The following is a 132,371-nucleotide window of genomic DNA, read 5'->3' on the forward strand; positions in this document are numbered from 1 at the left end:
TGGAAACCAATGAAAATAAAAACACAACTATTCAAAATCTTTGGGATGCAGCAAAGGCAGTGCTAAGAGGAAAGTATATAGCAATACAAGTCTTTCTCAAGAAACAAGAAAGGTCTCAAATACACAACCTAACCCTATACCTAAAGGAGCTGGAGAAAGAACAGCAAATAAAGCCTAAACGCAGCAGAAGAAGAGAAATAAGAAAGATGAGAGCAGAAATCAATGAAATAGAAACCAGAAGAACAGTAGAACAGATCAACGAAACTAGGTGCTGGTTCTTTGAAAGAATTAACAAGATTGATAACCCCCTGGCCAGACTTATCAAAAAGAGAAGAGAAAGGACCCAAATCAACAAAATCATGAATGAAAGAGGAGAGATCACAGCCAACACCAAAGAAATACAAACAATTATAAGAACATATTATGAGCAACTCTATGCCAGCAAACTAGATACTCTGGAAGAAATGGATGCATTCCTAGAGATGTATCAACTACCAAAACTGAACCAGGAAGAAATAGAACACCTGAACAGACTTATAACCACTAAGGAAATTGAAGCAGTCATCAAAAATCTCCCAACAAACAAAAGCCCAGTGCCAGTTGGCTTCCCAGGGGAATTCTACCAAACATTTCAAGAAGAATTAATACCTATTCTTGTGAGACTGTTCCAAAAAATAGAAATGGAAGGAAAACTTCCAAACTCATTTTATGAGGCCAGCATTACCTTGATCCCAAAACCAGACAAAGACCACATCAAAAAGGAGAATTACAGACCAATATCCTTGATGAAAATGGATGCAAAAATTCTCACCAAAATACTGGCCAATAGGATCCAACAGTATATTAAAAGGATTATTCACCACAACCAAGTGGGATTTATCCCTGGGCTGCAAGGTTGGTTCAACATCCGCAAATCAATCAATGTGATACAATACATTAACAAAAGAAAGAACAAGAATCATATGATCCTCTCAATAGATGCAGAAAAAGCATTTGACAAAGTACAGAATCCTTTCTTGATCAAAACTCTTCAGAGTATAGGCATAGAGGGTACATAACTCAAGATCATAAAAGCCATCTATGAAAAGCCCACAGTGAATATCATTCCCAATGGGGAAAAACTGAGAGCTTTCCTGCTAAGGTCAGGAACGCGGCAGGGATGTCTGCTATCATCACTGCTATTCAACATAGTATTAGAGGTCCTAATAAACAGCAATCAGACAACAAAAAGAAATCAAAGTCATCCAAAATTGGCAAAGAAGAACTCAAACTCTCACTGTTTGCAGATGATAGGATACTTTCTGTGGAAAACCCAAAAGACTCCACCCCAAAACTGCTAGAAGTCATACAGGAATTCAGTCAAGTGGCAGGATATAAAATCAATGCACAGAAATCAGTGGCATTCCTATACACCAACAACAAGACAGAAGAAAGAGAAATTAAGGAGTCGATCCCATTTACAATTGCACCCAAAACCATAAGATACCTAGGAATAAATCTAACCAAAGAGGCAAAGAATCTGTACTCAGAAAACTATAAAATACTCATGAAAGAAATTGAGGAAGACACAAAGAAATGGAAAAACGTTCCATGCTCATGGATTGGAAGAACAAATATTGTGAAGATGTCAATGCTACCTAGAGCAATCTACACATTCAATGCAATCCCCATCTAAATACCCTCCACTTTTTTCAAAGAAATGGAACAAATCATTCTAAAATTTGTATGGAACCAGAAAAGACCCCGAATAGCCAGAGGAATGTTGAAAAAGAAAAGCAAAGCTGGCGGCATCACAATTCTGGACTTCCAGCTCTATTACAAAGCTGTCATCATCAAGACAGTATGGTACTGGCACAAAAACAGACACACAGATCAATGGAACAGAATAGAGAGCCCAGAAATGGACCCTCAACTCTATGGTCAACTAATCTTTGACAAAGCAGGAAAGAATGTCCAATGGAAAAAAAAAAAAAGAATGTCCAATGGAAAAAGACAGTCTCTTCAACAAATGATGTTGGGAAAATTGGACAGCCACATGCAGAAGAATGAAACTGGACCATTTCCTTACACCGCACACAAAAATAGACTCAAAATGGTTGAAAGACCTAAATGTGAGACAGGAGTCCATCAAAATCCTAAAGGAGAACACAGGCAGCAACCTCTTCGACCTCAGCTGCAGCAACTTCTTCCTAGAAACATTGCCAAAGGCAAGGGAAGCAAGGGCAAAAATGAACTATTGGGACTTCATCAAGATAAACAGCTTTTGCAACTAAAGGAAACAGTCAACAAAACCAAGACAACCGACAGAATGGGAGAAGATATTTGCAAATGACATATCAGATAAAGGGCTAGTATCCAAAATCTATAAAGATCTTCTTAAGCTCAACACCCAAAGATCAAATGATCCAATCAAGAAATGAGCAGAAGACATGACAGACATTTTCCCAAAGAAGACATCCAAATGGCCAACAGACACATGAAAAAGTGCTCAACATCGCTCGGCATCAGGGAAATCCAGATCAAAACCTCAATGAGATATCACCTCACACCAGTCAGAATGGCTAAAATTAACAAGTCAGGAAACGACAGATGTTGGTGGGGATGCGGAAAAAGGGGAACCCTCCTACACTGTTGGTGAGAATGCAAGCTGGTGCAACCACTCTGGAAAATAGTATGGAGGTTCCTCAAAATGTTGAAAATAGAGCTACCTTACGATCCAGCAATTGCACTACTGGGTATTTACCCCAAAGATACAAATTTAGGTATCCGAAGGGGTACGTGCACCCCGATATTTATAGCAGCCATGTCCACAATAGCCAAACTGTGGAAAGAGCCAAGATGTCCATAGACAGACGAATGGATAAAGAAGAGGTGGTATATATATACAATGGAATATTATGCAGCCATCAAAAGGAATGAGATCTTGTCATTTGCAGCAATGTGGATGCAACTGGAGGGTGTTTTGCTGAGTGAAATAAGTCAATCAGAGAAAGACACGTATCATATGACCTCACTGATATGAGGAGTTCTTAACCCCAGGAAAAAAACAGGGTTGCTGGAGTGGTGGGGGTTGGGAGGGATGGGGTGGCTGGGTGATAGACGTTGGGGAGGGTATGTGCTATGGTAAGTGCTGTGAATTGTGCAAGACTGTTGAATCACAGATCTGTACCTCTGAAACAAATAATGCAATACATGTTAAGAAAAAAAAAAGAAGATAGCAGGAGGGGAAGAATGAAGGGGGGGAAATCGGAGGGGGAGACGAACCATGAGAGACGATGGACTCTGAAAAACAAACTGAGGGTTCTAGAGGGGAGGAGAGTGGGAGGATGAGTTAGCCTGGTGATGAGTATTAAAGAGGGCATGTTCTGCATGGAGCACTGGGTGTTATGCACAAACATGGAACACTACATCTAAAACTAATGATGTAATGTATGGTGATTAACATAACAATAAAAAATTGAAAAAAAAAATAAATCTGGGTGGGGTTATGCAAGAAAAAAAAAGATGTGGTATATATATACAATGGAATGTTATGCAGCCATAAAATGGAATGAGATCTTGCCATTTTTAAATGACATGGATGGAACTGGAGGGTGTTATGCTGAGCGAAATAAGTCAATCAGAGAAAGACATGTATCATATGACCTCACTGATATGAGGAATTCTTAATCTCAGGAAACAAAATGAGGGTTGCTGGATTGGGGGGGGTAGGAGGGATGGGGTGGCTGCATGATAGACATTGTGAGGGTATGTGCTATGGTGAACACTGTGAATTGTGTAAGACCGTTGACTCACAGACCTGTACCTCTGAAACAAATAATACATTATATGTTAAAAAGAAAAGAAAAGAAGATAGCAGGAGGGGAAGAATGAAGGGGGGGAAATTGGAGGGGGAGAAGAACCATGAGAGACGATGGACTCTGAAAAACAAACTGAGGGTTCTAGAGGGGAGGGGGTGGGAGGATGGGTTAGCCTGGTGATGGGTATTAAAGAGGGCATGTTCTGCATGGAGCACTGGGTGTTATACACAAACAATGAATCATGGAACACTACATCAAAAACTAATGATGTAATGTATGGTGATTAACATAACAACAATAAAATATAAAAAAAAGAGAAGATGTGGTATATATATACAATAGAATATTATGCAGCCATCAAAAGGAATGAAATCTTGCCATTTGCAACGACGTGGATATAACTGGAGAGTGTTATACTGAGTGAAATAAGTCAATCAGAGAAAGACATGTATCATATGACCTCACTGATATGAGGAATTCTTAATTCCAGGAAATAAACTGAGGGTTGCTGGAGTGGTGGGGAGTGGGAGGGATGGGGTGGCTGGGTGATAGACATTGGGGAGAGTGTGTGCTATGGTGAGCGCTGTGAATTGTGTAAGACTGTTGAATCCAGACCTGTACCTCTGAAACAAATAATACATTATATGTTAAAAAAAAAAAAAAAGAAGAAGATAGCAGGAAGGGAAAAATGAAGGGATGGAAATTGGAGGGGGAGACGACCCATGAGAGACTGTGGACTCTGAGAAACAAACTGAGGGTTCTAGAGGGGAGGAGGGTGGGGAATGGGTTGGCCTGGTGGTGGGTATTAAAGAGGGCACATACCGAATGGAGCACTGGGTGTTATACGCAAGCAATGAATCATGGAACACTATATGAAAAACTAATGATGTAATGTATGGTGATTCACTTAACATAATAAAATTAAAAAAAACCGAATCGGCAATCAAAAAACTCCCAACAAACAGGAGTCCAGGGCCAGATGGCTTGGCTTTCAGGGGAATTCTACCAGCCATTTCAAGAAAACTTAATACCTATTCTTCTCATACTCTTCCAAAAAGTAGAAATGAAAGGAAAACTTCCAAACTCCTTCTACAAGGCCAGCATTACCTTGATTCTAAAACCAGACAAAGATCCCAGTAAAAAGGAGACTTACGGGCCATATCCATGTCTGATGAACATGCAAAAATTCTCAAGAAGATACTAGCAAATTGAATCCAGTAGTATATTAAAAGAATTATTCACTATGATCAAAAGGGATTTATTCCTGGGCTGTAGGGGTGGTTCAATATTCACAAATCAATCAACATGATACACCACATTGTTAAGGAAAGGACAAGAACCATATGATCCTCTCAATAGATGCAGAAAAAGCATTTGATAAAACATAGCATCCATTCTTGACAAAAACCCTTAACAAAGTAGGGATAGAGAGAACATACCGCAACATCACAAAAGGTACATTTGAAAGACCCACAACTAACATCATCCTCAATGGGGAAAAACTGAGAGCTTTTCCCCCAAGGACAGGTACATGACAGGGATGTCCATTCTCATCACTTTTATTCAACTTAGCACTGTAAGGCCTAACCTTGGCAATCAGACAGCAAAAAGAAATAAAAAGCATCCAAACCAGCAAGGAAGAAGTCAAACTTTCACTACTTGTAGAAGACATGATACTCTATGTAGAAAGCCCAAAAGACTCCACCAAAAAATTGCTACAACTGATACAGGAATTCAACAAAATCACGGGATACAAAGTCAACATACAAAAATATGTTGCATTTCTATACACCAATGATGAAGCAGCAGAAAAAGAAATTAAGGAATTGATCCCATTTACAACTGCACCAAAAACAATAAGATACCTATGAATAAACCTAACCAAAGAGGTAAAAGATCTGTAGTATGAAAAGTATAGAACACTTATGAAAGAAATTGAAGAGGACACAAAGTAATGGAAAGACATTCCTATGCTCATGGATTGGAGGAACAAACATTGATAAATGTCTATACTACCCAAAGCAATCTACACATTTAAAGCAATCACTATCAAAATACCACCAACATCTTTCACAGAGCTAGAACAAGCAATCATAAAATTTGTATGGAACCACAAAAGACCCCAAATAGCCAAACCAATCCTGAAAAAGAAAAGCTGGAGGCATCACAATTCTGGACTTCAAGCTATATTACAAATCTGTAGTAATTAAGACAGTACGGTACTGGCACAAAAACAGACACATAGATCAATGGAACAGAAGAGAAAACCCAGAAATGGACCCACAACATGAGGTCAACTAATCTTCAAAAAAGCAGGAAATGATATCCAATGGAAAAAAGAGTCTCTTCAACAAATGGTATTGGTAAAACTGGACAGCAACATTCAAAAGAATGAAACCGAACCACTTTCTTATACCATACACAAAAATAAATTCAAAATGAATTAAAGACCTAAATGTGAGACCTGAATCCATAAAAATCCTGGAGTAGAATACAGGTAGTAATATCTTTGACATCAGCCAAAGCAACTTCTTTCTAGATATGTCTCCTGAGGCAAGGGGGAACAAAAGCAAGAATAAACTATTGGGACTACATCAAAATAAAGAGCTCCTGCACATCAAAGAAACAATCAACAAAACTAAGCAGCAACCAGTGGAATAGGAGAAGATATTTGCAAATGACATATCTGATAAAGGGTTAATATCCCAAATCCATAAAGAACTTATAAAACTCAACATTCAAAAAACAAATAATCCTATTAAAAATGGGCAGAAGACTGGGTGGCTCAGTTGGTAGGCATCTGCCTTTTGCTCGGGTCATGATCCCAGGGTCCTGGGATCGAGCCCCGCATCAGATTCCCTGCTCATCAGGGAGCCTGCTTCTCCCTCTCCCACTCCCCCTGCTGTGTTCCCTCTCTCACTCTCTCTCTCTCTCTGTCAAATAAATAAATAAAATCTTTTTAAAAAATGGGCAGAAGACATGGATAGACACTTTTCCAAAGAAGATACACAGATGGCCAGCAGGCACATGAAAAGATGCTCAACATCACACATCATCAGGGAAATGCAAATCAAAATTACAAGGAGATATCACTTCACACCTGTCAGAATGGCTAAAATCAACAACACAAGAAAGAATAGGTGTTGGCAAGGATTTGGAGAAAGGGGAACCCTCTTGCACTGTTGGTGGGAATGCAAACTGGTGCGGCTACTTTGGAAAACAGTATGGAGATTCCTCAAAAAGTTAAAAATAGAACTGCCCTACAGTCCAGCAATTGTACTACTAGGTATTTACCCAAAGAATACACAAATACTAATTCAAAGGGATACATGCACTCTGATGTTTATGGCAGCATTATAAACAATAGCCAGATTGCGGTAAGAACCCAAATATCCATTGACTGATGAATGGATACAGGAGAATTGGTGTATAAATACAATGGAATATTACTTAGCCATAAAAAATGAAATCTTGCCATTTGCAATGACATGGATGGAGCTAGAGAGTATTATGCTAAGTGAAATAAGTCAGTCAGAGAAATTCAAATACCATATGATTTCACTCATATGTGGAATTTAAGAAACAAAACAAAGGGGCAAAGGGGAAAGAAAGAGAGAGGCAAACCACAAAGAGATTCTTTTTTTTTTTTTTTTAAGATTTTATTTATTTATTTGACAGAGAGAGACACAGAGAGAGGGAACACAAGCAGGGGGAGTGGGAGAGAGAGAAGCAGGCTTCCTGCAGAGCAGGGAGCCCGATGCGGGGCTCGATCCCAGGACCCTGGGACCATGACCTGAGCTGAAGGCAGATGCTTAACGACTGAGCCACCCAGGTGCCCCCCACAAAGAGATTCTTAACTTTAGAGAACAAACCAATTGTTAGCAGAAGGGAGGTGGGGGGATGAAGAAAATAGGTGATGGGGATTAAGGAGTGCACTTGTGATGAGCACAGGGTATTATATGGAGTGCTGATTCACTATATTGCACACCTGAAGCTAATTACACTGTATGTTAACTGGAATTTAAATAAAAACTAACTGGAATTTTTAAAAACTTTTAAAATTAAATTTAAAAATGAAAAAATAAACAGAAAAGGACATCAGAAGAGAAGAAATATTGTAAACTAAAAAAAGTTAAATATGGGCACCTGGGTGGCTTAGTTGGTTAAGCGACTGCCTTCGGCTCAGGTCATGATCCTGGAGTCCCTGGATCGAGTCCCGCATCGGGCTCCCTGCTCGGCAGGGAGCCTGCTTCTCCCTCTGACCCTCCCCCCTCTCATGGGCTCTCTCTCTCTCATTCTCTCTGTCTCAAATAAATAAATAAAATCTTTAAAAAATAAAAAATAAAAAAATAAAAAAAGTTAAATAAAACACAAAATGGACATGAACTAATAAAAATTACAATTAAAAAAAAAAACTCCCAGTGCTGCTTCAAAAGTAAAGATTGACTTAAGGCACATTCTTGAGTTCTTTTTGTAGGATTGAAGCCATGCCTCATGGGGTTAATGAAGTTTAAATTGTCACCAGGAAGACCCCCACATACTCCCCATCTTCACAGGAATATAAACCTCATATTTTAGAGGCAAACAGCAGGAAGAGCTCTGGCAAGCCTAGAACAGTTTGAGCTCGACCACCAACTCACCCCTGCACAGATGGTCCATAGAGTTACCTCTTCCTCATTATAATGTTAAAATCTCTGCCCAGGGGGCGCCTGGGTGGCTCAGTTGTTAGGCGCCTGCCTTCGGCTCAGGTCATGATCCCTGGGTCCTGGGATCGAGCCCTGCATCGGGCTCCCTGCTCCGCGGGAAGCCTGCTTCTCCCTCTCCCACTCCCCCTGCTTGTGTTCCCTCACTCGCTGTGTCTCTGTCAAATAAATAAATAAATAATCTTTTTTTTTTTTTTAAAGATTTTATTTATTTATTTGAGAGAGAGAGAATGAGAGAGAGCACATGAGAGGGGGGAGGGTCAGAGGGAGAAGCAGACTCCCTGCCGAGCAGGGAGCCTGATGCGGGACTTGATCCAGGGACTCCAGGATCATGACCTGAGCCGAAGGCAGTCGCTTAACCAACTGAGCCACCCAGGCGCCCAATAAATAAATAATCTTAAAAAAAAAAAAATAAAATCTCTGCCCAGGAAGGAGCACAAACCTCATTAACATAATGTATAGTGTATGTATAGGCACGTTTCTTTAAAATGCATGTGTGACCTTATGTGCACCTCTACATGTTATGACAAAACTCCCCTTTCTGAGTATTCATCCTAACTTAAATAAAAGAAACCCACTCACCCCTGCTCAGGGAGTCATGGCTTTGGAAGTTATTCGCTGTCATCTCATTTGTTGCAAATAAAGTTTCCTTTGTGTGACAACCCCACCTGGTATAGTCTCTACCTATAACTATAAGTTAAGTTACATTTGGAGTAATTCCCACAGTGTTTTAAGCAGTGTTAAATTCACTATGGCAATGACAAAATCAGTCTGAGCATTATGTGTCCCCCAAAACCAAGCAGATTTCAGAAAAAAATATGTACATTTGTGTAGGTAAGGGCTTGGATTCAGGCACATGTTGGGTACCCCCCGAGAGTCTGCTACTGTGACCGGACCTCATCCAACATTGCCCTGTTCCAGGTCCCTGGCTCTCCTGACCTGTGAAACTGACACCTGCATACACGTACCCTCCAAACTGCCCCATAGGCAGCCAGGGCCCCCAGGCCTGTGAAGCTAAGGCCCATCTCCAACTACCTGCATTACCTTAAGCTTGGAGGGTGCCCACCCCTGAAATTCTCTTTGAGGAAGCCACTGAAATGGATGACAGTCAGTTCCCATGTGTGCTTACTACTGGCTTACGTCCCAGGTTTTTGCATCAGTGAAGGCTCCCAGGTATCTCTTGGAGACACCATGGTCAGCACACTAGAATCAGCCTTTGCTCTTCCTTTAGAGGGTATGCACATTTATGTGGATTGACACCTGCAAATAGGCAGGTGACGTCTACGCCACTAGCACACTCCTTCGAACCAGCCTCCCCAGACGCTTGCCCTGTAACCAGGCCTCTAGCTACACGGCTCACGCATGGGCAGTAAGCACCCTGTCAGCTGAAGGTAGCTGGGAGGCCCTCCAAGCCTGTGGAGCTTAGATTGGTCCCAGACCAGCCTCCAGGCCAGACGGAGCTCACTGCCCCAAAATCTTCCTGAGCTGGCACCTTTCAACTGGACAAGCTCAGTCCCCTTTAGGAATGGCCACCTGATGAGTCCAGGGCTTACCAATAATCAAGGCTCCTAGGTGTCTCTCAGTTAAGGGTACTGTTGTAGCCTATAGCTCAACAAACTGCACCCTGGCAAGGCAGTCCAGACTCCTCCACCTGTAACTTCAGAGAGCATATGCACTTTCGTGTAGGATAGGGCTTGGAATAGGCGGGTTCCTTGTACCCTCAACAGGCCACTCCCAAGACCCATCTTTTCAGGACACTTGCCCTGTTCCAGGTCAGTTTCCCTACCCAGTGCTGACAAGGCAGTGCGGCTGTCTCTAGATTGGCCTGCAGGGAGAATATGTGCATTTGTATAAACCAAGGCTTCAGATGAAGCAGTTGTCAGGTACCCCCAAGTAGCCTGCTCCTGTGACCCAGCCTCTTACTACAACTGCCCTGTTTCAGATCCCTGGCTTCCCAGACCTGAGTCTCACACACATGGGTAAATCTGTACTCTATCAGCCGGCCTTTGGCTGCCTGGGTCCTCCAATCCTGTGGACCATAAACTGGTCCTCAAAGTTTGTAGAGCCTCTAGGGCACAGTGAGCCCGCCCCCCAAACATCTTTTAGAGGTTGCATTTGAAACTGGGGACCTCTTATGGTATAGGATAAGTTGCAATGAGGCAGGTGCCAGGTACCCCACACAGCTTGCTCCGGATGTCAACCTCTCCCCTACAGCTGCTCTGTTGCAGGTCCTCACATGCCCTGACCTGAAGGGCCTGGGCATGGGCAGCCCACACACTGAAGCCAGCCTTGGGCATTTGTGGCCCTCAAGGCCTGTGGAGCTTTGTCCTGTCGCCAGACACCAACACAGTCTCCTGTGTGGATAGATTCCACCACACAAAATTTTTCTGAGGCTTCAGCTTCAAACTGGTGTAAAGTCAGCCCCCATCTGGACTGGCTTTATGATGGGGTCCTGGGCTTACTGGTTATCAAGGCCTTCAGGTGCCTTTTAGTGAAAGATATCCTATCAGCATGCCTGGCCCCATCCTATCAAGACAGTACAGATTCCTCCACCTCTACCATCACAGTAAATATGTGCATAGGTTAAGGCTTGGGATTAGGCACATTCCATGGTCCCAAAGAGCCTGCTCATGAAACCTGGATTCCATGACCTGCATGGACCTGTATACTCTGTCAGATGGGCTTGGCTGGCAGGGGCCCTCCAGACTTGTGGGGCTCAGGCTGGTCCCCAATCTCCTGCAGAGCCTCCAAAATGGAAAGAGTTCATTCCCAGGAAATCTTTCTGAGCCTGCATTTGAAACGGGACTGTTAGTATGGAGGTTCCCCAAGAAGTTAAAAAACAGAGCTACCCTACGACCCAGAAATTTGCACTACTAGGTATTTACCCCAAAGATACAAATGTAGTGATCCGAAGGGGCACCTGCACCCCAATGTTTATAGCAGCAATGTCCACAATAGCCAAACTATGGAAAGAGCCCAGATGTCCATCAACAGATGAATGGATAAAGAAGTTGTGAGATTATATATATATATATATATGCAATGGAATATTACATAGCCATCAGAAAGGATTAAATCTTACCATTTACACTGACATGGATGGAACTGGAGGGTATTATGCTGAGTGAAATAAGTCAATCAGAGAAAGAAAATTATCATATGGTTTCACTCATACGTGGAATATAAGAAACAGCACAGAGGGGCGCCTGGGTGGCTCAGTCGTTAAGCATCTGCCTTCGGCTCAGATCATGATCCCAGGGTCCTGGGATCGAGCCCCGCATCCGGCTCCCTGCTCCATGGGAAGCCTGCTTCTCCCTCTCCCACTCCCCCTGCTTGTGTTCCCTCTCTCGCTGTGTCTCTCTCTGTCAAATAAATAAATAAAATCTTTAAAAAAAAAAAAAAAGAAACAGCACAGAAGATCATAGGGGAAGGGAGGGAAAACTGAATGGGAAGTCATCAGAGAGGGAGACAAACCATGAAAGACTCTTAACTACAGGAAACAAACTGAGGGCTGCTGGAGGGGAGGTGGGTGGGGGATGGGGTAACTGGGTGATGGGCATTAAGGAGGACACGTGATGTGATGAGCACTGGGTGTTATACGCAACTGATGAATTACTGAACTCTACTTCTGGAACTAATGATGTACTCTATGTTGGCTAATTGAATTTAAATTAAAAAAAAAAAATGAAACAGGACTGTTAGTCCCTTTTTGGACTAGCTGCCCAAAGGGGTCTCAGACTTCTCCAACAAAGAAGTCTCCCTAAGTGTCTTTTAGTGGAGGCTACCCAGGCCATCCTTCCTGCCCCCACGGTGGCAAGACAGTCCAGATTCCTCCAACTCTGCCTTCATGGGGAAATGCTGATTCATGTAGGCTAAGACTTGGAATTAGGTAGATGCCAGTCATTCCGGAGAGCTTGTTACTGGGACCTGGCCTCTCCTTTCAGCTGCCCTGTTCCAGATTCCCAGGTTCCCACCCTTGCGACTCCATCAGGCAGCTGTCTGAATGGGGACCAATGGTCACCTGTTTAAAACAAAGCCTCAGGTTTTTCTGGGGTTGGGCTTTCCCTACTATAGAGGCTGTGCAAGGGTCGGGGACTGGCCTGAGTTAGAGTTCCTAACTTAAGAAGCCAACATGTGCACACATGCACATTGTCAGCTATCATTGGGCAGCCTCGCCTGGCCCTACAGGGTAGTTGTAGAGAGAAGGTGGGTCACAGTAGGAAACTATAGGAAGTACCTGGCATATGCCTAATTCCAAGACTTATTTTATCCAATAAAAGACACCCATTTTAAAATGTAGCCTCAGAAAGATATTCAGCATGTGGGCACCCAGCACCCTGAGTCCATTCAGGTGCATGGACTCCAAATCTCCACAGATTTGGAGTGTACCCTGCAGCCCAAGGCCAACTAATGGGGCGCTAGCTGCACATACATGGGTACCCCAAGTCAGGGTAACTATGGATATGGAAAAGGACAAGTGACTGAAGAGGAACAGTCAGAGTAGAAGGTTATAAAAGAAACACCTCAGAGCCTTTAATACTGGGAGACCCTGGCAGCCATGTGTTGGCTGACACAGTGCAGTCGCACATGCATGGGCAGAATGGGTCAGGGGAACCAGGGACCTAGAACAGGGCAGCTGTAGGGAGAGGCCGAGCCACGGTAGCAGGCAACTGGGTGTAGCTAACATGTGCCTAATTCCAGGACTTAACCTACACAAATGTGCATATTTTCCCTGAAGGCAGAGTTAGAGAAATCTGGATCGCCTTGGTAGGGTGGAGCCCCATGGGACAGTCAGAGATAACCTCCAAAAAGAGATACCTAGGCAGCCTTGATTGATGGAGAAGCCCTGGACCCCATAGAGACAACCAGTCCAAACGGGACTGACAGACCTTAGCGTAAAATAGCCCACAGAAAGATACTCAGAGTGTGGGCTCTCTCCTACCAGGAGGCCATGCGGGTGGTTGGAGATTGGCCCTAGCTCCCGAGCCCTAGAGTGTCCCCTGCGGCCCACGGCCAGCTGATGGGGTACAGACTTCATACGCACGAGCTGCACAGGTCAGGGTAGCCAGGGACCTGGAATAGGGGAGAGACTGGGTAACAGGAGGAAACTATTGGGGGTACCTGACATCTAAATTTTTCCAAGACTTACCCTGCACAATTGGGCCTATTCCCCCTTAGGGCAGAGCTGGAGGGCTTCGACTTCCCTGCCATGTCAGGGCCTGACCACTGATCTGGTTGGCCAACCAAAGGAGGCGCCAGGGAGCCTTGAGTTCTGGAGAAGCTTGCCACTCCATCGGGCAACCTGTCTAAACAGTGAGTGACAGTCACAAGTTTAAAGCTGCCATGTCAGAAGGCTCCTTCTAACCTGAGAGTTATGCAGGTGGTTGGGTATCAGCCCAAGCTCCACAGGTCTGGAGTGCCCTGGCTAGTAGGCCAGGGGACCCAGGCACCTAAATTAGGGCAACTGTGGGGAGAGGCAGGGTCATAGCAGTGGGCACTTGGGGATACAGGTTATCATCCTAATTTGAGTCTAAACCTACGCAAAGGCACATATTCTCCCAGAAGAAAGAGGTAGAGAAATGTGGACTGACAAGGTGCAGATGATGCATCTGCAGTCTGTGCAGGTCAGAGTAGCCGGGAACCTGGGATACGGCAACTGTACAGAGAGACCAGGTCATGGGAATAGGCTACTTGGAGGTACCTGGCATCTGCCTCCTTCGAAATCTTACACTACACAAACGCACAAATTCCCACTGAATGTCAACCAGGAGGCAATGCACCGCTTTGCCAGTGCCAGGAGGGGCGGCTGGCCAAGGTACCTTCCTTGCTAGAGAAGCCAGGGGCCCCATCAGGCAGGCCGGGGACTGACTGGCACCACATTCGAGCTGCCACCTCTGAAAGATTCTTGGGGCTGGGATCCCTCCACCCAGGAGGCTATCCAGTTGGTTTGGACTGGCTGAGGTTCCACAGGCCTGGAGGGCCCTGGCTCCCCCAAAATAGGCTGGAGGGTGCCTATTGGGCATGCTTGAGCTGCACAAGTGCAGGGAGCCAGGGACCCAGAACAGGGCATGTGTGCCCAGAGGCCACACCATGGGAGCTGGCCCTTGGCAGCCCAAGGCCTCTGCCTAATTCTAAACCCTATCCTACACAAATGTACATATTTCCCCCCAAGGTAAAACTAGAGATATCTAGGCTGCCTTGCCTGGATGGGGCCTATGTGGCTGCTAGGGGTATCCTGCACTAAGAAACATCTGGGAGTTTTGATTCCTGATCAGGCAGATAGCCATTTCCTGTGAGGACTGCTGCCTCAGAAAGATTTTTGTGGGGAGGTCTCCTTCTGCCCTGGAGGGTGATCAGATGGTTCAGGACTAACTCAAGGCCCCAGCAGCTTAGAGGGCCCTGGCTGGCCCTGGCTGCCCTTGGCCTACTGAAGAGGTACAAACCATGCATTCTTTTTTTTTAATTTTTTAATTTTTTAATTTTTTATTGTTATGTTAATCCCCATACATTACATCATTAGTTTTAGATATAGTGTTTCATGATTCATTGTTTGTGCATAACACCCAGTGCTCCATGCAGAACGTGCCCTCCTCAATACCCATCACCAGGCTAACCCATCCTCCCACCCCCCTCCCCTCTAGAACCCTCAGTTTGTTTTTCAGAGTCCATTGTCTCTCATGGTTTGTCTCCCCCTCCGATTTCCCCCCCTTCATTCTTCCCCTCCTGCTACATTCTTCTTCTTTTTTTCTTTCTTAACATATATTGCATTATTTGTTTCAGAGGTACAGATCTGAGATTCAACAGTCTTGCACAATTCACAGCGCTTACCAGAACACATACCCTCCCCAGTGTCCATCACCCAGTCACCCCATCCCTCCCACCCCACCCCCGACTCCAGCAACCCTCAGTTTGTTTCCTGAGATTAAGAATTCCTCATATCAGTGAGGTCATACAAACCATGCATTCTTGAGCTCCACAATTCAGGGGAGCCAGTGATGTAGGGACAGGGCAGGGGTCTCGAGTGCGTTGTTGGGGGGAAAATGTGTCTGCCTCATCCCAATTGTTAAGCCCCACAAATAAGCATATTCTCCCAGAGGGCAGAGCTGGAGGGATCTGGTCAGCCTTGAGAGGGTGGGGCAGCATGGGACGGTCTAGGGTAACCTTCGATCATAGAACTCTGGGAGCCCTGGCTGTTTGAGCAGCCTCTGCGCCCAATCAGGCATCCAGTCCAAAAGGGGAGCGTCTGTCACCAGCTCAAGCTGCATGAATACATTTACATTTACATTTTTTTATTGCAAGGGAGATTCTCTACTTCCCCCCAAACTACATGCAGCACGTGCCTCTGAGGGTGTGGGTCGTCCCTCCGCCATGGACACTGGTTGAGCTGGTGCCAGGTTCTAGCACTGCCATATGTGAGCAAAAGTGTGTGGTGGCTGCCGCCCCGTGTGGTTCCCGTCTTGTGCCTGTTCTTTTGGTATTTGTGGCAGAAAATGCCATCACCCAAATGTCTATTGTTTTCATTTGTCTTCATTTATCTTCTTGCTGACATTCCCTGTTTCTTCAATAGTTGGATTCCTTTCCCCTCTGCGTGACCTCACTGTTCCACCTTGGGACCCTGGCCTCTCCAGGCTTCATGTCCCAGTTCTGCAAGGGGAAGGTGGGCAGAGATGACTCACTCAGAAGCCCTTTCTAGGTCAGATACCCTGGGTTGTACAATTTGGTCATTTATAGGTTGAGAGACAGAGCCACAGCCTCCTTCCCCAATTGCTCCCTGAGGCAGCAATTCATCAGCATACCTTGCAGAGAGGGCATGGTGTCTAGGACCTCCTTCTTCATCTGTGCTCTAAATGTCTTTTCCTGCACGGTGGCAGAGCTACGCCACAAACACGTAGGCCAGTTGGAGCAGTTATGTATGGGGGGCCCTGACGCCTCACCTCACAGAGCTATGTGACACCAGCTGAGGTGGTTTCTGGCATTATTCCCATTTCTCAGACAGCAAAACAGAGTAGAGTCTGTGTTTTTAACTTTCACACTACCTCCTATTTAAAAAAAAAATAATTATAACCCAATTTGTAATATTTACAACCCAGGAAGCTAACCAAAAAGCCTTGAGGGCCAAGATGTCAAATGGGATTTATCTTGCTTGGGCACCCTTTATCACAAGTCCCAGACCCTCCCCATCTTCACTGACATTTCCTGTAAAAGGAGGGCAGCTCTTGAGATGTCAAGTTGTTTCACTCCAAAGCCTATGTAAACTGCAATGTTACATGAAGTCACAGGTGGGCCTATAGTAGGGTATGGTGTTTGTTCATAAATTAAGACTGTTATTAGGGGCGCCTGGGTGGCTCAGTCAGTTAAGCGTCTGCCTTTGGCTCAGGTCATGATCCCAGGGTCCTGGGATCGAGCCCCACATCGGGCTCCCTGCTCAGCGTGGAGCCTGCTTCTCCCTCTCCCACTCCCCCTCCTCATGCTCACTTGTGCTCTCTCTCTCAAATAAATAAAGACTGATTAATCGCTTAGGTTCTAAGTGAGCTGTCTTTCTCTCTTTTCCTTTTTTTTTTTTTTTGTTCTCCCTGAGAAACCTCTTGTGGGAGGGGGACGGTGAGCCCCTAGGTCTGCTGACTTCCCTCCAGCTGTTCCATCCAGCTGGAGTAACAGGCACCTCCAGGAGTTCTGATTCAAACACAATGCCACCACTCTAAAGTTGGAGCATAAGGCAAAAACCAAAGATGAGTGAAATCACCCTTGAAACCCTCCTAGAAGGGGTGGGGAGCCAGATGCCATCCCCTATTGGTGATTTCAGACTTCTGGCTCTCCTACCAGGCCTGGAACAGCCTTGGTTTCTCCAGTGGATCCCACAACCAAGGCCATCTTCATGCCCTGAGGTCCTTAGAGTTACTTAGGGGACAGCAGATTCACCCATTGAATGGTAAGACACCAGTGATACGCGTCCTTCCTCTTTTCCTCGCCATCTTCAGAGCACACGTAAATGAATGTGGAATATGCTGTGATTTCTCTGTAAGGTTACAGACAGCACTTACTGAATGCTTACCATGTGCTAAGCTTGATGCTAAGAGCCTGTATCCAAGGGTGCATTCAGCTGAAAGGAGCAGACAGCACATTTCCCAATTGCTTTGAATAAAGGCTTTTAAAATTATCGCTCAAAACAAGAAAGTTGGATAGGTAATCTCAGGCTGTTCTGTAGCTCCCCAATGCCTCCCCTGACAATCTCCTTCCACTCAGCCATCATCAATATGTGGGCTTCACGTCCTCAAGCTGGATGCCTCATGGCCATGGATGCTGCAGCTCCAAGCATCATAACTCTTCACAGGTGGGAAGCAGGGAAAGCAAAGACTTCATCCTCTGTATTTTTTCAGGAAGCCCCCTGCAGGCTCTCCCTTATACCTCATTGGCCGTAAGTGGCTCACATAGCCATCCTCAGCTGCCAGGGCACTGGGAAAACCAGTATCTGGCAAAGAAGAAGGACATCACTGTGGTTGGTTTAAACCATTCATGATTCATGCACTAAACTGGGGCACTTTGCTACCTGGACCAAAGTCAGGGCTCTGTTAGCAAAAAGGGGCACCTTTGTGGGGTAGCTAACAATGCCATGTATTTTCTCAATGAAACTCACAATAGTCCACTGTGGTGGGGCCTTTTTTAAAATTTTATTTTATTTATTTATTTGACAGAGAAAGAGAGAGAGCACAAGCAGGGGGAGCAGCAGAGGGAGAAGCAGACTCCCCACCCAGCAGGGAGCCCGAAATGGGGCTAAATCCCAGGACCCCAGGATCATGACCCAAGCTGAAGGCAGACACTTAACTGACTGAGCCACCCAGGTGTCCCAGGGCCTTTTTTTATTCCCATTTTACAAATGCTGAAACTGAGAGTCAGAGCCATTTAGTAACTTGTCCAAGATCCCACAACTGCTAACTAGTGGGGGTTTAATTCCAGGTCTGTCTCCTGAAGTGTGCTCTTAACCACTCCAAACCACGACCTTCTTGACGGAAGGGACCATATCTTCTTCATCTTTGTATTTCTGCAGGGTCTTACAGCTGACAGAAACTTAATTGAATTGATTTAAGTAAAAAATCATTTTGTGGGCGCCTGGGTGGCTCAGTTGGTTGGGCGACTGCCTTCGGCTCGGGTCATGATCCTGGAGTCCTGGGATCGGGTCCCGCATCGGGCTCCCTGCTCGGCGGGGAGTCTGCTTCCCCCTCTGACCCTCTCATGCTCTCTCTGTCTCATTCTCTCTCTCAAATAAATAAATAAAATCTTAAAAAAAAAAAAATCATTTTGTTTTGATACTTGCTGCTTTGTAATGTGTTTTAAAACCAAGAATGCAAACTTACCAATGCTACCTTTGAAAAAATACACCTATCTCCTCTTCTGTATTGTTTTCCACTTACCCATGCTGGGTTCCTGAAGTCCTGGGAAGAATTCCAATGTAAATATCACCAATGATGGAAATTTGGGGGAAGGAGAGGAGGGTGAAAGACTAATTGAAGCCCCAAAGAGGGTCAGTTCCTCATTAACTATGGAGCCATGGAAAATTCTTTGTTCCCGCCTCTTGGCTTCTTGCCTCCAGGATCTGGGTGAGTATTGCCTTTGGCTAGCTTCCTGGTCAGGTCACAGACAATTGGATTGGAGGGGTGTGTCTTGGGGAACAGGGCAGAACCAGTCTGGTTCTGGGTCCTTGGGAGTGAATGCAAGAAAAAGATGGACCTTGAGCATCTGCAGCCCAGTAGGACTAGGGTGACCACTCCACATACACTGGCTCACTTAGCACTCATAATGACCTATGGGATTAGGACTACTATCTTTCCCACTTTACAGATGAGAAAGCTGGGGCTCAGAGAGGTGAAGTCTTTTCAAGGTCGCACAGTGGATCTTAGATTAAAAACTAAAGCCTATGAACTCCTCAGGTGGAGTTCTTTCCCCAGTCAAGAGTAACTACTATCTCAGGTACCCTGAAGAGAGTGCTAAGGACGTGTTGGGGGCCTGGCACCAGGCCATATAACTCAGTCATTACCAGCAGGGGCTTTGAGTAAAAGCCAGGTTAGGACCCCAGCCTTACACTGCCTGGGGACTCTAGGCAAACGATAGTACAGCAGTTAAAAGGCTGGGATCTGGGGCCTGATGGCCTGGGTTCAAACTCTTCTTCTCCCAGGTACCAATTGTGTGGTCCTTAACTCATTATGCAATTCTATAAAGAAGAGTATAAAGAACCTGCTCTAAGGGCTGCTTGTAAATATTAAATAGTGTCCTCAGCCCAGTGCCTGGCACTGAGCCAGTTCTTGTTAGGTAGTTATTTTATATCCCCCAGTGCAGATAGTGCTGTGAGGTGCCCAAAGCAAGGGCCCTTTCCTAATCCCACCCTTCCCTCTGACCCAGCAGCTGGCTTTGTGAATGAAAGACCCAGGAAGGCCGAGACTAATCTGGGTACACAAATGAGGGCGGATGTGACTTCAGGGAACTAAAGGCAAATGGAACTCAACTTGCAAATTTGGGCATTTTCATGGTGTATGGTTGTTGGAGGCCAAGAGATGGAACTCACCTGAAGCTCCCCTCCCATGGTCCCCCTTTCCCCACACAGAGAGCCAGCCTGAGGTCAGCAAGTGTACCCAGCATATCCAACAACTCTGGGAGTAACCCTTGGTCTGCTGGGCCTGGGCTGGGTCTGCCATAAGTCATGGCCTCAGGGAGGGAGCCTGGAGAAGTAGAGGACATGCCAAGGTCACCCGCAGGCCTGGCAGCAGGGCAGCGAGCCTTGCCCGTGTGTCTCCCCAGAGGCTGGCCACAGCCCAGGTGTCAGGTGTCTTGGGCACAGTGCCTGGGTCTGCCACACTGGGGATCTGGGTGCCTTTGCCAATTTCCCTAACCTCTGGGTTGTGGGCCCCACCTGGGGACCTGGAAGGGACCCAGAGTACTTGGGCTGACTTGGCAAGATTCAATGCCTAGGCTCTGGGCCACAATGACAGGATATCCCCAGAGAGTTGGGCTGGTCGCCACACAGGGAACACTGGGGCGGACACCTGGCACTGCTGATGAGAAGCCCAAAAACACGTGGAGGAGGGAAAGTGGGGACAGCTGGGCCCTGAGAGGGTAAAGAACAGGCCAGGATTGCCACTGAAACCACAGCTACAGGCAGTGAGGGGCCCACAGATAAAAAGACCCGAGTTTCTCCTCTGCCTCCAGTCTGAGAACCAGGGGTAGGATCCAGTCTCCTGCCACTTTGTCCTGATTTTGGTCCTGGGTAGGCAGTGTGAGCAAGTTCCCATCAGGGTTTCTGTGACTTCCAGATATCATCTGTCTCACCCCCACTGCAGAAAGACCAGAAGGGAGGGGGCTTTCTCAGACTCCTATGACCAAGGTGATGTCCAGGAGGGCCCAGCCTTGCATGAGGACTTGACTAGCCCCTGTAGCCCAGCCCCACGCCTGGGGACACCCTCTGAGCAAGGCTAAACCAGCAGCCCCTGCTCTCTGCACACAGGTAGCAAGAATGGACCTCCAGACTGAGGGACTGACCAAGACAAGCCTTGCCCTCAGGTGTCCCTGGACCAAAGCCCTTTCTCCATACCAGGGAGCAAGTCCCAGTTCCCAAATTCTTTTTTAAGTTGTGTCTCAGGCTGACAAACCTGGTGGAGTATAATGATTTACAAAGCAAATAAGGGTTTTGTGTTTTACCTTCTTACAACCCACTACCAGCTGAGTCCCTGCAGGCAAACTGGTCAGGCCTGGCACAGCTGGAGCCCCCTTCTTTATTATTATTATTATTATTATTATGTTATGTTAATCACCATACATCACATCACCAGTTTTTGATGTAGTGCTCCACAATTCATTGTCTGCGTATAACACCCGGTGCTCCATGCAGAACGTGCCCTCTTCAATACCCATCACCAGGCTAACCCATCCTCCCACTCCCCTCCCCCCTAGAGCCCTCAGTTTGTTTCTCAGAGTCCATAGTCTTTCATGGTTCGTCTCCCCCTCCGATTTCCCCTCCTTCATTCTTCCCTTCCTGTTATCTTCTTCTTCTTCTTCTTTTTTTTTTAATATAATGTATTATTTTTTTCAGAGGTACAGGTCTGTGAGTCAACAGTCTTGCACAATTCACAGCGCTCACCACATACCCTCCCCAATGTCTATCACCCAGCCACCCCATCCCTCCCATCCCACACCACTCCAGCAACCTTCAGTTTGTTTCCTGAGATTAAGACTCCTCATATCAGTGAGGTCATATGATACATGTCTTTCTCTGATTGACTTATTTCGCTCAGCATAACACCCTCCAGTTCCATCCACGTCGTTGCAAATGGCAAGATCTCATTCCTTTCGATGGCTGCATAATATTCCATTGTATATGTATACCACATCTTCTTTATCCATTCATCTGTTGATGGTCATCTTGGCTCTTTCCACAGTTTGGCTATTGTGGACATTGTGGAGCCCCTTTCTTGCCAGGCAGGTCCTCCTGCCTCATGGACCAAGGTGCTGATAGGCATAGCCAAAGACTAGCTGAGAGACTCGGCATTTGTGCCAGACACTGGAGTAGAGAAGGAAGCATAGAGCTAGGAGGGAACCCAGCTCACTATGTGACCCTGCTGGGCCTTAAGCCCCTGTCCATATAATGGGAATGTTAATTCTGGTACATCCTATGGTGAGAATGTCACAGTTCATAGATGTTAACATACTCATTCATTCTTTCACTTTCCAGTATTTGTACCTCATTTCTTTGATCTCTTACTGCATTTGCTAGAACCTTGTTCATTTAGCCAATATCTTTGGTACGCAGTACCTACTAAGGTACCAGACCAGTGCTAGGCACTGAGATGCAAGGATGAGCGCTACAGACACAGGAGGCCTCAGGAGACTCCCAATCTAGAGCTCAACTTTATAACAACCGTTATGGACTGGGCCACCCTGTAGAGACCTTGAGATGATTCAGATGCAGCTCCTGTTCTGGAGGGATACAGTTGGAAGCTGCAGATAAGAATTCAGGCAAATATGGAGGAGTACACAAATAGGCCACTCAGGAGTTACAAGGTCACTGGCTCCCAAGGGGTCAAGGAGGAATTTTTGGAAAAGGCAATTTTTTAAAAAAAGATTTATTCATTTATTTTAGAGAGAGAAAGAGAGAGCATGAGCAGGAGGGGCAGAGGGTGAGGGAGAGAGAATCTCAAGCAGACTCCACATTGAGTGCGGAGCCCAACATGGGGCTTGATCTCATGACCCTGCGATCACCACCTGAGCCAAAACCAAGAGTCCGACGCACCACCCAGGCACCCCCTGGAGAAGGCAATTGAAGAGTGAGGAGGGTTTTAGACAGATAAAGATAAGCGAACTAGTCTCCCAGAACAGGTAACAGCATGGGCAAAGGCAGGGAGGGAAGAATTCTTGGAGCAAGGATGGAGAAGATAAGTCAAAGTGACGTAAGTTTAAGGTGTCGAGGGGGCAGGAGCACAAGATAAGGTTGGCAAGCTGAGGGGTTGATCTTAATGGGGTTAGACCATAGGAAGCCATGGAAGGCACTTGAACAGGAGAGTAGTAGCATGGCTGCTTTAGGAAGAGAAATCTGGTAGAAGTAGCAAGAGAAGGCCGGCCTGGAAGGAGCAGACACCCTCACATGATATGCTCCCCACTTCCTGAGGTCTGGGGTGTCTCTGCCCACCACTGAGAGAGAGATGGCAACTTCCTCTCCTCAGCCTGGCCGGGGAGATAAAATGGCAAGGACAGGAAGTTGCCTTAAGGAGCTGAGGAGTGAGCAGCCTGGTCCAGAGTCCCCACCCCCAACCTGTGCCGGGTGTTCCTGTAGAGGTAAACGCAAGGGGAAGTAGGCAAGGCCCCTCAGGCCAAAATGCAATGCTCTAGGTGTCCTGGGTGCTGCTCTGTCCTGTTGCTGACAGCTCTGCCCTTCCTGAGCCCTCAAAGATCAGGTATGCTTCCATCCCAGGAAAAGGTTCTGGCGTTTTCCTGCCTCACTTCTGCCATTCAAACACCCATCCTGACACCTCCTGGGAACCAAGGTGAGTCAGACCAGATGCCTGCCCTCAAGAGTATCAACATACAGTGAGGGCAGCAGGGCAGACAATGGACACCAGGGTGCTGGTAGCTTGATGGGGTCATTCAGGCTACCAGAGCCCTGTTGGCCTCAGGGATGAGAAGTGGCTTCCAGGCCTTAAGGACTAATAGGGATGAGCACTAAAAGATGGAGGGGTGTTCCAAGCACAGGGGACAATGTAAGCAAAGACTCAGAGGCAAGAAACTTCCTATTGTGTGCAGTGAACTAGATGCGGCCCCCATGTGGCAACCAAGGGAGGTAGGATGTAGTGAGGATGAATGGTGGGCTGAGGAATCTGGACACCCTCTGAGGGGCGGGGCTGAAGGGGGCCGAGAGGGCGGAGGTCCCCATCTTAGAGAACAGGGAAAGGCTGAGGGCACAGATTATACGAGTGGCTCCAGGCCAGGTGGGGCCCCGAGGCCCAGGTGGACTGGCGGGGGCGCATCAGGGGCTTACATGGGGTCCCCAAGCCCAAAAGAGCAAATAAAAGAACTTGGGTCAGAGGGAAGGTAGCAGACAGGAGCATCTCCCAGTCTGAACAGTTGGGAGCCAGTCTTCCCTGCCCCTCCAGAGGGGGGCTGTCCAAGTGGATGGGGGTAGGAGGTTAAGACAGAGGACTTAGAATCAATGCTCATTGAGGACATTAGGAGAAGGAAGGGAAAAATGAAGGGGAGGAATCAGAGGGGGAGACGAACCATGAGAGACTATGGACTCTGAGAAACAAACTGAGGGTTCTAGAGGGGAGGGAGGTGGGGGGATGGGTTAGCCTGGTGATGGGTATTAAAGAGGGCACGTACTGCATGGAGCACTGGGTGTTATACGCAAACAGTGAATCATGGAACACTACATCAAAAACTAATGATGTGGGGCGCCTGGGTGGCTCAGTCGTTAAGCGTCTGCCTTCGGCTCAGGTCATGGTCCCAGGGTCCTGGGATCGAGCCCTGCATCGGGCTCCCTGCTCCGCGGGAAGCCTGCTTCTCCCTCTCCCACTTCCCCTGCTTGTGTTCCCTCTCTCGCTGTGTCTCTCTCTCTGTCAAATAAATAAATAAAATCTTTAAAAAAAAACAACAACAAAAAAAACTAATGATGTAATGTATGGTGATTAACATAACATAATAAAATTAAATTAAATAAAAAAAAAAGAATCAATGCTCAGCAGCAGCAGGGTCTCAGAGAGCTGGAACAACTACCCGCTGGGCCTGGATGACCCTGGTGAACAGGAAGTGAGGTTCCCAGGTCTCTAGGGATGTTTGCATTTTGAGTCAAACCCATTTACAAACCAAAGTGGGGCAGTGGCAGGGCAACCCCAGGCTCTTGTCTCCTCTAATGCCTGCGCGGTCTCAGGCTCCTCCCAGAGCCAGCACTGATGTGATAGACAGGGAGACTGAGGCCCAGAGACGGCAGGCACCTCCAAGACCTCACAGCAAAGCCTACTTTGCACAGGCTGTTTCCCTCCCCTGTTCCTTCAGATTTCAGCAGAAGTGTCACTTCCTCTAGCTCTCCCCTGAGCTCCCTGACTGGGAGCACCCCCTCCCTGCCATGTTCTCAAGACTCCAATGGCCACTCCGCTGTTTCTATGTGTGGTTATTTGGAATTAATGACTGAGGGAGTGAGCTCAGGGAGAACAAGGACCATCTATCCAGGGCCTGGCACTCTCTCTGATACATGCTGCTTCCTTGATAAATATTTTAGAAGGGAGGGAGGGAGGGGGAGAGGGAGGGTAGATCTCTGGCCTCATTCAGAGGCAGTCAAAACTGTGCAGGGAGGAGAGTAAACACACAGGGCTGGGGTAGCCAAGAAAATGAATTTCCAAAGTAGGGAGAGATTTTAGGGAGAGGAGATAGAAGAACAGTCTAGGCCAGGGGAATAGCATGAATGAAGAAGTGGAGCTGGAGTGTGCAAGGCCAGTTTGGGGAATTTTGAGGAGACCAGTTTACCGGGTTATGCCAACTGGTAAAGGTCTGTGATTGCTGAGTTGAAGAGTTTGGACCTTACCCTTCAGGTAATACAGAGCTTAAAAAAAAAAAAAAAAAGGTTCATGAGCAGCGGGATGAAATAATGAAACCACCAGTTCAGTCAGGCAATCTTGATGCAGAGGTTAAGTCCGGAGGCAGGGAGGCCAGGGAGGAGGCTCGAGAGAGGTGGGGCTTGAGTTCCGGCAGTGATAAGAAGGCAGGAGGCAGGGAGGATGGCGCAGGCAGGAGAACACCCTTCTCCACCAGTCAAAGCCCCGTTCACTTCATGCTTTGGGAGAGACTGGTGGGGTGTTGAAGAGCTTGGGCTCTGGAGTTAGAGTAGCCTGGGTTTGAATCCCAGCTGAGTGCCCCTGGGAAAGTCACCTAGGCTCTCAGAGGCTATCTATGAAATGAGAACAGAGTTGGCAGCATAATTTTAGGACCCAGTGCAAAATGAAAATGTGGAGCCCCTGTCTGAAAAAGAGGAGGGAAAAACATGCCATCGAAGGTACTAAAATATAAAGCTTTTCCTTTCTTCTGCATCTCTGCTTTACTGGTCACAATGGGGTTTTTTATTTGCTATTTACTCTTCTAAGTAAAGAAAAAGGTAAAATTTAAATTATTCGCCTGAATCATATCATTCATCTTCATTTTATGCAATGCCAGTTTTAAACGCAAAATTAAGAGCATTTCACTCACACGTGCAATCACTGAAATGACACCAATTGTATTTCATAGCCTGTGTGTGCATATGTGGGCCCAGCGCACTTCCATTGCGCAACTCTGTTGTGCGTACACATATATTTAGTTTGGACCAGAACAGTGGGAATACTGCACAACACTTACTCACTGCTTTTATTTCACTTGTTTCACATCCTAGCCCTTGGGCTCACTCATGAATAAGGATGTACTGAAAGAAAAGGGAACTCTGGGTTGCCCTTTCTTTCCCTTTTCTTCTAAGGACATCCTTTCTAATATAAGTGGTTGGTGAATGCTGGGGAATAACATGAGTAAGAAAGTGTTTCTTAGGACACTACTGCCTTCTTTTGGCTTTTGAAGCCACTTCTGGTTCAAAGGGAAAGTATGGCCTCTCAGGGTGGTCAGCACTCTCACTTACTCAGTCGTAGATATAACACACTTTTACTTGGTTTGAGTCTCACTGAACTCCCATGAGTCCACCAGAATTCTGAGCTCATGGAGCATCACAGACTCTGTATTTGAATGGGACAACATATTTGGCACATCCTCTCTGCTCACACGCATGCCCTGCTGACTTCACTTACAAAGCAGAAGTTCAGAGATAAAATTATTAAGAATTTCAAGACAATGATAGCAGAGCATGAACCAAGCATCAGGCCCTGTGTGACCACACAGTTGGTATGCCCACACAGCTGGCCCTGCCTGGGGATAATAACTGTGTAGTACTTATTCCAGTGTTGTTGTGAGGATTAAATTCAAAGCTGGGCCTATCTGAGTCTAGTCACAGCCCTTTGGCTGCAAAAGACAAAATCTGCTCAAACTGCGACAAGTAAAGGTAGATCTACGCAAAGAGCGCACAACTGTACCCTGTGGAATCTTCGGGAGCCAAGGGCAGAAGTACGGTAGAAGCTCTGAGGAACTTGGATGCCATTAAGCAGTCTCTGTCTCTGCCTCTCTCTCCTCTCTGACGCTACATGGTATCTTGACTCAATTTCTTGCTTCACGTGGACTTGGTTTTCCCCTCTGCTTTCCCACTGCTGTACTTCAGATGATGTTAACTCTGGCCCTCTTAACTCTAGTCCAAGTACCTACGGTCTTCTGGATATAATCTTCGGCTCAACGCTTAAACTCTCAAGAGGGAGTCTGATTGGCTCAGCTCACCTGCCTACGGCTGAGCTACTCCTGGCCCAGGGCCCTCCCCTGGCCGCTCAGCTGCGGAGGGGGACTACATGAGCAGCTCAGGCTGCCTCCCAGGTATCCTCCGTCAGCCCCAAACACACAGCTGCCCTTAGACACCTCCACCTGGAGTCCCCCAGGCCCCTCACACTCCACTTGGCCCCAAATGCAGCCCCTGACTCCTCTTCCCACATCAATCCGCTAAACCCCTCACCCACCCAGCTACTGAAGCCAGAAACTTGGGGGTTAGCTGTGACCCCTAACTATCTCTCACTACTCAATCGAATCCATTACTAGATCCTGTCCATCACAGCCCTCTCTGCCTTGGTTCACACTGCCTCATTTTTTGTCAGGAAGATTGCAGGGTCCCTTCAGCCTCTGCTCCCCCCTTCAAAAGCTTCAGGGGGAAGCTCCATCTCTTATTGTTTAAAAAGCCTTCAGTACAAAATCCAGGCCATTATATAGACAATGAAGGTTCTCAGTGTCAAAGCCCAGTCTCTCTGACTTACCTTCCTGATCCTGGTGTTCATGCTCCTTATGATCCAGCCATGCTGAGGGACTGAATCACTGTGTCTGGCACACAGCTGAGGTTTCCCACCTTCAACACAGGCTGTTTTTTCTGACTGCAACACCCTCTTCTTCACATGTCTAAATCCTTCTAAGACCTACCTTTCCCCCATGCTCCACCTTGGCCCCCTCGGGTGAGGTGAGGCAGGCATGCCCACTGCCAGACAGGCTGTAAGTTCCGCCAACCATCTGTCCTGTGAGGGAGTTAGAAGGAGTTAGGACCAGATGCCAGGACTGAAGTTCTCAGTGCATGGCAGCTGGGAGGTGGGGAGGATAGACCCGCCCTTGGGACAGCATGCCTGTGACCTGTCACTTTGGCCACTAGCTGTTTGTCCAAGTGCAGATAAAGCCCAGCCCCACTGAGTGCCTCTCTGCTCAAGGGGGCATAGTGAAGATGAGACGGAGGAGGAGGACCACAGTTCTATCCTGAGAGGAAGAGATCAGGGGCCGGGGGTACACATGGTCTGGGCGGGGGTCAGCAACCAGGGGCCAGGCTGGAAGCTGGGGCTTGTGTGTGCAGTTGCAGTCAGAATCTGGGAAGGCTTTCTGGCTGCAGAGGCACTGTAGGGTCTAGGGTTTGAACAGCTGACGGGGTGGGCTCAATCCTGGAATCTATGACCTTGTGCCGCCAAGGCGGACCCCGGAGGGGGAAGACAGCAGAGGCCAGCTTGGTGGGAGGTAAGATGGCCCATGGGATGAGACTGGCTGGGTCTTAAGCTGAAAGGGGTACCTGAAGTAGATTGCTCTCTCTGCTCCTCTTTTTGGTGGGGTGAGTGGTGTCTGCCTTCCCATAGCTTGCTTCCCTGACCCGCAGCCCTTTCTCTTGTCTCCCCTAGAGCGGCTGGAACTCAGAAAGCAAAGCGCTGGAATGGGGGTTCCTCGGTCCCTCCCCATCCCTGGCTCAGGATCACTCTCCCTGGGGGCCCTGGCCAGAGGCCTCCATCCCACCCCCTCAGGCCTCTGGGGATTCCCACGCCCACCTCTGAAGTTACATTTCCTGCTGGGGTGAGGGTGTGAGTCCAAGGGAACAAGACTGGTTTTCTTTCTCTTATACCTGTTCATTGTCAGAGGTTCGGTTACATGAGGAATAACCGTGCACTGCTGAAAATCTGGAAGGGATAAAGAAAACACAAAATTCAAAAGAAGAAAACATCAAGTAATCTGCTCCGTAGTAGATGCGCTTATTCACAGCCTTTCGGGTTCTGTCTAGATCCAGGGTCACTCTTTGCATAATTCAAATTCGGGGGTAGGAAGACCTTCTACGGACACCTCTATTTTGCCACCTCTCTGGACCCAGGAAGGCTCAAAAGAAGGCAGCTCACAGACCCGTGCTCCGCAGCCTGCTGCAGCTCTCGGCCCCAAGGGGCGCCCGGAGCTCTGCGGATAGGGGCCGAGACCCCTCCCGGCCACGCTCGGCCCTCCCCTCGCAGGCTGCCTCAGTTCCCTCTTCCGCAGAATGGGCGGGCGGCTCAGCCTCCGGGTCCCCGGGCGCTGCGGGGGCGGGGCGGCGGCAGGCTCGCGAGGGCTGCCGGAAGGGGTGTGAATGCGGGGGCGGGCTCCGCCCCGCCCCGGGGAGGGAGCTGGGGGCGCCGCATCCTGGCGCGGGCCTCCGACGCCGCTGCCGCCACTGTCGTCGGGGAAGGTCCCAGCGCTGATATGACCTCGCGCGGCGCTCGCCCGGGCCCAAGCTCCCGGCGTCCCGCGCAGTAGCCCCGCGAAGAGGCGGACTCGACGGTGCCGACCGCGCAGAAAATCAGGCGGGCGGCATGGAGGCGGCGCACCTGCTCCCGGTCGCCGACGTGCTGAACCGCTTCTCGGTGAGGGTCGAGAGCGGCCTGAGGCCGGAGCAGGTGTCTGGCGCGCGGGAGCGCTACGGCCCCAACGGTGAGAGCGCGGGCCTGGCCGGGGAAGCTAGGGGCCGCACGCGCCGCAGTCTCCGTTTCCTCCCCTACGCCGAAACCGGGGAGCGGTCCTCCCCCTTTCCAGCCCTCGGTCCCCGCGGGCGGGCAGGAAGCGAGAGCTCCGGAAACTTCTGCAGATGCTCTTGGGGCACTCGGACGGGCTGCGCGGCCACCTTCGCGGGGGGTTGGGCGGGTTCCGGGTTTAGAGACCTGACGCCTGGCTCCCCCTCCCAGCTCCCCTTCCCCCAGGCCCAGGGACCTGTGCGGTCCTTCCGGGCTTCCCACATACACCCCCAACCCTAGCCACTCCCGCAAGCTTGAATCCACCACTATCCGCTGTCAGCGCTGGGTCTTGGCCCCGCACTGCAACCTGCCCGCATCATGCAAACGCACACGCTGAGATCAGCTGGCTAGGGACCAGTCAGGGACTCTGAGACCCAGCCTCCCAGCTGGCCCTGAGGGTCTCTCCGAGGGCACAGTAAAAAACCCAGAAGGTGCAGCTTGTCAGTTGACAGCCTTGGCGCCCCCGCCCCCACCCCCAGGTCTTCCTCTTTCTGCAACCCAAGGAGGCGGATGTGGCTGGTGGGAGTCGGTGGGGGCTTTGAACTGCTGAGGCAGGAGACCCACTTTTGGGGGGCGGGGGCAGACTCAAGGCCTCACTCAGGGAGTTGCTAGGGAAGGCCTTTTCCTCTTGACCTGGAGCGGCACCTGACCATCTCTGGGCAGGGAAGGAGCCTTCCTGCTACTGCTGTTTGGGTGGAAATGGCATCATTTCTTCCTGGTCTTCAAAGGAGTTTGGGATTCTCCATCTGCCAGAAGGCAGAAGTACCAAGTACTCTCCGGATGTGGCCCTGAGCACATTTGAAGGCCCTGTAAAGGTGGAAGATGTAGAGGTCCCCTCCTCAAGTCACTTGCCACCCTCTTCATCCACCCCCAGGGCACTGGGCACAATGTTAGGGATCCAGATGGAAATGTCCCCTCCATCCCCAAAGTGCAGCCTGGACCCACTTTGTTTTAGGACTTGCGGCCTCACCCTTTCAGAGATCCCAGCCAGCCAGAGGGGAAAGTGCTCTGGCCATGAGCTCAGGGATGGCTTGAAAATTACCAAGAGCTGTCAGAAAGGGAGCTTTGGGTTTTGTATTGGCTTATGAAAACCACCTCTTATATAAATATTATCTTTCTGGAGCAGAAATCCTTTTCCAAAAAAATTAGTTGCTATATTTAGTTGAGCTGTGGGAGGAACTAGAGAGATAAATATTATTTAATATCCTCCATTAGTGACTTGGCAGGGAGGGTGTCATTGCTACAAGAGGGCAAGGCAGCAGGACCTGTCCCCCAACCCTGGGGTGGGGATGGGGATCAGGGCAGCAGGTCTGGGGTTCCACAGCCTCTTCTGCGCTGCTGTGGCCTTCAGCTTGGGAGTCCTGAATCCCAAGGAAAACTGGAGACCCAGCCCTTGGTTCTGCCTCCAGAGGCCCTGCGTGGCCCTGGGCAACATCCCTCTTCTTTCTGGTTCCCCTTTGTTCGTTGATCCAGCAGAGGGGCTGCCTGAGAAGGAGGGAGCCTCTAGTTCTCCCCCATGTTGTTTTGTGTAGGTAAGGGGATCTGAGGGTGAGCGGGCCACTAGCATCTGTGTGAGGTGATGGATAAGGATGTTGGTGTGGTATATAGGTCCCCAAAGAGGTGGATGTGCAGTGGTAGGTAGGTAGGTTGGGGGGCCATTGATTGGCTCCCCTAGTTTCCTTGTGCTTTGATAGTAGCAATAATAAAAGCTAATGATCGGGCGCCTGAGTGGCTCAGTCGTTAAGCGTCTGCCTTCGGCTCAGGTCATGGTCCCAGGGTTATGGGATCGAGTCCCACATCGGGCTTCCTGCTCGGCGGGAAGCCTGCTCTCCCTCTCCCACTCCCCCTGCTTGTGTTCCCTCTCTCGCTTTCTCTGTCTCTGTCAAATAAATAAAATCTTAAAAAATAAAAAGCTAATGTTCACTGAGCACTTACTATGTGCCAGGCACTGTTCTTAGCAAATTTCATCTCTTATTTATTCCCCAAAACAACTCTATGAAAACAATTGTAGTCATTCCCATTTTACAGAGGAGGTAACTGAGTCACCAGCATGTTAGACAGCTTGCCCAAGGTTACACAGTACTTGGTAGAGCTGGTGCTGGGTACCTATCCCTCTCCAGCCTCGCTTTTCCTGTCTGTACAAGGGAGTCACTGGTTCCACAGGCCCTGGGCCTGTGGTATTGGTGGCTGTGCTAGGACGGGCGTCAGCTAGACAGTGGCTATCCCAGCCATGCCACCAACCCCACAGGGCCCCGGAGAGCCCTCAGATCACTGATTGGCTTCTTCCTCGGGAAGCATTTCAGGGCTCTGGAAGTCCTCAGGTGAGGAGCGGGGAGCCAGCTTCCCCTTCCTGCATCATGCTCTCGCTCTGACCAGCCCCAGCTGAGGAGGAGGCATGGCTGAACTGCAATATCTACAGGCACTAGGGAGGTCTTTCCCTCTTAGGTGACCTGGAGTGGTATACGCATCTCTGGGGGAGGACTGACAGAGTTTCGAACCTTAGCTCTGCCCCCTTCATAGCTGTGTAATCCTAAATAAGCCACTTCTCCTCTCTGTGCCTTGATTTCTCCACCATAAGTGAAGCTACAATAGGACCCATGTCATATGGTTGCTTATAAGTGTTTGTGCCACCAAGCCATCCCTCCTTGTAGCAGACAAGTCTGGGCCAGGCTCCAGGCCAGCTGGGTGGTGCAGTGGGCCCAACCTACAGGTGGAGGGAAACACCCCAGGGACTAGTGTCCTCCCCCACCCCAGGAGTCTATGCACCTGCAAGGTTGTTAGTGCTGGAAACCACAAGGAAGTCATTTGCTTAAGTCCTGAAGTTTGCAAATTCTGCTGGTGGATGGAGGAAGGGAGGCTATAAAGCAGGGACTGGGGATCCTGCCCTCCCACCTCCTCTTCCTCCTCCCTCCTCAGAGCTGGGGGATGGGGGCTCAGCAGTGCTGTCAGTGAGTATGCCAGCTGGGGGTCCCCCATACACACAGAACACAGCCTATCTCAACCCCAGTGAATAGAGGTGTCCTCTGAAACTCCAACAGGGCAGTGAGTGGGAGGCTTCTGGCCCAGCACCTCTTGTGAGCACGCCCTTCCCTGCAGGTCCCAGAGGTGCCCAGGACTCAGCTTCCTCCGGAGGCTTTCTACATCCTTTCAGTCTATTTTTTGAATAAAATTGTGCACATAGTACAACATTCAAAGGGTACAAGTCTCCCTAGACCTGTCCCCAACCACCCAGTGTTCCCAGTGTCTTGCGTCTCCTTCCCAAGATATTCTGTGTATATACATATCTACGTCTGTGATCTATGATCTTTACGTGAAAGGGAATGATAGTGAGTGCTGTTTTGCCCCTGTTTTCCGTGGAGATGGTGCCATGTGGGCCATCCGCAGTCTTCCTAGTGGCTATGCAGTTTCGTGTGGCTGTTGTAGTCTTTGTTTGCCTGGCTTTTGGAGGGCGCTTGGATTGTTCATAGCCTCTCCTATCACACATGTTACAAGGCATATTCTTGTCCCCACATCACTTCACACACTTGTCAATAGTGCCAAAGGCTAAATTCCTAGAAGTGGAATTGCTGGGTCAGAAGTCATGTGTAGTGTAAATTTGGACAGCTGTTGGGAAGTTGTTCTCCATAAAGCTGACACACCTGTTTCCTCGCCCCTGCCCCACTGCAGTGCGCTACTGGACATTCTGATCTGTGCCGATCTGATGCAAAAGGGTCCTCTCATAGTTTTACTTCGCGTTTCACTGCTTACAAATTAGGTTGGGCATTTTCCCCTATATTTAAGAGCCATTTGATTTCCTTGTGTCCTTGAACGGACTACCCATCACCTTTGCTGGACATGAGCCAAGGCAAGAGGCAAAACTGTGTTGGGCTTGTCCTCCCAAGTGCGCCAACGCCTAATGGCCCTGGAGAGCCTAGTGATATGGAAGTCAGGCAAGAGCCCAGAAGGTCTGGGGTTGTTCCTGTTCTGGGGAGCTGGGGGAAGGTCTCTAACAGGAACCAGAGCCTGCCTCCCTGGACCTCACGCTGCCCAACTGTGTAGTGGATACAACGGCCCCAGAGCTGCAGGTGGAAGGGATGGCCAGATTTAGATTACTGCCCGTGGGGTCTGGGCTGTGACCTTATCCCCTGCGCTCAGCCCAGACCCCAGCTGGCTGCTGGAACTCAGGAAATAGAGATGTGTGGCCCTTGGAGACTTGGCCAAGGGGAGTGGGGCCAGGCAGGAGGAGGGGGTGAGGTCCAACTCGCTAGGTGGCCTTAGGAGGACTTGTCCCTCCTTGGCCTCAGTGTCCTCCTCAATGCAGACATGGAACCCCTAAAGAGATCCCCTAAAGGCCTCTCAGGATGTGAAATGACTCTTGGATCTGAGGGAGGTGTGGTTTGCCCGCAGGCATTGGGAAGCCACAGGTCTTTCAGGCTTCACCATAGCTTTCATGCCCACTGGCCCTCTTGGACAGCCTTAGAGCCCCCTCCCAGGAGCAGCATCCCCTTGTACCAGGAGCTCCCTGAGGCAGGGCTGAGTCTGTCCACAGCACAGCTCGCACACAGATGCTAAGCAGACCCTTTGCCAGGGTTTCCTAGTGCCAGATCAGCCAGGTAGGCTGTAGGCCCCTGCGCTGGGAAAGCTGCTTCCCAAGGCCCCTTGAGAGCAGGGCCATGTTGTCCACTCTAGGTAGGTCCTTGAGACCCAGACAGGGCCACGTGGGCTCGGTGGGGTCTGCTCAGTGAAGGCCTCTCCCTGACTCTGCAAGTGGTGATTTAATTGCTCTGTAAACTTACCTTCGAGGAAGACCTCGGTGAGCTCTTGCCTCTCCAGGCTGGAACCAACATTTAGAAGTTGAAATACCAGTTTCCAATGTTTTGAGATGAGAAGAAAGGAGTCAAGAGGGTAGATTAGGGGAGCAGGTGGTGCATGGAGCCTGGGGCAGCGTGGGCCCTGCACCCCACTTCTCCTGGGCTCCAGGCTCTGGGCCCAGGGCCTTTACCTGAACCCTGGGGAACTGAGTAAACAATTCTGTGAGGCTCTTTGTGGACCCAGGGATGACTCAGCCCCTCCCCACCCTGGAAGCGTCCCAGTCAGGTGGGGGTGGCCCCAGTACTGATGATTGGTAAAGAAGAGCGGGTGAGGGGGGGGGGGGGGGGGGGGGGAGGGGCTTTCCCCGGAAGCCTTCCTGAAAGGCTGGGGTTTGGATGAGGACTTAGGGAAGCGTACTCTGCACAGAGGGAATGGCCCCAGCAAAATCTTGGAGGGGAAAAAGCTCTAGCAAAACCAGGGAAGGTGGTGGCAGTTCTGAGGCATCTCGCTTGGCTGGCAGATGGACGTATGCCTAAGGTATAGGAGGATTCTTGAGGGCCGGGTTGAGGCAGATCCAGGAAGGCCCTGAAGGCCATGCTAAGGATGGTCTTTATTCTGCAGGCCAAGAAGAGCCACTGATGGTCCATGAGGCAGGGTCATTCATTCGCTCACAAATCTTTATTGAGCACCTACTATGTGCCAGGCACTGCTCCAGGTGCTGGAGACACTGCACTTGACAGAGTCCTACTGGCAAGAGCTTACATTTTAATAACTAATATTATAGCTAATGTTTATTGAGTATTTACCATGTGCTGTGCATGTTCTAAGCACCTTATGAATAGCATGTCAGTTAATCTTCACAATGACTTAAGAGGAGTTGCTATTATTATCCTTATTTTGCAGATGGGGAAACTGAGGCACAGAGGGGGTTAAGTGACTTGTCCATAGTCAGAGAACTATCAAGAGATAGAGCAAGACATGAACTTAGCCCTCTGGGCCAGGTTCCTTGCCCTAAACCATGAAGCTTCTCTGATCATATACTCCTCTTTGCTGCCCCCCGGACCCACAGACTAACTCCAGACCCCTCCAGGCCACCCCACGTTGGGCATCTGGGGGTGTGGGCCAGCTCAGTCTGGCATCAGTGACCCAGAGCAGGGGTTGTCTGGCAGAGTCCACCATGTGAGAGGTCCAGAGGTACACTATTTCAGAAGAATAGTGGGGGGCTACTTCCCCCCAGGCTGGCCCAGCAGGGATGGGGGGGGCGGCGCTTCCTACTACTGTCTTTGCCTGCACAGTCTGGCGAATGGCACCAGGAGGCGGGCAGGGCTGGGCCATTCTCCCCATTTAACAAATGGGACATCTGGCACTGCTGAGGGCTCAAGCCCGCTCCCCCCCCCCCCCGCCACACACACAGCCTGAGGATAGCAAGGGGGAAACAGCATCTAACAGGGGTGCCTGGGGAGAGGCTGGGAGGGTGCTCTCCTAGCCGCTGCTAGTCTGCTAGCCCCTCCTAGTTCCTCCATGGCCCTGGGACCCAGTCATGTGAAGGGAAAATTGGGTCGTCTGGGGTCTTGGCAGGATTGGAGTTTGAAGAAGACCAGGCCTGAGCAGACAGAGCCTAGTAACGCCCAGAAAACTCTCACAAAAACCACCTGTGAGGACAGCAGAGCCTTTTTGGGCAGGGATGATTTTGGCTAGTGGCTCTGGGGTCACAATGGAGGGGTGAGCTTGTCAATGGGATGAGGGCCTCCAGCCTAGCAATCAGAACGTAGGATGCCAAGTTCTCTCAGGTGACTTTGGCCAGGGAAGGCAGTGGGACAGGGTGGGAAGGCAGAGCAGCTTAGGAGTTAATGCAGGAGGGGCCAAGCAGGGGACCAAAAGCCAGACCACCTGAGTTCAAAGCTGCCACTTCCCAGCTGTATGACCATAAACTAGTCACTCAACCTCTCTGTGCTTCAGTTGTCTACTCTGCAAAATGGGAATAGTAATTGTACCTTCCTTCTCAGGTTCTTTGAGAATCACAAGAGAGTTAATGCACTAGAGGGTGCATGGCATCTGGCACACTCAACACTAATAATTCTGCTATAGTTACTCTAGCTGTGGAGTACCATCTTACATGCTTTGCATGCGATACCTCCCCATTCATCTCTGGAGATAATGTAGGTAAAGCGCTTGGGACATAGTAGGTGCTCAGTAAATGTGGTTCTTATTAATAATAATGATAATCCTCACAGCAGCCCCTCGGGGTGGGGCTGGGTACCCCATCTTCCAAATGAGGCTCAGGACCCCACAGGGAACCAGCTGCTCATCAAAAGGGTCCTCTCATAGTTTTACTTCGCGTTTCACTGCTTACAAATCAGTTGCTGGCCTGGAGACTGGACTCAGCAAGACTAGAAGCATGTGCACTGCATGTGCAGGGATAGGCAGGGCATCTCCTGAGAGCTCGTGGCGGGCTGAGCCTTCCCCAGGGGAGTGGGTAAGGGTAAAAGGGGAACCTTGTAGTAGAGGCTAGGTCTGGGGAGAAGGGGGTACCAGTCAGGATCGGCCAGGTTATGCTGCAGTAACAAACCCCGTATCTCGGTGGCTTAAGACAATACAGGTCATTTCTTGCTCACACTGTGTAACTATGTCAGTGGCAGGTCGTCTGGGGACTCTGTGTCTCCTGTACTCTGTGATTCTGGTTCACAGAGCAGACACCATCTCACAGGTTGCTGGTTACTGTGCCAGAGGGACAAAGAGCTCTAGATCTGCACTGTCCAGTACACAGCCACTAGCCTTGTGTAGCTATTTAAATTTAAATGAATGAAAATTAAGTAAAATTTCGAATTTAGCTCCTCAGTCACGGTAGCCACATTCCCAGTGCTTGAGAGCTGCGAGCAGTTGGTAGCTGCCGTATGGGGCCGTGCGGCTGGAGGGCACTTCCATCACCACAGAAAGTTCTACTGGACAGTGCCCTTCTAAGTCGAGAGTCTCCTGCCACCACGTTAGTGCCCCTGCCCAGAACTAACATGCATCCTTCTTTTTGTAACTTGCACAAGGGCCAGGAAATGCAGTCCTACTATGTGCCCACAAGGTGGGAAAAATCAGAAGTATCTGGGGAACGAATGACCACCAAAGAGTGGATCCTGAGTCAAATTTTGGGTCAGAATTTGGAAGGGGAGAACCTGAGAGACCACCGAGACAGGCAGAGGGCAGCTTGGGGGGGACTTGAGCTGCTATGTGTGCCCTGTGACATGCTTCCCAACCCCAGGTCTTGACCCTGCCCAGAAAAAAATGGCCTTATACAGTGGCCTAGGGGCTACATGCCTGACAGAGGGGAGGCGTGAGGGAGACAGCAGGAGGGATTCAGGTGAGCCTTATGGATAAACTCTTCTTTTGGTCAGGAACACTGAAGACCTTCATAGACATAGGGGGTTGAGAAGTCTCCCCTGGGTAGAGCATGGCAGAAGCAGGCTGATGTGTGCCATGAGGTTGGAGCTGTTCTCGATGACCTCTAAAGGACCCTGCTCCATGGGAGAATTGGCCCAGAAAACCAGGCCTGGCCCTCCCCCTGCCTTTCCTGTTCACTTCAGCTAAATAGATCAGAAGGAAAAAGTCTGTTTGATTTTAATCTCAACGCAGGACACTGGAGATTACATTTTCCACGGAAAATGTCAGCTGTTGCCTAAAATAGGACTAGGGAGAAAATGCTAGAAAATGTATTTTTAGGTTATATGTTTTCCTCCTGGATTCCTGCAGTCCAGTGGGCTGCTTGATACTCTCCATGGTTCAGCTGCCAGGTGCCCCAGATCTTCCAAACAGGTGGTCTGGGGAGAGGGCTCCCACAGGAAAAATGTTTGCAGATACTTGAGCTAAAAGCAGATACAAGGACCTGTGTCAAGAAGGAGGAAGAGGAAGAGAGAGCCAGCCTAGGGTAGAGGCTCAGAGTCTGCATTGCTGACAAGCTCCCAGGTGATGCCAGTGTTGCTGGCCTGGAGACTGGACTCAGTAGCAGGGCTCAGGTAGGCTCAGTCTGGGAGGAGCCCCAGACAGGCCTCAGCAGGGCCTAAGCTCAGCCTATGGAGAGAGAGGCCCATTGGAATCCACCCTTTGAGGCCCAGCTCCTGCCCCTTCCCATAGACCTGCCTACTTGCTGCATGACCTTGTTCAAGTCACTTTTCCACTCTGGATCTCAGTTCTTGCACCTGTGAAACAGGGTGAGCATTCCTGCCCTGTCACCCCTTAAGCTGTTGGGAAGATTCAAAGACTTCAGGTACTGAGGCAACCAGCTCTGCCTGGAATAAAAGGTGCTTCAGGAAATGTAGGAGATAAAAATAGAGCTTGTAAAGTGACAGCAGGTCCTGGTGGTGTTTGGGAGCATCATTCCTCAAAATGTTCTGTGGGTCGCAGACTGGGCATGTGGGATGGGTCTTGCCCTGAGTAGAGGGTCTAGGAGGGAACAAGTTGAGACTCAACCCCTAGGAACTGAACCATGGCAGGTTACGCTGCCTGGGACGCTGGCTGCTGAGGTCGCACCCAAGGGAACCCCCAGGTAGGGCGGGGCTCAGCGGGCTGGCCGTGCTGCAGACCTTATGTCAAGTGCTCCCAGAGGAGCAGGTATGTCAGAGGGAGCCCGAGCCAATGTTCTCAATTTGAGGGAGGGCCTCCCTTGCCGTGGCCGTGGGGGACATTGAACAGGATTGTGCAGCCATCTGAGGAAGAGCAGTGCCCGGGAGCTATCAACTCCCTGGTGACCTCAGGGGTCCCGTCTCTTCTCCAGTGTGCTCCGTTTCTCCTCTGTACGTGGGGAGAGAGGGGGTTCTAGAAGGGCCCTCCTGGCTCTGATCTTGAACTGAGGTGAGCCAGGCCATACCAGACCTTCCTTAACCAGGGTGGGGTGAAGTGAGTGGAGGAGTAGAAGACTCTGGGCTCAGACCATCCATTCTGTGACCTCAGAGAGCTGTGGGGACATGTCTAGACATTCATGGTGGCCTGGATAGGCACAGTTGGGAGGGACTGCTGAGACACCTCCACAGTCCCACTGCATAACTCATTTATCTCTTGTCTCCTCATGGCTCCTGTGGCTGCCTGGATCCTGCAGAGCTCCCGACTGAGGAAGGTGAGGCTTGGGCCAGGGCGGGCTGCAAGGCCACCGGGCGACATCCTTGGGCTGTTCACTTTCAGGTTGTGTCCTTCCCTCTCCCCGACAGAGTGAGGCTTGCCTGAGCCTCCCAGTATCACCCACCTGTGCCTCTAGGGCCTCAGGCTCTTGCTCTTTGAATGGTAGGGAGGGAGTGGGCCAGGTGGTCTCCGAGGTGGTCCCAGCTCTGAATGGGGGCAGGTCAGTCGGTAAGGGACCCAAGCTTCACATGGTGCTCCGGTTCTCAGGGAAGTCCCTGTGGGAGCTGGTGCTGGAGCAGTTTGAGGACCTCCTGGTGCGCATCCTGCTGTTGGCTGCCCTGGTCTCCTTCGTAAGTAAGGCCCCCATCACCCAGCATCAGAAAGCCTGGAAGGGAGAGCCAGGTTGGGCCAGTGCTCAGAGGCCCAGGCTCTGAACCGCAGGTCTGTCCTCTCAGCTGGGGACATCCCTGGGCTTCTACCCACCCCCTGCCTTGCTCAGACTTCAGCTTCCCTTGCCTGAAACCTCGAAGCCTGCCCCCTACACACTGGACTCCCGGCTCCCATCTGTCCCCTTCCACTCTGACTGTCAGAGTGAGCTTTCAAAAGCACAGGTCTGATCCCCACCCCTCCCTGCCTTAGGGCCAGGTTTCTCAACCCCAGCACTATTGACATTTTAGACCAGATAATTATTTGTATGGAGGCTATCCTATGAGCTGGAGAAGATTTAGCAGCGTCTGTGACCTCCACCCACTAATGCCAGTGGTACTCCCCAGTTATGATGATCAAAAGTCTCCAGATGTTGCCAAATTGTCCCTCGTGGAGAGCCCCTTCCATGGCTGCCAGTGCCCCACAGAATTTGGGCCTTAACCTCTTACAGCTTGTCTGCGCTGCTCTTCCCCATTCTTACTGCCTGAATGCCTCCTGGACCTGCAGGGCCACGGGGCCAGCGTGGGGCTGTGGGGAGGGGGACAGTAGCTCTCACTGATGGCTGAGCAGCAGAAACCCAAGGGTAATGCAGGAACATGGCCACCCTGAGGGTGGACACAGTTCCTGCTCTTGGCCCTGTGCCCAGCAGGGCCTGGGGAGGAGACCTCAGGTTGGTGACATGGAGCGCAGGGAAGCAGGGTCCCAGCCAGCTGTGTCTGGCCTTCCTGGCAACCGTCCTTATGGAAACTGATGACTCTTACAGAGCAAAAAAGGCCTGTCGGTGCACGGGCCTTACCACAGCCGAGCCAAAATGGTGCCGGTGCCCTCCACGGTTCCAGTGGACCCACTGAGACCTGTGGAAGGGAGTGACAGTACCCACCTGGGCCAAGAGGTGGGAACAGGACTTTAACCAGGTATTCTGCCTCCAGGCCTGGCTCTGGCTGGAATTATGCTTCTCTGGCCAATGGACTTCAAGCTCAAGCCTGTAACGGGATCACCTGGGTTTGTTAACACATAGACTGCTGGGCCTCACCCCAAAGTTCCCGACACGGGAGCACCGGGATAGGCCCTGAGAACTGCATTTCTAACAAGTTCCCCGGTGATGCTGCGGTTGCCAGTCTGGCTTCACACGTGGAAAACCACAGCCAGGCAGACAGTGAGACCTCTAGCTGTACAACGACTCCACATCCTGAAAGTTGGCCGGGTGGGACGTGGACGGTGGCAGTCACTACCTGCAGATGAGCCAAGGCCTCAGAGCAGCCCTCTCCAAGCCCAGCGCTCCCCAGGGGTATCTCTCCCAAAGCAGGAGACAGCAGACCCAGGGTATGAAGGAAACGGTGAGCAGACCCTGGCCCACAGCATCACCCCAACTCACCAGTCTGACTCCATAGGTCCTGGCCTGCTTTGAGGAGGGTGAAGAGACAGCAACAGCCTTCGTGGAGCCCCTGGTCATCATGCTGATCCTCGTGGCCAATGCTACCGTGGGCGTATGGCAGGTGGGAGGCACAGAGCTGGGCCTGGGCCCTCGGGTCTCCCGACTGCTCCATGGGACCGCCACTTGGTGTTAGAGTCCTGCAGGTCCTTCTGCTTCTAGCTCCATCCCAGGCCCCAAGGGTGTCATTACAAGGGGTCAGCCTGCAAGGGCCAGTGGGGATGACCACCTACCTGCCTCATGTTCTACAGGAACGCAATGCTGAGAGCGCCATTGAGGCCTTGAAGGAGTACGAGCCTGAGATGGGCAAGGTGATCCGCTCAGACCGCAAAGGTGTGCAGAGGGTCCGTGCCCGGGACATCGTCCCTGGAGACATTGTGGAGGTGGCAGGTACATTGGGGGCCTCTTTTCATTATGTGATGCTGGTGAGCTGATCCCTCTCTGTGCCCCCATCTTTCTGGCTTACACACAGAGCAGGTAGCTGCCGGGTCCTTCCAAAGCACTTCGGCCAGAACCTTGTTGGACAGATAAGGAGACTGTAGGAGGGAGCAGCATCTATCTCAGGGATCACAGCCCAGGCCCCTGCCTCTCAGCCCTAGCCTTGGCTCCTGGCCGTCCTCCTGACTCTGCCAAGGGGTGGTGCCCAAAGCCACACTCAGCCACTCTCTCTCCACAGTGGGGGACAAAGTACCCGCTGACCTCCGCCTCATCGAGATCAAGTCCACCACACTGAGAGTGGACCAGTCCATCCTGACAGGTGAGGCCCGGAGGCTAGGGCTGAGCAGGGGATAGGTCCAAGGATGGGGGTGTCTTCATGTGGGGCTTCTCATTTCTGATTCCATGACCAGGTGAATCCGTGTCTGTGACCAAGCACACAGATGCCATCCTGGATCCCAGAGCTGTGAACCAGGACAAGAAGAATATGCTCTTCTCTGTAAGTCCCTGGGATGGCTGGGGCCTTTGTCTGGACACTGATAATAAAAACTTTAACATTTAATCAGTTAAAGCCCTACCAGAAAGAACCTCCTCGATTATTGACAATACATACAAATTTATAGTACTGGTAATAGCTTGTGTTTACTGAAGGCTGTGTGCCTGGCACTGTTCTAAGCGCTTTACGTGTATTTAAGCCTCACGGTGCTTTTAAAGTAAGTACTCTTGTTATTTGCATTTTCCAGGTCACACAGCCAGTGAATGGTAGTGCTGGGATGTGAACTCAGACATTCTGACTCCAGAGCTTTTCCTCTTGCCTGCTAGGCTTATCCTGCTTTAACCTGGAGAGGGACAGAGCTAGCCTATAATCATTCAATGGAGAATCCTCTAGAAATAAGGGTTGTCAAAGTGGTGGAGGATGGCAGAAACAGTCCATTTCTCAGATGGGAAAACCAACCCCCTAAGGCAAGATGCCAGGCCCAATGGCTCTTTTCAGGGCGAGTGGTGGGCTCAACGCTGCTGGGAATGATATGCCTCTGTGGCCTCAGAGGGACTTACAGGCTGCCCAGAAACAGCCTGAAGCTGAACATGGGAGCCATGAGGGTGGGTCAGGCCATTCGGCTGTGGCCCATGGCACCAAGTTATAAGGCTAGAAAACCTCCCCAGAAGTGAACAGAAATGGAGAAAGCAATATTCGCCCAGAGTTCTTAAGGAGAGCACCCTGCCTAGATGCATGGAAGCCTTGGACCAGCTGCTTGGAAGTTGGGGGGGGCGCTGTACAGGGCATGCTCAAGCATCAGCAGCTGTCATGACGTAGCTTTCTAAGGGAGATGCTCCGGCTAACAGCGGGTCATTTCCTTAGCTGAAGGGCCTGCAAGGGGGGGGGGGGCATGGGGGGGCGGACGAAAGAAGAGAAGCTAAGGTTGCCGGTGGCACGCACCTGTCTGAAGGGGTACCAGCTTATTAGCCTCCTCAGAGCAGCAGCTTTGTTGAACCGTTTTATAGACGAGGACACAGACACTCCAGGCTAGCTGGCCTTTATACCAGGACTTAGGGATTTTACCAGGGCCTTGGGAGTGGATGGACATAAACTCAAGTTCTCTGGATTCTTCGGTAAATACTTACAGATTATTTACCTAGGATCACAGTCAGCCTGGCACTCCGGCATGGCCACGTTGGCTTCTTATGAATGGCATTTTTCGAGGTTGGTAGTGTGCTGTGCTAGCTGATCACACTGTCAATATCGATGCAGTGCTTCCCGTGCCAGGCCCCGTGGCAGGCACTGGGGGTATGGCGCTGCGGCAAGTCCTGGCCTTGGCGGAGTTAGCACTGTCCTGGGGGCGACCGCCACAGCTCGGTACTGGATAGCTGCGTGAGGCTGGGAGCACTGAGCCACACGGAGACGAAGGAAGCCCAGTAGGGGATAAGAACATTGCCCTAGCCTGGAGGGGTCGGGGTCCTGGGCCCCCGCCGGGATGCTAAGCAGCCCTTCTCGTCTGTCCCCCGGCCAGGGCACCAATATCGCATCGGGCAAGGCCCTGGGTGTGGCGGTGGCCACAGGCCTGCGCACGGAGCTGGGCAAGATCCGGAGCCAGATGGCTGCGGTGGAGCCGGAGCGGACGCCGCTGCAGCGCAAGCTGGATGAGTTCGGGCGGCAGCTGTCCCGAGCCATCTCTGTGATCTGTGTGGCCGTGTGGGTCATCAACATCAGCCACTTTGCTGACCCGGCCCATGGCGGCTCCTGGCTCCATGGCGCTGTCTACTACTTCAAGATTGCCGTGGCCCTGGCCGTGGCTGCCATCCCTGAGGGCCTCCCGGCCGTTATCACTACCTGCCTGGCTCTGGGCACACGGCGCATGGCACGTAAGAATGCCATTGTGCGGAGCCTGCCCTCCGTGGAGACCCTGGGCTGCACCTCAGTCATCTGCTCCGACAAGACCGGCACGCTCACCACCAACCAGATGTCCGTCTGCCGGGTGAGAAGCTGCAGTCGGCTTGGGGTCCTACTGGTGCCGCCGTGTGATGCTCAGCAGGCTGAGCTCCCTCCTTGGGCTGCCCCCTGACTCCTCTCTGGCAGGGGACGGAGGACAGAACCTGTGGGCTGCCCCATGGTGGGGAGCAGCTCCAGGCTTTCATGGGGCAGAGCAGCAAAGTCTGGCTAGACATGTGTCACTAGGACCCAGATGTCACTGTAGGGCCCTGGTGGGTCATTGCCTGTCTACGAACCTCAGTTTCTCCAACTGAAATTTGGGTATGCAAGTTTTGATAGACAGCCATAAAGGACAGAGCAGAGGGTCAAGTAGAGCCTTGGCATCTGAGCCAAGCTGGGCCTGGACCCAACCAGGTTCTGTCCTGCTCCACCATGACTCCGCAGCCAATGCCTGTCACCAGATAGGCCAGCTCCAGTGACCTGGGAAGGGCCGGGTCAGGAACTGTTCATGTCCTGGCACTCCATTCCAGATCCTGGGCCTGCTGCCTGCATGCTCCAGGGATTCTGGCTGAAACTCCAGCAGGCCCATGGGGCAGAGGGGTGGGTGGGGTAATGGTGAAGGCTGTGGGTTTCCCACCCCTCCCAGATTCCCCCCATCACCCTTCTCCCACCTCTGCTCCCGTAATCTGCCCACTGGGAAACTCAGGCTCTGTATCCAAAACCCTGAAGCCCATTAGGGGCTGCCACAGGGGAAGGGGCACCTGCAAGCTTTACATCCTGTGGCCCCTGACCTCTAAAATCTCTAGTGGGACCTCATTTGAACAGAGTGTTCCTTAACTGTAATAAAGATTTGGAAAACACACTATAGGGAAGTTGTAGAGGCCTTACTTGCTGGAAGAGGGGCTGAGAAACTTCACTTCTCAAGAGCTATGCTGGCTGGAGGGCTGCCCTCAGGAGTAGGGAGGGGAGCACAAAAGAAGGGACATTTGTTGAGCACCTACTGGGTGCTGAGCTGGTCATTGACTTGGAAATGTGCAGCAAGGCAATTTCTGGAAAGCAAGAACTATCTCCTGGGTGAAGCTGGCTGACAGGCAAGGAAATGGGCTGCCCTGGGAGGGGTAAACCGCCTGACCCTGGGGTGCACAGGTAGGGGCTGGGTGACCCAGCAGGCCCTGTAGGCAAGAGCTCACTGTCTGCGAACACCTTTGGGCAGGAGAGTCTGTGCCTCAGAGCAGAGTGTGGGTTTCCACCCTTAGAGGCCAGGAACCCATCCCTTCATGGGGAGAAGAGGGGCAGCTGTACTCAGATCCCACTCTCTTCTCCTCTTACCAGTGGAGAAACTAATGCTCAGGTGCTCAGCCGGGAGTCGCATTAACAAAATGGGCAAGGACCCAGGGCTCCATCCAGAACATTGAGGAATCTGCCTTATACCCCTCAGGGGGTCCAGAGCAGAGGCCCTGCCTCAGCTGGAACCCTACTCTCACACTGCAACCTCCCAGAGCTTGGCAGGAGAGAAGGCCAGCAGCTTCTCCAGGGGCCCAGAGGATCCCACCTTTGGGTCAGGCTTTATTCAGACTGGCTGCCCAAAGAGGAGAGAGGTGAGGGCTTGCCTAAGCATGCCTCTGTCTTCCCCAGATGTTTGTGGTAGCCGAGGCCGAAGCAGGCTCCTGCCGTCTGCACGAGTTCACCGTCTCAGGCACCACTTATGCCCCGGAGGGCGAAGTGTGAGTGCTGGGCAAGGGGGTGTGGTGGGCGGGGTTCCTCGGTGAGCTGGGCCACACCGGACAGCTCTGAGCTCTGTGGGCGGGATCAGGAGGCCATGCACCTCCCGGGGACGGGGCCAAATGCCCTGGTACCAAGGCCCCGCCCCACAGGAGGCGGGCGGAGCAGCCTGTGCACTGTGGGCAGTTCGATGGGTTGGTGGAGCTGGCGACGATCTGTGCCCTCTGCAATGACTCGGCGCTGGACTACAATGAGGTGGGACCCAGCGCTCTTTCGTGGCCTCACTAGTATCCAGGTGACCCTTCTCCCAGTGTCTCAAAACTCCCAGGATTGGCAGTCCCTGCCTCTTTGGAGTGCCACACCCCGGGAACACTGTCACCTCTGCAGACCCCCACCACCACTGCTTTCTCACTGGCTTTGAGACTGTGCCCCAGGGCTCTCGGGCTGTGGAAGACGGTAATGTAAGGGACTGTAGTGCCACGGTGTTGAGGAAGAGATTTGGGCAGTAGGACTAGGGAGGGTGTTTACGGTAGAAGGCACAGCCCAGAAAAGGCCCACAGGTCATAACAAGCTGGTGGGATGCAGGCATTGAATGCCCTTACCTGCTGCTGGAGCAGTGGAATGGAACATGCATGAAGATACTCCTGCCTGAGGGAAGGACTTGACCAGATCAAGTCGGGTCTCATAATGAGCTGAAGGCGGTAGACAGCCACCAAGGGGTTTTGAGCAGAGGAGTGATATATATGGTCAGATTTACATTTACAAAAGATCGCCTAGGCTTCTGTGTGGAGGATGGAACAGACAGGACAAGAGTGGATTCAGGGAGCCCCTGTGTGGTCCCCCAGGTCAGAGAGTTGCTGGCTGGGACTCCAGGGAAAGGGAAGAAAGCGTGGGTTGGAGATTTAGGGTGGGACTTGGTGACTGGTTAGGTGAAAGAGACGGAGGGTACCTCCTGGTTGTTGTCCTGGCTGGGACTGTCACTGGAGTGGCAAATATAGGGATAAGGGGAGGTGGCCTGAGGGTCACTAAGGAACCAAGTCCAACAGGCAGCAATTAGATATGTGGGCTTGGAGCTCAGGGGAAATGTCACTGCCAGGCTGGGCACTGGAAGTCAAGCACATGACAGGTGGGGGAAGCAGGGGCTATATGAGGCCTCAGGGAGAGAAGGTAGGAGGGAAGGAGCAGGGTCTGGACAGCAGAGTTTAGAAAGAGGAATCTGGGGAATCTGGGGAAGGAGGCTGAGAAGGAGCCTGCAGAGAGTGAGGTGGATAGCAGGGAGGATACATGTTCACTGATGCCTGGGGCGGAGGTGGGGTTGGGGGTGGGGCAGAGGGGGTGTCAGAAGGGAAGGGAAGCCTCAGTGCCAGCCACTATCCAGACCCCATGTCAGCTGGACTGGGAAGGGCCCCGCTGGTCTGCTGCAAAGGAGGTTAAAGGTAACTCTGGTAACGAGAGCTCCAGGGGCCAGGAGGTAAGGTAAGGATGTGGGAGGTAAGGATGGGGGTCCACTGGAGACTGCCCTGCTCTTCACCCCCTGTACTGTGGGCCCCACCAGGCTAAGGGCGTGTATGAGAAGGTAGGAGAGGCCACGGAGACGGCTCTGACTTGCTTGGTGGAGAAAATGAACGTGTTTGACACCGACCTACAGGCCCTGTCCCGGGTGGAGCGAGCCAGCGCCTGCAATGCGGTGAGCACAGTGAGGGCTCTGGCCACAGGCCGCGTAGCTGGGGCGTCTGGGCAGCTAGAGAAGAAAGGGAGCAGGACAAGGTCTTGGGAGGCCTCTGGGAGGAGGAGGGACCTCAGACCCTGGTAAGACTTGGCTAGAGAGAAAAGAGAGGAGAAGACTGAGTGTGGGCGAGGACCCAGAGTTGGGAAGTGCACAGCATGGTCAGGAAGTGGCAACCTTTTGGGAGGGAGGGAGGGAGGGAGGGAGATGGGGGCTTCAAATGTCAGGATCAGAGGCGGATAGACATCATCCCACGGGGAGCAAGAGGCTCTTCGTGGGATCAAGCTGCTGGAAAGAAAGCAGTGAGAGTTTCTGGCTCCGCCCCTCACATCCTGACCCTTCTGAGCCCCATAGGTCATCAAGCAGCTGATGCGCAAGGAGTTTACTCTGGAGTTCTCCCGAGACCGGAAGTCCATGTCAGTGTACTGCACGCCTACTAGCCCTGGCCTGGCAGCCCAGGGCAGCAAGATGTTTGTGAAGGTGGGGCCTGCCTAATTGGCCTGGGGCTTCTGCACATGTGGAGTCCCTGGGAGATCTGATCTTCAGTCCTCTGAAGAGCTAGTGACTGCCACTGTGGGAGACTGAGGGAGGTGTGAGGCCCATTGTTGAAGCAGTGAATCTAGAATGAGGGTGGTCAGCCCTCCATGGGGAACTAAGGATCCAGCCTTAGTGGAGATAAAGCCAGGGCCAGGCACCAAGGCTTGCCGCTCACCATGGTCCCAACTCTGGGCTGAGAGGCACTGCCTTGTCACATGACCTTGGGGTCACCTATGCTCCTCCATGGGCCTCAGTCTCCCCATCTGAATGGCAAGGTCAAGCTGGAAGGTCTCAAAAGCCTTTCACCTCTGATGGGGGTGTTGCGGTGGTTGGTGCCCATCTTTGGTGCTTCACGTTCTGGAAACTGAGTCCTAGGGAAGGAAGTCTCCCATCCAGACTTCTGCCCGTCATACTGCCTGTCACTGCTTTTCAACCTGAAGTAGGAATGACAGTCCTAACTTCACACTGAAATGGAGGTTTTAACCCCTTTTGAAATGAAAAGGCTTCTGTATTGGGATCTCGGGCCACCTTGAAAACTTAGCATTTGGAGTGCCCTTTGGGGAGAGGGAGAAGGCGTTGATGGAGGGCTCAGAAGCTATTCCCAAGGTGAGACCCCAAGGCTAGTGAGGAACCTGTCACCCCCAAGAACACCTTCCCAGAGCCACACCCTCAGCATGGTTCTATTTCTGGTCCCCAGGCAGGGCTCAGCTTGCCTCCCATTGCTGAGCCCCCTACAGAATTGGGATCCCAGCCACACCAGATTGGCAGGGAGGCAGGACCTGTAGGAGGGCTGCCCGTCCTATCCCCCCTCCCTAAATGCTGCAGCAGACCTTCCCAGCTTTGGGTTGGTAGGGGGGGAGGGTGCCACCCAATGGGCAGCCACAACCCCCCCCCCCCCGCCATTCCTTTTGGGTTTTCTCACAGTGAGGCCCCCTTGGTTCTCACTCTGAACTTTCAAAGAATGGAATCTGGTCCATATCTTGCTTTGTGTCCCCTTGGATGGCATTTTCCCATTTCTGGGCCTCAACTTCCTCAGTTGGGCAAGAGGGGAAGGAAGGGGTCCTGACTGACAGAGTTGCCTCTCCCCTCACCCATGATACAGGGGGCTCCTGAGAGTGTGATCGAGCGCTGCAGCTCAGTCCGAGTGGGGGGCCACACAGTACCCCTGACTGCCACCTGCAGGGAGCAGATCCTGGCCAAGATTCGGGATTGGGGCTCAGGCTCAGACACGTTGCGCTGCCTGGCGCTGGCCACTCGGGACGCACCCCCCAGGAAGGAGGACATGCAGCTGGACGACTGCAGCAAGTTTGTGCAGTACGAGGTGGGCGCCAGGGCAGAGCCCCAAGGCTGGGGGCTGTGCGTCTCCCTGCAAAGGCTGGGCAGGTAGGAGGTTGAGCATAGGCCCAGGCTCCACTTGCATCTGCCCCTCCCTACAGACGGACCTGACTTTTGTGGGCTGCGTGGGCATGCTGGACCCTCCAAGGCCTGAGGTGGCTGCTTGCATCGCACGCTGCCACCAGGCCGGCATCCGTGTGGTCATGATCACAGGGGACAACAAAGGCACAGCTGTGGCCATCTGCCGCCGGCTTGGCATCTTCAGGGACACAGAGGATGTGGTGGGGAAGGCCTACTCAGGCCGCGAGTTCGATGACCTCAGCCCCGAGGAGCAGCGCCACGCCTGCCGCACGGCGTGCTGTTTTGCCCGTGTGGAACCTGCGCACAAGTCCCGAATCGTAGAGAACCTACAGTCCTTTAACGAGGTCACCGCCATGGTGAGGCCACAGATGGGAGCCGAGCTGAGGTGGGGAGGAGTGAGGGGGACACTGGCCATAGAGCTTGGAAAGAGCAACTCATACCACCTCTGCCTCTGCTTCATTCTTATTTTTTCCAACAGTTTATTACAAAAAATCTCAAACGCAAAAAGAAATTAAAATAGTTTTATAGTAAACACCTGTAATATCTATGATCTAGATTCTACAAGTAATATTCTGTTTGCTTTGCAAATACCTATCCATCTATCCATCCTTAATCCATCTTTTCTTAAATAAGTTTCAAAGTAAGTTGCAGACATCAGTACACTTCACCCTCACATAATTTAGAATGCATACTCTAGAGAGCAGCAGTTCTTTGTGGTTCTATTTTTTTCCTTTTTGAGGCAAAACTTACATGCAATGAAATGCACGAGTCTTAAGCATATCATTCATTTGATGTGTTTTGATAAGTGCAGACACACCTTTGCGTGTCATCCGAACCCTTATCAAGATAAGGAACATTACTATGGACGCATGAGGTTCCCTCACGTACCTTCCCCATCAGGCCCCTCTCTCACAACAGGCCATTTTTCCACCATCGATTGCCTGTCCTAGATTTTCATATGAATGGGATCATACAGTGTGTACTCTTGTGTCTGGCTTCTTTCTTTTGAAATTTATCCACGTTGTTTGGGTATCAGTAGATGATTGTTTTTTATATCATTGAGTAGCCTTCCACCATGTGAATATAACCACAGTTTGTTTATCCGTTATCACCTTTGGATAGACCTTTTGTTTGGGCCCAGTTTTTTTTTTTGTCTCATTCTTTTTTTTTTTTTAAATTTTTTTATTGTTATGTTAATCCCCATACATTACATCATTAGTTTTAGATATAGTGTTCCATGATTCATTGTTTGTGCATAACACCCAGTGCTCCGTGCAGAACATGCCCTCCTCAATACCCATCACCAGGCTAACCCATCCTCCCACCCCCCTCCCCTCTAGAACCCTCAGTTTGTTTTTCAGAGTCCATCGTCTCTCATGGTTCTTCTCCCCCTCCGATTTCCCCCCCTTCATTCTTCCCCTCCTGCTACATTCTTCTTCTTCTTTTTTTCTTTCTTAACATATATTGCATTATTTGTTTCAGAGGTCCAGATCTGAGATTCAACAGTCTTACACAATTCACAGCGCTTACCAGCACACATACCCTCCCCAGTGTCCATCACCCAGTCACCCCATCCCTCCCACCCCACCCCCCACTCCAGCAACCCTCAGTTTGTTTCCTGAGATTAAGAATTCCTCATATCAGTGAGGTCATATGATACGTGTCTTTCTCTGTTTGACTTATTTCGCTCAGCATAATACCCTCCAGTTCCATCCACGTCGTTGCAAATGGCAAGATCTCATTCCTTTTGATGGCTGCGTAATATTCCATTGTATATATATACCACATCTTCTTTATCCATTCATCTGTCGATGGACATCTTGGCTCTTTCCACAGTTTGGCTATTGTGGACATTGCTGCTCTGAACATCGGGGTGCACGTACCCCTTCGGATCCCTACATTTGTATCTTTGGGGTAAATACCCAGTAGTGCAATTGCTGGATCGTATGGTATTTTTGTCTCATTCTTGATTACAGACCTATTGTCAACACTGATCTGATTCTTGACCCCAATCTCACCCCTGACCTGGCCTCTGTTGATCTCCACCCCCAGTCCTTTACCTTGACTTTGATGCTAACCTGTGACCCAGTCTTGACCTTGATACTGAGCTGGTCACCAATCTTGACTACAGTTGTAATCTGGTTCTTAACTTTATTTTTGACCTTCATGTTGACTTGGTTCCTGACCTTGAATTTGACCATCTTAATCTGATTTTTACTTTGAGCTCAACCCTGTTAGGGGCTGCAGTCTTTTATTTTATTTTATTTTATTTTATTTTATTTTTTTAAATTTTTTTATTGTTATGTTAATCCCCATACATTACATCATTAGTTTTAGATGTAGTGTTCCATGATTCATTGTGCATAACACCCAGTGCTCCATGCAGAACGTGTAGGGGCTGCAGTCTTGACCTGCACCCTGACCTGATCCTTGACATTGACCTTGACCCCTAAAAACCAATACTTTATGTAGTCCTCAACTTTATATGGCCTCTAATCTTGACCTTGACTGCATCTCCAACCTTGACTGTGACATCACTCCTGATGTGGACCATAACCTTGATTTGGCCTCTGACTTTGACTTGACCTTTACCTGAGTCCAGTGTTGACCCAGACCTTCACCTTGGCTCCAACCTTTAGCTATAACACCTACCTGGTTCTTTTCCTGGGCCACAACCTTGACCTCATCCCTGACTTAACCTTAATTTTGCCCCTAATCTCAGTTTCATCTTCTACACCACAGCCAACCTGAATTTCACCTCCACCATCCTCAGTGACCCACCCTCTTCCCCAAGTCCACCTCATCAAGAAGATGAGGACCTTCAAATTGATCTTCTCTTCAAAATTGTCCTGGTCTGCAACCGCCTCATCCCCAGCCCAGTCTCTAAGTTCATTTTCAACCTCACCATTTGCTCTCTTCAGCTGTCTGCTTCCTTGGGGATGTCCCCTGAGCTTGGGGATAGACTTAGTTGAGGGGAGTCAAGGAAGGAGAAGTGAAGTTTCTTAGGCATGATCCTACCTAACTTTGGCCCCAGACCGGAGACGGGGTGAATGATGCCCCGGCTCTGAAGAAAGCAGAGATTGGCATTGCCATGGGCTCTGGCACAGCTGTGGCCAAGTCAGCAGCCGAGATGGTGCTGTCAGATGACAACTTTGCCTCGATCGTGGCCGCAGTGGAGGAGGGACGTGCCATCTACAGCAACATGAAGCAGTTCATCCGCTACCTCATCTCCTCCAACGTGGGCGAGGTGGTCTGGTGAGGCCCTGTATTTCCTCTTCCCAGCCCTCTTGACCAGCTCTAGGTCACTAAGGGAAATGCCTGTTCCTGGGATGGGGCTATAAGGGTGGATGGACACGTGTCCTGCCCTGGCTGGGGCCTTCTAGGGTCTCACCTCAAGGAGGGCAGGGGCAGGAGCACCTCATCATTCCTCCAGAGGCCTCGGTGAACCCCAGCCCCCAATGAGGGGCCTAAAAAGTACCCTATCATCCCTCAGCCATAACTCCCATGTTTAGAGTTGGCAAGATGGGAGAACTAGCCCCACTTTGGGCCAGTAACTGTGCTCACCTGTGTATGTAAATGTGTGCACACAGTTGTGTGTGAGCATGATGTGTGTACTCAAATGAAAGGTATGTGTACACATGTGCATGTGTTCTCTTGTGCATCTTTGGGCATAAGTATGAGCACAGAGGATTTGTGCCAGTATATAATTTGTACACACTCAGGCTCACATGTGAGAGAGGCCTGTGGGGAATGGTGAGCACAAGTTTGCCTGGACACATGTGAATCCCGCCGTCTCTGCATGTGGGGACAAGCGTTGTAGGTGCTTATGTTTGTGTGATTGTGTGGCCTGTGCTAGGTTTTGCTCCTGTCTGTCAAAAAAAAAAATGTGGATGTACTCAGGTGTGCGTTGTCCACGTGCGCACATGCCCTAGAGGAGTTGTGGCCTAAAGAGGAGAGGCCTAAAGGCCAGATTTGTCCAGGTTCCAGAGCTGAGATTGAGGGCAGGAGTGACCCAGCGTGGGGCAGAGCCACGCACACACGTAAGAACTGGCAAAGTGAGATGGGACTCCTATGCAGACAGTAGGTGAGCTTTCCAGCCTTGGGAGTAGGAGTAGGACCCTCCAGTTGCTGGGGACTAGAGCCTGTGACTCTGGTTCCAGCATCTTCCTCACGGCAATTCTGGGCCTCCCGGAAGCCCTGATCCCTGTGCAGCTGCTCTGGGTGAACCTGGTGACAGATGGGCTACCTGCCACAGCCCTGGGCTTTAACCCACCAGACCTGGACATCATGGAGAAGCTGCCGAGGAACCCTCATGAGGCCCTCATCAGCGGCTGGCTCTTTTTTCGATATCTGGCTATTGGAGGTGAGTGGGGCCCTCAGTGGGGTTTCAGGGGCTTCTTGGGAGCTTCTCTGACTTAGGCTTGCAAACTACAGACAGTATGCCTGGGCCTGGCTCATGCCAAAAGAAACTGGGCTCATCTCATGGAAAAGACTAGAGCATGCTTCAGGTATGGCTGGATCCAGGCCTCTGGCATATTTTGGCTCTGCCTCAGCTCCATTCTCAGGCATCCCCTGGAGGGGGGATGGCTGCTGCAGCTGTAGCCTCATGTTTACTCCATCACAACCCCAAATTCAACAGAACAGAGAGCGACCCCTCAGTAATATGACAAAAGTCTCAGACCTGTTCTTGGCCCAGATTGGGTCACCTGCTTATCTCCTACCAATCATCGTGGCCAGGGGTGTGGCAGGTGCTGATTGCCGGTCAGGGCCCACCACTGTTACTAAGGACAGGTGCTTGCAAAACACATGGCTCAGGGAGGGAGAGGGTGGTTCTTTGACAGAAATTCAGGGGATTGTTAGGAAGGAGAAGTGGATGCCAGAAAACCACAGCTACCCACTATAGCCTGTTTCCTCCTCTCCTCCTTGCAGTGTACGTGGGCCTGGCCACGGTGGCCGCCGCCACTTGGTGGTTCCTTTATGATCCCGAGGGACCTCACGTCACCTTCTACCAACTGGTAAGCAAGGACAGCCAGGGAGCCTGTTGGGGTTATTTCTTAGGTGGAACTCACAGCCCAAGTAGTTGTTGGAGTTCCAGGGGAAAGGGGCCTGGAACCCCATGGTTGACCTACAGCTGTCCCTCCCTAACCCCATACACGTACACAGACATCCACCATTGAAGGAGGCAAGCTCAGAAGCCACTGGAAACCTAGAGATAGCAGCCCAGCTCCTGAGCCAGAGAAGTGGTTACTCCTTCTCCCAATCATTTAGTTAGGGGACTAACAAGGGGCATAACTGTGCAGAAGTATCTTACCTTTATCATGGAACCCCCCCAAAAATTGAGGGCTCAGAGATATGAACCCCTAAAAAGTAGAACTTCAGGCAGGGGGTCCAAGTAAGGAGATTGATAGTGGAGGGAAGGAATCTGCCAGGCTCCCCCTCCACCTCCATAACAACATGCTTCTCTAGAAAGGGATCCACTGACCTCTTGAAGTCACCTGCCTAGCAGGTGCCCACCACAGGGCTAGCTTAGCTCAGCATAGCTCTAGAAGCAAGCAAAGAGACCCCTCAGCTGCTATCTGTCAGTCTGTCCCTCTGTCTGGGCATTTCCTTTTTATTATTATTATTATTATTATTATTTTTAAAGATTTATTTATTAGAGAGAGAGAGAGAGAGAATAAGCGTGGGGTAGAGAGGCAGAGGGAAAGAGAGAGAGAATCCAAGCAGACTCCACGCTGAGCACAGAGGCCGATGTGGGGCTCTATCTCACAACGCTGAGATCACAGCCTGAGCCAAAACTGAGTTGGATGCTTAACTGACTGCGCCACCCAGGCGCCCCTGTCTGGGTATCTCTTTTGCTTCAAAGAACCTTCGCAGAGAATCTAGCAAAGCCAGTTGTGGATTTTTCATTTAAAGCTGAGAGCTGCAGGGATTTAGGATCTTCTTCCTCTGAGTGTACCTGCCTTCGTTACCTTCTTGTGGATAGAAGAGCTCAAAGGAGGGACCTGACCCTTTGCCCTGTCACTGGCTGTCCTCCCTGGGAGGCTCTGTGATTTCGGGCCTTATCACAGTATTCACATCTAGGTACAGTCAGCTCAGGGACACTTTCCTGGTACCCACCAGCCCTCCAGCACGTGGGCTCTTCTTTCTGACAGCAGTGCAGAGCACAGGCCCAGGCTCTCATCCCAAAGGCTGGTGCCCCCCAGCCCTTGGCAGGAAGTTCAGGCCAGCCTCAGGCACCTCTGCTCAGTTAGCTCCTATGGGAGCAGCAAGGTGCAGCGCAAGGGCGTGCTGACCATCCTGCCTCTGCCTTCTTCAGCACTGTCTCTATTACCCTCCTTTATCTATAGATCTCAAATCTCCCAGGATACCCCACCCCCACCCCGATCTTTCTTCTGAGCCCAGTCCCATATATCCATCCTCTGGGATGTCCCACAGGCCCACTGCACTTACCAAAATAAAATCTATCACCTTTCCCCAAATCATCCCTTTCCTTCATCCCCATCTCAGTTCTACAGCCGACCTGGTCACCCATGCCAGACCCGTGGGGGTCATGGTAGACACATACCCCATGCCCACTACTAGTTAGTCCCCAGTCCCATTGGTGCCACCTTCCCAACTGTCTTCAGGTCATTCCATTTCTCATTTATCCACCTGGTCAAAAAATGACTATTAAGCATGGACTGTGTGCCAGTCACCAAGCAGGCAAAGGCTCTGCGAAGACCTGGGAAGAACACGGAAGTGGGCAGTCACATTTTAAGGTGAGAAGCGTCAGCAGAAAAAATACAGGTGGCTGTGGGACTTGGAGGTGGTCTAGGGTTAGACCTAAGGTAGAGCTTTCAGCTTCGGTTGTTGGAATTTCAGCAGAGCTGCCTAGAACCGCCCTTGGTTCCTGAAGGAAGCTGTCAAAAGGCAGCAGAGTGGTTAAGAGCACAGAGCATGGAGCCTGGACCCAGGCTACCTGGGTCCACGCCCTAGTTCTGGCCACACACTGGCTGTGTAACTTTGGACAGACTACTTAGCCTCTCTGTGTCCTCATCTATAAAATGGGTAATAATTGTCCCTGCCTCAGCCCTCATAAGGCGGTCAGGAGGATTAACTTGGAGTCAATTCTTGTAAAGCGCTTAGACCAACATCTGGCACATAGTAAGAGTTGTGTAAGTATTAATTGAATTAATGAAACACAGAGGAGGCCTTGCAGGATAAGGTAAATAGGAAATAGCCAGGGAGGTAAAGGGAAGGAGTAGGCAGAGCAGTGGCATCACCCAGAGAAAACAAGCCCCCACCCCAACAAGGCTCACAATGAACCTATGAGACAGAAGTTCCAGCCCTGAGTACCTTCTAATAAACGATTCACGAGGCCACACTATGACTCACGACCTGGGACATAATGCACGCGTGTGGCAGATGCACACTGGTAAAACCCAGAAGGTCTGAATTGGGCAGGGCATTTATCTATTGAAACATCGGGATGTGACCCTGTTTGTCTATTTTCCCCTCTGCACATGCATAAGGCTCTGGGCTTGCACATGCTTGAGTAGGAGGTGTGTACACTGCATTTGTATGCACATGGATGCATAGGTCATTAAGATCTGGAAAAGCAGGGCCTGACCATAGTGGTACAACAGGAAGAGGCACTTGGTCCTCTTGTTCTCTGGGTGGAATAAAATTTTAGGACATTGCCAAATAAAAACATGCACTTGTCCCGAATACTGGTGCTTGATTTTTGGAGAAAATCCCACTGTTGATTTAAATGAGATAAGAATCTTCACCTCTTTGTTGAAATAAGAAATCTAGCCAAGCCATAGTCTTTTAGAATTTTTCATCCTGCCTGAGAGAGAAGAGGAAAGTGCTAGCGGCCCCTTCTGGCTGACAGTCACCTTGCCCGTATTTATGCAGTGTGGGAAAATGGATCTATTTATGGGACAGGAGCTCAGAGAGCCTGTCATTTTATAGATTTCTCTTTGAAGGTTATTTTTACATCACGTGGATCCAGCTTTTAAACAACTTGAGCTTAAAAGATCTCTGTGTTCAGATGATAGTCCAGAGAACAAATTTATGTTATTGGAGAAGGAAGCTGTCTAACTGTGATGAACGTTCACACTCATCCCAGTGTTGTGGAAGAGAACAGGATAGAAGTTCTCATGCATGTCCTCAGCTCAGCATCTTATCTCAGCAGAATCTGTAAGCAAAGTCTGTGAACAGGAAGCAAACTCTCCCCTGGGACTACAGGGCCAACAGCCACATCCCCTATAGAGAGCCCTGAGATCTTTTCCTTAATTATGAGGAAGCCGTGTAGTAAGCCCGCACCTAGCAATTCATTAATCCATGTTGTAAGCAAAACGCGAGTCTGGTAGAGCTCAGTTTCAGTGGCAGAAATGGAGGGAGATATGAATGGAATCTTATTTAATAGCAGTGATTAGGGTACATGCAGCCTTTTCCCTCCAAAGGTGAATTCTATTCAAACAATTTGGCTGATCGGTTTTCATCAGCATTTACTTATTCTGTGGTCTCAGTAAATCACCGCCCCCACTCTGGCAGCTCCGATATTCAGGGCACCCATGCACACTCAGGGTAAAGCCCGCATCCTCCCTCTGATCCCAGGGCCCTCTTCTGTCCTCCCCATCCCAATGCTAGCTGCTCTCGCTCTGTCCCTCCATAGCTCTGCCCCAGGATGGCCTGCCTTTTCCTCCAGCACAGCGTCACCCCTCTGACCCCATCCTGGGTGGGTGCCCCTCATTGGGCCCACCGCATGGCAGCACTTTGCCCAGCGGTTGTGTTATGTCCTCAGATGTGGGCTGAGGATGGAGTGAGGCTTCCCTCTTCCCACACACCGGCCCCTCCCCTGACCACTGTTCTCTCCCACCCTACCCCACCCCATCCAACCTTGGTACCCTCAGAGGAACTTCCTGAAGTGCTCCAAGGACAACCCACTCTTTGCTGACATCGACTGCGAGGTCTTCGAGTCACGCTTTCCCACAACCATGGCCTTGTCTGTGCTGGTGACCATTGAAATGTGCAATGCCCTCAACAGGTGGGCTGGGCAGAGGGTCCTGGAGCTGGGGTTGAGAGATGGGGGATGAGGCCTAAGTGTGGCGGCTGAGAGTCAGTCAGGGCTCAGATTTGGGGTCAGAGATATCCAGGATTGTGGTCTGAGGATCAGGGGGTTTGGGATTAGGGCCTAAGTGTCAGAGGGGTCCCAAAGTGGGTTTTGAGAGTAAGTGGGGCCAGAATTGAGATCTAGGGAACAAAGAGGGCCACGACTGGGGCCTGAATAAATAGAGGGGCCAAGAGTGGGTCTGAGGGACAGAGAAAGGGCGTCCAAGCCCTAGGACAGGCCACTGGGGCTGAGCAAGTAACTGTGACACGCCCCTCCTGGCTACACTGGCCTCCCAGAGCGCTCCAGCCTGTAGGCCCAATTAGGGAAATGCTGAGGCCCAGGCCACACGGGTGGATGGTGCCCACAGCAGGGCCTGTGCTGAGTACTCTGTGCCCTTGGCAGTGTGTCAGAGAACCAGTCACTGCTGCGGATGCCGCCCTGGCTGAACCCTTGGCTGCTGGCCGCTGTGGCCATGTCCATGGCCCTGCACTTCCTCATCCTACTGGTGCCACCCCTGCCCGTGAGTTTCTGCCCTGCCCCAGTTCTCTTCTGTGACGGGGTCCAAACAAACCCTCCTGCAATGGTCTGGCCCTGGGTTGGTCACTGGGCCTCTCTGGGCCCTTTTGCTATGGAAACTGCCTGGCAGCCTGGGAGTGGGGAGATCTGAAAGTGCTTGGTACAAACAGCTTGTGCTTTGGGAACCCTCAGACTTAGGGGACTGAAGAGGTGCAGATAAGACCTCTTGCTGTGGGGAATCTCCCAAGGCCAGGGCAAGGAGGAGACTATGTTCCTCCCCAGTACAGAATCCCTCCCATTTCTCAAACAGGACCAAGATGATTTGGTCATTGTGGGAGGGCAGGGGAGGGCAGGCTCTTCTGGCAGAGGAACCAGGGTAGACAAAGATCTGGAGGTGGGACCTTGCTCACGAAGAGTCCATGGTAGCCCAGGTGTATGAAGCAGGTAGATGGTGGGGGCACAGCTTTAACCACAGCTCCCTCCTCCCCAGCTTATCTTCCAGGTGACCCCACTGAGCGGGCACCAGTGGGTGGTGGTGCTCCAGATATCTCTGCCTGTCATCCTGCTTGATGAAGCCCTCAAGTACCTGTCCCGGAACCACGTGGATGGTGAGTGGGGAGCTCCAGACCCTCCCCACCCTGCTTGCCTCTAGCCTGCTTCCCTGCCCACCTCCCTGCCTGCCTCTCTTCCCAGGCTGCAGCCTCGCTGTCTGTACAGAAAAAGCAGTATTCTTGGATCTCCAAGTGGAGGACGAGAAGGGGCTCTGTTCTGGTGGCTGTGGCCTGTGGTACCTGCAGGGCCTTATGCTGCAGGGCCAAGAGCACTGCTCAGAGCCAGGTTCCCTCCCTCTCCTCACTCGCCACCAACCCTGCATGGCCAGGCCCACTGTACCCTCCTTTGGGCCTTGGCCTCGACTTCTCTGAACCCAGCCTGTCTTTATGCAGGCATGCGCAGGACAGTCTCCCGGGCGTGGAGTGGGCAGCTACTGACCACCTCCGGGACCCTAGATCACACTGGGTTGGCCTCTTTGGTGTCACCTAGTAGGAGGGTGGAAGAGGGGATTCTCAGTTTCTGAGCTCACAGCTCTGGGTCTGCCTTAATCTAGGAAAGGAGGGACAATGGCAGAGGCAGGGTTGAGGGCAGCATGTAGAGGAGTGGGCTGGGGCATAGCATCCATCTGCCGGCCTCTGCTGCCGGAGGAGGCTCAGAGAGTGCGGGATTCTAAACCTCCTGAGGGCAAGGGAGGCCGCCTCTTCTCCCTGTCAGAGCTGCTTAGAGAGGGAAGAAGTGGGGGCAAAAAACTCCCTGTTCCCGGGAGTAGCCAAGGCAGTAGCCCCATGGCCGGGCTGCTGTGGAGGGTCTGGATTAGGCCCAGCAATGGCCAAAGCCTGCACGGGAGCAGCTGGGTCCTTGAGGGCCATCTCTGGCAGGAATGTGTCCCAGCCTCAGGGGAGGGAGCCTGGAGTTGGGGGGCTATAAATAGATCACGTGCTTGTCATTCCGTAGGGGCCAATGCAATCAATCGGCTCCTATCTCCCACGCTGGCCAGTCCTCCTGGGCACTGCAAACATTTTGTCTTATTAAAGAGGCCAAAACAAATTGGCCTCCTCCCCCTGAAGAAGCTGGCCCACCACGGGTCTGTCCATACCGGACACACACAGAGGGGCTCACCTGAGGGCGGGGCTAGGTGCTCGGCCACAGCAAGGCCTTGTTGGAGCGTGTGGGTGAGGAAGCAGGGAGCAAGACAAGGCCTTCTGCCCCCTGTATGGTTCTTTCTGACCCACCCACTGTGCTTACTCCTAGGGAGCTGAAGAAGGTGAAATAGATCTAAAATTCCATCCTCGGGAGCCCAGGGCCTTCCCATTTCTGGCTGAAGCACAGGGGTGGTCTACGAGGAAGTCCACTGGCCAGCCTTGATCACACTAACTCACCTGCGAGGTCAGGCCTTGTTGGCAGCGCGGGCAGCTTCTCTGTCTTCCTTGAGAGCCTTCCCTAGCAGCCACAACAGCCAAGGGGCTCGGCAAATTTTCTTGAGAAAACTTAGAAAATTCCTTAGCCAACGGGGAAAAGCCTGTGTCTCGGGCACTGTTCAGTCCTGGCTGCTGGATGGTGCCCCTAACAGGATGGGACAGGTTGGAAGGGCTAGGGAAGGAGCAATCCCTGCTGGGCCAGGGTTGGAGGTGAATTCTAGAAGAGGCAAGGTCTGAGCAGAGGTTTGAAAGGGGAGGATGGAACTTGGTGGAGAAAGAGCTAGGCTAGCATGGTTTGCCGTCTCGTGGGGCTGGGGCTCAGAGTGCAGGGGAGAGAGGTAAGGCTAGAGTGCGGAAAGGGCCTCAAATGCCAAGGTAAGGACCCTGGACATTATCCTTATGGCAGTGGGAGCCAGAGAAGGGTGGAAGCATGGAAGGGACTGGGGTAACCATGGAGGACAGATGGGAGGGGCAAGGCGGGGAGGCTGGTGAGCTGTGTTGAGCTGGTCTGAGGGGAGACACTGAGTCCAGCCCAGGGTGAGCTGGTTCTGGGCAACACCTCCACCTCCACCATGAACCTGAGATGTTGACTATGGTCCTGGTGAGGCTTGGCTTGAAAGGGTGGTGCCCTGCTGTAGGGAGTGGCTGTGGGGCCCACAGGAAAGACTTGGGCTGGGCATCTGTGGCCACATGGGAGAGGTGGAGTGGTGTGCACCCGCTGCAAGCCAAACAGCTCTGCCCTGTGTGGCTGTAGTCCCTCGGGCCTCCTAAAGCCGGATGGGGCGGGGGTGAGAGAGGGGACCCTGCTACATTCCCAAGCCAGCCTGGTGGCCTTTTAGGGAAGTTTTGCTGAGGCTTGATGCTCGTAGCTTCCCTATGATTTATGAGGGAATGTGTCCTGGGGAGAATTGCAGATGCCCGGTCAGCCCCAGGGGGTAGGCGAGGGGGTGGGGGTGGGGTCCTCTTGCCCCATCTCCTGGCTGTACCCAGGTGTGGCCGAGCAGCTGTCAGGCAGAGAGGCCAGCGGGCCAGACCGAGGGGAGAGGAGGCCTGGAGAAACTGAGTGGGGACAGATCTGGGAGAGTCCGGGATACGAGGTGGGCTTGCCTTTATGCTGAAGGCAATGGAGAGCCACCCAAGGGGATGACAGGAAGAGTTGATGCCACCGGTTTCTGGATCTCATCATACTGGGTAGTTGTTTCCCAAACTGAAAATCAAGAGCAAAATATGCCCCGGGCTGGGCTGGCGTTGTTGATAGAACATGGGGAGTGAAGGAGGCCCAGGGGGCATCTGAGAACTGTGTCTGGCAGCAGCTGGATATGTGGGGCTGCATCAGGAGACGAAGTGGAACTGGGGATCCCCTGATGAATGCTGTGGGAGAATGCAGCTGTCCCAGGAGAAATGGAGGATGGAAGGAGCTAGAAGGAACCAGTGTGGATGTTCACTGTCACACGTACACCTCTTGGCGTACTCTTGGGTTTTTCTTCCAGAAGAGAAGGACCAGAAGTGAATGCCGGGAACAGGGTGGAGTCTCCAGTGTGTACCTCAGACTGATGATGCCCAGGCCTTCACCCCGACTCTCCACACCGCCATCACACTCATCGCTTGCTCACTGGGCCCTGCCAAGAGTCTCCGTCCCTGCTTCTGTACACATGGGGGCTCTCTAACTCATGTCTCGGGGACTCTCCTGGGAAGTTCAGCTATGAAGCTCTACCCCAGGAGCTGCAGCCTGGGAGGGATCTGCCCAGAAGCCAGGGAGCTGGCAGCACATCCAGACATGCAGAGCCCTCTACCCCCCAAATCCATGAGCACATTCTGGAGCAGGCACCCCCCTTGCTTGGAGGCTGGGCATTTACTTGGTGACTGGTGCCTCTACACTCATGGAGGAACTCTTGCTTAGTGACTGGTCTGGGGCCTGGTCAGTAAGGGGGTGAAGTGGGGGAAACATCTGGGCCCAGCTGTGCCCAGCAAGGGCAGGTAACCCCCTCCACTTTGTTTCCATAAAACAGAGGAATCATGAGGGCTTGAGCCTCTTACTGTTTGTAGGTACAGGGGGTTGAAGGGTCAGAGAGAGGGACATGGTAGTAGGGGAAGGGGGCTGGGCAAGGATCCCCTTCCCAGGAGACAGCTGGCTTGCCTGCCTTGCTCTGGGCACCCCCAGACTCAGATTTCCCTGTCCTAAGCCAATGAGACATGCCAAGTCTCTCTCGGTGCTGCCCAGTCTGCCAAGCTCAGGCCGGATTTGCCCTTCATGTCCCTGGGGCCTAAGACCCCGACATCACTGTGCCCTTTCAGCCCAACCCTGTGTGCGCCATCCCACAGTCTGCGCAGCTGGGTGATTCTGAGTCCCCTAGACTCTTGGCCTCACTCTTTGCCCCCAACCCCGCATACCCATGAGCCGAAAGGATGTCAATAAGAATGGCTAGTTACCCAAGGGCACTTCCTCTCCCTCCCTCCTTGCTGGAGGAATGTGTGTTGGATCATGTTGGATGATGGGAAAGGAGTGTTTGATGGACATAAATGTTCTTTTAACTCCGCTTTTGCCCCTTTGGCAAAAATTAGGGCTCCAGGTACTGTGGCCTCTTACCCAAGCAGAGTTGGGCAGGGCTCCCCCGGGTGCCAGCCCACAGAGATTCTCCGCTTCTCTCCTGCCGGAGGATTGGCAGAGCTGGAGGTGGGGGAGGGTGGCGGGGCCCTATACCCATCTGTTGACATGCAGTTGGTAGAGAAATAAAGGTTGAGTGCCTGGGGCAACAGAGGATGGTCTGTCTGATTTCCTAGAGAGCGGTTCCACCATCTGCCCATGTGGTGTCCACCAGGGCTCCCACCACCCACACCCACTCACGTCAGGAACCTTGAGCCAAGGTCTGCGGTTCCCCCAGGGGTTGCTGTCTTCCTCTGAGACAGGACCCAGGAGAGACACTGATTTCCTGACCCTCTCCCAAATGGCAAATGCATGACTCTGCTCACAGGGACTGCACTTGATAGTTTGTGTACGTGTTCAAAGCCCTTTGCACATGTTAAGATTCCAATGTCATCACTGAGGAAACAGGCTGGCAGGGGTTCATGACTTGGCCTGAGGCAGGGCTAGGCCTGGAGCCTGAATACCATGGGCCTCCAGCCCTCACTATTCCATGGGTCCTGCATCTCTCCCTGAGGTTTCTCGCTCTTTCCTTCCCCTCCTTGAACCCCAGGATGCCATCGACTTCTTGCCCTTCTAAGCCCAGCTCCAGGGCTCCTCCCCAAGGCTTCTCTCAGCTCACATTGTCCAGGGACCTTTGAGAAGCTGCTTGATACTAACTTCTGACTCCCCCAGGTGGCTCTGCTCTCTGGGAGCAGGGGCTCTGTGGAGGGAATAGCTGTGTATCCCCATCTCCCTCATTTTCTTCCTCTGGAGAGAAGATTCACTCAAGAAGTTTCTGTCTCTAATCCTCTACCCAGCTGCCCTGGGAAGGGAAATCAGGCCCTGCCCACAGGGCCAGGGACAGGACTGACTATGTAATTTGTGGGGCTCAGTACAAAATGAAAATGTGGAGCCCTTGTTTAAGAATTAGGAGTTTCAAAGCAGCGACAGCAGAGTATGAAAACGAAATGCAGGGCCTTTCTGGGCATGGGGTTCTGTGCAGCTGCATGGGTCACACATCCATGAAGCCAGCCATGACTGGAAGAGACACAACCCACCCTTAGGAGCTCCCGGGTTTTATTTTGGGGAAGGGCAAGATTTGGTGCATAGTTCACAGTGGGAGCCAAGGACGGGCAGAAGGATTCTTCCTGCTGCATGGTCCATCAGTTAGACCTCTCAGATCCCAAAACCATTCTGTACGCCTCAGCTCCCTTGGTGCCCAACCGGCTCCTTGAGATGGGCCAGGCAGGGGTTAGGGCTCCATTTTACAGATGAAGGCCCCAAAGCTCTTGGAAAGCCTGACTGTCTAGCTGGCTTCATCATGGCAGACAGACAGAACATGGAGCTAAGACGGGCATGGAGGGCTTGATGAGGAGACAGGCCAGCTTCAGCACTCCCATCAGACGGGCATGGAGGGCTCCATCAGCTGCTGGAGCTCATGGCCCGGCCTGCATAAGTGCAGCCCTGCCAGCCCACAGCATGGAGCCTGACAGGTCAAGATGGAGCAGCCAAGGGAAACAGAGGTTTCCTACCTCACAGCCACTCACCCCAGAGGGAATTCCAGGGCAAGCCCTGGCACACTTCTCCCTGGCTCAGGGATGGCCACTGCCAAAATGCCCAAGGCCTCACCCTGCCCCCTCCATTGGCCCAGGTTGTGCTCCCCAGGCCTCCCACATTGTACCCCACAGAGGGGTAGGAGAGACTGGGAGAAATGGAAGGGCAAACTCAGGAAATGAAGACCTAATGCCCACACAAAGAACTGAAGCCAACAGTCCATGGCAGCTTTACTCATCATAGCCTCAAACTGGAAACAACCCAAATAACCATCAACAGGGGACGGACAACAGGCTGTGGTTTGTCCATACAACAGAATGCTCCCCAGCCATAAAAAGGAGCAGACTACTCATATATGCAACAACATGGATGAAGCTTAAACCCTTGTGCTGAGTAAAAGAAGCTCGTACTGTGCAATTCCACCTCCATGAAGTTCTAGAAAAGGCAAAACAGATCAGTGATTGCCTGGGGCTAGGGTTGGGGAGGGTTGCCAGCAAAAGAGCAGGTTGGGGACATTCTAGGGTGACAGATGATGGGGGGTGTTGCATGCATTTGTCAAAACTCATCAAACTGTGTGCCTAAAATGGGTACATTTTACTGTGTGTCAATTATACCTCAATACAGTTTGATTTAGAAGAAAAGAAAGGTAGGAGCCACAGGAGGTAGCATGTGGCTACCATGTGGGTGTAGAGGTTTCAGCAGCATCAGGAGGCAAGGAGACTAGCCTCCCAAGGGGTACTCAGAGTTTGAGGGGCAAGGACCTAGGTCAGCCCCAAGGAGTCCCACATTCCAGTGGCAGGAAGAGGATGGGGACCAAGAGGAAATGTCCCAAAAGGATGGAGGAGAACCAGGGGGTTGTGATACCTCGGATGCTAGGGAGAAAGAGCTCATCATTGGGGTGGGGTGGTTAGAAGAGGCCAGAGGAGCAGTGCAAGGTCTGGGCAAGAGGAGAAACCAACCCTGAGGACGCCTGCTGTGGCTTCCCTATGGATGCCTGCCCCCACAACCTCCCTTTGACAATCTCTGTTAGGCTGGCCCAGATTCTAGCCAGGATCTAAGGGGCTGAGTGGCATTGAGTGAGCCCTGGGACACTGACAGACCCAGGGTGGGGGACTGGACTGAACTCTGCAAGCAGAGGTGTCATCCCTGCAACCTTGGGACACTGAATGGCTAAGGAGACCTCTTGGAGTCTGTGCCAACCCCCTTGAGGGCCTGGGCTGGCCTCCAGCATGGACACAGGCCCCCTCCACACTCCATAGAACTGCTAAATTTAGCCAGGCAGGGGAGGTTGTCCTGGGGCTGAGGGCTTGGCAGCACCGCGTTGTCTCCCTACAAGGTCGGGCCCGATCCCGGAGCTGGCCACTCGGCCTTTGGGCTTATAAGGCAGCTCTGGCAGCTCTCAAGTGCTGGAGTCTTGGGGTGGGCTCTGGGCCAGTCTCTCAGACTTTGGGGAGCCTCCTTTCCAGCCACTAGACATGGGAGCTACTTGGGCAAGGCACTCAATTTCTAGAGCCTCAGTTTCCCTATCTGTAAAATGGGGGTTCCAGTACCTACCTCATGGGGCTGTTTAAAAAAAATCTGCTGTAACATAACAATAAAAAAATTAAAAAAAAAAAAAAAGAAAAAGGAAAAAAAAATCTGCTGAATGTGAAAGTACTGTGTCCCCAGTAAACTCTGACCCCTGCCCTGCCCATCTCTGCCCCCCCCCCCCACAATGCCTAGAGCAATCACAGGTGTCTGTTCCTGGGGATGCTGTAGTTGGGGCAAGGCGGGAAAGCATAGGCCTAGATGGAAAGATGCATTTTAGAACCAGTGAAAGAGGCATTAGTCCTATCAGCTGTCTTACTCTGGCAAAATTATTAGCAAAAAAGATTTGTAATTGGGAAGATAAATGTAATTGCTTTTATTTCTTTTTATTTTGGGCATACTTTAGATATGACAACCCCAAATGAGATAGTCCCCCATGACAGTCTGTTTTCTAAGTGTCAGGGTCAGAACTGAGGCTATAACAGGAGCACAGGTGTGTGCTCCAAGCAAGGGTGTCTGAGTAGCTAAGGAGACCCATCGGAGCCTTGTGCCAAACCCCTTGAGGACCTGGGCTGGCCTTCAGGATGGGCATAGGCCCCCTCTGCACTCCACTGGCTGCTAAATTTAGCCAGGCAAAGGACGCCATCTGTCCATTAGTCCCTCTGTCTGTCAGCAAGCCTGGCTCCTTGGAGATGGGGAGAGGGAGTGAAGGAGGAGTAGTGGAGGTCATGGTGATGGTAGGAAAAGGGCAGGTGCAGATTAGAGACTGCCTGACTTCCTTCCCTCTCCTTCCTCCTCTCTCCCCACTTCACCTGGTGTCTGCTACCCTCCTGAATGTCCAGGGATCATGGGTAGAGTGGGGCACAAAGATGGCTCCTGTAGAGTGTCAGCATCCACCCCCACTCTCGATTGCAAGCAATTCATGTCCTGGGACCTGCTATTCCAAGAACCATGGGATCACCTGGAAACAGAATAGGCCCTTTGGTCTGGGATCAAGACCAGGCCAAGGGGACATGATACCCACAGGCTCCCAGCATCTCTGGATTTTTCCCTTAGAAAAGTCCAGGACATGGTTCTGACCTGCCCCTCTGGAAGGTGGTGTTGGACAGACAGTTGGGCCTGAGATTGGTGAGAATGATCTGTTTGAGAGGGGGGAACTGGCCTAGGGTACTGGAAGGGGCCATGGGCCTGCCCTCTGTGGGGGCCCTTGCTGCCCAGAAAGCACCTCTACTCGGACAGGCAGCTGGGATTTCCAGCCCTGGAGCCTGGCTCCCTGCCTAGAGCAATTGCCCAGCTAAAGGCCTGCCAGGAAGAAGACTCCTATCAGCCTTCAGAGTGAGGCACCTTGGACTGCAGGGGAGTTCCCCACACCCCGGGGGGAAACCCAGCCTCCATCTCCCATCTCCAGAGGAAGCCCCAGGGACACCTGGCCTGGGTTGAGGGTCAGCCAGGGAGGCCTTCCTGCTTCAAGCTGAGGCCTCCAGTACAGCCCAGGGTGAGCTTGGGCAATTCATTTCTCCTCTCTGAGTTCATTTCTTCATCTGCAAAACAAGGCATTGGGTCAGGGGAGGCCTCCAGCTCCAGGGCCCCAAAAGCAAACATGAGACCTCTGCCCCACCCCCAGTCCCCTGGGGCCCTTGCATTCATGCCCTGGGTTGTGGTTGAAGACAGGGGCTGCAGAGGGTCTGTACCTTAAGATCAATAGTGGCCTCAGGTTTTTGTCCTCAGTGTTGTTGGGACCCATCCCCCTGGGGCCTCTACCTATGAGGGAAATCCCATTATCATCCCCATTTCACAGATGAGGATGCATGCTCAGGCTGGTGAGGCAAATTACCCAAGCCCTCACAGGCAGCTAGTAGCAGAGCCAAGGATATCCACTGAGGCTGTCTGATGTCGGGCTTTCCCAGCTTTGTCTCCGGAGCCCAGGGGCCGTGTGCAACAGATGGGGCCCTTGAATGTGCCGGGCACTTGCCTCCCTCTGCTTGTTTTTGGGACGTGGAGGTGTGGCTGGGACAGGACAAACGATGGGAGAGGAGAGGTGAGCTATAGAGATGCCAGCCTGGTGCTAAGGTTGACTGGGCACAGGCCAGGCTTGGACTCAGAGGGACAGGTGGATGGAAGCTGGTCTCTAGGGACAGAAGTGGGGGTCCTGCTGCAGGCCCTGGAAGTATCAGATAGCTGACACTTCCAGAAATGGCCCTGCTTCCTCTTCTGCTCTCCTGGCCACAACCCCCGCAGGGACTGAGCGCCACACCTGGGGGCACAGGTAGAGTGGGAAGGATGTTTGGATATGGGAATGGGTCCCTGGTTTGGGGAAGGCTTCAGCCTGAGGCCACTCCACCCAAGCCCTGGCCCTGTTCTGTTCCGCTAGGTTCATGGGGGAGCTGAAAGCTTTATCTTTGCCTTATGACGGGTGGCCTGTGGTTTCCTGCCAATAGCTCCTGTTTCCGGAGGCTCAGCAGGGCCCAGGCGGAGCCAGAAGGAGCTGTGGGGCTGGGCCTGGGTGGCCCCACCAGCCCCGCCCCCATCTATGTTTGGGAATTTATTTGTCCACAGGCGCAGCTGGCCCACAGTCCATTGCCTGCCAGGGGCCAAGAGCTGCTCTGACTACCCAAGGACTCTATTTTTCAACCCAAGTGCCTTCAACTGACCCCTGACTCCTGACCTCTGGCCCCAGCTGCCCTGCCCTGCCCTTCCTAAGGGGCCAGGAAGCCCCTAGAAGCTCCACTGTAGACGTGGGCATTGACACCTGGCTCACCTCGAGAGCAAAATCTGTGCAAGGGCCTCGGTTCTCACGCCCCAGCCTGGCCCACCATGGCACAGCGGCTCCAGGATGAACTGGCTGCTTTCTTCTTTGAGTATGACACTCCCCGAATGGTGCTCGTGCGCAACAAGAAGGTGGGCGTCGTCTTCCGCCTGATCCAGCTTGTGGTTCTTGTCTACGTCATTGGGTGAGTCTGGGCCCCCTACCTTTCCTCCAGGCTCTGGGATGCCCCCATGACCCCAAGGAGCCCCCTTTCTCTCCATCGGTTGTCACCCTCCCTAATAAACTGTAGTGCTATTCAGAAGGAATGGAAGCCTGCTAACTCACTGTCAAGATGGGGACATCGAGGTAGAGGGGAAGTCCTGCCCCGGGTCATAAGGTGAACAAGAGGAAAAGACGTTGGGTTCTAAGGAACTGACTCACTGTTAATGATCTCTCAAGTGGTGAGTGGTGCTGGATGGAGGCCAGGGCCCCAGCAAACCACAACAAAGTCCTTCTACTTCCGACCTCCTAGCCAAGCCAGGCCACCACTAAGAGACAGAGGCCACACCCCATTTTACAAGCCAAAGAGGGACAGGCCCTGTTCCCACCTGCCCTGCCTAAATTCGAGGCATCCTGAGGTATTTGAAACCCCCAGAGCAAAGAAACTTTCAAATTCAGAACACCTGGGACCTTAATGATGGCATGTCAGGTGGCATGGAGGTCAGTTCAGGTCCCAGGGATGACTGCTCCTTTCTAGGCATCTTGAGACCTGTCCCACTGTCCCAGGAGTGCAGAGGCAGAAGTAAGGTGGCACTCCCCTGAAGTCTTGCCGTCCTGGGAGCCAAGACAGGCCTGGCAGTGGCTTACACATATGCTGGTGTGAGCACACATGTGCGTATGTGGTGTGTGTGCATGTGTCGTACTAGAGCTCTGTGTGGATGCACGTGTTCTCCTGTGTCTGGGCATGTGCCTACTGGGGCTGGCTGCGGGCTGTGTCCCTGTGGCTGGGGTCCACATGTGCATGTTGTGTGACTGAGGTGGCTGGCCACCTGATGTGTTTGCCCCAGGGGGGTGGGGGGTAATCATATCCACTCAGAGTGATACTGCAGAGGGCTCTTGGAGGCCCCGGGGCCAATGAAGGAGTTTCAGCTCTTGCTGAGGGGGTTTGGGGATGCCCGGCAGAATCACTTTGCTGTGTGATTCTGAGGGCCCTGCCCCTCTGGTCTCCATGTCCCCGTTTTTGCTGAGGGACCAAACCAGGACTGCTGACTAGAGCCCAGGGTGGGCTGACTAGGAGACCAAACAGTGACCATATCGCTCTGGTCCCTCCAGGGCCTCTGATATCCAAAACAGCCTTCCCTCTACTCCATCTGGGGGGAGGTGGAATCAAAGGTGGAGGTCAGGTCGAGTCAAAGTGGAGTCAGGTGGAGTCGAAGCCAGGACCTAGCCCTGTGACACCTTTCGGCCTCTGCCTCCCTCCTGTTCACAGACCAATTTGACATCTGCAATTGTCATTTGAGCTTGTGAGGAAAACTGACTAGTGGAACTTCCAGGTCACATAGCAGCCTCAGGGAGAGCAAGACCAGACTCCAAGCCCGGGAGGGACTGAGTTTAGAGCTGGGGCCCGCGCTGAGTGTTTGGAGGTTAAGCTACATGTTGTCTGCAGATAAGTTAGGCTGACGATTTGTGTTTAAAAATTTTTTTAATGAGTCACCAACCTCTAAATATCCAGAGGTTCCTTTGCTTAAAAATTCCAATTTCTCACTGCTCTTGAGACCTCAGCTCTAGCTGGGACTTGCTATGTTTCCGGAAAGGAAACATCCTCAGAGAGGGGAAACTGACTTGCCCAAGTCATATAGCAGAGAGAGGAAGGCAGTGTCCCCCACAACCCCACCCTCAAGCCCAGACCTCCTATTCCGACTGCAACTTCTGCTGTCTCCAGCATCCTCGTCCGGCCACTGCCCACTGCTTTGCTGACCGCTCACCTGCAGACGGAAACCGGCCTGGGCTTGGTCTTACTCTCTCAGGTTTTAGTTTCCCAACTGTTCCACGGAGCAAGGGTGGGGGATCCCTCTAAAGATGTCGTACGCAGGCTCATTTCTGAGGAGGGACGCCTTTCTTGAATTAGCCCTCTTCCCAACGCCCCTGTCTGTCTGAATGTCTGGTCCTGTGGGTGCTGCAGGGTACAAAGGGGAACATGGGAGAAGAGCCAGACTCCCACATTCCAGAGACAGAGGCACAAACAAGATGGGGGATGGGCAGCCACAAAGACAGAACCAGACAGAGGGACGTTGGAGCACAGCCACTCAGATGAAGAGAGAGGTCCTGAGGCTGAAAGATGGTGAATTACTAAGACAGAGGCAGAGAGGCTGAGATGTTGAAAACCCAAACAGACTCTGAGAAGGCAAACTGAGGTTGTGTTCTCTATCAGTCACACTCTTCTGAGAAATCCATGGCAAATGGAGGGAGCAAGTGGGTCTGAGGCCCTCGTGGGCTGAGCTAAGATCTCACTCTTTTTGTCTCAAATTAAAATGGTTAATTTGCAGTTAGAACTGTCTCCTGGAAGGTGATGAGCTCTCTGTAACTCAGTACACAGGCAGTGGGCTGTCATCCATGACCTAGCAGGCCCAAACAAGGAGTGTACTGGGATACGTCCCTGCCTGGAGGCTCTGGTTTGGAGAGGACAGAGGTTTGGCTGCGGTACACAAGAGGGTCCCAGTGAGATCTGTGAATGCTGCTTGGTAAGTGGAGCCTGGGAAGGGTTCCTGGAAGAGATGACAGAGTGGTGGAACCAGCCTTGAGCAAAAAAGCCTGGGGGCTATAAGCCAGGCAAGCCTGCTCTTGGTTTTCCCTTTGCGTGTTCCCGCTCCCCCCCCCCCCCCCCCGCCCCGCTCACGCCATCTACCTCACACAGAGCTCTTGAGAAGTTCACTTGCTTCTGAGATTTTCAAATGGATCCTGGAACATACCAATCAGGGATAAGGATAGACACAAATTATTGCTGGGGAAAATGCATCCAGGGACATTTCTACAGCATCTTCTCTGTGCCTATTGCTGTGCTGGGAGCCATGGGACAGAGGTGGGGTACAGGGTGAGCAAAGGAAAAGTAAGGAGTGGAGGATGAGTTAACCAGGACTCCTTTGATTCCTAGAGAAGAGTGGGGCTATTGAGTGGTTTATGTAACTGGAAAAAAAAAAAATCAATGCAGGCTTCATGGAAGCTGGATCCCCCATGAGGAGGGTACGGGAAGAACAAGTTCTACAGGGAGATGCGGAGTTCAGGTTGGTCCCACTTGGGTTCTCCAAAGAAGCTAGCCAGGATTTTCTCCTCTTCCCAGCTCTGCTATCCTCTGGCCTTCATTCTTAGGCAGAGTCTCTCTGTCCTCATAGTGGCAAAATGGCCACCAGCAGCTCCAGCCTGACATCTCACCAGCTTAGCCATCACTAGGGCATAAGACTGTCTCCTTTTCCAGAGTTCCAGCAAAAGTCCCAGATCCAACTCTTACTGGCAGGGGTCACGTCAAGTGCCTACCGCAAAACCAACTGTTGTGGCCAAGGAAATGAAAAACCCTGGTTGGTAGAGTCTCGTTGTGTGCCTACCTGGTCCAACCACTCCTGCTGGAAAGCAGAGTGTGATCAAAGGCCCTGGGGCAGGAAAGAAACAGCAAAAGAGTCACTAAGGTTAGGCTGTGGAGCATGAAAGGACCCAGGGGAAAGGAGGTGGAGGGGTGAGCACAGCCACCGATTCAGGCCTCTGAATGCCAGGCTGGACAACATGGGCTTTCTCCTATATAGGTCGTGGGGAGCCATAGAAGGATGTCTAGCAGGGGAAGGCCCAGGGCAGGCAGGGGATGGGGTGGGGGTGGAGGCCAGAGGCAGGGCACTGTGAAGAGGCAGCAGTGATAAGAACAGAGGAGGAGGCCATGCCAAGGCAGAAGCAGTGAGCATGGAAGACAGGAGTAGTCATCCTGGTGGGCCCCACACCAGGGAGATGTGTGTGGAGGGGGTGCCCACTCCTTGGTTTTTGCTCATCATCGCTGCGGCAGGCCATGGGCCCAGCACAGCCCAAGTTTTTGACTTCTCAAGAGCAGTGAGAAATTGGAATTTTTAAGCAAAGGAACCTCTGGATATTTAGAGGTTGGTGACTCATTAAAAAAATTTTTAAACACAAATCATCAGCCTAACTTATCTGCAGACAACATGTAGCTTAACCTCCAAACACTCAGCGCGGGCCCCAGCTCTAAACTCAGTCCCTCCCGGGCTTGGAGTCTGGTCTTGCCCTCCCTGAGGCTGCTGTGCTCTATAGCATCCGCCTGGCCTGCTCGGCTCCTGCCCGTGGTTGTACCTTGTGCCCCCACCAGCCACAACACGTCGTGCCATCCCCATGCCGGGGTTCCCCTGGCGTCTGTCCCGGCTCCTCTCACGTCTCAGCCTCCCCCAGCAAAATCCCTTTGGGTCCTTAGAGGAATGCCAGGAAGACAGAGGGACCCAAAGGACGTGGGCATAATGGAGAATGAGGGTGTGAAGATGATGCCCAGGCTTTGAGGAGGATGGGGTAGGTATGGTGCCACCCTCTAAGATGGGGGCACCAAAGGGGCAAGTTCTGTGGGGGACATGAGGCATTCAGGTTGGTCCCACTGAATTTTTGTTTTGAGATATTAGTCAAATGCCATAACATTCACCCTTTGAGAACGTACAGTTCAGTGGTTTTTTGTATAATCACGAAGTTGTGCCACCATCACCACTATCTAGTCTACAACACGTTCACTACTCCAGGAAGAAACTCTGTACTCCTTACCAATAACCCCCCATTCTTTCTCTCTACAGCCTACTTTGCCTACTCTGGACATTTCATAGAAATAAAATCATATGCGGCCTTTTGTGCCTGGCTTCTTTCACTTAGCATAATATTTGAAAGGTTCATCTATGTTGGTTATAACATGTATCAGCCGTTCATTCCTTTTTATGGCTGAATACTATTTCACTGTATGGATATGTCACATTTGATTTACCCATTCATGGTTGATAGTCATTTGGGTTGTTTCCACTTTTGCTTCTTATGTATAATATTGCTGTGAACACTTGTGTACAAGTTTTTGTGAGGGCATATTTTCAGTTCTGTTGGGTATATAACTAGGAGTGGAATTGCTGAGTCAAGTGGTAAGTCCGTATTTAACTTTTTGAGAAATTGCCAAGTTGTTTTGCAAGGGTTTGGGTTGAGTTTGAGGTACCTGTGTGATGTCTGGGACGAGGGACCAGGGGAGGGAGAAGGAATGGGTGTCACAAAGTGCTGGGTCATATAGACATGTATGTAAGATTCTTGAGTGCAGAATTTTGGTTGGCTTTGTTCACTCCTGTATTTTTAGTGCCTAGAACACTGCTTGGCACGTAATAAGGGCTCAATCAATAAATGTTTGTTGAATCGCTAAATGAATGTGTGGAATTAGATCTCCAGGGAGAGTACAGAAGTGGAGATAAAAATCTGGGGACATGATGTATCTGTGACAGCTTACATGAGGTTCTGCCTGGGCTGGGAGTAAAAGCCAGGGCGATGGGGGCAGTTGGACATATAAAGAGGAATTACTGACTCAAGACAGTGAAAATCAGAGGATTATTTGTTATGCGCCTACTGCATGCTAATTTCCTTAATGAGAACGCGTGGGGAATCCCCTAGTCACCCAGACCTGCTTTCTTCCTGGGGCCCAGCCCACAGTTCAGTACGGGGGGCGGGGGGGACTTGCTCCTATTTGTTGAATGAGCAGCAGTGTTTTTGAGGTAAGTGCCATCACATCTGTTTTACTGAGAAAGCCAGCACTCAGAGGTGAGGCTAAAGTCACACAGCTGGTGGGTGGCTGTGCTGATACCTGAATCCTGGCTTCTGTTACCCTTTGGGGGCCACACTCTTGGCCACTCCACTATGTGGAGGGGTTCAGAACATGGAGCAGCTCCCCATCATCCCCAAAAGCTCCTCTGAGCTTGGGCATGGAGTCAGGATCCTCCCTGGAGGAAGGAGGCTGAGGAGGGCAGGGGTAGGTGATACTCCCAGTCCCCCTGATAAAGGCTGGGAGCGCGAGGACTGGAGCTTTTGACGTGTCCCGCCTGGTGCCATCTGGGACCTGCAGGGGGCAGCAGTGACCATGCTTAGGCTTGGGAAGGGGCTCCTCCTGGGCCAGGCTGAGGGAGGGGCCTGGAGAAGATGAAGTGGGGATCATGGGAGGGGAGAGGAAGACCTGGGTGGGCTGACTTCCTGGGGCCTGGGGTAGGGAGACCGCCCCCAGAGAGCTAGCACTGACTCTGGGACAGATGCGCAGAGAATTGCGGCGAGTCCTGAGCTCTGGGACACAGGAGAGGGACTTCGAGCTCTGCTTGGCCAGTCAGACAGAGCCACAGGTGAGCTCACAGATTTCTCCCAGATATACACAGCTACACACTCTGATGGGTACCACAGGTGGACACACACACTCAAACACAGAGTTACACTGACTCTCCATGCAGTCTTTCCCGAAGGAAATGGACTATACCCAGGACTCTCAGTTGTAAGCAACAGAAACGAAACCCAAACTGGCTTAAATAAAGAAAGGGGAAAAAAAACGAGGGGCGGGGGGAAGAAAGGGAATTTATTAGCTCATGTAACAGAAAAGTCCAGAAGTAGATTTTTTTAACATGCTTCAGGCATGGCTAGATCCAGGTGCTCAACCATTGTCAGGAGGCTGCCCTCTTCCATCTCCTTACCTAACTTTCCTCTAAATTGGCTTCATTCTCAGACTTACTCTCTGTGAGGTAGCAAGATGACTAACCATAGTTTTGGTCTTATAGCTACCTTCCTTAGCTATCTAACAGAAGGGATGTCTCTTTCCCATTAATTCCCAGAAAAATCCTAGCCTCCTTGCTGAAACTCCCCAGGTTGTGTGTCCATCTTTAGACCTATCACTGTTGCTAGGGCAATGGAACATTGATTGGCAAGCCTTGGTCATGTGCCCCACCCTCCCTACACCCAAGGCTTGGAAGGGGGTCAATTTCACTGACCTTCCCAGACAGAAAGTGGAGAACTCAAAGGAACAGGGGTTCTTCATGCTAGGAAGGAAAGGCCAGGATTTCCCAAGAAAGCTGAGAGGCCTCCAGCCTGAGTCACTCCACAAGGGCCTCAACTGGGGCCACATAATACAAGCCCTTCAGAGGGCCACTTGCCCCCTCTGTTTCCCTTCCAGTCCCCTTGCCAGGAGCTCCCAGCATGGCTGAGATAATCATAGCTAATATCTATGTGGTGCTTACTGCATGCCAATCCCCCTTCTAAGTGATGAACATGCAGTAAGTCACAGCAAGTACAATTAGTGCTATTATCGTTATTCTCATTTTACAGATGAGGAAACTGAGGCAGAGAGGATTGAATAGCTTATCCCAAACCACACAGCCCATGAGTAGTGTAGCTGGGATTCCAATCCATCCTCTTGGGCACCAAAGGCCAGGTTCTCAGCCATCATGTTCTGCTAGTTCTCAGTGGAAGAACCTCAGGAAGGAAGGAGCGCTCTGAGCATGAAGATTATGGTCCAAGAAGCTTGGCCTCTAGGCCCCAGCAAATCCTGCTCTTGGAAAAGGATCTGAAAGAGTCCTTCAGTGGATCTCCTCTCTGGGAATTAGTATTTTCCTAGTAAAAAGAAGGGTGGGACTTCAGGTACAGGCCAGCTCCGGGAAGCCGGTGAGGCTCCCCTGCCCCCGCCCAAGATGTAGCATTAGGAGCAGAGTGATGCATCTGGAGAGGGGAAGGGAAAGTATTTGACATGTCTGGCTGGTGCCAGAAAGGGCAGCAGCCGACATAGCCTCATGCCATCTTTGAATGGCCTGGCCCAGCTCTGACTCCTTTAACCCCCAAAACACCCCACAGGTGGGTGTTTGTCTACGAGAAGGGCTATCAGACCTCAAGTGGCCTCATCAGCAGCGTGTCTGTGAAACTCAAGGGTCTGGCCGTGACGCAGCTCCCAGACCTGGGCCCGCAGGTCTGGGATGTAGCTGACTACGTCTTCCCAGCCCAGGTGAGCTGACTCAGGGGTATACCTTCCACCCACAGGGCCTGGCTCAGAGTGGGGGCTGGGCTCTGTCCAATCTCCCTATTGGACTGGTCCAGCTCCTATCTCCCCCTGGGCTTCAGCTTCCCTAACTGTGAATGAGGGGCAAAAGCAGGTTGTAATATCATCCCATTCTGACATCATGGGGTATGGAGGCTGCTGGGTGTCACGTGGATTCTGGGGGCTCGTTGGGGCAGTGCTTGTGTTCTCGGGGCTGTTCTCCCAACTCAGAACCCTGCCCTGCTCTCCCCTACTCCTCATCTCCAGGGGGACAACTCCTTCGTGATCATGACCAATTTCATTGTGACCCCCCACCAGGCTCAAGGCTACTGTGCAGAGGTGAGGACTGCTACCCATCCCCTCTCCCCACTTCCTGGATCCACAGGGGAAAAGAAATGGAAGAGGAAGTCCCCTTGGGCATTGAAGATAGGCTTCCTCAGGGGGAAGCAATGGGGGAATCTTACGCACAGATTCACACAAAGTAACAGTCTGCTCTTGGCCGTGCTGAGGTTTCCCTCCCAGCTGTGTGTCAAGCAAGATGCTGAGCTTCGGTGCTCACCCAGCCCCCAAGCCCTAACGTCTCTGCTCCCTGCCCGGTGACCCTGGCAAGAGCACAGCTGGGCATGAGCCCAGAGGGGTCCTGGGAGGGGACTGGGGGAAGGAAGCCGTAAGCAAAGGTCACCCCAAGGCTGTCTAAGACTGCCTCACGACTTCCCTAGGGCCCTGGGGGTGGGAGGGGCTCTCCTTAGGACACTACCCAAGGGGCGTGGAATCAGCTGCTCTCCCTTCCCCCAGCACCCAGAAGGGGGTACATGCACAAATGACAGTGGCTGCATTCCAGGGAAGGCAGAAAGGAAGGCTCAAGGTAAGGTCGGCCTCCTCCCATCCCCCCCCCGCACAGCCCTAGTTCAGCTCCAGGCTTCCTCCACCAGGAAGTCCTTCCTGCCATCCTAGCCTTGGCCTGCCCTGTCCCAGACACAGCCACATTTCTGTCCTCAGCCTTCTGCTCTTGGGTGTCCCATCACTGGGGGCTCTTGGGGATGTGGGGCCTCCTCTCTATCCCCAGCTTGGAGTGGGCACCCATGGGCTCCTCCCTTGCTCCAGGCATCCGCACAGGCAAGTGTGTGGCCTTCAACGACACTGTGCAGACATGTGAGATCTTTGGCTGGTGTCCTGTGGAGGTGGATGACAATGTCCCACGGTAACGCTTTATCCATCCAGGGAGCCGGGAGCAGGTTCCCCAGCCCAGACAAAGGGGCATCTGGATCCATGTTCTGGAAAGGATCTGTCCTCCCTTCTTCCAACCCCACCCTTACCCCATCTGTATGGCCCAAGCCAATGATCCCCTGGCCCCTGGTTAAGGGGCCCGAGAGTCCATCATCACAGCACACCCATCCCACCCACCCCCACCCCCCCACCCCCCGCATACCAGGGCCACAGGAAGATCCCATAGGTTCTCACACCCCCACACCCATGACAAACGCTGCTGGGCACATGGGGGACTCCTGAGGAGGGGACGGTAAGTGAGTACAGTCTCCTCCAGTCCTGCCCTTCTCCAAGAGGCCGAGAACTTCACTCTCTTCATCAAGAACAGCATCAGCTTTCCACGCTTCAAGGTCAACAGGTTTGTGGGAAAAGGGGGCAGAAATGCAGGACCCCCCCCCCCCAAGGCTGCTCTAGCTGGTCTCAACTGTCTCTGTCACCTTCCATTCCTGCTGATTTCACTTTGGAGGCAGAAGCCTGAGCTGGGCTCCTGGGGTGGGCTGCCTTTAGTCTCCAAGGGCTGTGGAAGGGGGGTTTATGGAGCTTCTGAGGGATCCCCAGAGCTTTGGGGTGTGGCGGGCACCCTCCCAGCTGGCATTCTGCTGCCACCCGTGCCCTCCACCCCCATGTAGGCGCAACCTGGTGGAAGAGGTGGATGCGGCCTACATGAGGACCTGCCTCTATCACAAGATCTTGCACCCGCTGTGCCCTGTGTTCAAGCTGGGCTATGTGGTCCAAGAGTCAGGACAGAATTTTAGCACCCTGGCTGAGAAGGTATGGTGCCAGGCAAATGAGGAGGGCTGGGTCCTGGAACCAGCAGGTCAAAGAAGGCTTTTCAGTCCCAGATAACGCCCCCCTCAAGCCTCTCTGGTATGGGCTGAGTATATATATGGATTTATTCCCTAATGCTGAGGGCTCCTGAAGCTCAGGCCTGAGTCCTCAGCAGGGCCTGGTATGGACCTGACACAGAGCAGGTGCCCAGAATGAATGGACATGGGCAGACATTTTCACCTGGATGTTTGCTGAGGTCACACTGTTTTTTAAATATTGGATAAAAGCAGCTTGAATTCCATGCCCTATGGCCCCGAGAAGTCCTGTGCCCTGCTCAGGAATCCTGAGAATTCCAGAATCTGGGATTTGTCCAGTCACCTGGGGTTCTAAGAGAAGCAGTACCTTGTAAGGACCACAGACCTTTCTGACTGGGTTCGAATCCTGGCTCTGCCCCAATGAGCAATGCGACCTCACACTAGTCTCTTACCTTCAGTGTGTCTGAGCTTTTGCGCCTACGTAGTGGGGACAATAATAGTACCAGGCTCGTGGGGTTGTCCTAAAGATCAAGTGAGTTCATGCACGGGATGGCACTTCAGTACTGCCTGGCACGTGGTGACCCTGTGTCCATGTTCCCACATGATCATTCTCAGCCTTCTCCTACACTTGCCTGTTAGGGAAATCAGCTTCTTCTCTGTGATATCACACATACACACAAAACGTGCTCACGACACATTTATCTAGAACAGGGATCAGCAAGTTTTAAAGTTTTTCTTTAAAGGGCCAGAGATTAAGTATTTTCATCTTTGCAGGCCATATGGACTCTGTTCCAACCATTCAAGTCAGCTGCTATAGGGAAAAGCAGCCACAGAAAATACGAAAACAAGTTCGGCCCTCGGGCCTCAGTTTGCCAAACCCTGGAGGGGGTTTGCGCTGTAGCAAAACACACAACCAGAAAGCTGAATGTTAGACTTCCCTGTTCCTAGAACCTCCCTGCCACCTGCACTAGGAACTTTCACCCTCACCATCATCCACAGACACTTGCATACCTACCTCCTGCCTAATTGCCCAGCTCCACACACGCTCTGACCACTTCCCAACTCTCCTGTTGCTCAGCCTACCCCCACCTGTCCCTGGTCCTCACCTTGATCAGAGGAGCTTCACTTTCTCAAGTTTTCTCTTCCTAGTCCAGGTCTTTACAGACTCATTCTTTAATGCAACACTATTTCCTTGCCTTCCACACTGTGACTGTCACTAGGAACTCAGGAGTCAGTGATAAATGAGACAGACAGCCCCACCCTCATGGAGTTTATAGTCTTAGAGGAGATGGGTTAGTAATCCCACAAAATAAATAGACGATTTCAAAGTGACAAATGTTCCAGGAGAAAACAGGGACTAACAGGCACACGTTTTTAGCCTGGAGGTGGTCATTAGGGAAGGCCTTTCAGGGAAAGTGACCAAAGGATAAGAAAGAGCCAGCCTTGTGGAACTGGGGGGAGCTGTATGTGCAAAGGCCCTGAGGTAGAAAGAACTTGGTGTAGTCTAGAAACCATCAGAACGTTGGAGTGTGATGGGTGGGGGGTGGGGCCAGAGAGGGTGACAGGACCCCATCCTGCAGCAGCTTCTCAGTGTCTCTTCTCCAACAAAAAAATGCTCCCCCCTTCAAGAGATTGCTGGCACCAGGGTAAGACAGGAGTTTCTTTTTTTTTTTTTAATTTTTTATTGTTATGTTAATCAATACATTACATCATTAGTTTTTGATGTAGTGTTCCATGATTCATTGTTTGTGCATAACACCCAGGGCTCCATGCAGAATGTGCCCTCTTTAATACCCATCACCAGGCTACCCATCCTCCCACCCCCCTCCCCTCTAGAACCCTCAGTTTGTTTTTCAGACTCCATTGTCTCTCATGGTTCGTCTCCCCCTCCGATTTCGCCCCCTTCATTCTTCCCCTAAGACAGGAGTTTCTTGATCCTGAAGCCCTGGGTTTTAAACACCTGTGTCCCCGCAGGGCGGGGTGGTTGGCATCACCATCGACTGGAACTGTGACCTGGACTGGCATGTGCGGCACTGCAAACCCATCTACGAGTTCCATGGACTGTATGAGGAGAAAAACCTGTCTCCAGGCTTCAATTTCAGGTGCCTGCCAGGACCCCACCAGTGCACCCTTCCTTGGGCTCCCGGAACTCCTTGAGGGGTTTTCTACTCCCAGAACCTCTTGAGGCCAAGTAAGTGTCCCCAGGAAGAAAGCAGAAGGAAGCTGGGCAGCTCCCATTCTCCTGGGTCTGGCCAAGCAGGGAGCCCGCAGGGAACAAGACCTTGGCAGCCTGAGCCCCCACCCTTTGAGGCCCACCTGGCCAGGACTGGCGGGGGAAATCACTGACATCAGGAGTTAGGGTGAGGATTGAAGATAGCATTCCTGGAAGGGGGCCTGGGGTGTTGGGGGCATGGGACCGTCCTCATGGACCTCTGAGGGCTCCTGCTGAACTCCAAGAACACTGGACCCAAAACTGTTCTCCATCACCCTTTTCTGCAACCTTACCCTTTCCCCAAGGTTTGCCAGGCACTTCGTGGATAAAGGGACCAACCACCGCCACCTCTTTAAGGTGTTTGGGATTCGCTTTGACATTCTCGTGGATGGCAAGGTGAGTGTCCAGTGTGAAGGACAGCCAGACACATTCTTAGTTCCTGTGAGTGCTCGTTGGGTGTCCATGGTTATAGACCACAGGAAGTTGACTAGGCTTCATTCTGCAGTTTTATTGCTAATAACAGATGGGCCTGGGTACCCAGTGAGGGCAGGTCTTTCCAGCCGGTACCTCGCCTCCTCCACTACCTCCCTGTGTCCAGGGAAGAAGAGCCAAGGTCAAAACCCAGGGCTTCTAACCAGCAGCTGGGTCCCTGTGTAGAGCCAGAGCTGTAGGGAGCAGGCTGTGGGGCCAGCTAATGGTGGGGGTAGAGGGTAGAAAGGGGGAGCTCCTTGCCCCGGGTCTAGCCTTGGGGTTTCTGAGGAAGGCCTTTTCCACCTGGCTCCTTCTGACTGTTAATCCTTCTCTTCCTGGGCCCTGCCACCAGGCTGGGAAGTTTGACATCATTCCCACAATGACGACCATTGGCTCTGGGATTGGCATCTTTGGGGTGGTAAGTGCTAGGGTCACGGGGTCACTGTACTAAGGTCAGTCCCTCCCCTTCCACATCTCAGTGGCAGCCATAGTCTCTTACCTCATCCTTACTGAGCCCACCCCACCACCCCAGACCCACGTATGTCTAAAGAAACTGAGGCCCAGGGTTGGGGCAGGACAGAGGTGGGATGGGGTGGTCTTGATCTCCTGAGGGACCTGCAGTGCCTCATCCCCCGCTTCCAGAACCTGGAGTCTAGGTTGAGCAGGTTTGAGCCAGGCCCCCCAGCCAGAAAGGACCGATGTGGGATATGGATGGTTCTGTCCCTGCCCCCAGATCCCCATGCTCTCTCTGACCCTTCCCTGCCCTCAGGCCACGGTTCTCTGTGACCTGTTGCTCCTCCATATCCTGCCCAAAAGGCACTACTACAAGCAGAAGAAGTTCAAGTATGCGGAGCACATGGGGCCAGGGGCGGTAAGAGAACTCCCCGCGTGTGGGCCTTTCGGAGGCCTTAGGCCTGCACGTCTGTGTTGGGGGGCCAGCTGTTTCTCTGCAGCTGACTTTTTATCCCCTGCCCTGTTTACACAGGGTGAGCGTGACCCCGCAGCCACCAGCTCCACCCTGAGCCTGCGGGAGAACATGAAGGCATCCTGACCCTCAGCCCCTGCCTCCTGACTGGACACGGCATGAGGCTTCAGGCAGGGGCCCTGCTGGGGGCCCAGGACAGAACGGTCTCCGCAGGAGCTCTCCACGCTCTTAGCCAGGCAGACACTAGGCCTCGGCAACCCAGAGGGGACACTGGGAGAGACCTGAGCAAGTCTGGGCTCTGGCCCCAACTCCACAACCCCAAAGGGAGCTTCGCACCAGCCTCAGCCACTCCTGGTCTAGAGGGGCTGGGGCTGGGCAGGGATCCTCTCACACCCCTCCATCAGAGCTGTGTGCTTCTCTCTGGGCCCTCATGCACCGCACTGCCTCGTGTCTCCAGATTCATGCTTTCCCATATGGCAGACACTAGCCACGATGACCATTCAAATTTATATTAATTTAAACCGAATAAAATAAAAAAATCAGTTCCTAAAACTAGCCACATTACAACTGCTAAATAGAGACATGTGCCTAATGGCTGCCATATTGAACCACATAGACTATTGCAGAAAGTTCTATTGGACAACTCTGCTTGAGCCCTGTTTCTTACTGGCCCCAGATTTTCCTAGGGAGCTTATCAACAGTGCAGGCACCCGGGTCTACCTCAGATCTCCTGAACCAGAATCTCTACGGCTGGCCACAGATATGCAAGGATGGCAAACTCCCCAGGCCATTTCAAAGACTGAAGTTTAGGAACCGTTCCTGATTGGGTATCAGATTTAGTCTGGGCCTGCCTGACCTGGCTGCTGCAGGTTTTGAGTAGGTGTGTGGTATACCTACAAGTCACATGGTCTCACGTACACACCCCCATGTCCACACTCATCTGCATGCATACCCCCCTCCCATCCACACTCTGGTTTTGAACAGCTTGGGCCCTGCGAACACAACCATCTGAACGTACCTATGCCCTCAAGTACAGACACATGGTCCATGCCACAACACTTCCATGGAGACGTGCTTCTCCCTAAGTGCGTCAGGCCAGGACAGTCCTTTCAAGCCATGAATCCTCACTCAGCTACCTTGGGTTGGGTTGGAGCCCTGGCCAAATCCTGGGCTCCCTGCTTGTGGCCCAGCCTCAGCACCTAAGGCCTGCCCAATTCTGTCTGAACACAAGGTCTGGGGAAAGGGAGGGGTGGAGTACAATAAAAGGAAGGAGGACAGACTTCTGCCTTCTGTACTTTTCCCCACTTTTCCCTCTCTGAAACTAGGTGTCCCCATCTGTGGAATGCGGGGCTGAGCTGAGAGATCTTTGAGGTCCTCTGGATCTCTTGGTAGACAGTGGTGAGTCGCCACTTAGGCCCTGAGCCCAGCAGGGTCAGTGCTGGAGATCAGCTTACCTCTGTCCATGGGCCACTGTACCCAAACATTGGAGCTCTTTCTGGTCCTCCATGTACCCCTCCCACAGCTTTGAGAGGCTTGGCACTCAGACAGCAGACACTCTCCGGAGCGGCCTCAGGAAAGCAGGAATAAGAACAGGGCTGGCTGCTCCAGGAGAGAGACCTGAGGGAATCTCAACGAGGGGAGGAAGGTCTTGAATGGAGATAGTGTGGAAGGATTTTCCAGGGGCCCTGCGGTGGGCAAGACCTGCAGTCTGGACCTATGGCCAGGCAGGGTCTCTGGGAACCCCCCATCACCACACTCTATCTAGACCAGTGCTGTCCAATAGCAATGATGGAAACATTCTCTATCTGTGCTTCCCAAAATAGTATTCACTAACCACATGTGGCCACTAAATACTTAAAATGTGGCTAGTATAACCAAGGAACTGAATTTTTAATTTTATTTACTTTTAATTAACTTAAATCACCACACGTGGCTAGTGGCAGCAAGAAATGATATCGGACAGCACAGGCCAGCCCCCTCCCTGTCCTTCAGGCCCTTGACTTTCTGCCCTCTTCCCCACCTAAGAACCATTCTTCGGATTTTACAGGACAGAAACTCCCTCTTCTTCCCTCCTTTTGTTCTCCAGTCCTGCCTGCTTTTGCACCTCCTGCCCCCTTCCCTCCTGAATGATCCGAGGATTCCTCCTTTGTATCCAACTCTTCTATCCAGCCCAGAGGCCTCCCAGCGGAGGCCGCCTCACCTCTCCAGTACCTGCATCTGCTCCTCCCTTCGGCCTCCTCCTGGCCCTCGTTCCTCTGCAGCTCTGCCTGCTCTACCTTCACTGCCAACGTTCCAGAAAGACCTACACGTCTACACTTCCCTCTGTATCCCACCCTCTGCAATTGGCCTCCAGCCCCCACCCCCACTTCTCCTAAATGCCCTTGTCAAGGTTACCAACAGTCCTTGCTGCCAAATCCAAGCAGACCCTTCAGCCCAGAGCCTGCTTGGCCTGTCAGCCTCTGACACTGTTGACCAAGCCCTCCTTTGTGGAAAGATTTCCTTCCAACAGCTCCTAGGACCCACCCTCTCCTGATTTTCCAGCCAGACCAGTATACAGGGAAAAGACAGGTTTCAACCGCAGCTCTGCCAAGGGTCACTGTATGTCCTCAGGCAAGTTGCTGAACTCTCCAAGCTTCTCTGTGAGTCAGGGACAGTAATAGCCTCTCCTCAGGTTGGGGTAAGATAAGATCTGTAAAGTGCCTAGCACAGAGCCTGGCATACCAGTAGCGCTCTGTCTCTCCATCCAGCCTCCCTTTCAATGGTGGAGTCAACTAGTGTCCCTGGGTACCTCTTCTGTCTACGAGGATGCAACCCTTGGTTCTTAGCTGGGTATGTGGCTGCCTAGCATAGAAACTGCATTTCCTGCCTCCTCTTGAGGCTGGGGCTGGTCATGTGACTAAGTTTTAGCTAATGGATATATGTGGAAGTACCATGTGACACCTTTTGGGAACTTCCCTTAAAAGAGAGCTGGTGCAGATTCTTTGCCCTCTTCTTCATCCTTGTCTTCATCCACTGCCTGGAATGCATATGTGATGGCTAGAGCTTCAGCCACCACCCTGAACCATGAGGACAAGCGTCATAGGTTGCTGGAGCAGTAAGTGGAAAGAGCCACATCTGGAAGGTCTTTGTGGAGCAGAGCTGACCTACTGGCCTTGGTCTGTCTTCTCTGAGGCTCTTATGTGGGATTTCTGGTACCTGAGTCAAAACTGATCCTACTTGGTGCAGAAATCTTTCCTACTTAAAAACTTGAGTGTTCTGTCCTTGACCTCTGCTTTATTTGCTCTGAGTTATCTCACCCTTTCCCATGGCTATACTTACAATTATGGGTCTTTTCTGACAACTTCCAAAACTGTCTTTCTGGCCCAGCCCTCCTTCCTGAACTCTAGTCCCACATATCCAACCTGGGTGCCATATCTAATTATTCATTAGACAAACATCTTTTGAGCACCCACATGCTCATGATGTGTCAGACTGTATGTTGGGTGAATTAGACACAGACCCTGTCCAGAGGGGGAACAGGCAAGTAAACGGATGCTAAGTACAAGGAAATCCCTAGGAGGGGCTGCTAACCCATGCTGAGCAGTGAGGAGGTCATAGGGAAGGACTCCTGGCAGAAGGGGCATTGAACCAAGCCCTGAAAGGGGTGAGACAGGTAGGTGGTTAGGACTGAGATCATGGAGGGCTTGTTTGGACCTATTCTCAGGATACTGATGAGCCACAGAAGATTCCTAAGCAGGAGCTGACTAGTTAGACTTAGGTTTCTGAGAGATAGCTCTGGAGGCCAAGTGGAGAAAGGCCAGTAGGAGGAGTGAGACTGGGGATGGGGCTGCTGCAGCAATCCAGGTATACAAAGATGGTGGCCTGAGCTAAAAGAGAGGTGGAGAGCTGGAGAGAAATGAATGGATTCCAGCGATATTTAAGAGCCAGCATGAGCGGGGCTGGTTGGGGCTAGGGTGACTCCTAGTTTTCTGGCTCCAGACTGAGACAGGGACACAAGAGGCCAGGTTTGTGGGAGTGATATGGAGCTCTGTTTTGGGCAAGTGGTGGGGTGAGGTGCCAGAGGATTCACAAGTGAACTTAGCATAATTGAACCAAGAGCTGGTGAGCAATCCAGAGGAGAGGTATGGGGATGGGCAGAGTCCCCAGGAATTGCCACCGTAAAGGTCAGGACGTCCTGACCTCTGTCCCAGCTAGGCCATTCCTGCCGCCTGTTTCATAGAGCTCTTCCCCAAACATGAATCCGACTATCACCCCAGCACTCTGTGATAAATCCCTTCGTGTTTCCCCCCCCCGCCCCCCCCCCCCCCCCCCCCCCCCCACCCGTGTGCCCTTGCCCCAGCCAGGCCAAGATGGGAGGAGACAAAGGGTTTGGGGGACTGAGCACTAGGACTCTCCAGGTCGGGCTAAAAGGCCCAGGCCGCGGTTTGGAGGGATCTGGGGGGAGGCCAGGTAGCCTTAACTGGGGCGTCGGGGGCGTGACGAAGTCCAGCCCCGCCGCAGGGGGAGGGGCCCCTCCTGAGCCACTGCCCGCCGTGGCCCCTCCCCTCCGGGAGCCGGGCGGGAGTCCCGGGCACTGATTGGGCGGCGCCGCGGGCCGCGCAGCACGACCAATGAACGCGGGCGGGGCGCAGCGGCGGGCGAGGGAGGGAGAGCTGTCTGGAGCCGCGGCGCGGGCGGTCTGAGCTCTGCGATCCCAGCCCGGGGAGAGGCGGCTGGGGCGGGGCGCGAACCTCGGGAGCGAGCCTGGTCGCCCGCCCGGCCGGCCGCGGAGACTGTCGCCAGGCGCCGAGGTAGGGGTCGGTGGGGAGGGGACCTGGGGCGGGGAGCGGGAGGGGACGAACGCCTGAACGTCTGCTCGGAGCCTGTAGGGAAGAGGGATGGTCTACGAGGCCGCGTCTAACGAGGGCCTCTGGGACCGCATTGGTGCGGGGATCCTCCCCCCTTTTGGGGGGCCGGATCTACGAGGTACCTCCCGGAGCCCGCTTCTATCTGCGCCGGCAGCCTGGACCGCATCTATGCGGGCACTCCGCCATCTGCGTCGCTTCCCCAGCTCTAGTCTGCGGGGCTGCGTTCATACCCAGCGCACTACCCACCCCCGCCCCAGCCGTGGGTGGGAGGCCGTGTCTCTGCAGAGTGGGCCCAGACCTGTGCACCCACGTGTGGATCAGCGCGGGGTGCTCCTCCTACACGGCTCTCCGCTGAGTCTTCCTGCAAAACCTGGGGAGAGGCGGGGTGGGGGGTGGGGTTCTGGATGAATGGGACAGATGTGGCGTGTGGCTTTAGCTGCGCAGTAGTCCCCCTGGATGGGGCCCGGGTGGAGGGGTTGGAAGAAGCGGGCACTGCGGCTTCAGGGGCCTAACAGGCACGGAATTGGTGGCTCGAATAGTGCACACGTGCGCGGGGACCTGTGTGTGGTGTTTGGAGGTGGGTGTGCGTGTCACGTGGACACAGGAGTGTGCCTGTGTGTCTGAGGGGAGTGCATGACTGGATGGAGTGGTGTGTGAGGGCCGATCACATGGACGTCGGCGTGCGACGTCGGTGTGCGCATCTCTGGGCGTATGTGTGTGTCTGGAGGGTGCAGAGGTGTGTGGAAAAGGTTATGCCCCAGGTCCCAGGACTGTGCCTTTGTGGGTGCATATGGGGCTGTGTATCTGCCAAGTGGGCCAGAGCATCGGGAGGATCCCACCACTCGTGTCCTTGAGGATGCGCCGGCCCCGCACAGCCCTCACTCCTTCACGCAACAGGTACAGATTGAGCACCCACTGTGTGTCAGACCATGTCCTAGGCTCACGGGCTCTGGGGACCCTTGCCTCCTCCTTGGCCTCTCACCCTCAGTCCCCACAGCGGGCAGGGGGATCATTTTAAACCTCATCCAACTGGGTCATTGCCCTGCTCAGAACCATCCTCTGGCTTTTGAGGCCTCCTGGTCTCTGTCCACAAACCCCTCCAAAGTCGAGCCCTGAGTCCCAGCCTGAAAATGGCTGTCTGTCATGCACAGTGAGAACTTCCATCCTCTCCCCTCTGAAATCCTTACTCAGTGGTCATGAAAGAGCTTACATACCACCTCCTCCAGGAAGCCTTCCCTTGGGCCAGGCACAGCAAATGGCTGGGCCTTCTCATCCAGGTGTAACTCTGCTCGCCCGGGTACCTCTCACGTGCAGAACCCCACTCCAGCAACATTAGCCGCTTGCTGTTCCTCAGACTGTGAGCACTATCCCACCTCACAGCCTTTGCAGGTGCTGGTTCCCCTGCTGCAGTGCCCTTTCCAGCTGTGCACACTGCCTGCCTCCTCACTTCCTCCAGCTTCTACTCACATTCTACAGAAAGGCCTTTCTGACCACACTATAAATAGTACCCCCCAGCCCCTACTCTTGATTCCCCTTACATGACTGTATTTTTCTCCATAGCACATACCACTTGACATATATCATCTGTTAATTACTGCCTTTCTTGTGTATTGCTTCTTGCCCCTACTAGAAATTAAACTGCCTGGAAGCAGGGACTTTGTCTTTGTGCTTCACTGGTTTATTTCCCAGCACCTAACATGGGAGGTGCTTATGGGATATTTGTTGCATGAATGAGTGACTCTGGGCACATATGGCAGGTGCTTATGGAATATTTGTTGCATGAATGAGTGACTCTGGATTTGCATCCCAGGAGTCCGTGTCTCTGGTTGCTCCCTACCCTGTGAGCTCCCTGTCTGAGGCTAGGTCTCCTCTTCTTCTGTCCTCCAGATTCCAAGTTCCTGGAAGGCCAGGTGTGGGAAAATTGTGACCACATTTGCATGTTAGAAATACTCCCTCTAGCAACTGGTGTGGAGGAGGGTGTGGGGTGAGGTCAGGGTATGAGCCTGGAGGTGGGGAGACTGTGTGGCAGAAGCAGTGGGAAAGAAAAGCAGAGGCCTAAGTCCTAACTTAGTGGCCTCACCCAGCAGTGGGGAGATCAAGGAGGGCTCCCAGAGGAGGAGACATCTGAGCTATCCTCCAGCAGCAAAATAGAGGGAGGTGTGTCCCTGGCAGAAGGCACAGCTTGTACACAGCTTCTGGCAGCAGAACAGAGTCTGCAGTTTGGGAAGCTGCGAGTGGCGTGATGCAGCCAGAGTAGAAAGTAAGTGTGGGGCTAGGGGAGCAAGGATGGGCGAAAGGGAGAAGATGGGCTCCCGGGTTTCTGGAGAACTGGGAGGATGACGGTACTTTTACCTCTGCAGCAGGCAGAGGAGGAAGGGCAGACTTGGGGGAAATGCTAAGTTGAATGGGAACCCTGTGGGTCTGAGCTGCCCAGGAACATGGTGGGCAGGAGGCAGCTGGCTGGAAAGAATTGGGCTGGAGGTACAGACCTGGTGTGGAAGATGAGGAGGGGCAGAGATAGAGGGTGATGCCCGGAGACCATCAGCCAAGACGTGCTGAAGATGCACTGAGGGTTGCCATGCCAAATTGGGTACAGAGCCCACCTCAGTGCTTGGGGCCCCTCCAGGGATGATGGGAGGGGCGTCCTCCCAGTAGGCATCCTCAAGCATGACTTGGCACGAGATGCCTGGGCCTCCCTCAAGGAGAACTGAGTCATCCCGGGCGGAGGCGGGAGCTGCAGAGGGTACCCGTTGCCAGGGCTGTCCAGACACTTGTCAGGAGCATAAGCACAGCGCCTGCGAGGCAGCCTGGCGATGTCAGCGCGACCTTCTGTGTCTGGCCTGGATGGCTAGATCGCCTCCTTGCAGCTTCCCCTTCTGGCCAGTTTTTGGATGGCCAGGCCATGTCCTCTCTGCCTGGATGGTGGGGGCCGCTCAGCCTGGCCCTGAGATTCACAGCAGCCTTCCGGAATTCAGAGTGAGGTCTGAGTGGTGCCTGAAATCATCCCAGGAGGGGCTGCTTGAACATTTGGACAAGAGCAGGGTCTGCCTGCTCTCTCCTGTCTGGGCCTCCTCCGAGCGACCCACGTCGGGGGGGCACATCCTGAGGAGGAGGCCAGGCCAAGCAGGCATCTGGAACCAGGGTCTGCACGCTGGAAGTAGCCAGACACCTGGGGGTGGGGGGCATAGCCCGAGGGGGTTAATGTGCCAGGCCATCCTGGAGCCAGGGGGCAGATATGGGGTTCTACATTGTACATCAAGGCTCTCTATCTTGGTGGCTTCTGGATATAGACACATCCTAGCCCTGTATCACTCGGGGCACGGACTGCTTCTCTGTCCACGATCTCATCTACTTCCTTCTATAGCCCTGGGAGTTGGCAGGATGGCAGCCTCCTGCTTGATTCACATGTGAGAAAACGGAGGCCCCAAGAGTCTCAGTGACTTTTCCAAGGCAACACGACCCAAGTCTGGAAGGACAGGATTAGGGTAGCTTTTCCCAGTGAGAGAGGGCCTGAGTCTGGTCATTCTTGGCTACAGGACCGGGCTGGTCCCTGGGAGGCTCTCCATGCCCATAGAGTCCATGCTGGGCCATGAGCCTGGGGTCCTAGCCTGTCTGTCGGTCCTTCTATTTGCCCATGTAGCCCCTAGTTGCCTACCCAGTCAGTTTCAACAAAGTGTCTACCGAGGCCTCAGCTTGGGGAGGACCCTGAGAGCCCCCCTGGGTGGCCCCTCAGAGAGGGGTGGCACCTGCCCAGGACACACAGCCCAGCCTGGTGGACAGGTGACCATGTGGGAAGTTCAGACTTGACCTTCTGAGATCAGGTGTCCATGCAGACCCCACCCTGCATTCTGCATTCATGTACAGGAAGACTAAAGGCACCCAGTGCACATTAACACATTTACACACCTGTGTAGACCACACCGCTAGAGTTCTGTCCCCATGCAGATGCGCTTCTCTGTGTGGACTTTTCCACCCCCGCCCCCCACAGACGCACACTGTGACCCCAGCCCACATCCCTGCTTGCACACGTTCTCTCACGTGTGGACACATGCCCTCAGATGCATAGCCTCAGGTGCTAGGCCCCGTCGCCTGGACATGAGGCTGGAACTTGGGGCCTCCCCACTGCCTCCTGCGCAGACATGCTTAGTCACCTGAATTTGATCCAGGCAGGAGGGAGGGTGGAGGGCCTGACGTCAGCCTTCATAGCCGCCTTATGCCGCCTGCACATCCATCTGGGCCACAGCGTGTCCTAGGCAATCGCAACAACAGCTGCACAACAACTCACTTTTACGGAGCTTCCCCAGTGGCAGACTCAGGCCTGAGCCCGGTATGGGTAGTGTTCACACCTTTTCACCCCATGACTACCCAGTGAGGTGAGACTGCTATTAGCCCCATTCCATAGATGAGGAAAACTGGGGCACAGAGGTGAAGTCACCTGCCCATGGGCCCACACCAGGAAGAGATGGAGCCTGCAGCCTGGCTTTGGAGCCTGGGCCCTTAACCAGGGAACAGGACCCCAGGTTGGAGGAGAGGGACTTCTGCCTTGACTCACTGTGTGAGCCTGGGCCCATCCTTGGCCCTTGCTGGGCCTCACTTTCCCATCTGAGAAAAGGGAAGGAAGGGAATTAGAGGAGGATGGCTTCTTGCTGGGATAACAGCTTCAGGGAAATCATATGCAAATTGTATGGGCCGGGGCCACCTGTGGCCTCTGCCCATCTGGAGGCTGCAGAGCAGAGAGCTGGAGCTCCTGATACTGATTCACTCCCTACCATGGACTGGGGCCCTGGGCTTGCTGGGGTCCCCTTTCTGAGGCTGCTTTCCCAGGTCTATTGGGGACAGCACTATAATGATCACTATGGCAACCACTCATTCATTCAACATATATTTATTGAGCTCCTACCATGTGCCCGGTACTGCTGCAGATACCAATGATCTTATGGAGACAAGGCAGACAAGAGCCCTAATCTATGGATTTTATATTCCAGTAGAAGGAAAGGGGGGGCTATATGGGGTGACGGTGAGGGGCAGCAGAATGGTCCATCTCCAGGGAGCAGTGGAATGGGCCAGCCAGGCTTGGAAGGCTCCCTTCAGCCTTGGCTTCCTCCTTCCTGCAAGTGGCCTGGTTCCTAAAGCCTCCCTGATACATCAACTGCATTCACTGCCCCCCCCCCCATCTCTTTTAGGGAGGACTCCTTGATGCCTCAGCCCTACTCACCTTCCTCACCTCCTTTGGAGAGGCCTTCCTGATGTTCTAGCTCTACCTGGCTCCCTCACCTCCTCCAGGGAGGTCTCCCTGATGTTCCAGTCCTGCTCATTCTCTCATTTCCTCCAGGGAGGCAGCCTTGATGCTCTAGGCTCACCAGCTGCCCATTTCTCTAGGTCCAGCCTTCATGTCTTTTCCTATTGCCAGTCTGGATTCCCTTCCCCCTTCCTTTCTGTGTGTCAACATCAGCTCTACCACCTTTGGGTTTCTACTCAATTCAACACACTGTGTGCCAAGCACAGGGGTTCTGGATGACACCCTTGCCCACTCTCCATCTCTAAGCCTTGTTGTGGCCCTAGGGAATCTGAGAAGGTCCTGCATCAGAGTACAGAGGGAGAGACTGAGGCTCAGAGTCAGGAAGGAGCCTGCCTCAGACCCTACAGTAGGTTGGCAGACAGGATTGGAACCCAGTCCAGGATCCTCTGTGGCCAGTGGACTCTAGTGAGCCCTACCTCCTTGACATCTGTCAAAGCAAGGTGATGGGGGAACAAGGGCTACGTTCTTAAAGTCACTGTGTGAGTACAGAGGAAGTTAGCACCAGACAGGAAGGGCAGAGGGTCAGGAGTCCACTCACTTCCTTTTCCTTAGAAGATGCTGAGTCTGGCCCAGGAAGGCGGAGGGGCATTGGGCTGGGGTGGGGCAGAGATGGAGTCCCAGTCTGAGTGTCAGGATTCAGCCTGGGGTCAGGGTTCTGCCCAGGGTTGTGGTTGAAGGGGAGGGCTGGGGCTGGGGTCGGACATTGGTTTGGGGTTCAAGCTGGGCCCAGTCCTTAGCCTGGGGCCTGGTTTGGGACTTGGAATGCAGTAGGGTCAGGGTGGGTGTAAGGCCAGGCCATGGAGAGCATTTCGGCGTGAGCAGCTGTGACAAATATTTTAGGCACACAAATAAATTGGAAGGAAAAAACCAGGAAAAATAAGGAATGACCTGTTAGTTTAGTGGAGTTTCTCTTAACAGCCACCAAAGCAGCAGCTCCTCCCTAATGGACCCTGTCGTAGGCTACAGACTCCGCTGGGGCAGGAAAGGGAGTCATGGGGGATGGCAGACTTGCTTGGTGGTCCTGGAGAGGCCTTCCTGGAGGAGATAAGTGACTGGCTTGGAGTACCAGGGAGGCCTCTGCCTGACCAGCACCCAGCTCAGCTTCCAGCAGCAAGACTGGAATGCTCTGCAGTCAAGGGTGGGGCTGGTGAGTCACTGGGCTGTCTGCTGGATGGGGCCTGAGCTGACCCTGGACTCTGTTTCTCCCAGTGCTGCTGGGCCTCTTTGTCCGGACTCCAGAATATCAGCTTCTCCCTGCTTCCCTGTGAAGCCGGCAAGGCAGACATGACCACCCCTGTTTTACAGATGGGGATACTGAGGTCTAGAGGGCTGCGATGCAGCAGAGCCAGATGAGCTCCCAGAATTCCTTTAGTTAGTAGGGACAGACCTGACTTTGGATGCTGGCAACTCAGGCAGAGGGATCAGGTAGGGCAGAGTCACGGAGGTGGGACCTAAGGGTTGTGGCTACATTGGGAGAAGGGCCTGGAAATCTGACCTCCATACCCTGTGGCCAGCATTGAAGCTTTCTCTGTCCTCTCTTCTCAGGTTCCCAATAAGGCTGCACAGAGGACCCCCTTAACTGTGGCAATGGAGGGGGGCCCAGCAGTCTGCTGCCAGGACCCCCGGGCAGAGCTGGTGGAACGAGTGGCAGCCATTGATGTGGCCCACTTGGAGGAGGCAGGAGGAGGCCCAGAGCCTGCCAGAAATGGTGTGGACCCTCCGCCAAGGACCAGAGCTGCCTCCGTGATCCCCGGTGGTGCTTCAAGACCCCCCCTAGGCCGGCCCAGCCTCTCAGCTAGGAAGTTCTCCCTGCAAGAGCGGCCGGCAGGAAGCTGCCTGGAGGCCCAGGCTGGGCCTTATGCCACAGGGCCTACCAGCCACATCTCCCCACGGGCCTGGCGGAGGCCCACCATTGAGTCCCACCACGTGGCCATCTCAGATGCAGAGGTTGGTGGGGCAGAGCTAGGGGGTCCCTGTGAGCTTCTCAGTGAAGATGCTTTTCTGTCCCGGCCCCTGTCACACAGCTGCCTGGCCTTTGCTTTTGCATATCCCCCAGAGTTGAAGAGCCTGCTGTCTCACAATATGGCTCTTCCCACCAGGGGAGCTCCGACTGAGCCAGTCACTGCCTCCTACAAGTCCCACCATTCCTACCCTTAGGCCAGGCCTCAGAAATAGGCCCCTCCCTTGTCCCCCAAGAAGTCCTCTTAGAGATTTGAAGATAGGTAGTATGTCTGCCCTCCCTACCATGAGTCTAACCCAACTTTAGCCCCCACTTCTAATCCTGCTTCTTAGAGTCTCCTCTGACTCAGAAGCTGCCAGTGTGTTTCCAGCCTCTGTTCTTGCTTCTGTTTCTCTGTCCCACTGGCTCTGTCCTTGCCACTTAGATCTGAAAGTGAGTCCTAGTACCGAGCGAGCAATCTACCGATTGCAGAGCCTGGGCTTTTTATGCCTGAGTGGGGACTCTGGTCTCTTGTCCCTAAGGCTCTCCTCATCTTTCTGGTCCATGCAGCCAAGACCTTGCATTTAGCTGCTTCTAGAAATACTTGCTCATGTGTTTCAAACAGATGAAGGTCTCCCAGACGCCAGCGCTCAGGCAGGAATCAGGGCATTTTTCCTTCACCGCTTCCTAGGCAGTAAAGTACAGCCATGGCTCACCATTCATGTTTGCAAACACCATCCAAGGCCTCTTGTCACTTTTGATGGCATGGACACCGCCACGTTTCCCCCCATCCAGACTTGAAAGGTTGATGAGATGTGGGGTCTGAGAATGAGGGGCCCAGAGCCAGGATTGGGCCCTGAACAGGCTCCTGAGGTGGGATCCACACTGCCTCTGGGTCAAGCTTTACCTGATGTTCCCCTCTTCCTCCCCCCCCCCCCCGGACTGTGTACAGCTGAACCAATACAAGCTGCAGAGTGAGATTGGCAAGGTAGGACTGGGGCAGGCGGTGGGGACTTTTCTCTTGAGGCTTTGTGGAGGCAGCCTGTCAGGATCCTCTGCTTGACGGTTCCTTCTCCCCTGGGAATGTGAGGCAGAGCCAGAAAGGCCCCAGCTTAGAAGTGAAGAGAGTTTTGTCCTCTAGGAGGTATCCAGGGAGGGTGGGAAATGATTCCCCATTCCTGATTCCTTAGTTTTTGATGGAAGACAAAGAGGGACTGAGGGAGCATAGAGCTGTGTTGAGCCTGGCAGAGGCAGTTCCCGGGGCGCAGGAGCCCTCTCCCTGTCCGCCAGAAACGTATGCCTGCTGGGGGCCAGCTGGTGGTGGGGGTGGTGGTGGGCTGTGGAGGGAGGGGGCCGGAGCTGTTCGGGCTGCCCATTCCCTGAGCTAGTCCGGGGTGGGGCTGACCAGTGCCTATTTCCAGGGTGCCTACGGCGTGGTGAGGCTGGCCTACAACGAAAGTGAGGACAGGCACTATGTGAGTCTGGGGATGGGAGGGAGGTGTTGCCCTGGGCCAGGCCCCAGAAGCCTGGGAAGTGGGACGCTGCTGTGCTGGGAAGACCGAGGACAAGGTTGCCTCTAGGGGGCGTGAGCTCCTGTCCCTAAGGGTATGCTTGGTAAAAGGAGTAAGCTTCTTGACCCTGAGAATATGCCCGCAGAGGCTGGGCCCCTCTGAGGGGAGAGCTCCAGAAAGGCTTATTGGGGAAACGGGGGGAAGACCTAGACTCAGATGTGGCCGCTTCCTAACCCGGCTTACCCACACACCTAGGCCACACCTTCAGCTCTGGTGGCAGTCACCAAGTGTTCCTTTCTGGACCTCTATCCACATATAACCAGCCTGTTCTAGCTCCTGGTGGCTACCCACAAGTGACATTTCTGCCCCTCCCTCCTCAGGCAATGAAAGTTCTTTCCAAAAAGAAGTTACTGAAGCAGTATGGCTTTCCACGTATGTATCTGCTGGGTCCTGTGCTTGGGAGCTCCTTGCCTGGGGCCAGAGAAGGAGGGGACCTCGGTCCCTAGCTAGTTTTTTTAGGGCTGGGGTAGAGGTGGGGACAGCATGAGCAAAGGCCTGGTGGTGGGAATGTGCTTGGTGGGTCGGTCTTATAAGATTCTTGCTTGAGGCTGGTTGCAGGGCCATGATGAGGCCCAGCCTCCTGCAACAGGGGCTTGACTCACCTTCCTGGTCACAGGTCGCCCTCCTCCAAGAGGGTCCCAAGCCACCCAAGGAGGACCAACCAAGCAGCTGCTGCCCCTGGAGCGAGTGTACCAGGAGATTGCCATACTGAAGAAGCTGGACCATGTGAATGTGGTCAAGCTGATTGAGGTAGGAAGCAGTGGTGAGTGGCTGGGAACTCGTGCCCAAGTCCTGTGCTTAGGAACACTCAGCGCAGACCTAGGGCTCTCCCTGCAGGAGTAATGTGGCTAAGGCCTCCAAAGACAGAGCTAGACTTGGGGTGGGGGCTATAGGGAGGCTTCAGGGGTCAGTTTAGGCTGGTCTGGGATGTTCTCAAGGTCTCGGTGAGGGTAAGGGGCTCAGGGTTGAGGGTCCGTGATTTTTGAGGCCTCGTCTATCTGGTGCCTGCACAGTTCCTGCTCCACTGTCTGGGGTCACTGCAGAGCATACTGGGGGCACTGGTGAGTACAAGGAAGTCTGGGGCTCCCACCCCATGCCTCCCCCACCCGTACTCCCATGTCTGTTCCCTCTGACTAGGTTTTGGATGACCCAGCTGAGGACAATCTCTATTTGGGTAAGTGACCCAGCTCATTCCCAAAGCAGCTTACCTGGGGTCAGTCCGAGGGCTCCCCAGGGACACACGTGAACTTCAGATGGGCTGTGTGAACATGTTCTCAAGCCCTGGATTCCCTTGCCTATCCCTGCCAACCCAGGCTTAGAATATCAAGTTAGATTCAACAAATATTCCTAAGCCCCCACTCCACTAATCAGAGAGACAGTGGATCAGGTAGATGCAGGAAGCAGGCTATGGGATATGGGTTCCCAGACCCTGTCTAATAGTTCTGTGCCTCAGTTTCCTCACCTGTAAAATGGGGACAATGTATCCACCTCATAGGGCTGTTATGAGGAGTAAATGAGTCATTATATACAAGATTGTTGTTAATGTTAATTTCATGGCTGGGTTTAGAGGCCCTGAAAAGGGGCAGAAAGAACACTGGCTTAGGAATTAAGGCCAAGGCTTTAGTCTTCACTCCCTGTCCTACGTGCCTATCTGCTATGACCTTTAGGAAAATTCCTGCCCCTTCTCCAAGCCTCAGTTACCTACCCCCTTCCCAGAAAAGGAATCCATGCTGAATCAGATGAGGCAGATCCATAGTAAAACTACTCTCACCCATTTACTTCCTCTGATACCCTGGGACCCTTGTCCCATCCCTCCCTCAGGTATGCTTGGATGCCTGACCCTCTCCTATCTTCCAGAACACGGGAGGGACCTTGGCATCACCTACTTTGCTAGCCTGGCTGCACCTTACTTACTTTTTCTTTTCTTTTCTTTCAGTGTTTGACCTCCTGAGAAAGGGGTGAGTTCCCCTTCCCAGTCAGGCAGGCCAAGTCTAATCCAGGCCTTCTTTTCCCTCCCTGTGTCCCTAATCCCAGGGTCAACTACTCTAGGAGAAAGCAGAGGCCAAGGCCCTGCCCTTGGGGAGCTCTAGTCTGGGGGAAAACAAGAGACCAAGAGGACAATTCTTTGAAGTCTGATGGGGGTCAGTGAGGCTGGAACATTCAGTGAGTCCTCTGAAAGACGGGGTGGGTTTTGAGCCAGGCCTTGAAGAACTGGAAAGATTATGAGGGAGGAGAGGGAGAAGAAAGGAGTGTTTCTCAAGCAAATATGTAGAGATGGGGCTCTTACCTGGATTCAAATCACAAACAGTTCTTTCAGCTTTACAAGTTTATGAGTTGGGTGGGTGGGACTCCATTTGCTGCCATTTACAAGAGGGGAAGCTGAGGTTCAGCGTGGGAAGTGGCTTGCCCAAGGTCACACAGTTCTAATTCATGTCTGCCCTATTTGGCCTTCCCAGGGTATTTGCAAAGCAGCAGACATGGGGTAATGGGCACAGGCCTGGGTGGACCAGAGGTCCTAACTGTCCAGACCTTGAATATAGGCTACGTATGGCTTGTGATTTGTCTCTCTGCGGGGAGTGGGGGTGCTAAGAGTAGCATCCTTCTCAAGATTCAGAAGCTTTCAAATATTTTTGACCTTCATATGTTTTACATTGCCATCCATATCTGTAAATGAAACCAAAGTTTTACAAAACATTGCATATCTTTATTACATGTGATATACTCTGATAATTCTACTGCATTAGAGAAACAAAGCATTAGCTAACCACTAAGAGGATTTCATGACCCTCTATTAGGTCTAGACCTACAGTTTGAAAACCACTGCTCTGAATGACATCTTTGTAACAGTTCGGTTATGGAAAATTAAGTACTTAGAAGAAGGAATACCGAGCCAATCAGAAATTAAGATAAAGCTAATTTGAAATTATAATGATTGTAAAGGGATATTTGGGTCTGTGTGTGTTTTAAGTGTTTCATTATATGGGAGAACTAGCTAATGTCTTGGGTTCTGGGGAGCAGTTTGAGCATAGAGGGCTCCCGGGAAGTCCCGAGGGGCCTAAATGGCCCAGCCCCTGTCCCGCTTCACCAGCTAGTCAGCTTTTACTCATTCTGATTCAGCTGAACACTGCTCCTCCCCACCCTTCCTGTAGGCCGGTCATGGAGGTACCCAGCGACAAGCCCTTCCCGGAGGAGCAAGCTCGTCTCTACCTGCGGGACATCATCCTAGGCCTTGAGTACTGTGAGTGAGGGGCTGCGTGCCCCCGGAACAGGGGTACAGGGGAGGGAGACACCGGAAGGGGTGGGGCCCAGGCTGAGCTAGCTCTTGGCAGTTCTTGTCTGTCAGCGCGGACTACCAATCAGCTTCATTTGGGGGCGTGGCGTGGTCTGGGGGCGGAGCCTAGCATCTCCTGTGGGAAGGGGAAGGGAGTGGTGGCCGACTTCCCTGGATGCCTGGATGCCTGGATGCGTGCGGGTTGCCTCGCGTGGCTAGTCACCATCAAGTCGGGCTGTGCCTGGGGTGTTCTCTGTATCTCTTCTGCTGAGTAGTTCTTAGCCAAGGCTTAACCTGTGCACAGGGCCTCAAGAGATGTAGGAAGGGAGAGATTTACATCGGCTGTCTGTGCTGTCATGGGTGCGGAAGGGTGTGTTTACTGTGAGGGCCCTCAGGTGATGAGAGCTCAAGAGGGAGGATGTTAGCATGGCCTCTCTCTCTGGAATGCACTTATTCATTCATTCATTTACTTCACTTACTGCATTCGTATATGAGTACCTGCTAAGGGACGGCTAGAGGCAAGGAGATGACAAAGACCCGGATGGGAACTCCGGGATCTCACAGCCTCGTGGAAGGAACGAGAAACGAAGCAGGCAGCTATAGTGCAGTGCCTGCTAAGGCTGGAGAGGCCCACGGCTGTCAGAGCACTGAGGGGAGGCTTCCTGGAGGAGGCCACTTGTGACAGGGTCCTGAAGGATAAGTAGGAGTTCGCTGGCCAGGCTTGAGGGATGATGGATGGGAGCGAGTATGCGGAGCAGAGCCTAGCAGAGGCACAGCGGGCAGTGGGCATGTCCTATTTGAGAATGGGGAGAAGTAAAGTCTGGCTGAAGCCTGGCCCTGAGGGTGGTGAAACATGATGCTGGGAAGCTATTCAAGCCACACCAGGAGGGCTTTCCTGACTTTATCCTGTCAGCATTGTCAGCCCCTGAGGGCTTTGAGAAGGGAGGGGCATGACAGGATTTGCATCTTAGAAAGCTCTTTCTGGCAGCTGTGTGGTGGCTAAGTAAAGGGCAAAAGGTGGCCAGCTGGTTAGGAAAGAGGCTTTTTCTACAGCCCAAGTGACAGATGGTGAGGCCTGGATCAGGACAGTGTCAGTGGGGAGGAGACATGAAGGAGGTGAGCGGGAACAGCGCTGGATGACTGATTGGCCATGGGGAGGGGAGTGCCCTCAGACACCTAGGTTTCTGGCCTGGTTTGGGGTAGCCGAGTGGTGCCCATCTCTCTAGAATCTTAGCTTGGTTTATCAGGAGCATATTCTCTCCCTGGGTGAACAGGGTGAGGACCTAGCAGAGATGACAGGAGCCAGGATTATCTTTCTCTCATTTGAGTTGCTCCAGTGCCCTCTAATTAATACTCTCTTTGTATATATGGGGAAACTGAGACACACAGACAGGAGGGCTTTGCAGATAGTCCCTCTCAAGGTCTAGACTTATGGGAAGGGGGCATTTCATCCTGGGTGTGAAAAGTGGCAGCCACAACCCTATACCAGGTTGGCTTCCACCCCTTCCTGTCCTGGGCCCTTCCCTTCAGCTGAGGGCCTGCTGTCCTCCATCCTCTGTTCTCCACCCACCACCCAAAAACAAGCTAATCCCATCTGGCTTTTGGTAAAGCCTTATCAAGACCCAGCTAATCATAGTGAAGGGCTTCCCAGAGTCCATTGGTCAGAACCAGGGGCTGGACAGGCAGATGAATGGAGGCACCAGGCACTGAAGGTGTGATTCTGTCCTTGTGATTCTGGTCCTCTAGGGGAGGGTCAAGGCTTCTTGGGGAAGGCTCTGTGGTCAGGGAGCCCAGGCCTGATTCTTAAAGATGGGGCAAGTGCAGCAATGCAGGTATGAGAGCAGTCAGATCTGGAATATAGCTTAGAAGTTGAGCTCATAGGACTTATTGATGAATAGGATATGGAGTCTGAAAGAGGAGTTGGGGATGATCCTGAGGTTTTTGGCCTGAGCAACTGATAATGTGCCATTAACCGAATAGGAAAGACTAAAGGAGGAACAGGGGTCTTCTGTTTTGTTTGTTTGCGGGGGGTGGGGGGGGTACGTTGCTGACAGAGAAATCAAGGTCTGAATTAGACGTGTTATTGAGAAATATTGAGATCTACATTGAGATGTCTACTGGATATCCACATGGATAAAGAGCCCAAGTTCAGGGGAGAGGCTAGGGTTTGAGATAAGAATTTGAGACCACTTTCCATGGTCAAATACACAGCCCCTTGAGCCTCTGCCCTCCAATGGGTGTGTGTCAAATCACTCGTTGCAGCGGGCTCACAGGACGCAGTCACCACGGGACCGCTGGTTTGGTTGTTACTGTTGTGTGACACTCAGTCCCTTTGCCCGGAGCCTTCCCGCCCTCCAGCTCTCCTCTCCTCTTTCCTCCTGCCCTTTCCGTCTCTCCTCCTCTGCAGCATCTTGGGATCTGCTGGTGCAGGGGAAGGTATTTGCCGAGTGGGGAGCCCGTACGTGGGTGGCGTGGGTAGACTCGGTGCCTTCTCTCAGCTGGGTCGTCTCTGGCCATCTCAGCCTTGAGAGGCCCATTTTCCTGGCAGTCCCAGAGCCAGGGAGCAAGGTGAGCGCTCAGCGTCCTGGAGAAGGCTGCTCCTTACCCCCGCCATGTCTGTCCCAGCAGTCCCAAGGCCTGGAGTGCCCTCTTTCTCTGAAACCCCTTCAGCCCAAAGTCCCTACGCCTGAGGCGGTATTTCTGCAGGATACTTCACTATTCCACCCTAAGTCCAAGAAGGAAGAACATCCCTGACCAGGTGGGGTGGGGGAAGAGACTGGGAAAATGTTCTGACAGGCTTTGGGACTGCGGATAACATGAGGGAGGGCCAGACATGGCCAGTGGAGAGCCTCCCTTCCCGATTTCCTCCGATAGCCCCCCTCAGCAACAGGTGTCTTGATTGCCACAGAGAGCACTGCATTTGGAGTCCAAAGACTCCTCAGAGTCCAGTCCTAGCTTTGCTTTGAACAGCCTGGGCTGGCCTTGGTCTCTCCACCGCATCGTGGAGCAGAGGGGGCCCTAAAGTCCCTTTCGAGGTCCTCCTGAGACAAGTGTGTGCATGGGCTCCTTCTCACCTAGAGTTTGAGATGGGCTTCCCTGGCCAGGTGAGGGCAGGGGGTGGGGGTCGGGGCTCCAGGCATTGGTCGCCCACACCAGCACTCAAGCTGCCTCTCTCCGCAGTGCACTACCAGAAGATCATCCACCGGGACATCAAGCCATCCAACCTGCTCCTGGGAGATGACGAGCATGTGAAAATTGCTGACTTTGGCGTTAGCAACCAGTTTGAGGGCAACGACGCTCAGCTGTCCAGCACAGCCGGGACTCCAGCATTCATGGCCCCTGAAGCCATTTCCGATTCTGGCCAGAGCTTCAGTGGGAAGGTGGCTTCTAGGACCTGGGCTGAGTTGGGGTTCAGGCGGAGGGGTGGGATAGCCTGCAGTGGGGCCTCGTTTCCAACCTGAGGGTGTCAGGGTCCTTTGGTCTCAGGAGTGAACACTGAACATGGTCCTCTCCTTCCTGTTTGCTTCTTCCTGGGGTCTTGGAAAATCTCCCCAACTTTGGCCTCCTCTCATTTTCCAGCAAAATGGCCCCAGGCCTCCCCTGCAGATACTTTCTGCCCGCTGCTGTGTGCTGAGTGCGGGCCGGGCTGTGAAACAGCCCAGACAGCCCAGCTTGCTGTCCTTCTGGAGATGGTGGAAAAGAGCAGGAGAGCTCATGTTTGGGAAGAAGTTGGAGGCTCCCCTCAGACTCTTTGGAGATGGCAGGGTTTGAACTAGGTCTTGAAGAATGGGGAGGATTTGAGCATGAGGTGGAGTCCAGAAAATGTACGAGAGCACTGAGGGGCACAGGGAAGGGGGCATGATGGGCCTTGGGCAGAGTTTAGAAGGCGGCTTGGGGACTTGGGGTTCCTCCTAACTGACAGAGGCAATGGGCACAGCTTTCTGAGCAGGGGGCTGCAGTGTAGTGTGTTCCCTGGGCACATGACTGTTCTCACCTGCCAAGGAGGCAATGGTTAAGGGGCATCTGGACACGTGTGTGGGTGTGGAGCTCAAAAGAGAGGTCAGGGATGTAGATAAAGATTTTTTTAAGAGCTTCTAATTTTGATATAATTCCAAATTTACAAAAAATTGCAAGAATAATACAAAAAAAAAAAAACCTCCCATGTATCTTTTTACTCAGATTCACCAATTATTGACATTTTGTCCCATTTACCTTTTCACCATCTCTCCCTATATTTAAGTGATTACATTTTTCTGAACCATTTGAGAGTTAAGTTGGAGACATTATCCTCCTTTATCACTAAATACTTTAGCAGATATTTTCTAAGAATAAGGACATTCTCTTACATAACCTCAGTACGATTATCAAAATTAGGAAATTTATCATTGATACAAGACTAAACGACCTTATTCACATTTCTTTCTTTTTTTTTTTTTTTTTAAAGATTTTACTTATTTATTTATTTGGGAGAGAGAATAAGAGAGAGAGAGAGCACATGAGAGGGGGGAGGGTCAGAGGGAGAAGCAGACTCCCTGCTCGATCCCGGGACTCCAGGATCATGAGCTGAGCTGAAGGCAGTCGCTTAACCAACTGAGCCACCCAGGCGCCCCCCTTATTCACATTTCATCAGTTGTGTGGATCCTGTCCTTTAATGCCGCCCCCCCCCCCTTTTTTTGGTCCAAGATCTGACCCAGGGTTAGTTGCAACGTTCAGTTGTCACATCTCTTTGTCCTTTAATCTGGAGGATTTCCTCAGCCTTTCTTTGTCTATTCTGACCTTGACATTTTTGAAGAGAACAGTCCTGTTACTTTATGGAATGATGTCAGTTTGCGTTTATCTGGTGTTCCCTGGTTCCCTGGTTGGATTTAGATGAGGCATCTGTGCCAGGAATATGTAAGTAGACATTGGAGACTCATTCACATAGGAGAGAAAGTGGAAACCAGGAGAGGAGATGGGGTTCCAGAAGGGGAAAATGTAGAGAGAGCACATGTTAGAGCCCAGGATATGGGGGAGCTGTGAGGAGCTGTGGAGGTGACTGAAGGCCAGGGCCTTGGTATGGGCAGGGGCTGTTTCTGGTGGCAGAAAGAAGGTAGATGGTGACTTCTCCAGTGGATCATCAGGAAAACGGATGATGAGCTGGTTTAGTGAGTCTAAGTTTAGAACATACGATGGTTTCTGGGGTGCACCGTGGGTACAGCAAATGTGACCCTGTAGGTAAAGGTAGTTTTGCATCTGTTGAGTTAGAAATGTACCTGGTTTGGGTCTGTTACAAGGGGGCTTGGAAACCCTGAGAGGTAGGGGCCCTGTTCTGGTCATCCCTGTGTCCCTAGTGCTCAGCATAGGGTCAGGCATAGAACAAGTGAGTGGGAGTTATTTGTTGAGTGACTACATGACTGAGGAAGGAGTTCCCCAATATGCCCTCTCCCACAGCCCATGCGAGCTAGGTGAGGGAGGGGTGTTGGTTCGTTTTGGGGGACTGATATGAGCTGTTTCTTCCTAGGCCTTGGATGTGTGGGCCACCGGGGTCACGTTATACTGCTTTGTCTACGGCAAGGTGAGTGTTGGGTGGGCTGGCGGAGCTGGGCGGGCCCAGTCCCTTGGCACCATGGGCTGGGCCAAGCTGAAGCAGGATGAATGACAGCTGCAGGCCCTTCCTTTGTGTCCTAAAGTAAAGCGACTTTTGAAAGGGCCCACCTGGCTCAGAGAGGACTGAGGGAAAAGCTTTTTTCTGTTTTCTCCCCACCCTTGGGAGGAGATTCACGTGAAGGAGCTCTGGGACAGAAGACATCCCAGTGGGAGGTGTAGATGGTGGTGTGGCCACCTCACCGCCAGGGCTCTCCCTGTCCTTCTGGCCCTTGATGCCATTCATTCTTTCATTCATTCACACATTCACTCATTCACTCATTCGTTCTACAAATTGTCCTTGCCTTTTGCTCTGGGTCAGGCCGGGCCTTGAGAACCCTCGACACTGACTTAGCGGAAATCGCTGTCCACAGGTGCTCCCTGTCTAGTGACTGCACTGAGAGGCAGGAGGGAACCTCAGTGAGTGTGTTCGCAAACTCCAAGCCCTGGGAGTGGAGGCCGTTCTGCAGGTGGTCATAAGGCCAGTGGGCACATCCAGCCTCATAGTTCCCTCAATGACTCATTTGTTCAGTCAGTGTTTGTTGAGCACCTACTGTGGGCCGGGCCCTGAACAAGTTAGACAAGGTTTCTCCCATCTTAAGGAGCCCAGAGCTGCCCCCCCCACTCTGGCCACACCAAGAGATGGGGTCAGTCCCCCAGGGCAAGTTGAGGCGCTGGGCCTGCATCCTTTGTCTGCTTCTCCACCCAACAGTGCCCATTCATCGATGATTACATCCTGGCCCTGCATAGGAAGATCAAGAATGAGGCCGTGGTGTTTCCTGAGGAGTGAGTTGCCCTTCAAGGGGGCTCCTGCCCACCCCCAGGGAGGCGTGTCTGAGTGGTAGCAGAGCATTTGCCCTTTGAAGGCCCCACCCCAGCCTGCAGATCTGGAGGTGGGGGTGCTGCTTCCTGGGAGGGGCCCCTGAGCGGACTGGGCGGAGAGAGGGCAATGGGACTGTAGAACAAGGTCTCAGAGACATCTGATTGGACTCCATTGTACAAATGGAACTCTGAGGCCCGGAGTTGGGCCAGAGTGGCCCCAGGTCACATGTTCACACTGCGCCTTCTCTAAAGGCTTCTGTGGGGTTAATGGCATCAACCTTACACACACCCTGGAACCATGGGGAGCCTCTACTTTCCTCACATGGGGTAGGAGGGCTTCAAGATAGCAGTGTGCTTCCCCATATTGTAGATGGAAAATGGAGGCTCCAGAGGAGAGTTATCAGTGGGTCTGGGATTTGAAGCCACTCCTTCCCCCTTGTGACTGAGGTCTCTGAGCCCAGAGGGACTATATGGAGAGGTCTCCCTGCTCATCTGCGGTTCTTCTGATTATGATATTGGCTACCACGGCTTCTTACTTTTCAGGGCCCTTCTGCCCTCAAAGTCCTCTGGGCAGGTCAGAAACCAACCTGGGTTGGTTTGTCCTCAATGACTCCTGCTTTCTTGTGCCCACTCCCAGTCTGGCCCCCAGGCCCTGTTGAGTCTACCTCATCATTCTCTTGACTCCATGGCCACCTGCGCCCCTAACTGGTTCTGTCCTCAGCCTTGTCTAGCCACCTTGTCTTTGGTCTCCCTGCTGCCAGCCTCCTTCCAGTCCAGCCCCCACAATCAGGCCGGGGTGACCCTGATAAAGCACAACATATCTCACCACATCTCCCACTTAAAGTTCTTCCAAGGCTTCACAAAGCCCACATGAAGAGGCCCTTTCCTGGCCCTGGCATTCAAGGACCTCTGCCACCTCCTCCCACATAGCACTAGCCAACTGGATTCCATCCCTTCCCTATAATTGCCTGTCTCTGTACCTTTCCTCCTGCTGGACCCCCTGCCAGAGATCTCTTCCTTCCCAGCCGAGGAGTTGTGAAAGAGATTAAGTGTCTAGGACAGCAGAGGGATCCAAGGTCAACAGTCCCAAGAGTGAGTTCCTTCTCTGCAGGCTTGGACAGATGGGCTTCCCAAAAATGTTGGTAGCCAAGAAGCCTGGAGTTTGGGCAGAAATAGTCCAGGCTGATATGGGGCTGAGAGTCCTGCCCCCCCCCCCCCCACTTCCCCTGAGTCTCTCATCCCTGCCCTCACTCTTCTGGGTAGCAATGTGTCAACTCACTAACCTCTCTGGGCCTCAGTTTCTTCCTCTGTCAAATGAGAATCTTTCTTGGCTACCTCCAGGCAGAGGACAGGATAAGATGGAGAGTGGGGCAAAGGCCCCTGGTGTCCCATAAAGTGACTCTTCTCACATTATCCTCACCATCTCTGCTACCAGGGGGTGCCCGGTACCCCTGGGACTGCATTTGTGTTTGTGGCCCCTGCCTCCTGCGGGAGATGGCTCTACTTCCTGTTCAGGAAAGGAGGATATCCATCTACTTGTTCTGAAACTCTCCCCTCTGCCTTGATATCTTGGGGTATCCCTCTTGCTCTTGAAGAAATGAGGGTTGGGTGTGTCTCTGCCCTGACGTGTACTATGCAGGGAATCCCAGAGCAGGTGGGGATGGAGAGGTGGGCAGGAAAGAATCCTCAGTAACTATCTCTCCCTCATCTCCTTCCTTCCCCCCCCCCTTTAGGCCAAAGGTCAGTGAGGAGCTCAAGGACCTAATCCTGAAGATGCTAGACAAGAATCCTGAAACAAGGATTGGGGTGCCAGACATCAAGGTTGGGGAGCCAGAGGTCTTGGGCTGGGCTGGTTTTGGATACAACAAACAGGCCTCAGTTTCTCCTTCTAGAGAGCCCTACACCAAGATACATAGATTATATATTGGGTTTGGATTTGGGGTTTGTGGGCTTTGGGTCCCCTCAAGGCAATTGCTGGTTGAATGCCCGTGGTCCTTTGCTGACTGGGTGTCTGTCTATCTGACCTCTCCCTGCCCTCCCAACTTTACAGTTGCACCCCTGGGTGACCAAGAGTGGGAAGGAGCCCCTTCCCTCGGAGGAAGAGCATTGCAGTGTGGTGGAGGTGACGGAGGAGGAGGTGAAGAACTCAGTCAAGCTCATCCCCAGCTGGACCACGGTGGTAAGGGGGTGAGGGGCAGAAGGCTCCCTTGTCCCGGTAGGGCCTAAGGAGGGCATTGCCACTGCCTGAGACTTGCTCTGTGCTGGGCCCTGTTGAGGGACAGAGGGCCATCTGGTCCGCCAGCCCCAGTGCTGATCTATACTGAGGCCCTGCTGGAGGGCAGTGGGGAAGGAGAGCATGTTATTCAGCCTCATGGTAAGGAGACCAGGAGACTTGGTGAGGAGAGTGAATGATTTAAAGAAATATACTGCCCTCACTGAGTGTCAACATTCACCATGACTGGAAGAAGCATTTCCTTCCTTCCTTCCTTCCTTCCTTCCTTCCTTCCTTCCTTCCTTCCTTCCTTCCTTCCCTCCCTCCTTCCCTCCTTCCCTCCCTCCCTTCTCCCGCCCTCCTCCCTGCTTCCAAGCACTGTTCTAGGTGCCAAGGACATGACAGTAAGAAGGCCTAGGAAGGCCTAGGAAGTAAGAAGGCCTTGGAGAGGTGGCCCTGTGCCCTTTGGACCCCATCCATGTGCTCCCTCTACTTTCCCCTCACAGTTTAGTTTTTTCCATCTTCCTTTGGACATCTTCCATATTAACTGTTGGAAGTTAATTCATGTAGCCCCTCGTGGCCACTGAGAACCGTGGCCTGCCCTGCACTGGCGTATCACAGCGAGTCGGGGTAATCACAAGGCAAAGGGAGAGCTGGTGCCTGTGCTGTAGGTGACATCCGGCCTGTGCACACCAGCCCTCCCCACTGGGTCCAGGCCCAGCTAGAGCCAGGTGGCCAAAGTCCTGCTCATTCCTATGATCTGTAGAGCTCCAGGACTCTCTGAGGTCCCTGGAAACAGTCAGCTCCCGTAGGGTCTCTACTGCTACGTCCTTGGTCTTGGCCACCCCGTCTCTCTCCTTAACCACTGGAATAGCCTCCCAAGTTGTCCCCTGCTTCCACCCTCACCCCCACTATGGTTGCTGCTCAGTTCAGCAGGCAGGGTGGTCCTAGTGACTAATCGTGTCACTTTTCAGTTGAGACCGTCCTCACTTAGGCTCCATGTCACTCAGAGTAAGCCCCAGCCTTGACCGCCCTAGAAGACACTGCACAGACAGCCCGCCTCCCACCCCCTCTCCCCGCTGCCTTACCTCTCCTCTCCTCCATTTGCTCAGCTCTAACCACGTGCCACCTAAGCTGCTGCTCCAGAACCTTCCTCCCTGGGGGATGCTCCTTGCCCAGATATCTGCAGGGCTCACTTCCTCACTCCCTGAAGGGCCTTTACTCCAAAGTCACCTCAGTGAGAAGGGACCCTTCCCTGGCCCCTTATCTAAAATTCCCACCTCCTCTTTGTCATACTGTATCCTCCCACCTCGTTTTCTTTTTTTCTCCTTAGCCCTCACCACTAACTAGCATATACTCTACTGATTTGTCTTATTTACTGCATGTCCCCCAACTAGAACATAAGCTCCATGAGGGCAAGAATTTTTGCCTCAGTGTGACGCCCGTGCCTAGAATAACGTCTGGCACATGGTAGGCACTCGATAAATGGTTGTTGGTTGAATGAATGAATGAGTAAAAGAACAACTGAATGCACCCCGACACTAGGCACGTGTGTGTGTGGGGGGGGGGGTTGGGGGGGGCAGGGGCCCAGAGCTGTCCTTGGCGCAGGAGGAGGGTCAGAGTCAGAGAACTAGGGTGCGGCTTCTGCTTCTCTGCTCCTCCTGCCGCGGCCTCTCCTTCACTCCGTCCGTCCCCCCTCAGCTACAAGGCATTTCCTGATTGCACCCCCATGTCCTCAGGATAAAGCCCCTGCTTTCGGCCTGGCACCCCAGACCCCTCATGGTCTGCTCCTGGCCTCTGGGCACCCCTATGCCCCAGTTGTGCCGAGCTCCTCGCCATTCCCAGAATTCACCCTTAACCACCACCCCTTGTGCTCTTGCCATTTCCTCCGCTTGGAATTCTCTTCCCTTCTCTGTGGACTGAAAGGGAGCCTCAGCAGGGCCCACCCAGGAGCTTTCCCCTTAGGGAGTCAGATTGGAGGCTGCCGGTGTGTCTGGGAGCCTGGAGGTCCTGTGCTCCTCACTCTGTTGTGTCCTCCCCAGATCCTGGTTAAGTCCATGCTGAGAAAGCGTTCCTTTGGGAACCCATTTGAGCCCCAAGCTCGGAGGGAAGAGCGATCTATGTCTGCTCCAGGAAACTTACTGTCGTAAGTACCAGTGGGCTGTGGCCTGCGGGGTGCTCCCTGGGTGGGGTGGGGGCTCTCACTGTCGCTGGGCTGTGCAGGCTGAGCCTGGAGCCTGGGGACTCAGCCCGGTCCCAGAGGAGGGCCCCGTTTGCACCTCTGTTCTCAGCGCACGGCAGCCTAGTCTGTGGAAGGAGAGGCACTTTTGCTGACTCTTCCTGGCCTGGGGGAGTGTTCGCTTTCCTGAGTAGCCCATGCTCCCTCCAGCCATTGCTGAGGCCATGTGCTCAGGCATCACTTTGTAAACGCTTGTCCAGCGAGTAAGTATGGACAGGCAGGCTGATAGGGCCAGGGAAGGGAACTCCCATTTGCCGAAGGCTTCCTGCTGTGAACCAGGCATGTGCATTCACCACCTCCCAGGAGAGGTCAGAAAAGCAGCTCCCCAAACCTCTGTGAGCCTCGTCCTCAGCTTTTCCACCTTCTTCCATTAAAATAAAAGTCAGTTTGGGATGCCAACAAGGCCTGCTGGAGTTTGTGCACAGACCTACAGAGAGAAAATCGGGAAGGGGTCCTGGACCAGAAAGTGGTCCTGGGACATTGGTTGCCTTCCTGTGGCCTGTGAAGGGTGCTGCAGAGGGGAGACATTGTGCACCCCCCCATCTTCTGCCCCTCCCACCCGCTGTGTGGAGAAGGCGTGCTCCCTAGAGAGGTGAGTGCCACACGTTGTCCGGGGACCTCAGCCTCTCTGGAAGGAGTGGCATCACTTGTGCCGTGCAGGGGCCCAGACACTGGCTTCGTGCGAGGCCATCCTTTTGTAAGTGGGCTCTTCAGAAGTGTCAGGTCCCATCACGGTGGACAAGCTGGGGTCTGCTCCAGCCAGAGGTTGCTTGCACCCAGTAATATCCATATACCAACTGCTTGCCCTCCACTTGACAAACTTCCTGGCCAAGGGAGGTGGAGGGGTGGGCCTTTGGAGAGGCCCTGACAGTACTGAGCTTATTTTCAGCTCCCCGTCTCTTCTCTGGGCTCCTCTAGGTCTGCAGGCCTCGATGCTGGAATTGGGTTTAGTGTAGGGGATCACATATTTAGCATCCAAACAGAGCCCCTTTTGAGAGTGAAAGAGGAAGCTGTTACTAATTATGGCAGGACAAAAGGCGTTAAGTAGGACCAGGATGATGAACAAACCTGGATGGCTGGTTACTCCAGCTCAGTGCCAGTGACTCCGCGCCCCCTAGTGGTGGCACAGGGCAGTCACAGGCTAAAGAGACCTAGCCCACGTGTGGCACAGAACTGGGTCCCAAGAATACCACTGAGCGAGGCAGTCGTTAGTCACTGTCCTTTCGTGGACGTGTTAATGGGGAGAAAGGCCAGTTTACTCATCTGGACTGTGAGAGGGTTGGGCTTAATCCTTTTCAGCTATAAAATTCTGTAATTCTGTGACCCAAGTTTAATTTTGAAAAGCAGGTTTTACCTCATCAAAGTCCCAACATTTGTCCTTGATAGACTCTGTTTTTTATGCTTTGGGATAATTGGCGAGGCTCTACAGTGGAGTTAAATGGGATTTTTTTTTTTAGTACCACAATCTATTCATCAGTCATTTTAAAAAGAAAAATCTTAGGGGAATAATCAGATACAGGAATCCATTAAATATGTGACAGAATTCCAAGACTGATAGGTAGACTCTGCCCTGTGAACAAGGCAAAGAAAATACAAAACCAAAGGCCCTCTACCCAGGATGATGGGGGCTGAGCTAGGCCACCGTGGCAGGCCTGTGACCTAGCTGCTACTCAAGGATGCGGGGGAGTCAGCGGGTCAGCTCGTGAGCAGCTCTGGAAGCTGGGCTGGGAAGTCTGCGCTTCATCTCCAAGCAACAGGGAGCCACAGAGGGTTGTGGGCTGAGACCAGGGATAGGGAGACGGGCAAGGGGCCACAGTTCCAGGGGCAAGACTGAGGCGAACTTGGGGAAATGGCGGTGGTGGGGGGTGGGGTGGGCAGGGGGCAGTGGTTGAGAAATTGTGGAAAGGAATGGCTGTGTGTGTGTGTCTGTGAGTGTCTTCCTGAGTGCATGTTCTGACCCCTGAGGTCCCTCTGCCCCTGGTGTCCCCTGAACAGGAAAGACAGGTGTGGTGAAGGGGGCAAGAGCCTGGAGCTCCCCGGCGTCCAAGAAGATGAGGCTGCATCCTGAGCCCCTGCATGCGCCCAGGGCCACCGGCAGCACGCTCATCCCACGCCTCCAAAGGCCCACTGCCCTCATGCCGACAGCCGCCCCTGCGGGCAGGGGGTTGAGGACTGTGGCCCCTCTTCTGGCCCTCCTCCTTCTGTCATGCTGCATGACCTCAGCGCACAAGTCCAGGGACAGGATTGGAATGTTCGTCATCTGGGGTTTGGGGGCAGGGCTCCCATGAGGCCTTTCTCCTCGTCCTGGCTCTCCCTGGGGGGGACCCATCCTGTGGGAAAGAGAGGTACCTGTGGTGCCTTAGAAACCCCACCTGGCTCGCTGGCAAGGCAGGAGGTAGGAAACCAAGCTAGCAGGTGGAGGCCTTGTTTACCACCACGGCAGAGACCTCCTACTGGGAGTCAGGCAGGCCTGGCTCAGTTGTCTCATGCACATGGAGGGCTGGACCTTGCCCACCTCAGGGGTTCCTGCAAGAGCTCTTGTCTACTGAGAATGCTGATAGGGAGGCTCTGAGCCCTCAGGGGGGTATTCCTGGGCCTCACTGAGGCAGGGGCCAGCATTAGAGGATTCAGATTCCTTTTTTCGTTGTCTCTTACTTTTAACATTGTGGTGGGAGTGTGGTGGTGTGTAAAGGCCTCCTTGGGAACATCTAGAAAGCTCTCCCACAGCTTTGGGTGGTCCCCAGCACACTCACCATTATTTGGCAGCCAGGTGGGGTGGACTAACTTTCCTTGATTGTTTCACACTTGGTGCCATCTGGAGAATGGGTTAAATGAAAGCTCTGGGCAGAGGCCTGAGCGAGGAGCACCCACCTTGCCTGCCCACTTTACTCCCTCCCTGCATGGCTCCCCTGTAGAAGAGACACCAGGGGCAGGCCCGACCAACAGCTCTGGACTCACAGGGCTGTGGCCTTGCAGATGCTGAAGTAACTGGAATCCAACCTCTGATCCTACACTGGCCTGCCCATCTGGCCCCAGAAGCTGCCCTCACATTCCTACAACGAAGGACAAACTGCCCGGGTTGGAGGCAGCACTGGAAGTGGGACCCTGGTGGGGCGTGCATGCTGGCAAGTGGCCACAGAGAGGTGGGCCTCCTGCCACTGCCTCACCCCCGAGACAGTTGACATTCGGCCTGCACAGAGCTGGTGTGCTGGAGCGTGTGTGCACCCGGCCATGCTGGGGCAGACTTGATCTTCTCCCTGGAATCTGTGCCTGGCTGGCTTGGCGCTGACCGGCCAAATCCTCAAGAGATTGACCCCCAAGGGAAAATAAAACAGGCCTCAGATACCTCCCCTGAAAACATGGGCCAAACAAGGGATTTCGGTTGCCTGTGTGGGGCTCCTACTGCAGGAAGGCTGGTGCTGAAAAAGAAAGGGAGGCTGGGCTGGAGGAGCGTGTGTGTCCTGCTCATCTTTGTGCCCGTGGGTATATGTCGCACCTCCATGCACATGCATGTGCGTGCCCGTCTGCTGCACACAGCACGCCTGCATGTCTTGCACTGGCACATGCATCTGTAATATAGTTTCTTTGTGTCTTTAAGGCTATGAGCAGAATGTGGCTCGTTGTCAATGGGCCCACATTTCTCCCTAGCTCCTCTGCACTAAGGCATTGTAACCCAGGGCTTCAAAAATAATTCGGTACTGTTTTTAAGAACACTTTTTTTAGAATTCATGGGAGGCTAATCACAGATCCACAATTTCCTTGAGCATCTCTGCACTGGGGCCTGGAGGGTGGGAGTTTCAAGGGGCTACATCAATTAGGCCTGCCCTCGCAGACCTCAGAGGTGGGCCTGGCTTCACTGCCCATGTCAGAGCCTGGATGGGGTACTCACCCCATTGCTGAGGGTTTTGGTTGGCGTATTGTTCTTGAATGTAGCACAAGTGATGAACAAACTCCATAAGAGTGTTTTAAAAACTAACTTCCCAGGTAGTGAGTTAAAAACAATAAAAGCCCTTTCTTGAGTTAAAAACAAAACAAAACAAAAACTTTGTGTGTACATTTTCAATATCTGGATGTGTGCTCTTTCTCACCAACTGGATCACTGGCTTTGCTAGTTGTTCTGGAAGAGTCTGAGCAGGACAGTGGTGAGAGGAGCTCTGGGGTGGGGGAGGCGGGCAGGGAGTGAGAAGGAGGCAAGGAGGGAGAGGGAGGGAGAACGGCTGGCTCTGGAGGGTGAGAAGCTACAGTCAAGGACGTGACTCCATCTCCTGAGTGGGTTCTGTGGCCCTTCCTTGGGAAGAACGGGGTGTTGAGGAGCCAGTGGGATGCCCATGTTTCACAGGGACCCAGGAAGCCCAAGGTCTGGTCCTTGGGAGCCGTCACCACTCCCCATGGGGCGAGAGTCCCAGTGGAGCAGCACAGGAGTCCCTGTGACACGTGTCCAGTGTCTTTACTGTGCCCCTTTAGCCTTGGGCACTGGCATGGGCTTTTTGCACCCTGCACCTCCCTGCTCGTAGTAGGCCCTCCATGGCCATCGTGAAAAGAGTCGTCAGTGAGGTCAGACAGCCTTGAGCTTGAATCCAAGCTTTTCCATTTAATAGCTGTGTGTGACCTTTGGCAAAGCCATCGGAGGAGTCTTGGTTTCCTCACTGGTAGAATGTGGATAATATCAGCGCCTCCTCGGGGGGTTCTTGTGAAGTTAAATGAAGTCCTTGTGCCAAGCATCTGATACAGTACTCAGTATATAGTAAGTACTCAGCAAGTGAGGCCCTTAAAAGAAAAAGAACTTTCTGTTTCTGGGGCTCTCTGGAACCAGCCTTAGAGGCCATGGGCTCAGCACATCTTGCATGATTGGTATGTACCTATCTGTGGAGTTCCCAGCTGGGTGAAATGAGACCAACCAGGAGACCAAACCAAAGGCTACCCAGCATGCTGCTCAGTTTTTCCATCTGAGAAATGGATACCAAAGCTGTTATTGCAAGTTTCCTGGTCATCCTGGGAAGGTCCCATGAGGGACTGTACCAAGCCCTCTCTGAGAGGGGCACTGGTGGCCAGGCGGAAGTTTCCCAAATGCCAAGACCAGTAAGTAGGTCTATCCCCACTTCCTCCCCACCATCTCTCACTTCCTCACTGGTCTCCTGGCCTTGGTCCTTAGGACTCTAATCCATCCTCTTACTGGCTACCAGAGCAATCTTCAGGCACAGACCTGACCATGCCCATCTGCCCATCCCTCTCAGAACCCTTCCATGTTTCTCCAGTGGTCAGCCTGGCATTTGAGGCCCCTGCCATCAGCCCTGCTACGCTCTGGATGCTCTCCTGACCATGCCCCACACTCCATTCACTCCTTACTCCCACGGCTCTTCAGGCCCACCCACTCCTCCAGAACACTGCCTTCCCCCAACCCCTGCCTCTGCTTGTCAAAGACAGCCTCACCTCCAAGGAGGTGGTTCATCCCAAGCGTTGGTCACCAAGTCCTGGGTCTGGGTTTGACAGGCCAGATCATCATGCATAAGAACTTTGAATAGGACCATAGGCGCGTGATGTCATTTCCCCACGAGGACAACCACTCCAGGAGGCACACTGTGGTAGGGAAACTGAGGCCCAGGAAACAGTCTCACTCAGTTACATAGCAAGTCAGGGAAGAGCGTGACTAGAGCCCAGATCCCTTGTCTACCCACCCCACCCAGGTCTTCCCACATCAGCTGCCAGGAAAATGGAGAACCCTATTCAGGGAAAGGACATCTAGGAAAACCAGAGACAGGGACTGCATTTCCAAGCCTAACCACACAGGAGAGCTGAGCCCAAGCCAGCAGTGTCCAGCTGCAGGCTAGGGGACAGTTGGGTTTGTCCTTGGAGGCCCTGATAACTTGCAGAGAATCTCTTTGGGCTCTGGAACCTACAGGCACTTTGGTCTCTGCTCCTCCCAATCCCTATCATCCTATATGGTCTCAGCCTGAAGTCGGGGGGGGGGGCCTCAAAGCCACTAAGGTTTCCAGTTTTCCAGGGGGACACCCAGACACATACTGGGACCCATATAAACACCCCACAAATTACTTAGTCTCTCTCTCTCTCGCTCTCTCTCTCTCACACACACACACACACACACACACACACACACACACACACACGAGGCCTACACACCTACCTAACCTCCCCTTGGGCAAACAAGCAGGCCTGCCTCCTGGGCCATTGGGACTCTGCCAAGGGAAGCCAGGGGAAGCCATGCAATGGGTGGTACTGGACCCTGAGGGTCAACTGAGGCTCAGGAGGAGACCAGGAGGGTCTGGGTAAGGGTGCGCCCTCCATCTCACCTGCAGAACAGAGTCCTGGTCTGCAAGGACTCCCAGAACCACTCCAGCCTCCTGCTAGACTGCGTGGCCATGGCTTAAATGACCATCTCCTGCCCAGGTCCCCTCTGTCGTACACACACAGATCTGGCTTTTTCCTCTGGGATCTCAGACTCATTTATTTCTCCAGCTAGGATGTCCCAGGGAACAAAGTCTCAATCCTTTCATTCTCCAGGGCAGCTGCCAGTCCCCTCCCACATCAAGCTGACCAGTTTGTCATTAGCCCCTCCTAGCTTTGTGGCCAGCCTCCCTCCCCCTCCCCACTGCCTAGGCCCCCACCATCCCCAAGTTACCTCCTCCAGGAAGCCTTCCCTGGTCACAGCCCCAGAGACACCCTTGGCATGTGGTCTGGTGTCTAGTCCATTTCCTACAAGACTGGAATCAGGGCCTAGGAATTGCAACCTCACCCACTGACTGAGTCACTTTCTCGACCTATATCTGCCCACTGACTGTTCCACCATGATGAAGACCATTCAAAGAGCATCTCTCAGCTGAATCACAAGATGCGGTCTTCCCTCTGGGGGCCCCATTCTCTCCACTTTGATCCCTAGTAAGGCCCTTCTCTGGCCTGTATATCACTGGCTTTTTCTGGTCCCATGTTCCTGTTCCTCAGCCTGAAAACTAGCTCAGGACTCCCCTGTAGCTAGAACCCAGATTTCCACCCCCTCAGCTTTCCAAAGGCTATTGCCTCACACTCCTGGGCATGTAGGAGGAAACCCCTTCTGCCTTCTCTCTCAGATGCCTTCTGCTCTGGCTCCTTCTTTCCTGTTACTGCCTGGGTCACTCTGTCCCATTCCCCGCAAGACCGGTCACTTTCCTAACCATGGTCCATGCAATTGGCTGATACTGTCTGCATTAAGAGCCTTGTGACACCCCCACCCCACAGACTTTTGGTCTCCTCAAGAGCCTACCTCCCATGGCCCAGACTTGTCTATGCCAAAGGAATGGAACTGGAATAATGGGGAACTGCAACACAAGGAGCTGGTTAAGTCTGTATACTTGGTCCTCCCCAGAGTCCAGGGGACCATCCCTAAGGCACTGGAACTTTCACAGAAGAGGATCCCTTTGCCCTCAGTTTCTCCCATCTCCTTCTTGAAGGCAAGCTGTGCCAATATCTACCCACCTTCCTGGGAAACCCACCCCAAAGCTGAGGGAAGGCTCCCAGCCGTGATCTGCCCCTCCCATTCCCAGTTCAGTCTAAACAGTAGTTATCAACGCGCCTACATGCTAGGATCCCCCAAGGAGCTTTGAAAAAAAAAATAAAACCCTGATGCCTGGGCTCCATCATCAGAGATTCTGATTTAATTGGTCTGGGATGTAGTCTGAATGTCAGGATTTTTTTTTTTTTTAATTAATAGACTATATTTTGGAACAGTTTTAGGTTTACAGAAAAGTTGAGAGGAAAGTACAAAGAGTTCCTGCACACCCTATCAGGCTCCCCTCCTGCCCCCCAGGCTCTCCTGTTAGTAACATCTTGCCTTACTATGGTATGTGTGTTACAACCAATGAGATAGTATTGACACATCATAATTAACTAAAGACAGTTTACTTCAGAGTCCACTCTTTGTGTTGTTTGTTGTGTAAGGTTTGACAAATGAATAATACCATGCATCACTCTTACAGTTTCACACAGAGTAGTTTCACTGCTAAGAATCCCCCATGTCCCACCTGTCCATCCCTCCCTCCCCCCAAACCCCACTCTTCACCTACCCACAACCCCTGGCAACCACTGATCTTTTTACTGTCTCCATATTTTTGCTTTTTCCAGAATGTCATAGAGTTGGAATCATACAATGTGTAATCTTTTCAGCTTCCTAGTTGATTTTTAAGTTTTTTTTATTATTTTTAATTGAGATGCAATTGACATATAATATTCTATAAGTTTAAGGTGTACAAACATATTGATTTGATATATTTGTATTGCAATATGATTGCCACTGTAGCATTAGCTAACACCTCTGTCTCTTCACATAATTATCATTTCTTGTAGTGGTGGGGACAATTAAGATCTAGTCTCTTAGCAAGTTTTATATTTATAATAATTTTGTTGTCTATAATCACTGTACTGTGTATTACATCTCCAGAACTTATTTGTCTACTAGTTACAAGTATGCATCTTCACCTAGGTGATTTTAATGAACAGTGATGGTTGACATTGAATAGCCCTGATCTAGAATTTGGTAAAGGTAGGGGGTAGATCTGGTGCTCCATGTCTTTAAATCTAATATGGGCAAAAGTCTCATTTTCTTCTGATATGCCCATCCATCCATCCATCCATCCATCCATCCATCGTTTCAGTATATGTCCAGGGCCTTCTACACCTGGGCACTGAGTTAGACAATCAGCTAAATCAATACTGTTCCTGCTCTCATGGCTCTCATAGCCCACTGCAGGAGACAGACATCAATCAAGTTGCCATGCATGTATGTGGATGATTTTGAACTGATATGAGTGCTGTATAGGAAAGGCTTGTGGTGGTGGCTAAGAGTAGTTGGGAGGTTCCCAGAGGAAAGGAGGCTCCAGCTGAGATCTGAAGTTGAGGAAGAACTATCTAGGCCAAGGAGGGGGAAAGAAATCTCAGGCAAGAGACCAATCTGTGCAAGACCCCTGTGGTAGGAGGGAGCCTGAGGCTTACCAAGAACTCAGGTGGTGATGTTGGGAGTGAGGAAGAATGCAGTACAAAATGAAGCTGAAGAGGAAGGCAGGCCTGGATAATGTGTACTGAAAAGACCAGTCTGGCTACAGGGTAGAGGAGGGATGAGGGTGGAGGAAACAGAAAAATGGAGAAATCAGTGCGAAGGCCACAGCAGTGTCCAGACAGGATAGGATATGATGACAGCTGGGATGGAGAGAAGCTGAGGAATGGTAGCCAAGAGGATGGAGAGAAGCAGACGGACGAGAAGGATATGTAGGAGAAGAGAGGTGCCTTGAGACATTCAAAGGAAGATGTACACTAGGCAGTTAGACATGTGGGTCTAGAGCTCAGAGGAGAGGGGAGAATTGGAGATAGAGATGTGGGGGACCTAGGGGTATGTATGGTGGGGGAACTGGAAGCCATGGATGGGATAAGATGGCCTAGACATTGAGCATGGGGTGAGAAGAAAGAGGGTCTAGGATTGAGTCTTGGACAACTATTAATATTAGGTGAAGAGGAAGAACCCAAAAAGGCCCTGGAGCAGGAGCAGCAGGGAAGGTGAAAAAGGAAAACCAAGTGTGGCTTTATAATGGAAGAGTGTGTGTGGTTTCAAGAACTAGGGAGTGACCATCAGCGTCCATGATACAGAGTAGTCAAGTCAGTTGGAGAAATGAGGGAAGATAGTCCTTTCAGGAATTTAGCTGTGTAGGAGGTTGGGGGATGTGGATACAACTCCCTCACCAGGGTCAGCTGCCTCATGAGCTTTCCTTTCACTGTGGACATTTTTCCTTAACTAACAACCTGCCCCTGTTCCAAGGATAGACATAAACTGGGGGGTGTGAGGCATGGGGTTGTGTGTGCCCAATTTAAAACTGCATTAAAGACAGGGCGCCTGGGTGGCTCAGTTGGTTAAGCAACTGCCTTCGGCTCAGGTCATGATCCCGGAGTCCCGGGATCGAGTCCCGCATCGGGCTCCCTGCTCAGCGGGGAGCCTACTTCTCCCTCTGACCCTCTCCCCTCTCATGCTGTTTCTCTCTCGCTTGCTCTCTAATAAATAAATTAAAAAAATCTTTAAAAAAAAAAAAACTGCATTAAAGAACATCTCTGAATAGTCATCACCTCAGGTCAGTGGACCATGTTACCAGTCCTCAGGTAGCATTTGATTTCACCTTAGAAGCTTATATTACCTTTTAATTGCTTTTCCTTTTGTTGCCCTAGGAGGATAGGCTTCTATTATTTTTATTCCCCTCCTCCATGAATGGGAGAGAGAGAAAGGAGAGGGTGTGGCCGATTTCAGTCAAAGAAAAAAAAAAAGTGAATCCTGTAGAGGACCCTGTTAATATCCTCCCTTGTCCCCTAGCCTCCATCTTCACAAACTTTTTAAAAGACTTGTCCATACTTTTTCACATTCCACCATTAATCTACCTTCTCCTTCATGGGCATTGGTCTCCTCAAGGTCACCAACAGCCAACAAACCAAGTTCCACTGCATTTGACACTCGATCACTTCCTTCGTGAAACTCTCTCTCCTCTCTCCCCCAATGTGTCACTCTCCTGGTTTCTTCTGTTAATAAGAAATCATCCAGACTTTGGAAATAGGAAAATGAATAGGAAAAAGAACTACAATGATGTCCTCTCAGGGTCAGGTGCTGTTCAACATGCCAGTTCCACCTGGGGATCATCTGATTTTCTAAGGAACATGTACCTTTGCTTGACTTCTGATTTACTATTGAGTATTTTACAACTCTGTAAGAGTAGAGGCTAATTCATAGGAAACTTATAATGAGTAAATGATTCTTGTCCAATAGCAATGCAAATATTTTCTGTCTGATAAGGGGGAAACCCAAAGGTTGCACTTTCTTGCATTGTAGGGCATTAACCTTTGTTGTTAAGTTCATTGCAGCATTCCTTTGACCAACTCTGTATTCATTCTCAAATTCTCTTTTGAACTAGTGTTAATATCTTACTGATGTCCTCATTCATTAATCAGTGAATAAAAGCTTTGACATGTGTTCATTTTATATTTAAGTAACGTTTTTTGAGTTTTTGAAAATTATTCTTTACCCCTCCTAATTCTGTGGCTCCACCTCAGCAGGCTGCACTGAGGACAGAGGTGAAGGGGGTGAGGTAGGGTTAAGTTAGGTGACCAAGGGGCGCCTGGGTGGCTCAGTCGTTGAGCGTCTGCCTTCGGCTCAGGTCATGATCCCAGGGTCCTGGGATCGAGCCCCGCATCGGGCTCCCTGCTCCGCAGGAAGCCTGCTTCTCCCTCTCACACTCCCCTTGCTTGTGTTCCCTCTCTCGCTGCCTCTCTCTCTGTCAAATAAATAAATAAAATCTTAAAAAAAAAAAAAAAAAAAAGTTAGGTGACCAAAAAGGAATAGGCACAGAGGGCATTCCTGGCAGGAGTCTAGGAACCCTCGTGTTTGCCTGTTGCCCTGGCTTGCTCTGGATTCCTAATTCTCCTGCCAGCTAGAACTCCCCCAGGGAACTGGTTTTCCTCTGAACTGTGCTGAACTGCAATGCCTGAATCCTCAAGCAACAGGGTTCCTATCCTGTGGGAGAGTCTGCCCAGCTTTTTCTGCTGGCCTCCAGAGGCCACAGCTGAGGAAGGACTGCTTCCTCCTCTCCCTATCCCCCACCCCTTCAGGCCTAGAAAACAAGTGTAATGCTGGGGTCTATCAAAGCTGGCCACCCCAAGCACAAACTTTCTTTGAAATGTTCTTAAAAATTCATGCAAATGCATTCCATGCATTCAATCCAATTTTGTTAACTACTGTGTCCCTTTCACCAAATAAAACTAGCCCTCTAAAGAGCCCCATCTTGTGTTTGTGCTGTGATTCAGCTCACATTTAAGAAAAACTTTGATGTGCTGTACTCCTTCTGTTGGGTCCTACATCTACATATCATTCAATCCTCACACTCTCCTTTGGGGGGGGTAATATTATCCCATTTTACTGATGAAGAAACTGAGATTTTGAAGGGTTAAGTGGCTTGCCAAGGTCACACATGGTGTAAGGGACAGAGCCAGTCAGTTTGAAACCCAGACATGTCTGATGCTGATTATGCCCTCCCTTGGTTTGTAATTATTTGTTCCTCCATGGTTAGAGCTAGTAGGGCCTCAGAGACCTTAGGGTCCCATTTACACCCTCTTCAGATGGGAAGACAGGCCCAGGTAGGGGCCAGATCTAGCCCAAGGTAACATAGAAAGGAAGGTGCAAAGTCAGGACTCAAAGCAAAAACTGACCAGTGGTGCCCTCTGGAAACCTAGAGGACTCTCCCTGTCTTCCAACCAGGCTATCAGAAATGTTGCAAGAAACCATGCTCAGGAGTTTACAGTGGACTGAGCCCTGGGGAGTCAGGAAATTGGGGTTCAAACTCTGGGCTTTGGGCAGCTCACTACTCTTCTGGAGTCTCAATATTTGTGTATGTAAAATGGGCCAGTTATTGGGAGACTTTAAAGAGACAACAGTTGGCAAGGAAGTAGGCTGTAAACCTATCAACTGCCTAGAAGTGATAGACCAAGGCTCTGGAACCTTAAGCTCAGATTCAGGTTTTATCCCTTAAACAGCCTGTCACCCAGGCGCCTAGGTGGCTCACTCACTCAGTTGAGCATCCCACTCTTGATTTCAGCTCAGGTCTTGATCTCAGGGTTGTGAGTTCAAGCACCACATTGGGCTCCATGCTGGAGCCTACTTAGAAAAATAAAAAATGGTGGTGCCTGGGTGGCTCACTTGGTTAAGCATCTGCCTTCCGTTCGGGTCATGATCCCAGGGTCCTGGGATCTGTCCTGTTGGGCTCCTTCCTCAGAGGGGAGCCTGCTTCTTCCTCTACCTCTGACTGCTGTTCCCCCGCTTGTGCACACTCTCTTTCTCTGACAAAGAAAATCTTTAAATAAATAAATAAATAGCCTGTCACATTGTCAACATTGGATAAATTTCTATGCCTCAGTTTCCTCATATGTGAAATGATGCTAGTAATAACACCTATTCAATAGAGTTGTAAGATATCAAGCTGTCGGAACAGTCACTGACATGTAATGATCATTTAGTAAAGCTGCCTTTTTTTAATTTGATTTTTTTATTATGTTATGTTAATCACCATACATTACATCATTAGTTTTTGATGTAGTGTTCCATGATTCATTGTTTGTGCATAACACCCAGTGCTCCATGCAGAACGTGCCCTCTTTAATACCCATCACCAGGCTAACCCATCCTCCCACCCCTAGAGCCCTCCCCCCTCTAGAACCCTCAGCTTGTTTTTCAGAGTCCATCGTCTCTCATGGTTCGTCTCCCCCTCCGATTTCCCCTCCTTCATTCTTCCCCTCCTGCTATCTTCTTCTTCTTTTTTTTTATAACAGGTTTACTGCTCAAGGCGAACCTATTCTCTAACTGCAGGTTACACCGATCTCCCCAGGCCCCGCCCCCTCCAGCAGGCCCCGCCCGCGTCCCCACTTGGCCCGCCTTCTCTTCGCCAGGTCCCGCTCCCGCTGTCCTGGGTTCCTCCCGCCACCAGGGGGAGGCGGCGCTGAGGGGGAGGGGTGTGGTGCTTCTAGCCGAAGTAGGCGACACTCTAGGGAGCAGCGGCGGCTGCTCTGTGGCCAGTGGCGGCGGCGCTCTAGCTGGCGAGTGTGCGAGGCGGGCTCTCAGTGGTGCGGCCGGCAGGCGGCTATGGCGGCCGTACGGGGCCTGCGAGTGTCGGTGAAGGCAGAGGCCCCGGCGGGGCCGGCTCTAGGGCTCCCGTCGCCTGAAGCGGACTCCGGTTTGGAGCGTGGCGAGCCGGAGCCCATGGAGGTGGAGGAGGGCGAGCTGGAGATTGTGCCCGTGCGGCGCTCGCTGAAAGAACTGATCCCGGTACGGGCGGGGGGCGGGGGCGAGGAGGAGGTCGCTGAGCTAGTGCCCCGCGGCCGAGCCGGCCGGAAGGGGAGGTGGCCGGCGCCTGGGCCGGGGGAAGTCAGGGGAAGGGGAAAGAGGGGAGTGAGCGCTCGGGGGCGGACGCGCCGGGCTTGAGGAGAGACGGGGAGCGGGAGAAGGGACGCCAGGGCGCCCGGAAATGGGTGTTGAGGGGGCTGGAGAAAATGGGGGAGACTAAGGGGTAGTTGAGGACAATCCCTTTGCTGCCTCTCTGAGCCAGGCTGTGCAGGGGGGTGAGCGAGGAGGGGCTGGAGTTGTCGGGGGGTTTGAGATAAAGGCGGGGCCCCGGGCGGGAACGGGAGGAACTGTCGGGTGACGCCTGCCTCAGGGTCTCCGTTGGAGCTGATGTTTGTTAAAATACAGCACTCGCGGTTTCTCTTAGAGGGTTGGACTTGTCAGCAGCAGAAACTTAGTGTTTCTTTTGTGACTCGGGAGTCATCTTGTCCCCATTCCACTTGCTCTGTAGCACCTACACCGTGGCCCCGGCATGTGACCCTTAGTGAGACCAAAACATAAGCGAACCAGCAGTGGTCCTTGGTCCGTCTTTTATCACATGGGGGGTGGGGAGAGGTGTTTTGCTTTTGGTCTGGTGGTCCTGTGTCCCGTTCTTAGGGCTGGTCTCAGGCCTGCATGGCTCTTATGTACTTAATTTCTCATCTAACATGAACTAGTTTTTACCACATGTCAGCAAGGCTGGCTTTTAAATTGAAATTGTGGAAAAAGCGAAAAAGGTAGGATCACTAAAGATAGCAAATGATAAAGACTCTGGTAACAACAATTAACATAGTGGCATTTTACCATTTACTACATTATGTTGTTTAAATATCAGTGCAGTTGTGAAATAGATATTATCCCTTTATTCGTTCAGTGCGACATGCAGCCAGGCACAATCCTAGGCCCTGGATCAAGATCAAGATCAAACTCTCTCCTGGAGTTTATGTTTTAGTTGGAGGACACAAATTAAGAATTTCTAATAGGGGTAAATGCTATGAAGAAGGTAAAACGTGTTAATGGGACAGAGAGTGCAGAAAACAGGGAAGGTGTGCAGAGCGGGAAACCAAATGGGCTAGGATGGTCAGGGAAGTCCTCTGATAGTGACTAGTGACAGTTAAGCTGAAGCCTGAGTGACAAAAAGGAGCCAACCAAGTGCAGATTTGGAAGAAGGTATTCCCAGCAGGGGCCACAGTAGGTGCAAAGGCTATGAAATGGGAACACAATTGTTTTGTTGGAGAAATGGAAAGTTCGGGAGAGCAAATGGGAGAGCAGTTAAAGAGGTTAGGAAGGTAGGCAGATACCATGGAGGAAACCCAGGCCCAAAGAGGACAAAGGAATTGTACAGTGTCAAGTACTTAGTGAATCTCAGAGCTGTGGCTTCCAAGTCCCATCCTCTTTTCATTGCATTGTGCTGTGTTTTCCTAGGAAGTCTAGGTGAGTCTGGACTTTCTGCATTTTGGTGAAGACTTGTGCTCCACCTGGTGGCCTGGCATGATGAATTTGTCCTATGTGGGCTGGGGAGATGAGTGAGTGTGCCTTACTTAACTTGGACATTTTTCATGAAAGCCTGTAGATTTTCATTTACATAAATACCTTCAGCAGATGGACTTAGTTAAGGTTTGGGACAGGGTCTGACCTAGAAAAGACTTTTTGTTAGAGGGGTTGATTGCGTACTACCTGGAGTTACTGAGACGGGCTTCCTCATAGTAAAGGGTTGTCAGGGTGAGGAAGGATTGCTGAAAGGAATGACTACCCAAAAGGAATCTGTTGCGGGGCTGTCTTTCATCATGAGTTTTTCTTCAGTTGCTGTTAGCATTTCTCACTCTTCCCCCTCGTGTTAGGACACAAGCAGAAGATATGAAAACAAGGCTGGCAGCTTCATCACCGGAATTGATGTCACCTCCAAGGTAAGACAGACCATAATTTATTTATTCATTTTGATAAGCAGGTGAACTTAATGAACTTGGTCCCTTGGATTTGTGGAACAGCAGTTACTCTTTACCTCCATTTTTCTTTTGTTGCTTGATTAAAACATTTTTTTTAACTTAAATTTTATATTACACAATGATGCCTTCATGCATCCTGAAAACACACAGGCAGCATTTGTATTCTTACATTTGTGAAAAGATAAAATCCATGTACCTTGTTGCCTGTGCTTAACCATAGCTAAGAAAAAGTTCTGCACTGGGAATGTTTTTTTTATGTTATGTCTACTCTTTAAAAATGTGTTTTTAAATACTGTTTTTAATACTGTTTCCACTTCAACTGAAACAAAACATGAAAAGTACCTGGCATATAGGAGGCTGTTAGTAATGTCTTTATTTTTCACTGGTTGCAGGCTTAGAAAAATAGGATTTCCTGATTGTGTGACTGTGTGAACCTTGAAAGCCAAGTCAGCTGAATTATTCTCAGTACCTGGGAGTATTGCCTTTTATCTAGTGACTGCTATTACTAGGTTACCAGCTTTCCTATAACTCTTTACAGAGCTTAGCCTATTTTTTTCTTTATTATAAACAGTATACATTTGTTGCTTTAATTGGATATGTGGTAGTATCCAGCTTAGACATTCATTCTGATTTTAATGTGTGCAGTTTAGAACAGAATTTTGAATTATAATTCTGAATAATAGTACTGTTTAACTCTATTGGGCGTATAAAAATAAATATGCCATGCTTACCTTTTTGTATTTTATTTGGGTCTCAATCTGTCTCAGATTGCTTAAAGGCCAAATGAAAGAACTAGTAATCTTTCTTTTAGACAGGCAAGAAAATAGAATAAAGTGAAGATGTTTTCTTACTGTAATTGAAAAAGAAGTAGATGGTTCTGTTCTTACTCTTGTATGGTTAGCCATTATGTGAAACATATTTGAGGAAAAGGGTGGTAGCCCCAGAATTGGGACTTAAGTTGTTATTAAGGAAAGGTAGATTTGTTGTTTGCACTGGGAAGACTTCAGTGAAGAGAATTAGCAGAACTGTTGGGGAATAACAAAGTGCTTTACCAATCCCCACAAGCTTTCTTGTAGTCAGACCTTCAATTAGTGTCGCAAAGTCAATGTACAATTAGTGAAGAGTTCCTAAGAGCTATCAGAAACCCACAGTTGGACCTGGACTTATTTTAGCTCTTGGAGAAAAACTTAAAAAGCTGATTATTTTGTTTTTCAGTGAAGTATCAGTGCTTTTTGTCACTTAAAGATGAAAACTGGCAATTCCATGGACACAAGCCTAGAATAGAGGAGAGAGTTTCTTTGCTTTAATGTTATTTTTAAACAGGGAAAACGCTTTAGGAGTGGACTGCTCAGGCAGACATAATGTGATAGGTGTGATTACCATGCACACAGATGATGTGAAATGCGGGTGGTGATGGGGCTTCTAGAAATAGCACTGAGATCAGAAGATCTGCCCCTCCACTAGCCGAAGTATCTCCAGCAAGCCTTTTGACTTTTTTGTACCTCCGTTTTGGCACCTGGAAGATTGGAGTGAGTTTGTTTAGTTGTAATTTGTTTGCATGATTGCTAAGAATAAGTAAAATGTCATAGAACTAAAGCAGCCATTACTCGTTGAATCAATAAATATTCATTGAATTCCTAGCATGCCCCAGACACAGTGATACATACTGAATCATGGAGATTTTTACAAATTACAGCAGTATTAGTATATGCTGGCCCAGTCATTGACTGTGAATATCCAGTTCTCTGCAAAAATTATTAAAGGCACAATGTTGCTTATTTCTTCTGATTTACTTTAGGGTTGTCACTGAAGCATTATGTTGCATTTGTGATTTAACTTTCCTCCTCCGTGTGTCACTTTGGCTTTTTTTGTACCTTCTAGGAAGCAATTGAAAAGAAAGAACAGCGAGCCAAGCGCTTCCATTTTCGATCAGAAGTAAATCTTGCCCAAAGAAATGTAGCCTTGGACCGAGACATGATGAAGAAAGGTACAATGTGTTGGGGGGTATTTTTCCACATTTCCCCAGAAAATGGGTTTTCCCTGCCATGGCCTTGTGCTTCTGGCCTTGCCTTGCATGTCCAGTCTTCATCCAAACACTCCCAAAGGAAGGGACTTGCGAAGCCTCCATTTCTGAGGTGATGTGTTTAAATTTGAGCTGCTGGGGCACCTGGGTGGCTCAGTCGGTTAAGTGTCTGCCTTCAGCTCAGGTCATGATCCTGGAGTCCCGGGATCAAGCCCCACATCGGGCTCCATGCTCGGCGGGGAGTCTGCTTCTCCCTTTGCCCCTCACCTCGCTCTCATGCCCTGTCTCACTCTCTCTCTCAAATAAATAAATAAAATCTTAAAAAAAAAATAAAGTTGAGCTGCTGTTAGCTGTGTCTTTAGATGCTATAGCTGGAAAAGAGAGATCATCTTGTCTGAGAAAGTCCAGAGAAGGTCACCCAGTTAGTGGTAGAGCTGAGATTAGAACCTATACTTCTACAGAATCTTACTCATTTTTTGCTTTTATCATGGAAGTGTTAACTTTTCTTTGCCTTTAAATGTAACGGAAGTGTGGGACGTCTGGGTGGCACAGTCAGTTAAATATCCGACTCTTGGTTTCGGCTTAGGTCATGATCTCATCAGGTCATGAGATTGAGCCTCACATTGGGCTCTGCGCTCAGTGCAGTCTGCTTAATTAAGTCTCTCTGTCCCTCTCCTTCTGCCCCTCCCCCCACATGCTTGTTCACGCGTGTGCTTTCTCTCAAATAAATAAGTAAATAAATAATGTAATGGAAGTGTATCACACTGATAGTTTTTTTTAGGGGAGTCAGGAATACTGGGATTGGTAGGGGAAAACCATTAATACTTGTGTGATACAGGTTTGTAATTTTATTTTTGTGTTTTATTAGGGTAAACATTTTGCTTCCTAGAACTCACCCTGAATTATATATATAGTAATCTGCCCCAGTCTTCAAAGCAATTTATAAATAAAAAGAAAAATTATTGCTTTTTTAATTCACAGCCCATATTATTCCACTCTAATATAAATCCATCAATGCAAAAGGTCTCCTTTAGTATTTGCAAATTTGGGTATTTGTGAAGGGCTTAGTAGGCATCCTTCTGAATGCATGTTAAAGGTCTCTGCTTTGCTGTGTGAGTTTTTCTTGTTGGGAACTTGCTGTTTTACCAGGCACTATGTCAATTAGCACATTACACACTCGTTTCTTATTCATTTCTCACAACAGCCCTATGAGAAATATATTTTTATCCCTATTCTACAAAGAAAGAAACAAGCTCAAGGAAATTTAATAAATGCCCAGGGTTACACAACTAGTAAAAGTAGAGTCAGGATTTGAACCCAGGTTTTCTGACTCTAAAGCCTTGCTCTTAATTACTTTGCTCTATTGCCTTATAGTATGTATATGATACCATAAACTCAAACCTCCTCAGTCCATCCCAGTGGACAGAGTAGCTTGGATACAGAGCTCAACTCTGGATGCTGCTTTACTCTTTTTCTGCACCATGAGTTCAAGTTGGAAATATGACCTTGCTTCCTGTGTAGGCTGGGTTTCCAGGCATCTGCTTGAGTGGATTTCTGTTTTAGGAAAATAGAACAGCTGTGCAGGCTTGGCATTCATGTGCCTGTACAGTTTGGGCTCAAGTAGACCTCTGAGGCCTCTCACAACTCCACCTTTAAGCACCATAGTTTTAGTATACCTGTTTACTTCTAGTCCTGTGAACATTTCTTACGATTTTTTTTTTTAAAGATTTTATTTATTTGTCAGAGAGAGAAAGAGCGTGCGCACAAGCAAGGGGGGAGCGGCAGGCAGAGGGAGAAGCAGGCTCCCCACTGAGCAAGGAGCCCGATGCAGGACTCGATCCCAGGACCTGAGCCGAAGTCAGACGCTTAACTGAGCCACCCAGGCATCCCATCTTGTGACCTCTTGCTCTGATCTTATTCATGCCTTTTAGTCTGCTGATGAGCCCTTCCTTATCCCATGCTTTATCTGGTTCAGATGTCACTTCCTCCGTAAAGCATCCCTAATCACCCACTCAAATTTCTCTCCAACCTCTGTTGGAACTCTTTAGTGTGCTAAGCCCTCCTGGAATTCAGTCTCAGTTTCTTTGTGAATGTGGGCAAATTATTGAACCTTTTTAGGTCTCAGTCTCCTTGTTTATAAAGTGGGAAAATGATATCTACCTGAAAAGGATCACTTTCAAGGTTAAGTTTTAATTTAAAAAAAAAGAAGCTTTAGGGACACCTGCGTGGCTCAGTCGGTTAAGCGTCTGCCTTCGGCTCAGGTCATGATCCCAGGGTCCTGGGGTCAAGTCCTGCATCGGCTCCTTGCTCAGTGGGGAGCCTGCTTCTCCCTCTGCCTGCCGCTCCCCCCTTGCTTGTGCACACGCTCTTTCTCTCTCTCTCTCTGACAAATAAATAAATAAAATCTTAAAAAAAAAAAAAAGCTTTAGTTTTGTTTTTGTTTCTGTATTTTTGGAAAAGCAATCCTGATTGATCTACCTAGGATGTCAGCTAGAGCAGGTTGTTCATTACAACTTGTTTCTCATCTAGGAGGCCTCATGACCTAGGATAGTGTTGCTGAACTCTGGAGAACCCTGCTGCCTATCCCAGATCAATTTAAATTAGAATGGGAGGGGGGGTTGTAAAGGTCCCAGAGATAGTTCTTTCTTTTGTGTCTCCCCAGGTAATTCTAATGTATAGTCAGGATTGAAAGCCTTTAATGTTATGGTTAAGAGCATGGGTTCTGAAGCCTGACCTGTCACTTTCTAGCTCTGTGACGTTGGGCAAGTTATTTAGCCTCTGAACCTCAGTTTCCTTATCTGGAAAGGCAGGACTCTATCCCAGGACCCTGGGAGTGTTTTTTTTTTTTTTTAATTTTTTAAATTATTATGTTAATCACCATACATTACATCATTAGTTTTTGATGTAGTGTTCCATAATTCATTGTTTGTGCATAACACCCAGTGCTCCATGCAGAATGTGCCCGGTTTAATACCCATCACCAGG

General features: G+C 51.7%; 4 protein-coding genes across 7 annotated transcripts in view; all 4 read left to right on the forward strand.

Annotated features, from left to right (window-relative positions):
- The first annotated feature begins 29,547 nt into the window (after positions 1-29,547).
- On the forward strand, positions 29,548-64,263 carry ATP2A3 (ATPase sarcoplasmic/endoplasmic reticulum Ca2+ transporting 3). The gene is made up of 22 exons (XM_032399100.1): positions 29,548-29,845; positions 39,797-39,814; positions 40,084-40,166; positions 41,634-41,738; positions 41,926-42,064; positions 42,351-42,431; positions 42,523-42,608; positions 44,119-44,583; positions 46,173-46,261; positions 46,412-46,514; positions 47,815-47,946; positions 48,340-48,465; positions 49,625-49,843; positions 49,959-50,294; positions 52,973-53,193; positions 54,099-54,301; positions 54,868-54,953; positions 58,836-58,969; positions 59,438-59,555; positions 60,042-60,159; positions 60,496-60,568; positions 63,012-64,263. Exons 1-22 carry the CDS (start codon positions 29,728-29,730, stop codon positions 63,073-63,075), a joined length of 3,117 nt encoding a protein of 1,038 aa, XP_032254991.1. The 5' UTR covers positions 29,548-29,727; the 3' UTR covers positions 63,076-64,263.
- A 5,776-nt stretch (positions 64,264-70,039) lies between these two features.
- Positions 70,040-83,898, forward strand: P2RX1 (purinergic receptor P2X 1). Its single transcript, XM_032399101.1, has 12 exons — positions 70,040-70,176; positions 77,853-78,000; positions 78,301-78,372; positions 78,829-78,898; positions 79,138-79,234; positions 79,577-79,657; positions 79,929-80,070; positions 82,077-82,204; positions 82,620-82,710; positions 83,138-83,203; positions 83,555-83,656; positions 83,771-83,898. The coding sequence occupies exons 1-12, from the start codon at positions 70,040-70,042 to the stop codon at positions 83,834-83,836; spliced, it is 1,200 nt and encodes a 399-aa protein (XP_032254992.1). The 3' UTR covers positions 83,837-83,898.
- A 4,486-nt stretch (positions 83,899-88,384) lies between these two features.
- On the forward strand, positions 88,385-115,569 carry CAMKK1 (calcium/calmodulin dependent protein kinase kinase 1). The gene is made up of 16 exons (XM_032399077.1): positions 88,385-88,500; positions 95,402-95,802; positions 96,735-96,783; positions 97,217-97,270; positions 97,687-97,738; positions 97,983-98,116; positions 98,504-98,540; positions 99,303-99,324; positions 100,516-100,604; positions 103,818-104,017; positions 106,138-106,191; positions 106,972-107,045; positions 108,815-108,902; positions 109,132-109,260; positions 111,336-111,439; positions 113,528-115,569. Exons 2-16 carry the CDS (start codon positions 95,444-95,446, stop codon positions 113,598-113,600), a joined length of 1,518 nt encoding a protein of 505 aa, XP_032254968.1. The 5' UTR covers positions 88,385-88,500; positions 95,402-95,443; the 3' UTR covers positions 113,601-115,569.
- Positions 115,570-125,135: 9,566 nt separating this feature from the next.
- The window catches only part of NCBP3 (nuclear cap binding subunit 3), a 42,752-nt gene continuing 35,516 nt past the window's right edge, over positions 125,136-132,371 (forward strand). For 2 of the 4 annotated variants that reach the window (XM_032399083.1, XM_032399084.1), the window contains exons 1-3: positions 125,136-125,363; positions 127,259-127,324; positions 129,245-129,350. In XM_032399083.1, coding sequence (XP_032254974.1) covers positions 125,181-125,363; positions 127,259-127,324; positions 129,245-129,350 — 355 coding nt within the window. In that variant the 5' untranslated portion in view covers positions 125,136-125,180. Of the gene's footprint in view, positions 125,364-125,758; positions 126,852-127,258; positions 127,325-129,244; positions 129,351-132,371 lie in introns of those variants that run through there. The other 2 variants (XM_032399085.1, XM_032399087.1) reach the window with 2 other exon arrangements.

This window comes from Phoca vitulina, unplaced genomic scaffold, assembly GCF_004348235.1.
Source record: "Phoca vitulina isolate PV1807 unplaced genomic scaffold, GSC_HSeal_1.0 scaffold128, whole genome shotgun sequence".
Classification (NCBI taxonomy): Eukaryota; Metazoa; Chordata; class Mammalia; order Carnivora; family Phocidae; genus Phoca; species Phoca vitulina.

Coding starts and splice junctions, on each gene's coding strand:
- ATP2A3 (XM_032399100.1), top strand. CDS start 29,728: ATGGAGGCGGCGCACCTGCTCCCGGTCGCCGACGTGCTGAACCGCTTC. Junction 40,167..41,633: donor TGGCTGCCCTGGTCTCCTTC/GTAAGTAAGGCC, acceptor CTGACTCCATAG/GTCCTGGCCTGCTTTGAGGA. Junction 60,160..60,495: donor GTCCCGGAACCACGTGGATG/GTGAGTGGGGAG, acceptor GTCTTTATGCAG/GCATGCGCAGGACAGTCTCC.
- P2RX1 (XM_032399101.1), top strand. CDS start 70,040: ATGGCACAGCGGCTCCAGGATGAACTGGCTGCTTTCTTCTTTGAGTAT. Junction 79,235..79,576: donor GTGGATGACAATGTCCCACG/GTAACGCTTTAT, acceptor AGTCTCCTCCAG/TCCTGCCCTTCTCCAAGAGG. Junction 80,071..82,076: donor TTAGCACCCTGGCTGAGAAG/GTATGGTGCCAG, acceptor GTGTCCCCGCAG/GGCGGGGTGGTTGGCATCAC.
- CAMKK1 (XM_032399077.1), top strand. CDS start 95,444: ATGGAGGGGGGCCCAGCAGTCTGCTGCCAGGACCCCCGGGCAGAGCTG. Junction 100,605..103,817: donor CATCCTAGGCCTTGAGTACT/GTGAGTGAGGGG, acceptor CTCTCTCCGCAG/TGCACTACCAGAAGATCATC. Junction 109,261..111,335: donor TCCCCAGCTGGACCACGGTG/GTAAGGGGGTGA, acceptor TGTCCTCCCCAG/ATCCTGGTTAAGTCCATGCT.